Source organism: Apodemus sylvaticus, chromosome 11, assembly GCF_947179515.1.
Source record: "Apodemus sylvaticus chromosome 11, mApoSyl1.1, whole genome shotgun sequence".
Taxonomy (NCBI): Eukaryota; Metazoa; Chordata; class Mammalia; order Rodentia; family Muridae; genus Apodemus; species Apodemus sylvaticus.
Genome location: NC_067482.1, coordinates 56,264,944 through 56,409,122, shown reverse-complemented (window position 1 = coordinate 56,409,122; position 144,179 = coordinate 56,264,944). Strand labels below are relative to the sequence as shown.

The 144,179-nt window shown below is 40.3% G+C and overlaps 1 pseudogene; it reads right to left on the bottom strand.

Annotated features, from left to right (window-relative positions):
- Positions 1-55,608: 55,608 nt before the first annotated feature.
- Positions 55,609-143,441, bottom strand: LOC127696757 (cofilin-1-like; annotated as a pseudogene).
- Between the last annotated feature and the right edge of the window lie 738 nt (positions 143,442-144,179).

The following is a 144,179-nucleotide window of genomic DNA, read 5'->3' as shown; positions in this document are numbered from 1 at the left end:
TGAGCATCCTTATAGCTGGTTGGGTTCATCTCCAGTTCTCAATAGGTTAGATACAGTAAGCACACTGTGTGTGTGTGTGTGTGCATGTGTATACATTTATGTGTGTACGTGTGGGTATAAGTTCACTAGGACACATACATGTGCGTGTTTCTATATGCAGGCAAGACGCCAACCTTGGACACCATTCTGCTTTGTTTATTGAGACAGAACGTCTCATTGGCCTGGAGTTCTCAGAGTAGGTTAGGCTAGGCCGACCAGCCATGGGGGGTGGAGAGTGGGGTGGGGGGCAGGTCCTCTGACTCTGCCTCATGCATGCTGGTGGTACAAGCAAGTGGACAGCACACCTGGCTTTTCAGTGCATGGTGTATTTGGACATATATCTTGATAGGATATATCAGGATAGTCTTGTATCCTGAGGCCTAAACTCAGGTTCTCAAGTGTGCCAGACAAGAACTTTATCCAGTAAAGTATCCCCTTTTCCAAGTCAGTATTTCCAGCTTACGATAGGTTATCTGGGGACATGACCACATTGCAGGTGAAGGAGCATCCGCCCTTGTATCAGCATCCATTGGGTGAATGACTCCTCTGGTCTGTGTGGTTTTGTGGTGCTAATGAACCCATGCAAACCCAAACCCAATCACCCATCGTTCTCTCAGAGCTTTACCCACCCTCCTCCCAGCAGCAGAAATGGGTCAGCCGAGAATCACCTCCAGCTCCGCTCCCCTGACCTGTGTCTGGGTTCAGAGAGGAGCTCGGGGAGCACGTTTCCCTCTGAATCCCCGCTTCTGTTGTATCCAGTCAGTTTGCCTTCCCTAAGCTCCCTCTCCTGAAGGGTCCCTAGGGTTTTGGAGCTCAGGAAACTGTCTCCTGGGTGCTCTTCGTGCCTGGAGAATGAACAGCATAGGTAATAGCGTATAGCGGTTCCACCCCTGGGGAGGTTTATACCCTTGAGAGTCCTCTGTCCCTGTCCAAACACGCCATGCACAGTCCCTTTGTGTTGCTTAGTTCAGCTCTGAGCTATCCCACTGCAGGTACTGATTGTCGTTATCAACCTGATGACACTGGTGTATCTGCTCTCTCTCAGAACTTACCAGAATTTAAAATTGAGGATCAGTCAAGTACATGACCAGGATGACACTCCTGCCCTTCTGATACTTCCATGGATTCTTCATTGTAGGCCTATGCTCTTGGGGACATTTAGGAATGCTGCCTGATCCAGTTGTTACCCTCACGAAACTCACATTCTGTTTGGGATGACCAAAAAGAGACAAGCCAGTCATTGGTGCTGCCATGCCTAACACAGATTCAGGCTAAAAAGAAAGGATACAGCAGAGACTTGCCCGGCATTGTCAGTGGGTGGGGCAAAACACAGTGTTTCCAGGATGAAGACAAAAATAGGGTGATGCTCACAGATTCTGTGGATGAGACATCCAGGGCCAAGTGTGTAAGGCAAGATGGAGCTTGGCGTAGCTGAAATGTGGAGATGCTGTTGAAAGGACCGGAGGGAGGGTCTGAAGAGAGAGGCCATGGCGCTGGAGGGCAGGAAACCAGATGACAACCTTAGGCATCCTCGTCCTGTGTCACCGTCACCTCCTTTGCGAGCGCTTTCCTGACACCACACAGCCCCGATTTCCTTATGCGTCATGTCTCTGCATACTTCCTAGGAACTCGGGCTAATTGCTGCCACAGAACCTGAATATGAAGCACTTTGTCATTTGCTTTAGACGTGGGGTTTGTGTGATCAGACTTCCTCATCTGCCCCACTTTACTGTCTTTTCAGATTCTATTGCCCAGGAAGGGACGTCTCTCAAGCGCTTCACTTGATCCTCCTGACCACAAAGCAGCAATGAGCAAGGCAGAGAGAGAGAGAGAGAGAGAGAGAGAGAGAGAGAGAGAGAGAGAGAGAGAGAGAGCACTCAAGCCTCTGGTTCCCAGATTGCCTCTCCCACACAGGGAGCAGAAAACTGGGAGACACAGCAAGTTTGGGAAAGAAAATTGAAAATATCTGGTCTGTAGTTTCCGTACATTGCTTCGAGACCCATCCTGGGTGTCGCATGCATACCTGTAATCCAAGAACTAGGGAGACAGAGGCTAAGGGATCAGAAATGCAAGGTCACCCTCCGCTCCATCGTGAAACCCCTGTGAAACAAGCAAAGGACAACACGGTGCTAGCAGCAGATTGTTTGCTCCTTTCCTCATTTGTGTTGTGGCCGTGTCTGCCCGGGCCCTGCTTTACCAGACCTCTCTGCCGACTTGAGGTAAAGGCCGACCTGAGGTAAAGGCCAGGAGGGAACCGAAGAGCAAATGGAACTTCTGTTGTTTGTAGACATATTTATGTGTGTCTTATGAGAAACCAACCTCAGCTTCCACCCAGAACCTCAGAGCTAAGGCCGCGGTCAGTAGTGCGTTGAACAAATATTGACGTGACCGCAGGTGCGCTCACACCCTGGCAGCCTCGAGATGGAGTGAAGACTTGTAGACTGACCATATGAGCACAACAGCGTCCACGGGCTCCTTCGTGGTACCAATCCCAGATTCATGCTTTCAGCCTCACACTGAAGATCCCAGCATTTGAGACGAGAAGAGAAATAAAATCACTGAAAAGGGAAATGTTTTTTTTTTTTTTTTCTAGGAGACTTGGAATCCTGGATGCTGTTTTCTCAAATCTGGCCTCGGGCAGCTGTAGCTTCATGTGAGGGAGCTGGACCAGCCGGGGCCTCTTCATACAGCTGCAGATCAGCTTCGGAGTGAAGAGCGAATCCACTCCAGTTTTTATTTTCCCTCTAGATCCAATCTCCTCACTAATTCTTTTTCCCCATCCACATTTAAGAGCAAATAAGAACACTCTTGTGACTTTGAGTGTTTGAGCTGCCGGTTCAGGTTAAGTTTTGAGAAAACGTGAGCATGCATGATTTTCCAGTGAGTCGGGAACAATTTTCAGAAGGCCAGGCCCTTTGTGCACTTTCACTTTCTTTCAAATGAAAATAGCATTATTGTTTTCGCTGGTCTTAAAGGTAAGCAATGGGTCTGGCTTTACAGGCTTAGAATTCAAACTGAGGTCAAATCTCTTTTTATATTTAAATAGCACAGCCCACGCAATGGCAGACTATGAGCTGACTTCCTAGGATTTATTTATGTCTTTTTTCTTTTTTCTTTCTGGGTCTCAAGACCAGTAAAACTCCGAAGACCTTTTTCCATCTGAGCAGTCAGTCCCATTTTCAAATGCCTCACTAGCAAGCAGGGGCAACCTCTAAGTCAGCCTGCACATCACAGGTTGGAGATAAAAATGGGGCCACAACCTCAGTCCATGTGTTGTAATGCTCACAAATGCAATATTGGTGGTTGGGCGGGGCTCCTAAAGTGGGCAGGAGAAGGTGCTGGTTGAGGTATACAGCCAAACTGGCAGACGACGCGCCTTTTTCCCATTTCATGACTAGAAGATTCATTTTGACACCATAGATCATAATAAACTCATTATGTCATTTTCATTTCTTTCCTTATTAAGTCAAGAACTTTCACCTTCTTAGAGAAAAGGCTCACTCACTGTACAGCTCCTCTCTGGTATATGCAAATTGTGGGCATCATTAATTTTGTGCTGCGGAGCCATTGCTATTTAGAATATCCTGACAATACCAAGATAAAAAGTATCCCTGGGAAGAAAAGGTTCATTTAGCTTACTAGTCCAGGTTACAGTCCATCACTGAGGGAAAGTCAAGGCAGGAATTAAAGTAATGAATCACATCCACAGTCAAGAGCGTGCATGCAGGCCTACTTGCTTGCTTATTGGCTTTCAGCTGGCTTTCTCCTCTCTTACATTGTTTTAGGACCTAGGGAATGACACCACCCACAATGGTCTAGATTTTGCTATATAAATCAACAATCAACAACAGGGCAATGTGACCTAGATAATTCTTCATTAATCCTCTCTTACCCAGAGATACTAGGTTGTGTTAGGCTGAACAGTTAAAACTAGTCAAACACAGGCATTTATGAGGAAGCTCACAATAGTCTAGTGTCTACAGATATTCAGCAGCAAGGTTACAGCTGCAGTCTAGGATGTTACTGGGTCATAGTGTTTAAAGCTAAACATTTGGTGTAGGACTGAATGTAGAAGGGTTAAGGATGCAGAAGGCTCAAGAACTGTATTGAGTAGGTATGGGTGGAGTGGACATCCTTGTCTTGTTCTTGATTTTAGAGTGGGAACTAATTCAGAAACCCACAACCGGGCAATGTGTAGAGAGTGATAGACTTTGGAACACTCAGTCCTAAATGGTATGTCTTCATTAAACCCCTTCCCTCAGGGCTTAGGAACTATGCAGAAGAAAAAGCAGAAAGATTGGAAGAGTCAAAGGGCATGGAAGACAACATTAGGCAGTGCCTTCAGATCCAACAGGGCTGACATATATATACACATATACATACACATACACATATACATATACATATGACATACATATAACATACATATAACACACATGACACACACATGACACACATATGACACTCATATGACACACATAACATACATATAACACACATATAACATACATATACATATAACATACCTATAACATACATATACATATACATATACATATACATGCACATGCACATGCACATACACATACACATACATATACACATACATATACATATATATGGGCTCACAGAGACTGTGGCACCATGCACAAGTCCTGTGCGGGTCTAAGCCAGATGGGCTCTCAGCGTGAGAGAGGAAGTGGACACAAACCCCACCCCTAACACAGAAGCTGTCTCAAATGGACACCTGCTTGCAAAAGAGAACTCCAATGGAGTCTCACCGGGTATACAAACCACACCTAAGGGGGGCCCCACACCTGGCAGTAGATGGTGAACACAAGGCCAACTCGATGGTGCTTTTGGAGTTGTTTTGTTTACAATTCTTTGCTTAAAAAACTGTTTTAAACCTACTTATCTTTGTTTATCTATTATGGTGACCGATTTTGTGTTTTTTTTTTTTATGTGTGTGTATCTGTATATGTGTTTCTTTTATTTTTTTCTTCTTTCCTGTTTGTCTGTTTGTTTTATTCTAGTTTGTTTGTTGTATCATTTGGCCATTTGTTTTTAAAAGGACAGGGAAAGAATTCATAGAGTTGGATGAATGTGATGGTGGAAGATGTGAGAGCAAAGGAAGGAAGGAAAACTGTGATGAGAATGAACTGTATGGAGAAAGGATTTTAAATTAAAAATAAAGAACTCACGGACCGCTGTCCTAGTCTGATATACAAATTGGATAAGTCTGGATGAGAGTGCGTTCAGGCAGCATGGACAAGCGTCTGGAGGACAGTCCCACAGTTACTGCCACACCTTGTGCTAACATCTGATTTCTTCTGGATCCCTGCTCTTGCCTGTTCTTACATCTTTCTGCCTCCACTCATGCCCTCTGCAGGGCAGTCATAGTGATCTGTAAAATGCAACTAAATCACACCCAGGCACACATTAGTTCTGAGAGTGCTTTTCCATTTTATTTACAAACTCTCAATCCTCATGGTAGCCAATCTCAGGTCTAGAACATCTAGTGACTCTGAACCTTCTCTGGCCTCACCTCTTAATCTCCTGACTTTCCCCTCTGTTCTATTGCTCTCTCTCTCTCTCTCTCTCTCTCTCTCTCTGTCTCTCTCTCTCCTCCCTCCTCTCTTTCCCCAATGAACTTTATCCCTATTTCAAGACTGCCCAAGACTGGATCAGCTGCTCTCATTAACTCTGGATCTTTCTTCTACACAGATAGCTCTTCCTTATATATATATATCCAAGAAACTCGATCCTGTTGTCAGTTCTTTGTTTACAACCTTAAGTGTTTTGAAAGCAGGAATATGTTTTGTGACCTTCTACAGCCTGTCGTATACAGAAGGGATGTTATGCCTGTTCATGAAATGCAGGAGCCAATGTGAACAGCAGACTCAGTAGTCCTCAGGAGTCTGGTGTGCCTCTGTTGTCCAGAGACTTTCAGGAAAACAGGGGTCTACAAAGAAGTGTATTAGCCTCCTAAGGGTGGGTAAACACAGGGCCCCACCTGCTAGTGTTTTGTCTAAGCTCCACCCCACACCTACCTGGCAATAGCCAGGTATGCCCCGCCCCAGAGATCTGGCCCACTATAAGAGGGGCTACTTGCCCCTCCTCTCCCTCTTTGCTCTCCGATCTCCCACACTCTCTCACCTCTCTGCCCCTTGGGCTCTCCCCCCCCCTCTCCACATGGTCAAGGCTGGCCCTCTCTCTATTCTCTCTCTCTCTCTCTCTCTCTCTCTCTCTCTCTCTCTCTCTCTCTCTCTCTCTCTCCTTCTCTGTTTCTCTCTCTCTCTCTACCACTAACTCCCATCCCCTATTCTGAATAAACTTTATTCTATATCATGCCTGTGTGTGTGTGGTCCCTCAGGGGGCAGAGGTGCCCAGGCAAGGGTCTGCCTGGGCACCCCCTCCCCCATGCCGCCGTGCCACACTCCCTTAACCCCCAATCCTCTCCTTTTTAAGTCCCTTCACCACCCTTGTGGAAACAAGAGAAAAGTGATTGGAGACCAATGCCTCACTCTGGACACAAAGCTCCTTCCGGGAGACTGGATCGGTTTGCTCTGATATCTTGTGAGTAGGAGAGGCCTATTTGCCAGTGAATGACTGCTTTTAAGGCATTCCACCATGCCTTCAGAGCATCCTTATTGAATGAGCAGAGTTTGCATGCGTAGATCTTTGCCTCTTAGCTGTGGATACCATGTGGTCAGCTGTTTCCGGCTCCCCATATTCTGACTTCTCTGCTATTGAACTGTGTGAATCAGAATAAGTTGTTTTTCCCTTAAATTGCCTTTGTTAGAATATTTTATCACAAACAAGGAAAGAAACTAAGACAGGTATTGACAGACTAAAGAAACGGTCCTATGGGAATCCAGCTTGGTGAACCTAGGAGTTTATTGGGGTTACTAACAGGAACGTGAATGAGGGGTTGCTTATGGGAATATGGGAAACTCAAAGGCAGCTTCATCAGTGAAAAGTCCAGCTCTAGCATGGATAACGGCAAACAGGACGCACACCTGCAGCCCACCTTTCACCTCTTACATACTCACATGACACACTCAACATGACCAAGGGTGCTGTAGGACAGGAGGAGAGGTAGGAGGGATTTTCAGTGACCATCTGTCCTGCACCCCTTCTGTGAAGAAGGGTTAGGTAACAGCCTCATTCTCATGAACCACAGACATGATTGCTACGTATAGTTCTGCGAATTTGACTGCCAATGAGTTTTGTAATTCACTATAGCAATCTCTGTCCCATAAGGGACAGGTTGTCCCATAAGGTCATATAAGGGCAGAGGAAGTAGCTTTTCTACGACAGTGGTAGAGATTCAGGGTGAGGGGGGTCCTTGCTTGAAGATCACAGAGTAGAAGTTAAGTAGGGACTTCATATCGGTGGGTTCTGAATCTTTGGATTTAACTGTGTTCAAATAGAAAATATTTGAATGACTTTGAAGCACTGACATTACTAAGTACATTTAACTCATGGATTTTCCTCCTTTGTCTTTATCCTCTAAACACCTTTACATTGTGGCTGATGTGGTAAGACATTTAGAGGTGGTTTAAAGTATAAAGGAGGATGTGCAAATACTTCCCCATGCTTTCCAAGGGACTTGAGAGCTGGTGGGGGTGGGCCCTGAAACCCATCCTGGACACCTAAAGAGTACAGAGGGAAGGCTATTGTAGGCATATAAGGTGAGGTGATTAGCTCATTGTTCGGGGGTCCTTTCTCTTGGCCCCATTCTTGAGGATGGATGTGTGACAAAGGTCTAAGTCTGCTTGTGTCCTACTTTCTTCCTCTGCTTGTCCCACGCAGCCTGGCCTAATTACTTCTTTCCTTTAATGGTGTTTCTGGTAGCACTTCCCCCATGCTGCGCTCCTTCTGCCTGGTGACACTTCACCTGGCCCCTTCTGGCTTTCTCTGTGATAAATCCACAGGCCATATGTTTCTGGATTATAAGTAAGTAAAACAGGGAAGTGTCCCCTATCCCCAACCCCACTCCAGTTGTGAATTCTGGTGTGATGAATTTGCTTCTGTGGCAACAAATAAAGAGCTGATGTAGAAAGGAAAAGAGAAAAGCCTTCTCCTCTAGCCCTAGAAGGTGTAATGTCTTATTTACACAAAGCTGTGTTTGGAAGACTCACCAGGCTTTATGAACTATGCCTAATTAGCTTCACCTGGCTGAGAGAAGTAGGTAGGAGAGAACAAATGATTGATTGCTCCTTTGTTAACAGATGAGGAAACTGAGGCCAGGCTTGTCAGAGAAGCACAGTGTCACCAGGCCTTTGAATGGAAAAATCAAAGGGAGCTCAGAACCCTTGTCTTCCTGACAGTGGTTGACTCTGTCAGTCTTTCCCTTTACTGGATGTAGTTTTTAGTATAAGGTATATTCGGATTTCAAGACCAAATGAATGTCACTGGGTAAATGGCTCAGGTCAAATGTCATTGTTTATTGTGGGAGTCCCTAGAGTGCAGGCTTTCTTTGCCAATATAGTGCACCTCAGACCATTCATTTAAAGAACATCGGATTATAGAAAATATTAAGAGATTGTTTGGCTTTAGTAACCTTGGGAAGTTAATTGATTCCTTTTTTTTTTTAAAATACTCTGAGATTTGCTTTATTTCTTTTATCACAAGTCTCTGAAAAAGAAAATACAGGTTGAACTGAAGTATAAGAGCATGAAAATAATAAGAATAATAAGAATACTATGAATAATATATCTGATTTTCCTTTGAGCTTCCTGGTCAACAAGGCAAAAATGAAAAGAAGAGCAAACATAGACTTCTCAGCATGCCAGGAAGCATTCACACTTTATAAAGAGTGGGTAGGACAGTAAGTAGGGGGAGAAGGAATGGGGGAGGGGGTTTTCACAGGGGAAACGAGCAAAGGGGACAACATTTGAAACGTAAATAAAGAAAATATCTAATTTATTACTATTATTGTTTTTTGATTTGAGAATTTTTTTGTTAGATATATTATTTCTTTATATTTCAAATGATTTCCCCTTTCTTGGATCCCCCCTCCCCCAAAGTCCCATAAGCCCTCTTCCCTCCCCCTGTTCCCCAATCAACCCCTTTTTGCTTCCCTGTCCTGATATTCCCCTACACTGCTACACTGAGCCTTTCCAGGACCAGGGGCCTCTCCTTCCTTCTTCTTAGGCATCATTTGATATGTGAATTGTTTCTTGGGTATTCTGAGCTTCTGGGCTAATATCCACTTATCAGTGAGTGCATACCATGTGTGTTCTTTTATGATTGGGTCACCTCACTCAGGATGCAACCCTGAGATTTTCACCTCACACCAGTCAGAATGGCTAAGATAAAAAACTCAGGAGAAAATAGGTGCTGGAGAGGATGTGGAGAGGAACACTCCTCCACTGCTGGTGGAGTTGCAAGCTGGTACAACCACTCTGGAAATCAGTCTGGTGGTTCCTCAGGAAACTGGGCATGATACTACCGGAGGACCCTGTGTTATACCACTCCTGGGCATATACCCAGAGGATTCCCTAGCATGTAATAAGGACACATGCTCACCTATGTTCATAGCAGTCCTATTTAAAATAGCCAGAAGCTGGAAAGAACCCAGATGTCCCTCAATGGAGGAATAGATGTAGAAAATGTGGTATATTTATACAATGGAATACTACTCAGCTATTAAAAACAATGGATTCATGAAATTCTTAGGCCAGTGGGTAGAACTGGAGAATGCCATTCTGAGTGAGGTGACCCAATCACAAAAGAACACACATGGTATTAATTTTTTTTACAAAAAGAACTTTAGTTAAGGACCTCCAGAACAGAGACTGAGACAAGGATTGATTGAGACTGAGAGGGTGGAGGATGAAGGAGATACTGATAAGGTAAAGGAAACATGGGGTGTGGGGGGAAGGGAAAGGGCGTGGCAAGGAAGATGAGGCTGTGGATGGCTAACGTGATGGGAAGCCAATCACCATCGTTAACAATTGTTCACACCATGGTGGATGGGCTCTGTGCCAGTGTTCAGTAACCACATTTGAGGATGGAGGAATCTGCACTGTCCATGCACTCTTCCATCTCTCCTAGGTGGAAAGGCATTAACTCACCAGCACTTCTGCTGGAATACATCAGCAGGCAACACAGGCTCTTGCAGCCAAACGATCTGAGGTGATGAAATTGAGTTCATAGAACCTCAGGCAGCACTTGCTGGTAGGAAGCATGCGTGTATCAATCTGTTGTCATCACAAAGGATCACAGACTAGGTATGGGAGTGTGTCTTTTACAGTAATGGAAGAGCCAAAGTCAAAGTGTTGGTAGATAGTTCCTTCTGAGGGATGTGGAGAGAGAATCTGTGTCCTACCTCTCCAACTTCTCCCGACTTCTCAAATTCTCTGGTGCTCTGTGCCTTTTACTGTATCAAGAGCTTCCTGCCTGTCTTTACACAGGATCTCGTCCTGTGATTTTGTGTCGAAACATTTGGTGTTTAAACATCTTTGTATCAAGTATGTGACCTGTAATATAGAATCATGGTCACATTAAAGTGAGGTCATTAGATCTAATCCAGCCAGACAAGTGTTCTCAAATGGCAAGGGAATTTGGAAATCCGAAAGTACCAGTATTGTGCCCACATGGAGGGGCAGCTATCCCAGGACACAGAGGAGAGCAGCCTCAGAGGAAGTCAATGCTGTAGACTATGATCTTAGATGTACAGCCTACAAAATGGAGAGAGAGTAAAGATCAATGTTTAAGCTACTAGATCTGTGGTCTGTCTTAGGGCAACTGGAACAGATTAATATATAAGGATGGCAGAAATATGGGTTCAGAGGCAGACTCTTGATCTTAACTAGCTAAAGTCATATACAGAGACACTGGATATTAGGCAAAGTTCATTCTATAACAGGGAGAATGTGAGAGAGGTTCTGATGGTGTGGGCTGTACCAACAGTGTCTGGGCATTTGTGATATTTCCAGGCATGTGGATTGATCAGAGGGCTTTTTTCCCATCCTAGAAAATTGTATCACACACTAAAGTTTAGGAAGTTGCTTAACTGCTTTGTCTAACCCAGACAATATTTTTCTCCCCTTCTGTTAGGAGCGACGAGATAACCTGAGGCTTCTTTTGGGTCTGGAGAGTCAGTTTCAAGGGAGAGAGAGTTCTTGACTATGAAAGACTGTGTTGCAGTCATTACATGATACAGTCATGGCCTCCCACTGGTCTATGTACTGCTTTCAGGGTAAAGGTTGGAATGAATTCTTATTGCATTCCTTGTTCCCAGCACATGTTAAGTGTGAAATCTTGGTTACAGGACTGAATCTGTCCAGTAGTAAATGTCTACTGAGTGTCGTAAGTAGATTTGTGTTTGCTGGCCACTGATTATCTTTGGAAAGAAGGGGTCACTAATAATACTCAATCTCTGCCTCCAAATATTTGAATAAGCCAAGGGTATTGTGGAATATGATATCCAACAAGTTATCATTTTGGAAGCAACTAGGGAAACCTAGAATTTGTCCTGTGGAATTTATGTTACTGTATTTTTCTAAGAAAATAAACTGAGGAATGACTAGACATTTATTTATCTAGCAAGCTATACTTTTTCTTGTTAAGTAGACTTGTGAAAATTGGCACATACATACACACATACACACACAGACACATACACACATACACACACAGACACATACACACATACACACAGACACATACACACATACACACACAGACACACACACATACACATACACACAGACACATACACACATACACAGACACATACATACACACACACATACACACACACACACACACACACATACACACTTACCAATTTACAATAAAGATCAAATGATAAGATTCACTGCACCAAACATTATGGAAGTTCACAAAAATCTCAGTGCTTCTCTCTTTTCAGTTATGTCACAAATTGCACTTCTCTAGTCTAGGTGATTTATTTTTCCCAATAAAATCTGAGAAGTCCTGAAACTCCTGGCCAGGAGCTTTAAGGCCTAATAGAAGACTCACTTTCTTCTATAGCATTGATTAAGAAATCCCCTGCCAAGGTCAAGGCTTCTGTATGCTATGGTGGCTACCTCTTGGTTCTCTATGCTTCACCCCTTCACAAGGTATGTATTAAGAGCGTGCAGCCATTGAACTGAGCTCAGGGTCCCCAATGGGGGAGCTAGAGAAAGGACCCAAGGAACTGAAGGGGTTTGCAGTGCCATAGGAGGAACAATGATATGAACCACCCAGTACTCCCAGAGCTCCCAGGGACAAAAACATCAGACAGATAGTACACGTGGTGTTACACATGGCTCCAGATACATAGGCAGCAGAGGATGGCCTTATTAGACATCAAAGGGAGGAGAGGCCCCTGGTCCTGGAAAGGCTCAATACAGCAGTGTAGGGGATTACCAGGACAGGGAAGCAGGAAGGTGTTGATTGGGGGACAGGGGGAGGGGAGATGGCTTATGGGACATTGGGGGGGGGCAGGAAAGGGGAAATCATTCAAAATGTAAATAAAGAATATATCTATTAATAAAAATTAAAAAAAAGAGTGTACAGAGGGAAAACTGAGAAGGGGATAACATTTGAAATGTAAATAAATAAAATAACAAATAAAAACTAAAAAGAAAACAACAAAAGAGTGTGATGTAGAATTTGGGCATTAAGCCATTAGCTTACACTATTGTAATAAAGCTTCTGCCAGTCATTGATCAACCATATTTGCTCATACTATGAAAACCACGGAAGCATATTGAAGTCTGGAGGTATTTTTACTTGCTCTCCTTTTGTTTTTATTCCTTTCTAGCTTTGCAATAGCTTTGTATAGCTACAACCTTGCAACCAGGTTAGCTGTGAATACTAGTAGTTGAGTAAGTAATGGAGGAGGCTGATAAGTTGTGTTTGGTGTTCCCCTAAAGTGCTTTCTTTTGACAGTTGTCAGTACCTGACCTGTCTGGCAGTTTGCAGAAATGTACTATGCTCAAAACATTATCTGAATGGACCAGAATAAACAGTGTTGAACTAACCCTACTTGCAAGGCACTGGTGAAAAACAGCCAGTGATAGTTATTTGATATTTCAGCTGCTTGAGGTGGTATCACCAAGTAAACAAGGTACAGAAAACAAACTTAAGAAGATAAATGAGAAATAAAATGGAAGATGTCTTTGAAAATCTTGAACATATCGAGGAATCTAGGAGGTATTCTTAGGAAAACTTTGTGGGACTCTAAGTTACCATCATCTCTTGTTAAACTTGAGGCTCTGTAGAGGCAGAAAATCAAAACTTATAAAGAGGCACATATTGCCTGCAGAAAAACTGGATATGTGCCCCAACACACACACACACACACACACACACACACACACACACACACACCCCTATAGCTCAAGACTAGAGTATGTATTGTTTGTTAAACAGTTATCTTGTCAATAAGCTAATAAAAATATCAATCACTACATTCAAGAAATTTGAGGAAATCCCAGAGGAGAAACCCTAAGAGATTCAAAGCAACACATGGGCGTGTAACTACAGATAAGTACAAATCATCTTGTTTAGTGCTGAGTACTCATTCTCCTATAGTCCTGAGTCTAAGCATTCATCATCATTCATTGGAGATTCAAACTTCTATTTAAGGCTAAGAGTAGATACCCCATTAAGGCTCAGGAAACATTGAATAAGAGGAGATGAATATAAAGGGCAGTTTAAACGCAGTCTTTCCAAAACAAACACTATGACTTGAAGTTTGTGTAATTAGGGCTGAGTATGACACCTCTAAGACTCAATATGGCCAGAAAATTTAAAAAAGATTAGTGGGCTTGTAATGGATAAAGATGCAAATGATGTAACAATAGTATGAAGGAAGGTTGAAGTAATAAATCTATACTGAATAATAATTATAATTCACATGAAAACTACTGAGGAAAGAACTAATTAGAAAAAGAAATATATCAAATAAGATGCAATAGAAGAAAATGTATATTTGATGTGAAAGAAGGCAATGATAGTATAAAGGAAAATAAAAGACATAATAATATACACAAACAGCACTCTCATGAAAAGAGCATAAATAAGTTTTATTAGTACTTACACTAAATGCGAATGGATTATATTCTCCAATTAAAAAGCAAATATTGAGCTAGGGATGATAACACATACATGTAATTCTGGCACTTGGCAGGCAGAGGTAGAAGGATTATGTATTGAATTCCAGGCTCATTTACAATGACAGTTTGATTCCAGCCTGGGCTACATGAAATCCTGTTTCAACTCCTTTCCGTATCCCCAAAGAAATTGGTGTATATATATATATATATATATTCTACAATAGATCCCACAGGTTCAAAGACACAAAAATATTGAAAGAAAAAAAATAGAAAACATATACCATGCACACAGTCCTTAAAAGTAGGCAAGGAATCTGTATAATCAGATAAAATAGAATGCAAGTCAAATATTGTTTCTAGGGACAGAGAAGGACATTTTATAATCAAAGGGAAATCTATTGTGGAGGTGTAACGAGTAACAGTGAGTTTGATCTTGTAACCTATAGAGAAAACAGATAACTTACTCCAGGAAGTTGTCTTCTGACCATCATATGCTTACTGCGGTTTGCACATGTCACTGTCTGTCTATCTTTATCTCTCTTTCATAAACAAATACAAATATTACTATTGCTACTAACAAAAATGTTTAATAAGATAATCCATCTAACCATAAACACACTCAACAACAGAGCTCCCCAAAACACACAGAATAAAACTGACAGGCTTGAAGCAAGAAACAGACACTCTAATAGTAATAGTTAAGGCACTCATAACCTATTTTCAATAATGGGCAAAACATCCAGCATTGAGATCAATAAGGAAATACAAGACTTGAGCAACAGTATAAATCAAACTGACCCAATGCACATTTATCGAATGCTGTGCTCAGCAATAATGGAATACACATTTGTGTCAAGGATACATGGAGCTGTCTGTGTAATAGACTATGTGTTAGGCTGTAAAACAAGCCTCATGAATGTAAAAAGATTGAAGTACATTCCCTGATCAGAAATCACAGTGTAGTGGAACTAGAAATCATTTATAGAAGGAAAGTTTTGAGGCTCAGAAATGCGTGGAAATTAAACAACGCACTCCTAAATTATTAATAGGTCAAAGAAAAAAACACAAGGAATATTAGAAAATACGTTGAGATGGAAGAAAACTACAAGAGACATTACAAGGTTTAGAGGAGGCAGCTTGTTCAGTGCTTACCAGGAAGTTCATAGCTTAGCATTTAGATTAACAGCAGAGAAAGACTTCAAAACAATATCTTTTCATTCTTCCTTAAGACATTGGGAAAGGAAGAGCAAATGAAGGAAATAATTTTACTAGTTTTTTTTAATAAACTTCCTGATTCAGCTTCAGTAATTTGTGAATACTCTAGAAACCACTGAATTTTAGGTGAAGATGATGAAGGCCAATTGCATGAGGATTACTTTCCAACAAAAACCATCTGTCCATTGAATCTTTCTTTAGCTTTCCAAGATGCTATAAATAACAAATATTAATGTGAAACTCTATGCCTGTCCTTTGGCCTGTAATCTGGGCCATCTTATCCCATATTTAGTGATGGGAGTGGGGAGAAAACAGGGAACCCTTCATAGAATGGCAATGTCAATTGATTTATCTATATGCATAATATTTGTTTATTACCAGAAAATATCCCTTAGGAGTCTGTCTCTCTCTCTCTCTCTCTCTTTTTTTTTTGCTTGTGTCATTTTCTGTGTCTGTAAAATTACTTATTTGAATTATATATTTTTTCTAACATATAACATCAAAACTCAGAATATTTTTCATAACAGCTGACAGTTTTTTCATATTAGTATATATATTCCAGCTTTTGAAATACATAGATCATACAAGGAAGAAATGGCTCTATGACAATTTTGTGATTTTAACCTAAAGACTCATTTTTACGTGTTTATGGAAATATGTCTAAGGCATTCTGTACTGAGGGGGAAACGTGCTGGATCTTTAAGTTTCCATCTCTAGGTCAGTCATTCCATATTAGAACACAGAACTCAGCTCTCCCAATCTTCCCATTGTCTGCAGTACAAATTGTTTCCCCGACTTTTTAGTTTTAGTTTGAAATGTCATCATTGCAAGGCTCCGAGGAGCACAGCTCCTTTGTGCCTCCTCTCCCCTCATCACTGCTATGTGTAATTTATAGAGCATCTCTGACAGTCTTTGTACTTTGTGTAGCTGAGATTGCCGTGTCAGGTCCTGGCTCTGAAAAGCTCCGACTTCAGAATCCAAAGCTTCAGGCCCTCTCAACAATAAAGCCAGATGCGATGGTGGTGGGTGGAGGTTTCAAGGGCTCAAAATCTGCTATGAGAAGACACATGTCAGTGTAGTAATGGGTCCCTTTTTGTACTTAACAGCTGGAATTAAAAACAGGACCTTGGGTAACCTCACTTCCTTTGCCCATAGAACCATAATAACTTGTCAGGCTCTAATTTCCATGAAAACTTACAGGGTGGCAGGTTATTTAATTCCTGATAACCAATGCCTGTTCCAAATAGCACCATAGGTATTATTTTAACTAGGACATACATTTCTTGTGTAAAGAATCTATTCTTTGTTTTTATTTTTTCAAATTTACCACCAAGATTGTTAGACATATAGGCATATAAATCTTTATAATTTCACCATAAGTTAGCAAAAAGTCAACTAAACAAATGATAAAGAAGAGAGACACTTATAGACCTCAGGATCTGAACAGAGTAGAAGATTTGGCTTTTAAGCATGGCCGGACTTAGGTGCAGATGTTGGCAGGGTCAGCGTGAACTTACCTTTCACAACTGGTTCTCATAGAACCTCTCATAGGCCTCTCTCATCACCTGGCTCGGACTACTCCAGACTGGAAGATGAGAAGGGAAGAGACCCCCTTTTTTTCTGCCTCCTTGCCCCCCCCCCACATTTCTTAATATCCATTTTCAACAGAAGATAGTGTGGGATATATGTTGTTACTTTGATGTAACTTGGGTGTTGTTACTTAGGAGCTGTTTACCTTCCTTTCTTTTTAGATTGTAAGTGGGTTCTGAGGTAGGGCAGGCTAGGATGACTGGCCAGGGAGCCCAGGGCTCTGTCTCCTTGTCCCTAGCTCCCCAGTGTTGGGATGCTGATCATCTGACATTTTAATGTTGGTACCATGTATCAAACTTGGTTCCTCATGTGTGTATGGCAAACATCCTATCAACAATACCCAACTGTTACATAGAATGTTTACTCTGGCCTATCACAGTGCCTGAAGATGTAATGTTTTTAGCTAGGTTAGATGTGACATTAATATCGAAACCTCATCAAATGAGAATGAAGAAAAAGTACTTCCCTGAGCAAATTGGTCTATTGTTTTTATATGAGGGTGGCAGTGTTAATCATTTATTGATAGAATAATATGGCTGAATTAAATGTACTAAACCCTTACAGAATCTGCTGAGGGGCCATCCATAATACATTTACATAACACATTTACCTTCATGAAGTCTAAGACTAAGGATGCTTTCTAGGATAATTCTGAACTATTAGCATCAATAGTCATCCTTTTGAAGTCCAACCAAAAGATTACCTGCTGATAAACTCAACACTCATGCTTGGCTTCCAACAATTAGCTAAGGAAGCGTGCCCCCTTTAAGCAGTCCCTTTTGGGAGAATCTGGTTGCTCCTACATCATGAAACTGTATTTGGGACCTTGTATCCAGCCACGCCATTCCATGAGGATTGTAAGTGGAGGCCACCAGATTCCCCATTTTAAGGAGGTGACAGCACAGTGCAAGGTTGGTGACAGGACATGACATTTCTTCTAATAAGTTCCTCTACTTTTGGATGGCTTACTGTGAGTTAAATGAGCTCTCCTTTGCTCTTCCTTCAGGCTAATTCCCTTGCAAGGTAAGGCATTTCTTTCTCACCTTAAGGCGTCATTTCAGGGCACTGACAGTGCTTCAGGGAGGAACCTGGCTCCTCTCCTTTGTGCAGCAGTCTCTCAGGTCCCAATTCCCTATCCACCGGTTAAATCCCAACTCCAGGTTAACGGTGCCTATTAATTTGTAGACAAAAATAACAGTTAAGGAGCAGGAAGGGAGCGTGCCCTCAAGGGAATAGCAAGTGCTGTGCTGGAGTCACACCAGAACCACCTGGCTCAATTTAAGACAGTTTCTACTAGCGCAGGAAGAATTTTCTGCAAACGTTTGTGTTTGCAAAGTTTGTTTACCTCAGCTGGAAATTGCAGCAGATCACAATTTGAAGAGTGTTTACTTCTTTCTCTCTCTCTATCATACTCAGTGGTAATTATTGGGATCCAGATTTTGTTGTTTCAAAATGATGGGAAGTAAGCTTGGATTGCATTTGGGTTCTTAAATGTTGATGATAAAAGGATGTGCGAACAGATGATCTGGGAGAGGATACAAGATCTGGACCGGACGTGTGAGGCCTTTGCTAGGCAAGTCTTCTCCACTTGCTTGGAAGGGGTCATCTGAAGTCACAGCCTGATGACAGAGGAGCTGTGAGGCTGCATTCTGGAACATCAGATGTGATTCCATAGTGGTCCATAGTTGATTCACAAAACCTCTGTAATAAAGGTTTGGCATAAAAAATTTCCATTAAGGACTGCAGAGGTGCTTCATGGGTAAAACATTTGTGCAAGTATAAGGACCTAAATTCAGGAACCACAGGAACACACACACACACACACACACACACACACATACACACACATACACACACACAGACATACACACAGTTGTACACACATGTACAGATAGACACATGCATATACATATATGCATGTACACACATGCACACACTTGCACATATACACACACATATATATATACACATGTACAGATACACTCAGACACATATGCATATACATGCATATAGACATGGTAATAAAATTTCTTTTCATGGTTTCAGCTCTGCTGCTGATGAGAATTCTGTTGTTCAAGGATTCATCTTTCATTGAATCTCAGACGATCAAATGTTTAGAATAGCTGGAAGCAGGGGTGGTATGGGAAGCAGGGGTAGGGACTTATCTGTCCCAGGATGCCAATAGTGATAGATTTGGGATGTATCTTGAATAAAATTTTCAAATGTTCTGTGGCATATACATTAAAAATATTAAAGAATACTTTCCTGTGTGTTGTATTAAAATGATATATGACTCAGAAAAGGTCTTGTGTTGTACCCTTGAGAAATATAAAAGGAGTTTATCTCACTTTGATGTCTACCTCTTGTATAAGCTTGTATTTTTCTCATTTTTGAGTCTATTAAGAGAAGGGTAGTTTTTTTTTTAACTGTGTGCATTCACAAGTGCAACAGCCACTGTAATCCAAAATATTCCTTTATTTTCACAGGAAGTGAGACTGTGTGACTAGTGTTTGCTGATGGGCTGTGAGCAGAAGTTGCAGATTTCTGGGGGAGCTGGGGTGAATGACTATATATTCTACTTTCTTTGCAGCTGTAGATGAGCACACTGGTGTCATTGGCACGGCCATGGCGTGCCAGGTATCCTGACTTTGGGTGACTTTGTTGAGCACAGTCACTCACCGACCCTTGGCCGACATGTAGCGTGCCAAGACACTTAGTTTCATGTGCTCACTGCCGTAGGACTCCCCCCCCCCCCCCTGCCCCAAGTCCCTCTCCTGTTAGCCACATTAAAGCAAGAGATTTCTGTATAGGAATGGGATGCTAATATAAAGGTGTACGATATAAAGTGTTTGAGGGTGAGACACTTAAGAACTTAGGGCAGCATAATAGTTCCCTTAAATCAGACCATACATTATTCTCCTAGGTCTATTACAAAAACTTCCCACAGAGTTAGTGGCTTAAGACAATAGACACCTATTCTTTTATAGTTCTGGAGGCCACAAGTAAAAAAAAAAAAAAATCAAGGTGTTGGCATACTCTCCCAAAGACTTACTGGAGATCCTTCTTGTCTCTTGAAGTTTCTAGTGACTCCTGACATTTGTTCTGCATGGGGCAGTGAATTGATATTCCTTTGTTCTTTGTCTCTGAGTTACAAGTTTCTCTCTCATTTCTTTTGTTAGGATACCAGATGTTGAAATCAGGATCACTGAGAACTTAGGAGAAGCTCTTTAACAAATCACATTTGGAAAGATGATTGCTAAAGAAGGTCACATGCTCAGTACCGCTGTTAATAACTGGATATACTTTTTGAGGAATATACTTCCGCCTGCTATAGGACACTCAGAAGACAAAGTCACAGTAAAAACATTGTTTGTTCAACCTGGCATTTGAATTAGAGGGATTTATTAATGAGTTCTCCTATTTGACTTCACCCAAGCCTTTTCTTATTCTTTTTGTTGGTCTTAAAGTCCTGACTCTAATCTTACTTGCCTTATTTATTAAGTCTCCAATGATGTCATCCCAGAAACTACTTACTAATTACATGATACCTGTAGACAGGCAGACTTCTATGGCACACCTTGTGTGTAGAGGATCTTCTATCATGTAAATTAGATGGGAAAATGTTCCAGTATCTATTTTTTTTTTTTTAGAAAACAAAATTTGATTTATTCCTTTTTCTATAGTTTATTTCTTTTAAATATTCCATCATCAAGTAATGACATTTAACTATGTATTTCAGACATTACATTCAAAGTATTTTATTTTATTTTTTGAAAGGCAGCAAGCATTTATTGACATTTTCTTTTCCTTTTTGTTGGATTGGATATTTTCTTTATTTACATTTCGAATGTTTTCTGCTTTCCCAGTCTCTCCTTCAGAAACTCCTTATGCCATCCCTCCTCCCCTGCCTCTATGAAGGTGCTCCCCCACCCACCCACCCACTCCTGTCCTCCAGCGCTGGCATTCCCCTACTCTGGGGCATTAAATACCCTCAGGACCAAGGGCCTCACTTTCCAGTGATGGACTTTCCTTGTTGGACGATGGTCCAACAAGGCCATCGTCTATAACATATGTGGCCAGTACCATGGGTTCCTCCATGTGATCTCTGGTTGGTGGTCCAGTTCCCAGGAACTCCTGGGGGTCTGGCCTGTTGATACTGTTGCTCCCACTGCAGCTATGGGGCTGCAAACCCCCTTAGCTCCTTCAATTCCTTCTCCAGCTCCTTTATCTGGACCTACCCCGAGTCCAGTCCAATGGTTGGCTGCAAGCTTCCACCTCTGTTTTTGACAGGCACTGGCAGAGCCTCTCAGAAGACAGCCATATCAGGTTTCCATCAGCAAGCACTTCCTGGTATCCATAATAACATATGGGTTTGGTGACTATATATGGGATGGATCCCCAGGTAGGGCAGTCTCTGGATGACCTTTCCTTCAGTCTCTGCTCCACACTTCGTCTCTGTATTTCCTCCTGTGAGTATTTTGTTCACTCTTTTAAAAAGTACTGAAGCATCCACATTTTGGTCTTCTTTCTTCTTAGGCTTCATATGGTCTGTGAATGCAATCTTGGGTATTCCGAACTTTTGGACTAATATCTACTTATCAGTGAGTACATACCATGTTTGTTCTTGTGTGATTGAGTTTCCTCACTCAGTATATTTTCAAGTTCTATCCATTTGCTTATGAATTTCATTAAGTCATTGTTTTTAATAGCTGAGTAGTATTCTATTGTGTAAAAAACAAACAAACACATTTTTTTGGTATTCATTCATCTGTTGAGGGACATCTGGGTTGTTTCTAGCTTCTGGCTATTATAATATGACTTTGATAAACATAGTGGAGCATATATCCTTATTACATGTTGGAGAATCTTCTGGGTATAAGCCCAGGAGTGCTATAGCTGGGTCCTCAGGTAGTACTATGTCAAATTTTTTGAGGAACCACCAGAATGATTTCCAGAGTACTTGTACCATCTTGCAATCCCACCAGTAATGGAGGAGTGTTCCTCTTTATCTACATCCTCATCAGCATCTGCTGTCACCAGTTTTTGATCTAAGTCATTCTGACTGGTGTGAGGTGGAATCTCAGGGTTGTTTTGATTTACCTGATGACTAAGTATATTGAATGTTTCTTTAGATGCTTCTCAGCTCTTTGAGTTCCCTCAGTTGAAAATTTTCTGTTTAGCTCTGTTCCTCATTTTTTAATAGGGCTATTTGGTTCTCTGGAGTCTAACTTCTTGAGTTCTTTGTATATTTTGGATATTAGCCCTCTATCTGATATAGAGTTAGTAAGGATCTTTTCACAGTCTATTGGGTGCCATTTTGTCCTTTGCCTTACAGAAGCTTTGCACTTTTATGAGGTCACGTTTGTAGATTCTTGATCTTTGACCATAAGCCATTGGTGTTCTGTTCAGGAACTTTCTCCCTGTGCCCACGTGCTCCAGGCTCTTCCCAACTTTCTCTTTTATTAGACTCAGTATATCTAGTTTTATGTGGAGGTCCTTAATCCACTTGGAGTTGATCTTTATACAGAGAGATAAGAATGGATCAATTTTCATTCTTCTACATATTGACTACCAATTGAACCAGCACCATTTGTTGGAAATCTTGTCTTTTGTTCACTGGATGTTTTCAGCTCCTTTGTCAAGTGACTGTAGGTGTATGAGTTTATTTCTGGCTCTTCAATTCTATTCCATTGATCTATCTGCCTGTCACTGTATCAATATCATGCAGCTTTTATCACTATTGCTCTATTGCTCTGTAGTACTGCTTGAGGTCTGAGATACTGATTTCCACAGAAGTTCTTCTATTGTTGAGAATACTTTTTGCTATCCTGGGTTTTTTGTTATTGCAGATGAATTTGGAAATTGCTCTTTCTAATTCTATGAAGAATTGAGTTGGAATTTGATGGGAATTTCATTGAATATGTAGATTGTTAGGCAAGATGGACATTACTACTATATTAATCCTGCCAATCCATGAACATGGGAGATATTTCAATCTTCTGAGGTCTTCTTTGATTTCTTTCTTCAGAAACTTGAAGTTCTTGTCATACAGATCTTTCACTTGCTTGGTTAGAGTCACACCAAAGTATATTATATTATTTGTGACTATTGTGAAGGGTATCATTTCCCTAAGTTCTTTCTCAGCCTCTTTATCATTGAGTAGAGGAAGGCTACTGATTTGTTTGAGTTAATTTTTTATCCAGCCACTTTGCTGAAGTTGTTATTCAGCTGTAGTTGTTCTCTGGTGGAATTTTTGGGGTCACAAGTATACTATCATATCATCTGCAAATAATGATATTTTGACTTCTTCCTTTCCAATTTGTATCCCTTTGACCTGCTTTTGCTGTCTAATTGCTCTGGCTAGAATTCAAGTACTATATTGAATAGATAGTGTGAGAGAGGGCAGCCATGTGTTGTCCCTGATTTTAGTGGGATTGCTTCATGTTTCTCTCCATTTAGTTAGATGTTGGCTACTGGTTTGCTGTATATTGCTTTTACTATGTTTAGGTATGGACCTTGAATTTCTGATCTTTCCAAGACTTTTAACATGAAGGGATGTTGAATTTTGTCAAATTCTTTTTCAGCATCTGGTGAAATGATCATATGGCTTTTTCTTTGAGTATGTTTATGTAGTGGATTACATTGGTGGATTTCTGTATATTGAACCCTCCCTGCATCTCTGGGATGAAACCTACTTGATCGTGGTGAATGATTGTTTTGATGTATTCTTGGATTTGGTTTGAGAGAATTTTATTGAGTACTTTTGCATCGATATTCATAAGGGAGATTGGTCTGAAGTTCTTTTTGTTGGGTCTTTGGGAGGTTTTGGTATCAGTGTAACTGTGGCTTCATAGAACAAATTGGGTCATTTTCCTTCTGTTTCTATTTTATGGTATAGTTAGAGGAGTATTAGTATTAGATCTTCTTTGAAGGTCTGATAGAATTCTGCACTACACCCATTTGATCCTGGGCTTTTTTTTTTTTTTTTTCAGTTGGGAGACTTTTAATGATTGCTATTTCTTTAGGGGTTATGGCACTGTTTAGATGGTTTATCTGATCCTGATTTAACTTTGGTATTAGGTATCTCTCTAAAAATTGTCCATTTCATGCAGATTTTCCATTTTGTCGAGTATAGACTTTTGTAGTAGGATCTGATGATTCCTCAGTTTCTGTTGTTCTATCTCCCTTTTCATTTCTGATTTTGTTAATTTGGATACTGTCTCTGTGCTCTCTGGTTAGTCTGGCTAAGGGCTTATTTATCTTGTTGATTTTCTCAAGGAACCAGCTCCTGGTTTTGTTGACTATTTGTATGGTTCTCATTGTTTCTACTTGGTTGATTTCAGCCCTGATTTTGATTATTTCCTGCAGTCTACTCTTGTGTGCATTTGATCTTAGAAGAATCTTAATGACTGTCAATGAGGTGTTGAGATCTGCCAGAGGAACTGAAAACATTTCCTTGCTTCTTATTTCCATATTCTCTACTGTTACCTTAAATTTTAACAACACAGAAGTTAAATTTTTATATTTCTCTCACTACTGATGTTTTCACCTCATTTGTGATGGTCTTTTTGATTTGGTTGCCTTGGGCATAAAAAATAGTGAGGCCATCACTTCCTCCTACATTCTACTTTGTGGGAGCTAACGTTAGGAGCCAAAAACTTAGAGAATCATTGCATTTTTATTTATTTTATATTCATGGTGAGAGTGCTGACCTTTAAATTCCTGGATATTTATAGACAGGGAAGTATCTCACTTGTTTTTCAATTTATAAAATTATGATCAGGTTTTGCTTTATATAATAATTTGGGAAGAAACTGGCTTATGATGGAGTCCATGTAGCTTTGCAATGCACAGCTCCCAACTCTTGGTACCAGTGGTTTGGGCCTGATTATGCTTAAGACAGTGCTCACAGCTGGGATTTCCAGTGTATTTACACACAAGGGTGAGTTGAATGCCCATGAATGGCTCTAGTTCTCTTAAAGAGAATGTACCTTTGTGGCAGTAGTTAGAATAGAAGTAATGGAAAAGGCTTGCAGGCAATCAGAAGATAGGCTAATTATTGGTCTAGGTCCTTGACAGCCTTCTGTACCATTTTACTTTTCCCTATTAAATAAATTCTTGTTGGCCTAGTCAACCAGCAAAGAATGACATCCTCCCCCACACACACCATATTTTTTGTTTTTGTTGCTAGCTTTAGATGGGCATTGTGGTTATTGTGCAATTAAAGTTAGGGTTGTTCAATACATTCGTGAATAAAGAGAGTGAACTCTTATACCCATAACAGACATTGCTAATTGATTGTGATAGTCTTCACCTGCTTAGGCCTCTTGGAATACAAACTTTACTTACCGATCAAAACGTAATACAGTTCCAGGGTCTAGACTTTTGTAAGAAAATTTCTTTATGTGTATTTTTGTATAGTGGTGTAATAGCTCCATTAAGAAAAAAACAACAAAAACCAAAATGTAACTTTACATAATTTAATGATGTAAAGACAAAAGCAGGATCTTTTAATAGAGCTCCGTCAAGCCTACATCACGGCTGGAGTTAGGTGTGTGTCTATGAGCAGAAACACAAGGGTTGGGAAGTGGTGACTGCTGTTGTGATAACTCCTAGGGTGATAACTAAAGTATGAGCAGCTGTCTGTGGTAGAGTGTTCTAGGGCTCAGCTTTTTAGCTGAGATTTAGCTGTGAGCTAAGGACCCAGACTCTGTATCCTCCTTCTTTCCTTGTCTCCCTCTCTCCTCCCATTTTCTCTACTTCTGTATCCCTTCTCTCTGGTTTCTTAAAGCTCCTTATGAAATGTTAGGCAGTCTAAAAGATGGATTTGCTCATTCTTGGGTCACATTTTTTTCAAGGCAGACCACAAAGGCTTCTTCTCTGGGAATGAAGTCAAAGTGAGAAAGCATGAAAAAAAAATGAGAAAAAAAGAATCTTGTGTTGGCCACTGGGAAGGTTTGTTTTTGTGATTCCAGCTGTATGGACTATTACAGTTTCTGGAATTGACACCTGAAATATACATGGGGAAAGGCTAGATTCTACTCAGTTCAGGTGTGTGTGTGTGTGTGTGTGTGTGTGTGTGTATGTTTGTTTATTTGCTTGTCTTTGTTCTTTTGGGTTTTCGGAGGAGAAGATAGAAATGTAACAAATACATTTGCTTTTCCTCTAGAATGTCACAAATACCTCTAAAGCCTTACCTACTGCATACTTGGGGCTTTCGTGGTTTCTTCTTTGGTCCTTATCTTTGTTCAGTGGAAATACTAGATTGGGGCAGAAAAAAATTGTAGCAACAATTTTGCTACACCATCTTCCTTGTTCTAGGTACATATCGCTAAGTAGTCCTGCTCCTTCCTCAGTGATCTTAGACCCAGCTCCTACCATTCTTGGCAAAGCACTTAGCACAGTCAGTTTCAAGCAATAGGACCTATCATTCTAGGGACAACTTAATTCCATTCCCTGACCTGACCACTTCTCCGAGTTCTCTAAGGGACAGAGACCAATCTTGCCTTTGTTCGTGTTTGATGCAGCATCTAGCTTGGCACTTCTCCAAGGACAGTGCTCAAAGCATCCTGGATACTGCTGCCCTGGGTCAGTGTGCACTGCAGGTGGGTTTCTAACTACCCATGCTTGTAGTCAGTTGATCAACCGCTCCTCGCATCTCTAGGTAGTCAGGTTTCGGCAGTTCCTAAGAGAGGTGCAATTTCACTATTGCCTGCTTTGTGTATTGTTATTAGGCTCTTCATAAAGGGAAACTGTGGACTATATTTCTTGTCAAGAAATATTACTTTAACACCCTGGCTTGCTGTTACCCATACCAATTTTCTGGTTTTTTTTTTTTTTCTGCCAAGAGAAATTTCCATATGTTCTCTATGACCTCAGTGCTGAGTATTCAAAGAGTGTGGTGTTTACCAAGTTAATTTATGCATTGCCTGTCTATGTTTTTGAAATGCTTCTGAACTTAGAATACTGTTGGACAAATGTGATTTGTTTTCCTGTGCTAAAAAATATGAATGCAGGTAGAGCACTAAGCCAAGGCAGAGTTCTTTACTAGGAAGAGTAGATGGAAATTATAAAAGGTTACTGACTGGAGTTTGGATTCTCTTTCTTTGGGATGTCTCTTAAGTACATTCCAGCCTGGAGGACAGAATAGACTAATCGACCTCTCTATGTCCCTCCAGTCCTGAAGATACACTCCTAGGGAAGAGAGAAGCCCCAGAGGGCTGTGACTGTTAGAAGCAATTACTTCCATCACAGAGCATTGTTATCCCATGACCAGTGGCTAAATGGGGCCAGAGTGAGGGCTCTCAGGGGCATCTTTAAAAATATAAGTAAAACCTTAAGGTTGGGGAGTTATGTGCATTAAATGCGGGCTGGAGATAAGTATGCTCAGAGCAGTAATACTGCATCAAAAGTTAAGGAGCCATTAGCAGGTCCATTCGCAAGAAAAGGTTTGACTATGTCCTGAAATACAGTGTTGTCTCCTTGGCTAGTAATGCGGTCCTGTATATGCCTGTGTATTTCTCAGCCTTTCGTTTCCGCTTATTACTTTGCCCCGCCCCACTTTTGATAGAGTGGCAGAGTTTCAAAATATAGCTATTGATGTTTTCTTAGCTGGCTGATTTCTTGAGTGGCAAATCTTACTGAAGACAGAAGATTGACTAGAGGAGGGAAGAGGAATTTATAAATTTCCACCTTGATTTTCTGGCTCTTTGGTTGCCTGGACAAATCAGTGATGAAAAAGAAAGCATGTGGGAGAGCCAGCAGCCGCTCACCAAACCCATTTCCTTCTCATGGAGATTGTATTTTCCAGACACTTTTAACTGAGGGTGACTATGTCACTGAGTGCTAGACAGGGAAGTGTTCAAAGACTGACCCAGACAGTGCTTTCCTGCCTTGTGGCCCAGCAGAACATTATCTGGGAACCTGTTGGAAATTCAGATTCCTGGGTGCTGTTCTAGTCCTGTTGAAACCAAATGTCTAGAACCTGGAGTCTCACACACGCACTCCCCAGACTTTTTCTGAGGCAATGGCCCAGATTGCCAAGCATATCTCCACCTCCAAGAGTTCCCGCGTGCCATGTGGTTCTTCTGGCCCTCTTCCTTCTTCCGTCTCAACCCAGATGAGTGAGCGGCTTATCACTCGACAACACCATTTCCTGTGATACAGGAATGCGAAAGGGATACTTCTGTCTATTTCAAAATTTTGGGATGTTTATTTGTAGAAGCTGGATTCACTAATGTCTATCATCTTACTAACCATTGCAGTGTTAAGTAAGAAATGACTCATACAAGGACAGGCTGCTTTTCTTGTGAGAAGCCCCTCAGCATTTGCTATTTTCAAAGCGCCTTCTTATCATCTACTGACCATATTATCTCATTTTCCTCTCTACAGAATATTACATGTCACCACAATTATGGATTTTCTATCTTCTTCCAATAGTTTTGTGAAATTTTAAACAGCTTTTAGTGTAGACACAGGGGTGGTACAGCAGGTTGGATGCAGAGGAGCTCTGTGGGTTGGCTAGTGTTCAAATCAGTTCTGTTGCTTTCTAGAGGTTTTTAGAAACTAGTTAAGAAACTTTGGAAATGCCTAATCTCTCTTGGTTTTTAATTTCCATTTCTAAAATTTGATGGATGAATGAGACAAATATGATTTCAGATTCTATACATCTTCCTGTCTATGGAAGCAAGTACCAAAAAAATCCCTACCCCCCAAATGAATGATTTATTAATTACTGATTACTATTTTTGTTTCAATATTTTATTGAAATTAGATATTCTAATTATAGTTTTCAGTTTCCCAACTCCTATCTTATTCTCCCCAATTCCCCACCCACCCAAATCTACTTCTCTCTCTTTTCTCTCTCTCATTAGAATACAAACAAGCATCTAAAATATAATAATAATGATGATAATAATAATAACAAGATGATATAAAAAATCAAAACAGAATAAAACAAAACAATCAATCAAGAAAAAGATTCCCCCCACAAAGCACAAGAAACAGATATTGATGCAGAGACACAGAAATCTTATAAAGTAATAAAATGGCTTCTCACAACACCCTGTGATTACTCCAGTCTTTGTGAGTGCATATGCATCTTGCTCAGTTGATTCACAGGGCCTTGTTCTCCTGGTGTGCTCCATCCCATCAATTACCAATTATTATGTTGCAGAAAGTTTAAAAGTTATTACTCATGGTGTGTGTGCACACAGACATGTTGTATGTATGTGTGTGTCTATGTGTATCTGTGCATATGTTCTATGTAAACGCATGTGTGCATATGTATAAGTGTGTATGTATATGTATGTAAATGTGGTGTGAATGTATGTGTATATGTGTGCATGTTTTCTGTTTCTTTGTGTATATGTGCTATAGATAAAGTGGCCATTATCTGGAATGTGCTCTTGGAATGCGTTTCTTTGAAGTTGTGCCCTTCCAGATTAGGAACCAGTTATGGTGTTGGTGGTAGCATGGGCCATATGTGGGTCAGTGGGTCATAACTCACTGAGGAAATTCTTTCTGATGATCAGGATGATGGTGGAGAAATCCACTGGAATTCCATAAGAAAAGCATTTTGCTGCTTTTTTTTTAAATGTTGAAGTAGGTAACTGACTGTTCCATGGGAGTGGTTTCTGTGCAGCGGAGTTGTAAAAGAATAAGAATGTAAGAAAGAAACAGACAGCAAAAGAACTGGTCAGTTTTACATCACTATGATGAAATACCCAAGACAGTTGACATATAAAGAGAAAATACTTCTTTTGGTTGTTGTTTCCCAGTCTTGGAGGCTTCAAAGAAGATGAGAAGACATCATTGTTTTGGGCCTCTAATGGGCATATCAAAATGGCAAGGCGCCATCTACCTGAAGATTTCATAGCTGCCCCTTCAGTGTGTACCTTTGTATTCACAGGCTGTGTCTGTGTCACTCTCAGTCCTCATCAGAAATGCTTTTTGTTTCAATAGATATCAATAAATGGGCAGGGAATAATCTCTCACTATTCAGATTTAAATGGGTCATTTACATCACTTTCTTCCTTTATCCCTCTTTCCTTCTTCCTTCCCTCCCTCTCTCAGTTTGTCCCTGCCTCCAGCCCTCCCTTTCTCCCTCCCTCCCTCCCTCCCTCCCTTTCTCCATCGCTTCCTCCCTCTCTTCCAGCTTTTCCCAGGGCTCAGGGATCTTTGCAGAAGAGGGGGCAGAAAGTTTGGAAGAGCAAGAGGTGGTGAAGGACTTTTGCACTCCTGAGTTTTCTGGGCTATTGCACACAGGGCTTATGGCTATATGCACAATATTTGCATAAGATCAAATTACAGCATAGATGGGGAGAAGCTCATGAAATCCCATCCCTGGCCACCAATTGATGGTTTCTGAGGGCAGCAGATTCAGTTCCTTTCAGGAATGAAGCTCCTGATAGGCTGCCCATGTTCCAACAGATTAGACTGAGGGGCATGAACATACTAAGTCGACTCAGTGGGTTTAAAAATGTGCCCACAAGGTTGGGTGGGAAATGTGGCTGTTGAGCTATGGGAGGATTTGGAAGGGAAGGAGAGAAAGGCAGATTAGATTGAAATACAGTATCTTTATGTATGAAACTTTCAAGTAATACATTTTTAAAATATCCTGGAGCTTAGTATAGAGGTATACACCCGTAATCCTCTGGTTTTGGGAGGTTGAAGCAGGAGGGTTAAGAGTTCAAATCACCCATAGATGCAGTTATATTGCCAACTCAAGACTTGCCTTACAACAACAACAACAACAACAACAACTCAAAAAAAAAAAACCAAACAAAAAACAAAAAGTCAGTTGTAGAAATATTCTCTGGTTTCACATGATTTGACCATGAGTTCAGCAATTCCTTGATGCTGACATGAGAATTTAGAAGCAGACAGATTCTGGTAATCTTTTTATACTTTAGAGCCTAGCTAGCAACTTTTTAAACTATAGTCAGCCCTTTTCCGTCGTACAACTTGGCTGCCAAGTTTTAGATCATGGGAGTCTTTCTCTCTTTTTAGTCCTGTTTACCAGATTTATGCAAAAATATCTTTTTCCCCCTCTGTTTGGTCTGCCTACCTTCATAGTCAGCTACAGTGCACTTGATGTCTGAAATGATACATTGTGGAGCTTGGTCTAGAGTTATATACCCATAATCCTCTGGTTTTGGAAGGTTCAAACTTCCCTTATATAGGGGTTTGTCTTGTGTAACTCTTCCTCTACTTGGAACCTTCATTTGATGATGTTTTGGTACAGACTCATTCTTTTACTTGAGGCTCTTACGATCTTTATCTGTAATGTGTGAGATCTTGGTCCATTTTCTGTACTTGTAAGTAAATATCACAGACTGGAGAATTTATAAAGAATTGAAGATTATATAACTAGTAGTTCTGGAGGCCTTGAATTTCAGGAGCATGGCTCTGGTATGGGTAGTATACCTTCTTGTATCAAGACATGGATTCTGTCATTTCATGGTAAAACAGCAAGTATGCCAGAGAACTCACTTTATAAATGAGCCACCCTCAAGATAACCAGGTACTTCTTTAATTCCCAGGCAGATTAGTCCAGAGAGAGGTAGAGAGAGAGAGAGAGAGAGAGAGAGAGAGAGAGAGAGAGAGAGAGAGAGAGAGGAAATGAGGGAGTGAACATGCAAAGCTGTTGGAATTTCAATGACAGTGCTGTGTTTGTTTCTACACAGAAATCTGCGAGATTCTCAGATTACAACAACAACTGCTACAACTTGATAGCTAGTTCTTCTGGCTTTTCCTTACATCCATTTATTACCAATTCCTCCACCTCTCTGTTGCTGCACCAGGGAGGAAGGCAGCTGTGGCATCTTGTCTCTGAGGAAGTGCTTCTCATTTTTGTGGGACTTCACTAATTTGGATGTTTTTAATTTAAGTTCTAAATGTTTAAAAACCCAAACCAAAAATCAGATGTATGAAGAAATATTCTCTGGTTTCTCATGATTTGACCATGGGTTCAGCAATGTTTTGATGTTGACATGAGAATTTAGAAGCCAACAGACTCTGGTAATTTTTTACCAGATTTTAGCCTACCTGGATTTTTTTTTTTTAAACACTGGGCACAACTACTCCTTTGCAAGTTTGTTTACCCTAACCAGAATACTACCAGAATGTTAGTCTTGCCAACAGGTCTCATGGCATTGCTAATATAAACCGCATAGGTATCTACAAGCTCCCCAGCCTAACATACAGTTAGATGGTTGATATCAATAACCTGCATAGGTAGAAAGCCAGGGGTCTCCCACACACACCTGCATCATCTTGGAAGCTCACCATTCCCCCAGGTACTGCTGATTCTGCCTTCTTTTGTGTCTTTTTGTTCACTTTTTCTCCTTTTTCATTGCTGCACATCAACCCCATGTGAATAAGGCAGAAGATTTAGAAAGGAGAGAAAAATAAACATGTGGAGACATTAGGATAAAGGAAGGAGTGGGGATATATCTGGCTAGGAGTGTGATCAACACTCACTTTGTTTAGGGGAAGGGTCAGTGGGGACATTCTGGAAAATGTGAAAGCCTGTTCATCTTTTTTTTTTTTTGTTACACAATGGGGACAGACTGCTATCCTTTCCTTCTCTGAACATTATTTTATCATTAAAAGCTCATGTCTACTTGTTCATATCAGCCCTATTTGTAATTGCCAGATGCTGGAAAGAACCCAGGTATCCCTCAACAGAAGAGTGGATGCAAAAAATGTGGTATATCTACACAATGGAGTACTATTCAGCCATTAGAAACAATGAATTCATGAAATTCTTAGGCAAATGGATGGAACTAGAGAACATCATACTAAGTGAGGTAACCCAGACTCAAAAGGTGAATCATGGTATGCACTCACTAATAAGTGGATATTAACCTAGAAAACTGGAATACCCAAAACATAATCCACACATCAAATGAGGTACAAGAAGAAAGGAGGAGTGGCCCCTGGTTCTGGAAAGACTCAGTGAAGGAGTATTTGGCAAAACCAGAACGGGGAAGTGGGAAGGGTTGGGTGGGAGGACAGGGGGAGAGAAGGGGGCTTATGGGACTTTCAGGGAGTGGGGGGCTAGAAAAGGGGAAATCATTTGAAATGTAAATAAAAAATATATCGAAAAAAAATAAAAGCTCATGGGATCAGTCACTCCTTGAGGCTAATGACCCACTTATGACTGACAAGAATGGTGAGGCCCCCAGCCAGCACCTCCACTAGCTTGTCTCCTGCCTGCCAGTGTGCATGTGGACATAACGAAGCAGAGTATCTGTCTGGAAATAGATCGTGGCTCACTGTTTTATTCTGTCCTAGCCAAGTCTCTACTCTGAGAACTTCTTAAGTTTTGCCATCCATCTGGTACTGATAACAAATAACTTAACTTTTTTCCCCTGTGAGAATAATTCCAGTAGATTAGAGAAAATAAATCAGAAAAAAAACCCTTCTTTCATCTCAGGGAATAGCTGCACTATCATTTAGATGTAAACTCACTGCAGTTTTGAAAACATTAAACAACTAGAAGACAAGATTCAATCTTGGGTAAATTTCACAAGGGCATCTTCCTGAGAAAGAACAAAAAGTCTAAATGACAGTGATGCTCTGAAACAAGATAAAGGAGAGGAGATGACAAAGACTCTTTCAAGGACGTGAGTACACGGTCCCTTTAGTGGTCTTTCAGAAGAGGGCTAGAGAAAAGACTCTGTATATGGCTGAGGATTCTCCACACTGCAATGCCAACTCCACCCTTGATTTTTCTCACTCTGTACTGAAGAGACTGCTCCAGGGATTCCTTTGCTATCAGAAGGGGCAGCTGTAACACATCAACCGATGACTTGGAGGCCACTCACAGTTGAGTAAGGACATGCAGCGTCTTTTCCTTGCAGAACATGCTTCTATTTGCACGTTTTTCTCCAGCAAGCAGAGAAATAGCTCATCCCCACAGCCCCTTTGTTCAGACATTTATCATAGTACTTGACACTCTGCATTGAAGAATCTGTTTCTCTGCTTTGTCTCTCTTGCTAAATCTGCACTTTTCAGAGAAATGACTCTATATTGTTTGTCTAACATCCCTGGAGTCTGATATAGAACTTGGCAGCCGACAGGTGCAAAATTAATATTTTCTGAAGAGTAGAAGCATGCGTGGATGAAAGACTAGGTACAATTCTTATACCTTAAAACAAACCAGAACCAAACTTAAGATGAAAATTTTATTTTCTATATTATTTTAAGTTTGCTTTAGAAATCTCTGGATTAAGTAGGAGTTTTGCCTGAATGCCAAAGCAACAGAATTTTAGCCATTGATGTTTATAAAGGTTCTACCTCAGGTAAACCTGCTTCATGATGTTACTAAGGACTGAGATTCTTTCTAATGTAATCTATATTTAGTGTAGGGCTTACTACATACCAGAGTTATAACATCAGCTGTAATAGGATAAAGCTTGTGTTATTAATTATGGCATCAGGCTGATTGATTATAACTCTGATATATATAAGACTATTATACCTGCAATGATATCAGGTCAATGGCATCATTTATGATATCTAGAATTATGAGATTAGAGGTATATCCATATGTATGGTTTCTTATAATATCAGAATGGCTGTAGTGTTTGATTTTAGTTGTCAAAGTTATAAGTGTCATTGTTGACATTATCAGGCTGCTAGAGATCTACCTTGTACATTGAAACCAAGTCCATGAAACACCTTGCTAATTTTTAATTCTGCTCAGTTAGGGCCATGAGAATTTTCAGTGCCTAAGGGAAGTGGATCCTGGGACCCCGCTCTCTCCCTTGAGTTTTGTTTGAACTTAAGTATTATGTGATATCAGGATCAGAGGCAGCAAACTGTACCTCCATGGGTTTATCAGAATGCTAACTTCCACGCTTGTGTCACAGAGTTTAGTCTACTGGCATCTTTGCCTTGTGTCAGAACAGAGACACACACTGTGGGCACATTATACTTTGGCTTAAGTGATTCCTCAGCACCTTTAGAAATTGCCTTGAGACCAGCAGTGACTGGATACAGCATCCTTGTTGGCTTCTTCCCTTGCTTCAACCCTCCCCAGTCTCGCCTAGAAGCACTGACCACTCATTGTTAACAGGAATCCTTGTGTGGAGTTTTTCTCTGGGCTTATAATAGCTAATTCCTGCTTAGGAAGCAGGGTTCAAATTTAGGAAGAGGTTGTAGTGTGGTGTTGTGAAGTGCCTGGCCAGTTCATTTTCCTAAACCTATCAGATACATCACTCTTTCCTGTCAACCTAAATTTAATAAATTTGGGGACATGGATGTCCAACAGCTTTGTAAAATCAGGGCCTCCACTTAGTGCTAGGAAACATGGAGAGGGGGAAACACTTACTCCCCTCTCCGTGGTGTAACTTCACTTTCTCAGAACTCTCGCTTCCTCCAGAGACATGTGTTTCAGGAGACACTGGTCCTCCCCCAGCCTTCAAGTCCAGAGGGCGTTCAACTTGGTCTAAGTCTTTGCCTCTGACTTCATTGTCTAATTGGTTTAGAAAGATGAAGGATGATAAAGATAATGCTGAGGTTACCTTTCTTCTGCTTTTGATGAATATTTACATAGACATGTATGAACTTTTTCCATTCCGTGTCCCCATCGTTCTTTCATTAGCTCATGTCAGGCTTATATAAATTCATATCTTTATGCCAATTTTAGATGGTTATGAAAGCAGACCAACATCTTCCCTGTTAGTGACCCTGCTTATGATTTTCCAAACTAGAGTCAGATGTGGCAATCTCTCCAACTTCAAAATAACTGAACTCTAAAATAGAGTGAAAGCTACCTTAGTACACCTGCTTGGTAACTGCTGGAATTTCACTTTTGGAGAAACTGAATTGTGAGGATTGTGAGTCACTTCTGCTGGGGATAATTAGAAGGAAAGGAAATTGGGGCTTGGGAATAGAAAGCAGAGGTAGAGCAGATGGCAGAGGAAGGCTGGAGGTTTTTTGCAGTGAATCCTTGGGGAGACAAAGGATGAGAAAGCGCAGTAAAGGCTGAACAGTATTCAGGTGACATCTGTGAGGAGGAGTTGAGGAGTGCCTGCCTGTGAGAGAGGATTTGACAGGCCTGTGGTTGGGAGGGAGTAGGAAGCGGCTTCTGAGTCATGCAATCAAGGAGGCATTGAGCATCTGAATGGAAACGAGGCTGAGGGAAAAAAATGAAATAGGATTGACAATCACCACACTGAAAGTTTGGAGAAACACTCAAAAGCTTCAAGCAAGAATGCTAAATGGAGATTAATACTTTAGCATCCATTGTTGTGACCCTAAGATAATCATGGTTCCTCTATTATTTTATTTTGATGAATGTAATATGTATTTTAATAACTTATATTGGTTTAATTCTAGTTTGAGTACCTTAATTCTATTTTTTATATGACCTTAATTTCTTTTTTTTTTAATTTTTTTTATTCGATATAATTTATTTACATTTCAAATGATTTCCCCTTTTCTAGCCCCCCCACTCCCCGAAAGTCCCGTAAGCCCCCTTCTCTTCCCCTGTCCTCCCACCCACCCCTTCCCACTTCCCCGTTCTGGTTTTGCCAAATACTGCTTCACTGACTCTTTCCAGAACCAGGGGCCACTCCTCCTTTCTCCTTGTACCTCATTTGATGTGTGGATTATGTTTTGGGTATTCCAGTTTTCTAGGTTAATATCCACTTATTAGTGAGTGCATACCATGATTCACCTTTTGAGTCTGGGTTACCTCACTTAGTATGATGTTCTCTAGCTCTATCCATTTGCCTAAGAATTTCATGAATTCATTGTTTCTAATGGCTGAATAGTACTCCATTGTGTAGATATACCACATTTTTTGCATCCACTCTTCTGTTGAGGGATACCTGGGTTCTTTCCAGCATCTGGCAATTATAAATAGGGCTGCTATGAACATAGTAGAGCATGTATCCTTATTACATGGTGGGGAATCCTCTGGGTATATGCCCAGGAGTGGTATAGCAGGATCTTCTGGAAGTGAGGTGCCCAGTTTTCTGAGGAACCACCAGACTGATTTCCAGAGTGGTTGTACCAATTTGCAACCCCACCAGCAGTGGAGGAGTGTTCCTCTTTCTCCATACCCTCTCCAACACCTGCTGTCTCCTGAATTTTTAATCTTAGCCATTCTGACTGGTGTAAGATGAAATCTCAGGGTTGTTTTGATTTGCATTTCCCTAATGACTAATGAAGTTGAGCATTTTTTAAGATGCTTCTCCGCCATCCGAAGTTCTTCGGGTGAGAATTCTTTGTTTAACTCTGTACCCCATTTTTTAATAGGATGACCTTAATTTCTTAATCTCAAAATCTTCATCAATAAGGATTTTTGTGAACTTTTATTCTTAAGTATGACATATTTATATTTACCTTTACTAAATTTCATCTTGTGAGACACCATAAAGGGTAGATTATAGATTTTATCTCTTAAACTATGAATTTAAAAAATTATAAACTTTTATCAATGTAGAAAATAATATATGAGATATAGAATAGAAAAATCAAACAATAGACTGGAAGAGATGATACTGTTCACTTGCAAAAAGCCTTTTTATGTTGTCAAATAAAATACATGCAATCCACATGCAATGCTTCAAAAGGCACGAATGAACAACTCACAGCAAACACCAGAACAGAAAAAACTGCTCACTGTCTCTACTAACCATGGAAATGCAAATTAGAGAACGATGTGCCTATATTGGCAGCAGATTGAAAAAAATTTAAAACGTTATGTTATGGACTAAATGTTTATGTTTCTCCAAACTCCATATGTTGAAGACTAACTCCTGCATGTGAAAGTATTAGGAAGGCTTTGAAAAATGATTGAGTCATGGAGAGCTGGCATGGATGGTGTTAATGCCTTGTAGAGAGGATGAAGAGATCAGTACTCTCCATCCCTGTGGAAAGGGACCAAGAAAACTCAACGGTCTGCATCAGGAAGTGGACTCTCTCCAGTGCCAAGCCATGCTGGTACCGTGAAATTGAACAACCATGAGATATTAATTTTGTATTCCTTATAAACCACCTATTCCATGTGGCCTTTACCTGGCAGGCGAAACTAATCATGGTAAATTAATAACAAAAAGCGGGGATATGGGAAAATAGGATATTTGAAATCTTTCATGGAATTAAGGTTAGCAGCTTTGGAAATATTGAAGTCAGCCTGGCGAGATTATGAGTTCCCATGTAGATTCCCTTGATAATTCCACGCTTATCAAAGTAAACAGTAATGCATGCAGAGATGCTTTTTGAAGTAGTTTAGCAATGGGAAGAACTTGGAAGCATCCTGAACACTCATTGATTAAAATGTAGGTTAATGTACTCCAGAGAGTTAATTTTTGGATGTATTTTGCAGGTTGCTACTTAAATGCTCTCTATCTAGATATCTGTACGCCTCACCCTTCATTTCTTTCATGTTTTAACTTGTACATTATCTGGTCAGAGTGGTCTTTCTTCATCATCTCATCTGACGTCACCAAGTAGATCAGTGTGTCTTCTGATGATGCTTTATTTGAGGTATCCAACCTTATGTTGCAGGTATCCAACCTTATGTTGCAGATGTGCATTTGTTGGTTGGTTTTTATTTTTTTTTCTCCTTGAACAAAAGCTCCAAGAGGACATGGGTTTAAGAGATTTAAGTTATTGCAGCATTGTACCTTCAGTAGTTAGTGCCTGGTACATACTAGACACTTCATTTCCCCTACAAACAAATCTATGTACAATACTGGGTTGAATATATTTTCTTTGTGTTCTTTCCCTCTGGGTTGTCCTGACAGGACTCTTATGTTTTCTGCATTCTGAATTCTGTCTTGTAATTGGCATTCCTCAGAAAATGCCCAAAATAGATTATATAACACACATGAAGAATCTTTCTTTTTAAAAATAAAAATTTCAACATTTTGAGCATATAATTCACTAATCTGAGACACCATATAGGCACCAGCCCTCTCTGTCTAGTTGGCTGAAACTGTATCTGAGTCAACATCCCTGTCACCTCTCATGCCTCCCCACCCCCATTCTTACTCCTCTTTCCATTTTCTCTTTCCCCAGCTCACACTACTCTTTTCCCTCCCCTCCCTTCCCCTACCTCTTCCCCCCACCCCAATGTGGTAACTTCTGTGACCAGTCTCTCCCTGTATTCTGTATTCATTCTGTTAATTTTCTTTGGAGGAACTCAGGCGGAAGTGTTCTTCTATTATCTGCTCCCTAACCTGCAATTGCAATAACAATCACATGCCAATGCCAACCCTCTCCTCCATTCAACTCAGTCTTTGCAAAACTTCCCTTTTCTTTCACAGACTTAGGGTGAGCAGTTATGAAAGAATAGAGCTAAGCTCCAGATAGGCATATACGGAAGATAATTTTGTATTTTCTGATTTTCCTCTGCTTTCCCCATGGGGGTTTTATATTGAATTAGTTAGTTCTATGCTAGTGCCGCATAGAGAGGGAGTGGGAAGGCCAAAGTGTGCAGTACTCACTAGTGTGCATGCCTAATGGATAGTCACACTGTGGTTTTGCAAATGGATGCAACACTGTATTTACACTTACAAGGAGATGGGTATAGCTTAGGTAGATATGGGTGGACAGTCATGCATTCTTTCAAGTGGCTCTATTTTTTATGTACTTACTAATAAACAAATTGAATAAGGACAGAGTATACATTATCTATCATATCTTGCTTAGATCTGCATGAGCTAACAACTCAAAGACTGGTGAAAAGTTGTGAGAAATTCATCTCGAAACTTTCCCTTTTTCATGACATTTTTCTGATCATGATCTAACTATTATCTATCTATCATCCATCATCTATCTATCCATAATCTATCTATCTATCTATCTATCTATCTATCTATCTATCATCTATGTATCCATCTATTATCTATCTCTATATTACTTGTCTATGAATCTACGTATCTATGTATGTATCTATCATTTATCTATCTACTTATCTATCATCTATCATCACCTGTATAGCCTCATCTATATATCTATTATCTCTCATTATCTATCTATCATCTTATTTACTTGATAAAGATACACTTAGAAAATATGAGTAACCTCCACCAGTACTTGGCAATTGGAGACCATCTATCTTAAAGGAGAGTCAGAAAGGTCAGTGAACAGGAAGTTTTTAACAGACCAGTGCAGTACTCACTAGTGTGCATGCCTAATGGATACTCACACTGTGGTTTTGCAAATGGATGCAACACTGTATTTACACTTACAAGGAGACTGCTGCTTCAGCAGATTGTTAATTAGGATGCTACCCCAGGCTAGTGCAGATTAATCTCCTCAAATATGCTTACTATATGGAGTAATCACGATTAATTAGCACATAAAGATTGGTCCAAAATGGGAGGATTTAAGGAATATCTTGGTTTGTTTTTCTCCTATTGGATAACTTGCTGAATAGCTTCCAGCTGAGGTAACCTTTAGCTCAGTGTCTCCTTGCTCTCCTTAATAGGTACCGAGGTGTTAGGTGATCAAGAGATGATAAATAGACGGCCAGAAGTACCCTTTCAATTACCCTTGTAAAGCTGCTGCTCAGAGCCCTCAAGGGTATTGGATCAAGGCACAGGCTGTCTAATGGGCAAGATGCCTATGGAGAGAGAGCTTAACACTCCTGAGTCTAAGGAACTTAATTGTGCTCTAATTCCTAAGGACCACTTGGTGGCTAACATTTTCCCTTAGTAGTCAGAGTGTGTTCATACAGGTGACCCATTGTGTACATGTTTCTATCTAGAAAAATGTTGTTAGCGTAGGCTAATTTGATTACCAATTTAGATATTTCTGCAGGTCTTTCTGTGGTTTATTTAGGCATTGCCTACTTGCGGCAGGAGGGGCTGAGTTTCCAGACCCTCTTAGGCTCAGTTGTGTGTTCTTAGGGTTTGCTCTGCTGTATTCCCTCTGGCCATACCTGATAGTATTGTGCAGTGTAGCCCGATGTTGATTTCCTGTGTGTCTGTGTCAGGTAAAAGATGAATATGAACAAAGATGACTATGGAACAAAATTCCATAGTCTAGCCACTGGAATTTTGTGGGGTGACTTAGAGGGGTCTTCGTTATGTTATCATTTTGTAATTCTAATTAGTCTTGCAACACTCTGCTTGATAGCTAGATTTCCGTAGGACTGGGAAGAGGTTATCTGGTCAATTAAAAGGGCAGTAAAGGTGCCCTTTTTGAAACTGAGGAGACAGACTCAAAGCCTCCAAATTACCTGTTGGGCCTTCTTCTCTGCAGCAATAGGCCAAGTTGAAGCCAAACAGTCCTACAGTCCTGAGCTAGAAAGGCTGAGAAGGTGGATAGATGCCCTGCCTTCTTCCCCACATTGTTTTACATCTGGTCAGGTGCTTTTCCTGCTGGGCTGGCTGATTAAATGCCAGGCTCATGCCCACACTGCTTGCTTTATCAAAGGGTTCCTTTCTATACACTTAACACAGTCTCAACCAAACACAATTTCTTATGTTTTACACTGTGACCAGGCAGAGAAACTTTGCATCTTCAAGTCCTAGTTTCTTCTGCTTTCTCATTAGGTCCTCGGTTCCTTTTTCAATCCTGCAATTTGCCCAGTGTAGTCAAGGGGAACAGAATCCCTTCAACAGCCAACTTAAATAGCATCAGCCTTTTAATAACAAAGAAAGGGGGATGTGAAGCTGGGGGAGGGAACAGATGGAGTGCTAGTGGGAGAGGCAGGGGGTAATCATGGATGGATATGAGATGCTGTAGAAATTGTGAAATAGAAATGACAACAGCCAAACCCTCATTTCAGATTTGAGGTCACAGTTCCCCAATACAGTATTTACTTAATGTGCACAGAGCCCTGGATTTTAGATCCAGCACTCTGAAAAAAATTAATTTTATTGCTCATAATTTTTTTCTTCTACAATGACTAGAGCATGAATACAATTCAGTCCCAAACTTGCCACATACGGCAACATTACTATCTGTCCATTTTCTTGTATAACACATTTCATATTTGTTCCTGAGAGCTTATCAGAATGATCTTTCCTGCCCATATTTCTTCTAATAATCTATTTGTGTGATTATTTGTGGATTCCAAAATAATCTGGAAGTCAGAAACTGTTCCTTGGGCCTTTCTTTCCCTTTTCAGTTTTTACCTGAATCATCTTTCAGAGTCACACATGCAAGTATGCGAACCCAAGTGGCTTCTGGAACACATCCCCAAACCCTCTAGGCTCCAAGCTTCCCACACCTGCATGTGTTTCCTATTGGAGCCTCCAGATTTTGGAGTCAATTTTATCTTAGTCCGTGTAGTGACTGTCCCAAAGCACTACAGTCTAAGAGGCTTATGCAATAGATGTTTACTTAGTACAGTTCTGGAGACCACAAACTCCAAAGTCAATGGAGACAATTCAGTGAAGGCTTGATTACTGGTTTATAGAAAAAAGCCTGTTTTCCCTTTCAGGTGTGATGGACAAAATATGGAAGTCTTCCTCCCCCACCCCATGTGGTGAAGAAAGGACTCACAAAGATATCAGTCCTACTCATAAGGATTCTGTTCTCATGACTTTACCTAATCCTGTTACCTTCTGGAGAAGAAAGCTTTCTGTGTATGGACTTAATGTACCTGCTCTCAGCACAGATCATAGCATATGGAAGAAGGAGACCAGGAGGGTTGCTATGCAAATAACTCCAAGCAACTCTAAATAAACCTGAAAACTGGAAGTGAAAGTTGCTAAAAAATGCAATGCCAAAATAAGTCCCTAACCTCTTTCCAATTGGATCATCTCCTCTTAACTTCTCCCCTGGGTGAAGTGTGGGAGCTCCCACAGTGCTTGGTGTGTTCCTGTGAGAATAAGAAGCTGGCAGAGAGGGCAGAGAATTCTCCAACCTCTTCCATAAACACCAACGTGAGAGAAGGCCGTTGGTTAAATGCTGTGGGAGAAGAGGGGGCGGGTGGAGATTTGACTCCTGTGATGATATTCAAGAGCATGCATATCTGTTCATCCCCAGCAGTTTCTTTCTGGAACAAGAACAGACATACAGAATGGGAAGCTATCTTTTGCTGACTCAGTAGGAGAGCGGCACAGAAACTCGCAGAAGTCAGCTTTAACTAAGCGTCAAGGAGCTCAGGCTATGTTTCATGTTGGAGTACCAACAGAAGGGCCCAGCGTCTGGGCAAAGTTAAACCAGGGGTGAAGAACTTAAGCCTGTGGTCGGGGCTGCGGGCTCATTAGTTGGCAAGTAAAAGCCGCAAACTAAGCTGTCTGGACTTGGTCTGCAGCACCCCCCTCACACCCTGTGACAGTGAGTTAAAGGACTCTCCCCGGGCCTCTGTCAAGAAGGGCCTTTCCCTCTGTGGAAATGGGAGATTATGTCCCTGGGAGGCTATACAGCTTCTCTCAGGGCAGCAGGGAAATCAATAAGGACACTGGCAACAGAATCACATCATTCTGTGGGCTTGTAGCGGTGACTTGGGTATTATTCGGAGAGCAAGAGACATGAACATGCTCCCAGGGCAGGAGATGGTGGTGTGTGTGTGTGTGTGTGTGTGTGTGTTGTGTGATACAACTCTATTCCAGAGGGCTTTCTGTATGTATTATTTCACCACTCTTCTTTAGCTTTTTTTTTTATTTTACAACTCTTCCCTCCCCTCCTTGGACTCTGATCATGGCAGGCAGATGAAAGGGAGTTCTAACTTTCTTGTATCACTAACAGTGCTGGGTTCATGCCCATAGACCAAACAGGCCTGCAGAGAAATAAATGGTCATTCAATCTCCTCCCTGCTCAAGGATTAAAGTGACAGTGACAAGACACGGCAAGTGTATCTCTAGGATAGACAGCAACAGCCACGGAGAGTCATAAAAGGATGTAGGTATCTCACTCCACATGTACAACACCGAGTCATCCATGCAAATCCTCTTCAGATTCAAATAAGTCCCTGTATTCCTTCCCCGTTCTGTTGCTTATTGAGTCAGGTTCATTTATAGATGACAGAAGCTATTTCAAAGTGGAAGCAGCCTTGAGCAACACTGCTTCGGTCAGTACAAAGTATTTCACACTGAGTCGTGAATGCTTCTGTTTGGATTCATAGGTTGAAGTCCTGATTCCCATTACTTCAGGATTTGACTGTATTTGAAGATGAAGTTAAAATGAGAGCAGGCCTTGATGTATTCTGACTGGTGTCCTTATAAAAGACATTAGGATACATGGGAAGAAAGCAGATGGGTGTGTGTGCATGTGCGTGTGCGTGCATGCGCGTGTGTGCATGTGTGTGTGTGTGTGTGTGTAAGGAGAGAAGACTATGAGAAGACAAAGCAGGAAAGTAGCCATTGCAAGCAAAAGAGAGAAGCCTCAGAGGAAACCAAATTTCTAAATCCTTGATGGTGAGCTTGCAGTCTCTAAGACTCTTGAGAGAATAAATTTCTACTGTGTAAGCCACAACGTGTGCTAATTTGCTATAATGGCTGTAACAAATAAATATGCTATGCTTTCAACATATGATTGATATAGTATTGTCATGGAAGGAAGTATATATGCTACTTCCTGTAAATGATTTGGTTACTGCAGGTCTGTAGCAGGCAAATTCAAAACTTTCTTTCTTAAAATGAAAATGTATGGTTGCATATGCCTCTCTCTCTTTCTCTCTGAGTGTGTGTGTGTGTGTGTGTGTGTGTGTGTGTATTGCAGGTTTCAACTGGAGAACTCTCTTCAGATCAAAGTTACGACAGTCATGATTACACAAAGTTCTATTAAGAGTCACTATTTAGGTGGATTCTTTATGTCAGGCCTGGTTGAGATGGCTGCAAGGCAGGAGGCCAGTGGTGAGTCTCTTTCTGTGTGGCTTCTCTCCTGGGCTTCTTCATGTGGAAGTTCTCAGGTAGTCCCACTTCTGCCATGGTAGCTGACTTCTTCCCAAGAAATTAATATTCTAAAGGACAAGGTAGAGGGTGCTGGGGTCATTCATAGCACCCAAAATTCCTGCTTTCACAGTAAGTGATAAGACCAGCTCACTGATGTGTCTGGCCTCAGGAGGTCTGGCTGGAGTATTGACATGGCTGACTGTCTCCCTGAATATGATTCACAAAGTCTCTCTGGAGGAAGCTGGTCCAGTTTTCTTCTGTGGCCACTGAAATCTAGTGTTGCTCCTACTTCATTCTGCAAAGAAGACCAAGTCTTCAGGGCAAACTAGATTCAAGTAGTAAGGGCATAGGGTCTTTGGACTGGAAAAATATGATACAATTCACATTGATGCAGACTTTACCACAATTCCTCAGTATGTCATCTTTACTGTCAAAACAGCACAGATTGGGAGGTGGAGGCATAACAAGCAGGAACCTAGTTGCTTACTTTTCTAAAGGTTGAGGGTCCAAGATCAGGTGTTGGCATCCTTGACTTATTTTACGGCCTCTTTCTTTGGCTTGTCGACTGATGCCTTCTCTCTGTATTTGTATAGTATTTTCTCTGTGTACATGCATATGTGTTTCCCTGAGTCTAAATCTCCTCTTTTTAGGAGGACACCAACCTAAGATGACTATAGACTCTACCCCAATGACCTCATTTTAGCTAAACCACACCATTAAGTCCTATCACTAGACTGTATTACATTCTGAAGTATCAGGGGCCAGGACTTTAAAATGTGAATTTGGTGAATTGGGACACAATTCAGCCTATGATGTTATTTATCTGCGCTTGAGAAGAGACACACTAGGCTCATATAATGGATAGCGGGCGAGCTGTTAACATTGCCTGATCTGGAAGTGTATACCCTCTCATTGATCCCAGCAACTTTACATCATCTATGAGCAATCAAGTATCTTCTGATGACGATTGTTTTGTCACAGCGCGGTGAGAACCAGATAGGGGAAAAGCCAAAAGAGAAGGACCTGTGTTCGAGTATAGAAAACAGACAAATGTTCTGATAAAGCAGAGCCTGGGCCTATGACCCAATGCTAGCTCTTTCTGAGACTTGCTACTACAGAAGCCGATGAAGTCCCTTAATTTTGGGGGCAGGGGCACAGGAGAGGACAGCATGTTGCAAATAATCTGAGCCCAAGTAAATCTGAATTTCTATTGCTTGAAATTCAGAGTACAAACAATGGCTTCTGATCAATGTGTACAAGTAAGAGACTTCAGCCAAGTATTTTTACCTAAGTGAATTATACCGAAAAATGAACTGTCTTGTCCAGTCTTACACGTCCTTCCTGCTTTGCAGTTGGCATCTTTTAAGTTATGTTCATGGTCAGTACTCAGTTTTATAGTTTTAGACTGTTGAAATTAAAACCTTCTCTAATGATGCTACAGAGCCCAGAAAGATTGGGTCCATGTGGTGGTTGAGACCCTATTGTCTCATACATTTGAAGGCTTTGTCCTTTGTTGGTGGAGCTGTGTTGCAAGGATCAGGAGGTTTGTCACTGGGTGGATGTTGATATTTCAAAAAACCCCACACCATTCCTAGTTATCTCCCCCAGTCTCTACCTAGGGCTTGTAAAATTGCAGTTACTGCTTCAGCACTGAGCCTGCTTGCCTGGAGCTGTGTTTATGGTGATCATGGACTATAACCCTCTGGAACTGTGAGCAAGCCCTCAATTAAAATGCTTTATTTTGTATTGCCTTGGTCATGGTGTCTGTTAATAGCAATAGAGCCATAACTAAGACAATAAACATCTGAACCCATTGTTTACTAAGCATCTTAGTGTTTTATTGCTGTTAAGAGACATGACCACAACAGCTCTTGTGAAAGAAAACATTTAATTGGGGCTAACTTATAGGTTCAGAGGTTTAGTCCATTATTGTCATGGTAGGAAGCATTGTAAAATGTAGGCAGATATGGTGCTGGAGAAATAGCTAAGAATGGGAGAGAGAGGGGAGAGAGAGAGAGAGAGAGAGAGAGAGAGAGAGAGAGAGAGAGAGAGAGAGAGAGAGAGAGAGAGAGAGAGAGAGAGAAAGGAGGACTGGGCTGGTTCTGAAACTTCAAAGCCCTAGGACACACTTTTTCCAACAAGGCTGCATCTACTTCACCACACCTTCTAATAGTGCCCCTTATATAGGTCTATGGGGACCATTTTCATTCAAGCAACTACTCTAAGCAAGGACAGTTGCAACTCACATGGCTGTCAATAGAAAGTAATGATTATCCCATTCCTGTAGACTTAGTGACTGTGGACTCCATTTGAGCTTTGTTTTATTAGTGCTGGAGGGCAAATCTAGTGCTTTGAAGTGCTCTGGAGACTGTAGAGATGACCATGAGTAAGAGTACTTACTGTGCAAGTATGGAGATCAGCGTTTGGACGCCAGCACCACATAAGCCAGCCATTACTCTGTATCTATATTTCCTAGGCTGTCTGGAGGCAGAGGCAGGCGAAGCACCGGAGCTTCTTGTCTGCTACTCTAGCTTCAGGTTCAGAGGTTCTCTGTCTCAAAGGAATAAAGAAGAGATCGATAGAGCAAGACATTTGAGTCCTACTCTGGTCTCTGCTTACACACATACAGACATGTGCAGCTGCATAACACACACACACACACACACACACACACACACACACACACACACAGCAATATCCCCTTAATGATTTAATGAATAACCTGTGGGGATAAATTCCAGGTTTTCTTTACACTGATTTACTGCTATAGTGGAACAGAGTTATTTATTATTTCTAAGAAAGGATATTTTGTGATGTATTTAATAGCATTTATAACATGTCCCAGTAAATATTTTCCTTAACTTTTCCTTTCTCTTTAATCTCCCTCTTGCTTTCCCTTTTCCTCCTTTTTTGTATGTTTCATACATTACGTAAGAACTTCACTGAGAAGCTGCCTTTTCACCCACTATCTCTGTTTTTTTAAATGAAAGTTCTCACTTTATAACCCTGTTAGCCTCCAGCTTGAGACCTGCTGTCTTAGTCTCCCAGTGCTGAGTTTGAAGGCACAACTCAGGACATTTAAGATTAAAATACCCTCTTCCAAAGGTTTTAAAGTCCTAGTGGTTTCACAAGAAATGGTTTTGCAGCTCATATGCTTGGCTGCAACTTTATGTTACGAACAGTGGCCAAAGTCTTCAGCAAACCTGGAAAGGGCAGATTCTTTGAGTCCTAGGGAGTCAGCATTCAGCATTAGGTCCTATCTGCTATCTGTACAATTTCTCATTATTATACCAGTGATCACCTTATTGATGCCATTGGGCCAGTTAATGCATGAATAAACTTTATTAAGTTACCAGGTACATATAAGGCATTCAAATGTAGATCTTGCATCCTTTCTATTACCTTGATTCTCAGCACTGTGCTGTGGAAATGGCTCATAGTCAAGAGATTAAAAAAAATTTTTTTTTTTGAGACAGGGTTTCTTTGGGTAGCTCTGGCTGTCCTGGAACTATCTTTGTAGTCCAGGTTGGCCTTGAACTCACTGCCTTTAGCCATCTGGCTAAGTCAAGAGATAGTTAATGGAAAAGAAAAACCCTGAAGTGACCAGAACATAAATTTCTAAAGCTTTCTCAAGTAGCATAGTCTAGATGCTGCTTTGTCCTTCCAGGAATGACTCACCTAAATAAAAGCAACCTATTGTAGGACACATTTGAAGCTAAACTTTACTTCTGTGACTTAAAGAAAAGAGCTAAAGAATTCTAATGTCGGGTATAGTATCTTATGTATAATGTGTCCTTAATAAAAACGTTAGTAACTAAGTGAGTAAACAGAAGATCTCCTGGTCTGAAATCTAGAACATCTGGATCTGAGACTGTCTAGTGACATCATTAAGAGAAATCTTGGTAGTTTGATGAAAACCCATTCTTGATCTACAATGCTTTGCAATGGATGATTTCATAAGGTTTTTTCAACTTCTGTGTAAAGCTTTCCTTCCACTCCTTGTAGGGTCCCACTCCAAATCTCATTAGTCCAATGGTCCCAGAGTAGTGAATAATGTATGTGTGAAAGAGGATGGGGGAGGGAGGAGGGAAGGAGAAAAAGGGTGGGAGGGAAGAAGAGAGAGAGAGAGAAAAGGAGAGGAAGGAAGTGAAAGAGAGACACACATACAGAGAAAGGAGAGAGGAGAGAGGGAGAATATGAATAATAATACATGTCAAAGAATAAAAGAGTAAAAGTACCATTTTTACTTCTAAAATTCTTGTTTTGGCACCTCAGCTTGGCTGGTGTAGTGGAAGATTCTGGTTGTGTCATGCAGACTCACATGGTGTTTTACTGAGGCAAGACCTGTGGGAGGACATGTAATGTTAGGAGAGAGTACAAACAGGACTCAAGTGACAGTGAGTTTGCATAGCTAACCTTACAATGCTTTGTTGGTCTCAAGTCTTCTTCGCTGATCTTTACTTCATTGAGAGAGGCATGACAGAGAACGTCTCGTGGCATCCTGGCTGGTTCTGCTCGCTGCCTCTGACTCCTGCTGATTTGGAGGAGGCCTGGCTGTTTCTGCTGGATTGTGCCACTACTGCTGATTTGTGTTGGGCATCCTGACACTACTGAACTGCACTGCTGATACCCTGACAACAGAGATTGGAATCGCCCCTTAGAACGACTTCTAAACAGGTCCCCATCTTCTTGTCCTATTTACCATCTTTTATCCCTTACCTTTGGATGGTAGACTAGAAGCATTTGATAATCCTTATTAAAGTAGGTTTTGAAAAAGCTAAGCCTACAGGTTGGCTCACCTTGTATCCCACCCTTCACCATCCTCAGCATCCTCTTTTTATAGATATGTGTCCATTCACCTAGAATGCAGTGTGTGGCCCAGTAGCTCACACACATCTAACATTTCCTTTCTAACACAAGTATTCTCTATTCAAAACCTAAGTATTAGGTTTTGTGTATGTTTTTGAGAAATGATCTCATCTTATAGCCCAGGCCTTTGTCAAATGTGAGCTCCTCCTGAATCAACTTTCTTGGTTCTGGGATTACTGGGTTGTTCTATGGAATCTCCTTTGGGCATGTGTTATTAGTAGCATTTTTTAGATAAAATAACCCAAAGCTACAGAGAGATAGAGGAGGCTGACTGGTGGTATTTAGAAATCAGTTCAGTTAATACCACTGTTTATTTATAAATGAATGTTTTATTAAAGGTTTTGGGTTGATGTTTGTAACCTCAGAACCTTCCTTCCTCTTACTTCTTAAAGTTCTGCCTTCTGTACCTGCCTGGTACTGGTTGTTAGTTGGTTGGTTTTTCCTTATCAGAAAGCCTTCCTATTTTTCTCCTAGGACAGCACATTGTCTAGAGGATCACCCAGTGTTTAGACTATTCTAGTCTAATTCCTTTTTCTCCTTCAACTCTTCACAGTTGATCTGTTCCTCATCTGACTTAACTAGCACACCATTCAAAGGCTCTTACAGGCCCTAGCTCTCAAGGTTATGTTTTAGTTCACAAGAAGGCCTTCCTTTGTTGTATTTGAAGATGATAAACAATGAACAGACATGGGCTTACTGTGTCCCCTTTACAGATGGCTCTGTCCAAGGCATTTAACTGAAACCATAACATTCTAAAGACTAGACTGCAGGTGGGGCTGGGTTGGCTCTTGTCCTGGGGGAAGTGGCATTTGGAATAAACCTAGAAGGATGAGGGTTTTAATAGGTGAAAAGGGAAGCTAGCAAATAGGAAACATGCTAAAGGAGGAGCTAGGAGATATGTAGCAGTCAATGGTTACATTTCCTATGTATTCAAGGAATAAGTGAATTGTTGTTTTTCCTGGGAAACAGAACCCCCAGGGCATAGACAGACAGACAGAAAAGTAGTGCCTGAATTGGCTTACAGGATTACAGAGGCCCATAAGGTCCATGATATGCCACATACAAAATAGAAAATCAGAAACATTAGTCATATAATTTGATCCAAGAATGAGGGAGAATTGTTGATGTAGGTCCCTGAGCCCAAAGGCCTGAGTACCAGGGGAATCCTGTCAGCAGAAGAAAGATGGTCCAAATTCAGGAAGACATAGAGTGGGGTTGGGAAGGTTGCTTAGTTTGTAACTTTTTTTGCACAAACATGAAGACCCAAGTTTGATTCCTAGATCCCATGTAGAAAAGTTGTCTCTGGTGGTCAGCCTTGTCTTTCCAGCACAGGGACCTTGGAGTATCTCTTTGGCTTACAGTTTTCCATCCTACATGAGGTACCGAGAGAGACCCTGTCTCAAAAACTGATGTGGATGTTTCCTGAGGAGTAACACCTGAACTTGACCTCTAGCTTCCACAATCCTGTGGGTATGCACACTTACAGATACACTCACATGTAAACATGTGTCTACACACAGAAACACTCACATATACACATGCATACATACACAGAAACCCTCACACATATATCTATGTGTACATAGACAGATACACTCACAGGAACACCTGTGTACACAAACACACTCACACAGGGCACATTCACACATATACATGACACCTACAAACATACTTGCATGAACCCATGTGTGTACACACATGTACCCTCTATTCACATGCACTCATGTACACACACATATACATACATTCAGACACACTCACATGTATACATACATATACAAACACAGCTTCTGTTAGTGTTCTGATTCAATTGGGTATCTTTTCTAGAAACACCTCGTAGATATACCCAGTTGATAATGTTTCCTCAGTTACTGGGTATTCCATATTACATAGTAATGCACATAAAAATCAAGCATTCAAGCTAACATTTTGATGAGACCATGCAGTAAGTTAAGAAGAAGCTGTTGCTATTGCTCTTCCTCAATAACATGGCTTCCTGTTGCTGTTCCCCAGTATCATGCCTTCCTGTTGTTGTTCCCCAATACTATGGCCTACTAGAGAGTGTCTATGTTGACATAGAAACTCCAAGCTGGCAGTGTAGCCACTCCACTTTGAAAACTATTGGTCTGTAGCAGCCTTGAGAGTTGCCATTTCTGAATGACTGAAGTTAGACTGATACCACCTGGACTATTCAGTCATCAGGAAAGGGTGGGAGCAGGGCAAACACATCCTGTGACTTAATAACCAGGCCAACAGGAATAACAATAAGCTGGGCTATGTAGCCTAGGTAAGCAGCCTGTGGATTCAGACTTTCATGTGAATCAAACTCAATTTGGAAGATTGGCAGAAAGGATTTGGGGGACAACTTGCATTCCCAATGACACCCTCTGAGTTTGTTGTGCAAGATCATAGGACTGTTTAGGGTAGGGCACATTGGGTGGTAGTAAAGAGAGCTAAGTAAAAGGGAAGGTTTTTGGCACATGGAGAACAGTGGTGTAAGCTAATAATATTCCTGCTGACACAATGGTTTATCTTAGTCTACTTGTAGTTACTAAACACAATGCCTGAGACTGAGTAATTTATAAAGAAAAGATTTTTTTCTCATAGTTCTAAAGGTTTAAGAGTGTGGTTTCTATATCTGTTTGGGTTCTAGTGAGGGCCTCATGGTAAAAGGTGAAAATAAACATGTGTTTAAAAAAAGAAATGAGCAGAGATACCTGACTTTATAGCAACACCCTCACTCCTGTGATTAACTAACTCACCCTCCAGGGAACTACACTAATTCTTGTATGTAGTAGCAGCCCAGATATCACTTAGAGATATCACTTTCTCTCAGTACTACAGCACTGGGAATTGAATGTTAGCATGAGTTTTAGGGACAAACCATGGGAGGGTTTTACTTCTGGAATCACACAATGGGACCCTTTCTAATTTGCAGAGAGCAATTGAGTTAACAGTTAGATTGGGATGTTTACAACTTAAATTTGTGCTGTCATAATTTTTAATTAAAATGTTGGCACCTGCTCATGCTTCAATGCAGCAGAACATGAAGAGATGTGAAAGTCAAGCAACATATATCCAGAGGAGATAGAAAGCAGAAACTGCCTCAAAAGCACTCCGTCCTCACTGCTCCACAGTTAATTTTTCCCAGACACCTTTGCGGTTCTGTTGGTGAGTTGAGTGTGCACATGTGTCAACTACTCCTGTTTTCTGCTACAGAAATCTCCACGGCATGGGAGGAAGTTAAACACATCATTATTTTGCACCTGTAGCCAAACCCCCCATGACTTTATTCTATTGCCTCAGCGGAGCCTGTCTGCAAACAGTGGATTTAGACAACAGAGGCAGCCTGCTGTTTCCGTTGTTGTTTTCCATTGTCCCACCATCTGTCTCTGGTGGTAGATGTGAATATGCTAGGTGAGGGGGTGCTGCTTTACAAAGACCCTGTAACCTGTTGACATATGGAAGATAGAACACACATATGCACACACACTGAGGGAGATAGATGATATATGGATGGATAGATAGATAGATAGGAAACAGCTGTTCCTTCAGAAGATGGATGAAATAACTTTCAACATTAACACAGCTTAAATTCTGGATCTAGGTGATCATGGGTACCATATGTCATACCCACCTTGGTTGCTTGCTGTGGGTGGCAATTTGAAAGTTTGTGTGTTAAGAAGAAGCCCCCTTTCCCCTGCCCTTTTCCCCAAAGAGCAAGTTTCTCTTGGGCTGTTATCTTCTGCAGATGCAGCCTGGTGGGAATGAATCCCTGTTAAAATGAGAAAGAGACCATCTCTTATCACGCCTGCTAGGGTCAGGGAAAGGGCACTTCCACACTCTGCCTTATGAGGTTTTCCCTCAGGGTCCCATCTGCCTCATCAAATTCTGCCTCTGCCTTGCTGATACCAGCCCCCTGGGAGCTGTTCTCAAAATCCAAAATCAATAACCAGAGCTGTCAATCACTCCAGGCGTCCTCTACTCTGAGGTGCTGCTTCCTTGACTAGGGGTTTTGTTAGAGGCCGGGAGGGAGCTGTGTTTTCACATCAACAAACTCAGTTCTCAGTGAAGTTTGCTAATTCTCACGATTAATTGCCTCATTAATGAAGGGGATTCACACAGTATCTATGCTTTTAGCCAGGTTGCCAGATAATTTTGAAAGGGTTTAATGTCAATAAACCTTTCAACATTGCCATTAGCTCAGTCAAGCAAGCATTTAACATGCCCCACTTGAGCAATCGCTGTTCTGGGTTACCTCAAATGTGAGTAAAAGAAATATGACATGAGACTACAGAGGTTGTTAAGAAAGGCTGGTGGCAGTAGGGCAGTTCCATGGAAAATGAAATAGCAGAGCGAATTTGATCATCTCCAATGTGTTATGCTATGGAACATGAATGTGCCATCCAACTTACTAAACACTTGGGTCAAGTTCCAAAGCTCTGTACTAGAAGTCACCACATGCTTTATGGCTCTGTCTATCTTTGGTGCCTTAGAACCTTTGACCACCGTTTCTGTCCTCATTGGTCTCTTCTGTAGACTCTCATGTGACTCTGTCTGGATTCTAGATAGGAGCCACCATGCTTGATGCCAAGAGGAGTTCTTGTCATCTTGTAAAAGTTAGCTCTGTATGTGATGTGATATGGTGTGGTATGTGTGTGTGTGTGTGTGTATGTGTGTGTGTGTGTGTGTGTGTGTGTGTGTGTGTGAGTGTGTATGTTTAATACTGTCTTAATACATAGCTCTTACGGTCCTGGAACTCCCTATGTAGATTGTAGACCAAACTGGCCTTACTGGCCTTGAATTCATAGAATTACATCTGCCTCTGCCATCTGAGTGCTGGGATTAAAGACATGCACCTTTATGTCTGACCCTATGTACATGACTATTAAAGAAATGACTTTCTAATTATAGCAAGGGTAATAATAATACTACTAATAATTAACAATTATAATAACTTGCCAAGTGCTACCTTCCAGAAACAAACATTGGCATTAGTGAACATCATTTTAGATATTTCCTTTGGATTCTTTAATAAAGTCATATGGAACTGTTGAGGGAAAAGTAACTAAAGTGTAATTAAAACATAACTAAAGAACAGAGTTAAGTGTAAATGTTGAATATTTGTATGAGATACTACCACTTAAAGTCAGAATTTAAAAATTTAGCTCTAAGTGGACTTGATGACAAAGGAAACTATGAAAATTTGAGTGGTGTCTTACTGTAAGGTCTGTGATCACCAAAGACTCTACCATGGTCTTACTATAAAACACTAAGTTACTGAAGGAACTACCATTTATTTTTTAAAAATTTCTTCTTTTCTTTTTCCTGAGACAAAGTCTCTCTGTGTAGCCTTGGCTGTCCTGGAACTTGATCTGTAGACCAGGCTGGCCTCAAACTCAGAGATTTGCCTGTCTCTTCTTTCCAAAGTGCTGGAATTAAAGGCATAGGCCAATGTGACCCAGAAATTGTTTACATTGAAGGTCTCTTAGTGGTCCTGTTTTCAGCAGTGATCAAAAAGCAGAGGAAAGGAAGGACACCCCGCTGTCTGGGAATATGGCTTCCATAATATCCCATTTATACACAGAACAAAACTGACAAGCTCAGCTATACTGTTGTTAAATGTTGGCAGCACGGGATGGGGAGAGATGAGGAGGAGGGGTATTGTTAAGAAATAAGGCTCCCTAAAAAGTGTGCCTGGGAGGGAAATTGTTCTGTTTCAACCCAAGGGGAATTAGAAAACCAGTGTCAGTTTGTCAAGGGTAGACAATAGATGGTCTGGGGAGTGGGGATAGCAGCCAGAACTATCAAGGATGTAGAAAAGAAGATGGTCTGGGAACTGGGTGTGGCAGGGGGTTTGGCAACTGGGGTGAAGGAGTTGCTCTTCCCCCATGGGGATCCCCCATCACCTCCAGTCTGGTAGGAAAGGGACAGCCTGTATCCCTCAAGAGCAGGTCTGGGACGGCTAGATGCTTCAGGCAGGGGGACAGGACGGAGTTGGCTCACACAGGCTTGTTCCCCAATGAGATAAAAGCACTGTCTCCTAGGTTTTCTGTCGTGTGCATTGGTCCTTGACCTCCTCTTAGCAGTTTGCTTGTAATTCATGCACGATGCTCAGCATGCTCATCCTGATGGCATCCTTGGAGCTGCTCTTAAGGGGTGCGCCATCAGGCGCCCAGAAGATGAACACCAGGGCTCCCCTTCTCGCTCTCTTTGATGTCTAGCTTGTGCCATAGAGAGCATAGCTGTAGCCTTTGCCTGCCTGCATCTTGGTGTAATGGTCCTCTGCAATCTGCCCAGATCTCCCACCAAGATCTCCCTGCTCTCCTCCAGGATGTTGTTCCTGTTCTCAGAGAGAAGAGCATGGTCTCCTTGAGTGTCTTCCCTTCTGGCTTTGAGGGCTGGCACAACTTCATATCCTTGAACGCTTTGATGACATCATCAGAAGTAGCCACACCAGAGGCCTTGTTTCCAGAAGAGAAAAAAAGACAGGGACAGCCACAGAAGAACTAGGCCAACAGTTGTAGCTGCTGACAGGATATGACTGTAGCATCATTAAAAATATATTTATTTTTTATTTTTTAGATTAAAATATAACTACATCATTCCCACTTCTCTTCCCTACTCTCCAAACCCTCCCATCTGCTTCTCAATGTTTTTTCAAATTCATGGCCTTTTTTGTTCATTAATCATTGCTATACAATGTTTATATATATATATATATATATATATATTCATATATATTTCTAAATACATAAATATGATCTGTATAATATTACTTGTATGTATTGTACTACTGTTTTTTTTAAAGCTATATTTGGATTTTGAGCTGTTGCCACGGAAGCTTCTGTTTTTTATTCTCTTACCTCTGTATTCTCTACCCTTTAGGTTGTATTGGTTGTATTGAGCGCTCAATCTCAAGGTTTATTTCGTGCCTAGTGTGTAACTTCCAAATGTTCACATTTAAATGAAGCCAGTATTCATCCTCTCTAATGAGCTCTTTCATTCCACAGGCTTAAATTTTGATTAAGCTTATATAATGTGATTGACACTTATGTCTGTTCTGGTTGTTACAAGTAAGTCCCGTCAATGAAGGGGCTTAAAACACAAAACTTCACTTTTCAGAGTCCCACAGTCTGGGAAGGTCAGGATCAAGGCACCTGTCCATTTAGTAGCCAGAGGTAGTCCATGTCCTTATCTGTGGACTCGGTTTCTCCCTGTAATGCTTCCGTGCAGGAGGACCTATCTGAAGCCGCTACTGTAAGCACATTATTTTCACTCTTGAGGGATGTAACCTTCTGACCTAATGACCTCCCAATGCTCCATTGCCAGATATTCTCCCATTGGGGGTTACTTTTCAACAAATAGATTTTCAGGGACACACACTGGATTTCATTGGCAAAGGATGTTTCTCCATGAGGACCAGAGGGTGGCACTGTAACACTTCTGTTAAGAGAGTGTCTCCAGCCAACTGGGCCCAGTTCAGCTTCCCCATTTCTTAGTTGGATGACCTTGGGCAAGTTGCTTTTGCACTATTGTTATTTCCTTATTTGAAAACTCGGGTTAATAAAAGGGCAACTCCATGGGATCGTATATGAATTAAATGAGATAATTGAGGCTCTTCAAACTGGTTGGCTGACAGTAAGTCTAGTCCATTAACTCTGGTTAAGAGAGATCTCCTGCTTCCAGCATTGTCTGCTCTAAATGTCTCCTACAATGCTTGCCAGTAGAGATCAACAGATTAAAGACTTCCGCCTCTGGAGTCCTCATCCTAGCATTACACAAACACTGTTGTTTTCATGTCTAATCCCTTCCAAAGGGGTCCTAGGAGCTCAAATACCATATTTTTTTGAGATTTCTAGACATGAAAGTGAATGGTGATGGGCCAGAAAGGCTCTGCGAGCCCCGGGAGGCTGGGCAAGGTGCTGGGGACCTACTCTGAACTGATTCTCTGCAACACTTCCCCATCCAGGAGGAGTGCAGAGCAGCTGTCTCCCACAGATTCATTTCCAAAGTCAAGTGTGTTTTGCCTTAATACTAATATCCCTCCCGCAAAGGTTCACGCTGTTCGCTCAGATGTTGGTCGCATTTTGATAATCATTTAACCTTTATTTATTTTGACACCCCATGGTGTAGCTAAACACCACTGGCTGCTGAGAAATCTACCAGAGATGAGAGAGATCTTCTCTGGGGGCACGATTCAATGAAATTCTCCACCAGTCACAGAGGAGTCAAGTCTATTGAGCCCAGACGATATCTCGCAAGTTTGGCTTGTAGGCAAATGCAGAATTTCTCATGTAAATAGTAAAAATGGGCCAATTTTGGCAATTCTGATGAGGTGTCCTGCTCCCCTTGTAATTAATTAATTTCCCTATTACATGCTTTTCGACATAAGTAGCTTCAGATGACCTGCTTCTATAGCAGGACCAAAGAAGCAAGCGTGTAGAGGAAAACAACGGAAAGGATTTTCGACATTTCACCATTGAATTCCCCAGTCTTTTTACCCATGTGATTTGATTTAATTTAATTTGTATTTTTAAAAGTCTTTTTCATTTCTTTAGGTTCTGGTGTGATGGCTATAGGGGATTGATAAAGAATAAGTTAGGATGCTTTTTTATATTCACATTTTTTTTTGTTTTAAATAGTATCTAGTTCCTCAGGATCTGTATGGCATTGGCTCTAGGACCCCTGTGGATACCAATACCCAAGAGTGCTCAGGTCCCTTGTGTTTACATGGAACTTATATAATCCTGCTGCATACTTTAAATCATCTCTGGGTTACTTAATAGCTAATATAATATAAATGTCATGCACATGACATCATACTAATGTATGTTTAGAGTAATAGATAGCAAGAGAAAAATACTCTGTACTTTACAGATGTAATAAAAATATTTTCCATATGTTGTTGGTGAAGATACAGGACAGTGATAAAAAGGTAAAACTATAGTAATAGAATTTTGAGTAACTCCTGCTTGACTCTGGACTTCTTAAAGTGATCTCTTTAATTCTATAGAGTACAGTCTCAGGTTCTGACCTCATGGGTTTTAAAGCACACAGGTTGTTTTTCATCAAGAAAAATGTTCGTGGACTTTGAGTTATTATTGCTTATAGATATTATTTTGTTAGGTCTTCAAATCAAATGCCCAGCCTTGGGAAGTAAACCAGGCAGGAAGTGGCCTGAGGACACTCAGAACCCAACCCGTGTATTACCCTGAGCTAACACTCACACAAGACCTTGTATGTGGTAATCAATTACTGTCCTGCATAGTGGACTCTGGTTAGGTTCATTCTGGGTTCCCAGAAAATGGTGGCATCACATTTTGTAGAGGCAAAAGCTACTTACTAGTCTACATATTTCCCTCCCAGTCCAATCAGAAGAAAGCACACATTTGATGTAGTTTCTGCCTACACACCTCCCATCTGCATATGATCGAGCATATTTGGTGCAGTTGGGTCAAACAAACTGGCTTAAGGAAGCAAAAGAGTGTGGCTTGTTATCTCATATAAACAATAGCCTCCAGCATCTCAGAAAGTACTTGCCCTTGGGCAAGGAGCTTACAGGTTAGAGGCATATTTTTGTGTTTTACGAATCTCTTAGGCACAGTAATTAAAACTTAAAACATAACTTTAGTTCTCACAGAGCAACAATAATTCTTGCTCTGAGAGCTTGGCAAATCTCAAGTGAACCCACGGCAGCTATAAACATGGCAGGACATGAACAATGGCATCAGGAGACCCTTAGCTTGGACACTAGAAGCCACAATACAAAGCCACCACTGTTGTCAAAGCTTAGAGCTCTGTTTAGTTTAGCAGGAGTATAAATGCCACTCGGGTTTGTGGTCATTTTGCAGAGATCTAGCGATCTCTTCTGGAGTGTTTTTAATAGAAGAGCCCAGCCTTTCACTAATTGAATGTCACCAGCTACCTGATAATGTCAATAGAGCTGAATGTTATCATCTGAGAGTGACTTCTGGCTGCTGGGTAAGGCTGAGGGGAAGCCTGTGTGTATGAGTGCAACATGAAAGATGGTGATAATGTGGGCACAGAAGGCGGCCATGATTGATTGGCCATTAACAAGAATTTATAGCACTTCAATCTTTTTGCCTTGTGAAACCCGTCTGAATGGGTCACTATAGTGATTGGATTTCAACTATGCTGAAGGATCAGCTAGACTTATCAATGAGGCTTTGATGTTAAATTGACCCTGGATTTGGAATCATGAAGACTCAAGGAGATTGGGACGCCAGCTCTGCTCCCTGCCTGCTAAGTGACTTTGGACAAATGATGTCAAAACAACCCTGAAATGGATGGGACACTGGCTCCTTGGCATGTGTGCAGTGGGCACATGCTAGGTGCCTTGAGTCACACATCACTGTTCTGTGCCTCTTTGCCATGCTTCCCTACTTCCCAGGCCATGGTTTTTTGAACCTGCACTTGTCTGTGACTGACACTGGAATCCCCCATGTACTGGCACCTTCTGACCACCATCGCCCAGTTGCTAACATCTGTTGAGGTGTAGAGTGTTTATTGGTGCCAGGAGTACCCCCTTATTTTCTCACACCAACTGTTTTTCTCTCTCTGTCTTGCTGTCTCTCTGTCTTTCTCTCCATCTCCCTTATCTTCTTTCTTTCCTTCTCTCCTTCTCCTCTTCATATTCCCCTTCTTCCTTTTTCTTTTCTTTTTAGGATTTGAGGACTGGATCCAGGGCCTTGTGCTTGCTAGGCAAACACTCTATTACTGAGCTAAATCTCCAACCCCCTTCCATGAGTTTTTGAAGAAATGAGAACTTTTTAAGATTTAGAAAGGTTAACTAACATGCTTAGGAAAACGACTCCTGGTTATAGTTAGAAAGGACTGAAATTCAAATGTATGACTCAGAATCATTAGTAACAAATATTAATTGGGTTCAGGTCTCAGAAACTTTGATACTGGAAAGGCTCTCAAGTTGCAGTTTGTCTGTGTCCAGAGAGCACCTGCCACGCCTTCTATGATCAGCATGGTCTAATCTATCAGTGCTTTAGCTCACTTCTTTCTGGTAAGAACTTCATTTTTAGGAGATGATATAAACAAAAAGAAATGGCACCTGAGTTAGCCAGTCTTCATTAATATCAGCATAAGATAATATGAGAGTGAAGGCCAAGACAATAATGCACCCGAGCTCAAGTCAGCCTTGGTGGATATGTCAGTGAGAAGGTGCTCCCTTTATGCATGAGCACAGGGGCAAAGAACCCTAGTGTGTAGTGAGTGTGTGATGTCATGCTATCCATTTCAAGGCGCTGTACTCTATGCATGCCTTGCATCTTTGTGGAGTTGATATAGAATATGGTGAAAGGAAAGCAAAAAGATCACGTGCACAAACACCAGGTGCGAGAATGCACCTTTGTTGTACTCTTGGCTTGACCTCACCCCCTTCCAGTGTTTCCTTCCTAGAGACAAAGACTTTTACTTCTGATGTTATTTGGAGAACTTAGAGGTGAAATTTGTGATTGTTTACTAGAATAAGGTTTATGCAGTAGAGGGTGTTTAACTTGATCTATTAGCAAATATGCATTGGTCATTCTGTTTCAATAAATAAGCTATAAGCGTTTAAACTATAAGTCAAGCTTTGCTTTAGGCTTTGGAGGTAGAAAACCAATGGCTGGTAGTCACTTTTCTGGAATCTTCAGGGTAGGTAGTGATGAGTGGGTGAACGTTTGGCCTTGATAGTGTGAAGTGAGAAGATGATGTTGCAAACTGCAAATTTTAAGGAAAAGATGGAGTCACCAAAAGCCTTCTTTTTAAAAATAACTTACACATAATAGATGTTTAGAAATTATTTGTTGGCAGAGAAGTTTCGGGGCCCTCTGTCCTGAGTGGTGCCATCAGTGAGAGGTGGGGCTACTTCTCCAGAGTGCTGCAGCCAGTGAGGAGCAGGGCCATTTTTACACAGCCCTTGAGCATCAATGTGGTCCCAGGTGGCTTCCAAGACCATGGACATCCCATGGTCTCTAGTGGTATTATGAGCCATAGACATCAATAGTGACCCCTGCTGCTCCACAGCCACAGACCAGGACATGGCCCTCAGCAGCAACACAGCTTGCCCCAGGGATGAGACAGAGGGAAAGCTGGTCCCACCACTCTACTGATGATGAGTGATGCCCTCCACCCACTTTGCCCTTCACCACCTAAACTGGTCAGGATTGTTGGCCCTGGGGTCATGAGGGCAGGTGAGTTGGTCTTGTTCCTCACCAGCTGCAACACTTGGGAGAGCAGGCCTCACACCTAGCCTGGTCAGCACATTAGAAATGGCCCTAATGGAGAGCTGGGGTGAGCCACCAGAGAGTGAGAGCTAGAGGGCTGCTCCCACCACTCGTCTGCCTTGAGGTGAATTGGGTACCAGTGTGATACCCTCCCACCTTGCTACCTCAGACTTTGCCTCTGACTGGTTGTAGCAGTTGAGAGAGCTGGCCATCCACCTGAGCAGAGAAATATCCTGGAGCTGGCCCTGATGGCTACGGCATGGATGAGTCAGTCCCAAGGACATGAGAGCATTGGGTAGCCAACCGTAGCAGGCTGGAGTGCTCTCCCTGGTGGTCCTACTAAAGGAGAGCCTGTAGGCTGGCCAGCTCAGCTACCACCCAGGCTTAGATCCAGGGCTTTGAGTTGGCCCATCCAAAAATCTTCATAATCTATGAATTGTTAGAATATGTGAAAGGCCCAGTTCTGCTGACCCAAGGCTGTAGGATCTCCATGACACGGGCAACAATAAGATAACGAGGCAGAGTTCCAGTGAGAATCCAATATTAATGGTGTGACAGAAGCCAGAGACCTTGAATCAGAACTCACTGCAGTGAACATTTGAAAATGAAGATGTGTGGACAGAGGGGTATATTGTGTATCTTAGTTAAGGTTTCTATTGCTGTGAAGAAACACTATGACCAAAAAGCAAGTTGGGGAAAAAGGTTTATTTGGCTTTCTGGGTAAATACAACCACATTGTTGTTATTCATCAACAAAAGTCAGGACAGGAACATAAGCAGGGACATTGGAGGCAGGAGCTGATGCAGAAGCAGCAGAGGGATGCTTCTTACTGACTTGCTTCCCCTGGCTTGCTCAGCTTATTTTCTTACAGAACCCAGGACCACCAGTCCAGGGATGGCACCACTCAAAATGGGCTGGGCCCTCTCCCCTTGATCACTAATTGAGAAAATGTCTTACTGCTGGATCTCATGAAGGCATTTCCTCAACTGAAGCTCCTTCCTCTCCGATGACTCTAACTTGTGTGAAAACACACAAAACCAGTTGGTACATCGTGGGACACACTGTGTGACACTACAGTTTCCATGATGATGTGTTTCCTGTGCATTGTTTTGTATTGCTTTTTGTTTGTGTGATTTTATTTTCTTTTTCTTTGTGGGAGCAGAGGTGGCAAGGGCAGAGGGAGGATCTGAGAGGTCAGGGAGTGCATGGGCCTTGGCTGTATGATGTGAAACACAAAAGAATCAATAAAAAGTTTAAAAAAAGATGATTTGTTGGTGAATAACTGGATTTCCTTAAGAATTGGTTCTTGTTTGTGGCCTTTAAAATATGGATTTTATTTCTAATGAGAAACAGAAAGGGGTGGATTTGGATGGGCAGGGACGAGAGGGGAGTGGAGGATATAATCAGGATATATTATATGAGAAAGAAAAAGCTACGTTCAACAAAAAGAAAAACATATATGGATTTGAGCTCTCTATATAAATACCCTTGTTACAAGTAAGCATTACTAATAAAACATTTTCTTTGTGCATGTGCTTGCTTGCATGTATATATATGTGTGTGTATGTGGCTTAAAAAGAAGAGGATTGGGGGTCAAGGGAGTGTGGCACAGCGATGGGAAAGGGGGTGCCCAGGCAGGCCCTTGTCCAGGCACCTCTGCCCTCTGAGGGACCACACACACACAGGCATGGTATAGAATAGAGTTTATTCAGAGTAGGGGATGGGAGTTAGTCATAGAGAGAGGCAGAGAGAGAGGAGAGAGAGAGAGAAAGAGAGAGAGAGAGAATAGAGAGAGTGGAGTGGAGGCCGGCCATGACCACATGGGGGGAAGAGCCGAAGGGGCAGAGAGGTGGGAGAGTGTGGGAGAGTGGAGAGCAAAGAGGGAGAGGAGGGGCAAGTAGCCCCACTTATAGTGGGCCAGATCTCTGGGGCAGGGCATACCTGGCTATTGCCAGGTAGGTGTGGGGTGGAGCTTAGACAAAACACCAACAGTGTGTACTGCACATGTGTGGAGGTCAGAGGGCAACCTCCAGTGAGTCTTCTTACCGTCCACCTTGTTTGAGGCAGTCCCTCCTGTTTGCCATTGTGTGCCGTAGATTTACTTCCCTTCACCCTTTAGGCATGCTGTAGGCTCACACACATGCGAGTTATTGCGTCTGACTTTTACATGAGTCCAAGGATGGGTAAGTGTGATGGTTCACATATACTCATCCCAGGGAGTGGCATTAGAAGGTGTGGCCTTATTAGAGAAAGTGTTGTCACTGTGGGCGTGGCCTTGGAGATCTTCCTCCTAGCTGCCTGAGCATGCCCAGTCCATTCCTGGCTTCCTTCAGATGCAGATGTAGTGCTCCCAGCTCCTACACCATGCCTGCCTGGACGCTGCCTGCTTCCCCCTTGATGATAATGGACTGAACCTCTGAACCTGTAAGCCAGCCCCATGGTCATGGTGTCTGTTCACAGCAGTAAAACCCTAACTAAGACAGTAAGCATTTGAGGCACTGAGCTATGTCCCTAGATCCCATAATACGCTTTTTCTAAGAGTGCTGCTTCCCTAGTATGAGCAACAGAATTAAAGTTATTGCTCCTCTGACGTCTACAACATGTGTACCAAGAATCCCATCTGGCTGTGGTCATGATGGTTTTATATTGATGTTCATTATCATGTGACTGTGTAAGCTAAAATGGTAGGTTTAAGGGTCCTGTCATGGATACAAGGACATTTTTAAACCCCTGCTATTGTAGCCGCCCGCAGCTACATGTAAACCGGGTTACCTGTTGAGAGAATTTTGGGGTCATAGGGAAGAGAAGCGAAAAGAAAGTACGGCCAAGTCAATGTTCACTGATCAAAGCCGTAAACTTTAATGGCGCCGGACCTTTTAACAGTTCGGGCAAACCCTTCCCCCCAGACTCCAGGCTGAGTTCCGGTGGAAGTTGTCTAGCTTCTCTTGGAGGTCTTCGTCTTGACTGCTCCGGCAGCTGGGTGGGTCACCTGTTTAATTCAGGAATCCCTATACCAGGAAGAACAATGAACTTAACCTTTACTACGTGCACTCCACCCTAGGTGGAGCAGGATCCTGGCTAACTGGGAGAAGTTAACCTTGACCAAAGTCAAACTCTGACCAAGTGCAAGACTGCCCCAATATGGCTCTGTACATGCTATTTTTTTTTTTTTAAATAAAAGTCAATGTTTTGTCATTTTGAGGAGACATGCAACCGCTTGAATATATGCTCTTACTTATTACGATTGCTACCTCCTTGCTTGGGGGAGGTTTATGTAAGGCACTGAAAGCAAATAGCAGATTGATCCCCAGAAGAATAACATTTTGCTGTAAACCATTTTCATTGCAAACCCTGAAGTGGAATTCTGATGGTGTTCTTTTTTACCCTGTGGGTTCCTGAATGAATCAGACTCTACTGATAACTCGGTTTTTGTTGTTTCATGAAATAGTTTCAATTGAACTTAGTTTTTGTGGCCCTTTTATCAGGGAGAAAATTCAGACAAGTAACGGATCTTGGCTGAGTGCCAGGAACTGTATTCACCCGGGGGGGAGGAGGGAAATGATGAAAGAGGCCATAGAGAGGACCACCGGGACCTATCGGGTCCCCTGCCAAGTGTATCACCATGGCGATCTACTAGCAGTGTTTATGAAAGTTGGCTGAAAGCACAGCTGGAATTGGGAAGGACAATGTTTACTCACTGATTCTGTTTTTTTCCCCTTATAAATAATGTTTACTGTTGTAAACACAAAAGCAGCATAAACTGTGTGGTTTTAACTGCTTTTAAGCATGTCGTTGGATGGCACTAGTTACATTCACAGTTCTGCGTAAATACTACCACTGTTTTTTAAGGCTCTTTTTGCTACCCTTTCATTTTCAGAGTGCTATGAGTACTAAGCCACAATATAATTGTCCACCTGCCCTGGGTCTCCTGCTAATCTCTAATTTATTTCCTATGAACTTTCTGATAACTCACACAAACAGTATTTGTTTTATTGTATCTGGTTATATTTCACATGGCGTAACATTTTTAAAGTTCTTCCTTTTGGTGCTATGCCTTGGGATTTCATTCCTTTACACAGTTGAATAATATTCTAATAATACTCCAATACAAACTTGGGGCATCTGACCTTTGGTTATTGTGAGTAATACTGCTTTGAACACTTGGATACAATGTTATGTTTGCACCCTTGTCATTGTTTTCCATTGCTTAGGATACAGGAAGGGGCCCGATGGGTCCTACAAGAATCCTATGCTATTCTTCCCCCAAATCCATTCAACTGCTCACTGAAGCAGTTCACATTTCATCCTCTAGGTGACGGTGACACAGGGCTCCCACTTCTCCATGTACTTCCCATTTGTAACTTTTTGTTTCATGACCAATTTATCTTATTAAAGCCACTTTAGTGAGTTTTGTCAATGTTTCCCAAAGGCTTGATGTTGTTGTCTGTTTTCTTGTGGGGCTTCTTGGCTATTTGTCTATCTAAGGGCTTTGTGCATGTTAAACATTGTATTGATTCTGTTTTGCTTTTAATTAGGCTTGTCTTGTTTGTATATTTTAGAATACTATCTTTGGAAATGAAGCCAGTGTGGCAGCCTGATGTGCACAGGCTTTTCTTCCAGGGTGTGCTTTCATCTTTCCTCGGCGTGTTTGTAAAGTCAGATCTGCCACCTTTACCGTACGTGGCTCACACTTTGATTTTCCTTTTGGTGGATACGTGACCCGGACTGGATGTCATGTTTCTCTGTGCTGTGTTGGAAGTTAAACTGTCCTAGCCTCTACACTCAGGTCAGTTAATTTTGTATATGTTGTGAGTTTAGGCTTCCTTCTTTTGCATGCAAAAAGGTGTGTTTATTCACTGGTTCTTTATTCTAATCAAGAGGATTTTTTTCTCTTATATCAACATGAAAAAAAAAAGGCAAAATGAAATTACCAGTCTTTAAATCTGATATTTATTACTACTAGCAGCTGCACTTTTTTTTTTTTCTGGATAGGGATTAAAAAAAATAACTTCTCCGCCCCATCACTCCCCCAGTAAACTTACCATAACAACAGTTAGAACTTACCGGCAGTTTTATGCACAACTTGAAATCGAGGTTTCCCATTTGCACGGTCCCTTCAGAATGTCAAGCGTCACCTTGGCTTCACAGCTTGGCAGCTGCTGATATCATGGGATTAGTTTAGCATCCAGAAGATAATCAATACGTGCGTGCTGACTGATGGGTTGGAGTGCCTCTGGCAGAATCTTAGCTCCATTTCCACTTGACAGCTCCAGACCCATGACTGTGTCTGCTCATCTTTTAGTACTCTCCTTTGCTCAAGGAGACACGTGGCCTTTCTCTATGAGTAGACAGCTTCCCTTAATGGAAGGTAATAGTTCCTGTGAGAAGCTGAAATTTCTCAAGTAACTTTAAGAAAATTATCTTGAGCATCTATCTATGAGAGGTTAAATGTCAAGTGAGACATTGGGAAACTAGGAAGAATCAGTAATAGTTACAGTGCAGGCATGCTTAATGGGGCAGTGCAGGCAAGAGGTATGTATATGTTCAGATGCACTAAAGCATTGAAAATGGAAGGCAGTGCCTTTCAGACATATTTCAGTGGTGCTGTTTTACTGGAGTATGTCATGGAGGGTTGAGTCCTATGGTGCTACAGCTCAGGTACTGCTCTGAACCTTACTGATAATGTGGCGAAATCGAGTATATAGTTAATTTCTCTGCACCTTGGTTTGTCCTTTTGTGAAATAATGACACTTGTATCTCATTCAGATGGTCATCAAGAAAACTAGATTGGCCAATGTGCCTCTTTGGCACACTGTGAACCCTCAAGTTCTACTCTTTATAGATTGCCACTGTGGTTTGGTTGAAAACAATGGCATGTTTACATTGCACAAATTTTGCCTTTAACTGTGACAGTTTACACACGTGTAAATACTTGGATTGTAATTTTTCCAAAGATTGTCTCCAAGTAAGGCAGAGCCTGCCTTGTGGGAACTGAGACTTTGGAACTAACTTGTGTCTTCCTAGCTTGTAGCTGGTAAGTAGAGGAATTTGAGGTTAGCCAGTCTATTCACAGACATGCTAAATATGACATTCTACCTTACACCATGTATGCCCACTTTCTTGAAGGAATAAATATTTGGAATGATCACGAAAGGATTCTCTCTCTCTCTCTCTCTCTCTCTCTCTCTCTCTCTCTCTCTCTCTGATACAAACACATGGTGTTGTGTTAGCACTGTGTGGGTGGAAATCAGTATTTTGATTTTTTTAATGCCCTGGGGTTAAAGCTGATCTGCCAGCCTCCCTCTGATAGTTATTAAACTCGACGATGATGCTGCGTTTCTCCAAGCATCACATTTCACTATTCAACACTGTGAATGACAGAGCCTCCCACAAGAGCCACCTTGTGAAGTGGAGAATACGGCTGCAGCCGAGGTCTGTCACTCTGGGTTAGGGCTTTCATTACCTTTGGCAGGATGTGAAAATTGTAGGTTAAAAGGGGGCATGAGTTGAATTTTGCTTCTCTGGGGCTGTCCCTAGGTTTTCAATAAATACTCTTGATATTGGAGAAATGTCGAAGAAAAAAATCAAAAACAAAAAACAACCCCCCCCCCCATGCACAAACCCTTACAATGGTAAAAATGGTAGTTTACTCTGCCCAACTAAGAACACTGCCAAGATATAAGCCCATCTGTTGACTTGGTGACAATGGCACAGCACACAATCATGGGAATTAGTCCAATTTTTACTCACTACGATTGTGTGAGCATATTCTTCTAGAATGATTGACAGAACATGATATTTTGAGGTCTTTTTATTCCCTGTATTAATATTATATGAACTGTGAAAAGATTAAAGCCTCATTTACATAACCTGTGATAAAAGGGGGTGAAATATTATAATTATCCTTTCAAGCTAAATTTTCTCTGCTATTTAAATTAACCTATTCAGAGAGCAAGTTAACCCCAAAGAGAGCTCTTGACTTGAGATTTATTTGTGAAATCAGGAATGTTTATAAACTGGCCAGTTGATTAGCTGCGTGCTTTTGAGATGCCGCTGGGAGTGGAAGATGAGGAGGAGGAGGAAGAGTCGGGGATTTCTTCCCTGCTGTAGAGCATTTTAATTTTTCTCCAGTGACACTCCATTTTTATTTGGCAAAATAGACAAGATTTTTATAACTGGGCATGCCTTTTTGATTTTCCAAAGTACTGAGATAGAAAGAGTAATGGTCTGTCTCGAGAAAATGTGGGTTTCTGACACATGCTAACTCTGTGTCACGTTCTGCAAGGGCTATGGCTCCCTGGGTTCAGGGCACTTAAAATATAACTGGACCAAATGATACCCATAACTTAGAAGTGTGGAAGTGCCCAATGACAACTTGTGGGCATGACCAGAAGGACATGTGATTAACCTGGTTCTTAAAGTCCTACTAAATCAAATTATGTTCTAATTCCAAAATAATTTTAACAAACCTAAAATTTGGAGTTATAAAAAACTAGAATATTGTAATGTTTATTTTCATGTTAGCATTAGAAAATTTCAGAGAATAGGAATGCTATTACTTTGTTCAATGTTTATGGAAAATCAAAAATTTCCATTAAAAATGAAATTAGTAGTAGCCTTGAAATTTACAATTAAATCTTTTGAGATTTCCAAAAGGAAATCAAAAGAATCTTCCTTTAATCTCATGTTGCTGTGTATGACCATCACCCCAAATATCAGAAGCCTAAACACATTATATTTCACACTTTTTGAGGTCTATATTTTGGGCATGTTTTCTTGAATGTCTCTGCTTCAAGGTCATGTGGCAGCAGACACAATGCCATCTCTTTAGAACAGCTTCTCTCTATGAGGGGATTCATTTCTGCCTTTACCAGTGTCATTCCTGGAAGATACCATACCAGTATCATAGGTGGTTCGGATAGCCTTTCTGAACCAGGGCCTTAATTTCTTGCTTAGCAGGTTAGGGAACTCTCTGACTTCCTAGGCATGCAGTCATTACAGGGTAGGCCAAAACAGGGCCATAGAATTTCTCTGAGAACTTGAGAAAGTTCTGAAAGAGAATTAAACACCCAAGATATCAGCCAGGTTTTCTGACAACTGACTTCAGAGGAGCTATCCATGACTTTGGTGTCTTCTGTAATGTAGAGGAAACCAGCAAGTCCCAATGGCTGTCCAATCTTGCTTGCATCGTGGAAATGAGAAGACAGGGTCTGGCCAACATCCTCGAGGTTGTCTATAACACCACTGAACTTTTCTTGACTTGTTTTATTTCAGGAAATGAATATAGAGATTATTGAATGCACTTTTCTGGGATGGAGAAGTTGCCTGTACAGGGAGATACTGTATGTTTAGGGAAGGTAGAGTCTGCTCTTACCTTAAAATATGCAAAATATTGGAAAGTTCAGTGGCTTTACAGAACGGTGGACTTATGGACATTAATTATCAAATTAACAAGGGTGTAAAAGCCACCTTGTCACTGAGTTAGGTCTTCTGGGTTAGCTATAGATTTGGTGCAATCAGAATTTATCTGCCTTTTATCTTTTAAAGGCACATGGACACTGATACTTTTCAGCCTGGCCATTGCTTTAGGCATGGTGAGGAATGATGCTGTTTCTAACACAATAGCTAGCTGGACACAAACATCTCCATATTTGCTTCTCTGACCTTCCTTGAATCCTCATCCTCTCTGCCAACACTTGCTGGTAAGACAAGATCTGAAACCAGTAACTTGCCTTACATCCAATTAGCTTCTCTGGTGACATTTAAATTTGAAGTCTGGCTTCAGGAAAGGAAAAGCTTTGTTTAGAGATGAAGAAATTTCAGCAAACAGGTGGGAATGTGTTTTTCTTCCACTCACACAGTGATCAGGTGCATCCCTCCTAATGGTAGAGTCTTTGTTTTCAGCTAAGCTTTATAGAACAGAGACTCTGAGTCAAGTTCAGTATGTTTCTAGGGCAAGGAAGATATAATAACTAAACTAAGAATTCGCAAATACCTTAGCATTTATTTGGGCATTGTGAGAGAATGAAGAACTGGTATTTATCTGTGGAGGAGAGGGCTAGTCTTATAAATGGAGTGGAGATTTGTGAGCAAGACAGAGATGATGGCAAATAATGCAGATGTCTACTTAGCAAAGGGGGTGAGAAGACAGGAAGTTGACACTGTATACAGTTGAAGACTGTATTCCATAAACCTCTTTATTTCCATGCTCAAAAAGTCGCTTTCCAGCTTTTAATTAAGGAGACTTGGCATAAGCAAAGTTGGGTGGTTTACTTTTCATTTTTATTTATTTCTTTTTTGTTTTGTTTTTTTTCGAGACAGGGTTTCTCTATATAGTCCTGGCTGTCCTGGCACTCACTCTGTAGACCAGGCTGGCCTCAAACTCAGAAATCCTTCTGTCTCTGTATCCCAAATGTGGGGATTAAAGGCATGTGCCACTACTGCCTGGCAAGTTTGCACATTCTTTAAGTGGACCTCATGATGGATCGTCTCTTGTGAATTTGCTCTTGGCATTAAACAGGTTGACACATAAGGTGCCTGACAAATGCCTGCTTTGTCACCACCACAGTCACTGTGGTATTCCAAGGTCATAGAGTCAGGAAGGAGGAGGGGAAGAATATGAATCAGGATGCCTGACTCAACCTCTTCTGCTTCATCTCACATCAGCAGTTTGATAGTGCGGGGAGGTTGGTGAGAGTGCACAGAAGGAAGGTAAAACATTGCTAGTGTGGAGGAAAGAGGGCTGGGCGAAGGTTCTTGTGACAAGAGCAGCTAAAAGCCGTGGGAGTTGATGTAGGCAGATATGAGTTGCTGGAGGGTTTAAAAGTCAACTGTGATTTATTTGAATCTGATATGCTATTGAGTGGCAGGATGTGACATTGGGAGAGTGCATTGTTTGGTCAAAGCAGGGGCGAAGGGAACTTTTAAGAGATGACATTCTCAGATATTTTAATAAAGACAGGAGGATAAGAAGTCCTGTTATAAAGCACACTGAGACCCGAAGAGGAGGGGACATCAGACAGACAACAGAGAACTGGTTAAACAAGACAGATACAGAATATTGCCTCAGTGTTGGTCGTGTTTCCTGCCGACTTCAAGAATGAAGCATGCTCTGTACAATCTGTGTGGTTGGTGTCTGAGGACACTCCATCAGCCAGTGTCATCGTGAGTGATTGTTTCCTGCCCCCTCCTCCATCCTGGAAGACTTGCCAATACATCTTTTGTGTCCACATTTGTTGGTTTCGAGGACCGAATGAAGTGCATGTTCCTACAACAGGCTGCATTAACAGTGTAGGTGAGGCTCGCAGAATTGAAAGCCGTGGTACAGGTAGAGAGGCTGCCTACAGCAGCGCACGATTCTGAGAAATAGGGTATTTATGGCTATTCAGATTTTATTTTGTGAGATACTGTTATGGCTCTGTTGTCTTCTTGATTATGGAGAGAGATGAGTGGAGCTGGCCTGCTATTTACGCACACTAATTATTTCCTCTCTAAGGTGGATGCTACGTTTTAACCCATTTTAAGTTGGCTATTGGTAGAAGAAGTACAGTGCTCACTTGAGCTTTTATGACATTCTCCTACTCAATCCATTACACTAGGTTGACCCAGTGGCCGTCTGCCTACTGTTGTGGCTTAGTGCTTTATCCTTTCTCTTTCTTCATGGATTCATAATTACCTCCTTTCGCCAGCTCCCTGACACCCTTCACCATCCTCAGCCTCCATCCCATTTCTTCCTTGGCAGCTTCCTCAGAAGCATATCCTCTGCCTCAGTTAGGGCTTTGTTGCTGTAAAGAGACACTATGACCCAAGCAACTCTTATAAAGGCAAACATTTCATTGGAGCTTCATCTTGATCTGACTGCAGCTAAGAGTAACTGACTCTTCCACACCAGGCAGAGCTTCAAAGTCTACTCTCTCAGACCCACTTCCTCCAACAAGTCCACATCTATTCCAACAAGGCCATACCTCTTCATAGTGCTGCTTCCCATGGGCCCGGAGTATTCAGACCACCACATCCTCTAAGTCTGGGATGCTCTATAAAAACACATACTTTGCACTGGGCTCTTGGAGATAATGTAGGACACTTTGGCAGTAGGAACAGTTAAAAAATGTTGAGTCGTGTCACCTCAGATCTGTCATTGGTGACAAGCAAACATGGTGACTCTGAGAAAATCTTCTGTGAAATGATTTAATAACATTTAAAAGAGTGAATGTGGTTAAAATGGTAGACACAGTTTAATATATATCACTTATCAACAATACCAACCTTGCTCTCCAGGACTAATTGCCAACCATGCTGGCATTGAACATCTGATGATCATTAAAATCTTGCCTCGCCTTCTGCTCTTGTCAAAATGTTTTGTGTGATTGACTTGATGTTCTCAAATCCATAATTAAAGTATATAGGTACATATCCATTATTGAATATAAGTTGCGGTGTATATTATCCTAAGTTATCCACAATGACCCAGAGCCAGACAAAACAGAATGCAAGCCATAAAGCAGGAGAGGGACAACAGATGGACTGAATGACACCAACAATGTCCTGAAAGGAGAGAGGAACCAGAGAATTTCTAGGATATGGTTATGAGAACAGTTATAGATGAGATGGTGTCTGCAAAGCATGCTGGGATTAGTAGAAGACAGCCAGGATTGACTGGGATTAGATACAGAAAAAACTGGGGATATCTAAGCAGATATGTGGAAATGCCTCCCTGAGTAGTGCTTGCTCAGTCCCTCAGGATGAGAAGGAAGTGAGTCACCAAGTACATTCAGCTGTTGTCTCTGAGCATGTTTCCATTAAGTCTTTGCAGTGGTTGTGTTCCTGTGCCAGTTTTCCAGATGAGAGCACTGAGGCACAGGGAGTTTATGTAAGCTTGCCTGATGTCAAATTCTTTCCAGTGGGAGAGCTCATCATTTTTTATGTTGTTCTATCTTTAAAGTACATGCCATTGTCACGACATCACACAACTTGTCTGTCAGTAGCTGAGCCTCAGAAATAAGTTGAATTGTACAAAGTGTACTCTACTTTAAGAAAGTAGACACATGATGTCTTCGACCCCTCTGGCTCCAACAATACTTTCTCCCTCTCTTTTGTAGGACTCCCTGAGCTCTGCCTAATGTTTGGCTGTGGGTCTCACCTTCTGCTTTCATCAGTTGTTGGACTTAGCCTCTCTGATGATGATTGGGCTAGGTTCAGGTCTACTGAGTATAGCAGTATATCATTAGAAATCATTTCATTGACTTTTTCTGGTATGTACCCAGTCTTATTGTACTTCTTATGCCATGTTCAGTTGATATCCCTGAGGGGTGTGTATGTTCTTTTTGTAAGGGAAACAGAGGAGGAGTGGATCTGGGAGATAGGGGAGGGATGAGGGAAGACTGGGAGGACTGAAGGGAGGGGAAACTTCAGTCAGGATATAACATATGAGAGAAGATTGAATTATAAAAAAAAAGTAAACAGAGAGGTAATCTGTCCTAGGTATATTTTTTTTTAAGAAAGTCAACAATCACATAAGCCTTAGATATTGGATAAATCACCTAGGTAGACAAGACTGGTAGAAGAAAGGAGCAATTGAAATGCTTTATCGTATCTGGTTGCATCCTAAGTGATTGCATCAAATATTGAAGAGTCACTTTTAATTTAGTGGGGCAAGAGGAGGCTTTTGCTTCCCTGTCCATTGAGACCCATTCACACTTTTTGGTATCTCCGAAGAATCTCCTACCTCATAGTTCAGACTTCATACCTACTTTGCTTCCATAGTCTGGGGACTTTGAGGTCATGTAAGTTTTTCTTAAACAATATCAAGGGTATGAAAATGTCACTAACTGAAGTTTTGCAGATCCAGATCTGCAGTTTCTGCAGCCCAGTGTGAACGCTTTCAAATTGATCTGTGAAGTATTGTTCAAGTGTGTCTATAACAAGCTTCTAGATACTTATTGTGATTTTTTTTTTTATAATCTCATACTGTTGGTTGGTCACTTCTGTCATTTCAACTCAATTTTCACCTCAAGTTGTATATTTTTCTCTAACATAACATCATTTTATCCAGCATTGCATTTTTGATTTGTCCATGAAATAAAGTCCTGTGTTCCTCTGAGGAACACTGCAGAATATACACCTTTCCTTTTGTATAAAGTGCTCAGATTGCTTCTGAAACAATATTTGGATTCTACAAAGTATCCATTCTGTTCATCTATGGTCCCTTAGATAATATTCTGAAAATACTGAATCGTAAGAATGACTATATACATACAATTAAGCTTTAAAATATGAACCCAAGCCTAAATTTTAGTGAGGCATATTCTACAGAGAATTTCTGTCCAGTGTAATAGATATAATAGTGTAAAAATAATAGCAAATATTATTTTTAAAATGGTCAGGTTGTTTTGACTATTGTTTGGGCCATTTGTCCTCTCTTGCTCCCCTGTATTCCTACCCTTCACACCTTTCACAGAGAGCTGTATAATTCTTACCCTGTGAAAAACTGTTCTACGTTGTGGTACATGTGGGAAGGGCTGTGGCTGGAGTGAAGTGGAAGAACAGGAGGTGTTATGAAAGTGGCCGAAGTGATGGAGATACAAAGAGTAGCAACACTGCAGAACCCTGTGTGCTATTGTAGATTCTTCAGCTTTGGCTTGAATGTTATGGGAGTCACTTGGAGTACTTGAGCAGAGGCGTCACATCATCTATATTTCAAGATTCCTGTGTTAGAGTGTTAAGAATAGACTATAGAGGAAGGAAAAACAATGAAACATTGATGAGGACACTTTGTAATACAAGCAAAAGGGACTGGAGAGATGGCTTGGGGGCTAAGGGCACTTGCTGCTCTTGCAGAGGACTTGGGTTGAGTTCCCAGTACTCATTTGGAGGCTCACAGTTGTAATAACTCCAATTCCAGGGTAGTTGATGCCCTCCTTTGGCCTTTGTGGGCACTGTACACACATAGGTAACATATGTACAAAACATACTTAAAAATAAATAAAGCCTTTAAATCACTATAGAGACAAAAGATTATTATCAAGAACCATAGTGGAGATATAGAGGTATGATTATTCTGTGGACTTATTCTGAAGGCAGAGATTGCAGGTAGAATGAACAGATATAGGAGATACAATCAGGGAAAGTTCCAAGGAGTTGGATCTGAGTAGTCATAAAAAACTAAGAGTTTTAAATTATGTGATGTATGAATACTAAAAATTGAGCTTGGGACCCATTTATTCCAAATAAGAAATGCTTATTTGATATCTGGATGGAGATCCTGTCTACATAGTACTATTTGTGAATGAGATTGCCCAGAATTATTTAGGGTATTTGGGTTGGAGATAATGACCATGCAGTTGTGTTTATTACTTTTCTCATCACTATTAGGAAATAACTTTATAAAATAATTTAATGGAGGAGAGGTTTACTTTGGCTCACAGTTTCAGGGAATATCAGTCTATTCTAGTGGAGAAGTTATAGGGCTTAGTGTGACTCTGTCTGTGGAAGCAGGAGCTTAGCGTGTGGCCTTTTTACATGTTCATGGATCAGGAAGCAGAGGAAGATTGTTATAGGAAGTGGGAAATTATTAGACCTACCCCTAGTGACTCATCTCATCTAGACTTCACATTCTGTCCATACAGTGCTGGTGATAAATGTTTAAATGTAGGAATCTGGGAGAAACAGTTGAGTCCAGATCAGGAGTGTTTTACTGTCTAGTTGGTATTCGAAACTAAGAAGTTTGAGTTTTCTGAAGAAGCTTCAAAGACAGCTGTGAAAACCCTGGGGTTCAGAGGTTGCAGAGACAAGGGGAGATTGATAAAGGCAGTTGAGAAGTGACTGAAAGAAGAAAGTGTACTAAGTGGGAGAGAACAGTCAGTAACACCACTACTACTCTCATGTCTATTTGGGTGAGGATGGAGAATCACGTTATTGATAAGCACATGGGGAATGGGCAGAGACTGCAAGAATAGATGATTGCATTGAATGATGTTTTGGAAGAGGTGCAGAAATTAGTCTCGTGGCTGTCCGAGAATGAGAATTCAAGGTACATTGGTAGTCACTTGTTGAAGATATTTAATCCCATCTGGGGCTTCTGCCCTGCCTTTAATCATTTAGTTTCCAGATAAAAGACACAAAGGACCTTTATATTTATGTTTTTAATTAGTACTAAGGCTGGGTAGATATTTACCCTCCATGTTACTAAAATCTATTTACTATTGATAACCCCAAGTTATTACTTACTATGTTTCATCTGGGTTGTTTTTAACTTGAATTGACCAGCCCTCAGGGCCATTCTTTCTTGACTCCTAATCTATGAGGTCTTTATCCCCCTTCTCTCTCCCTCCCTCCCTCTCTCCTTCCCTCCCTATCTGTCTTTCCCTCCCTCTCTCCCTCTGTCTCTCCCTTCTTCCCTCCCTCTCTCCCTCCCTCTTTCTCCCTCCCTCCCTCTTTCTCCCTCCCCCTCCCCTCCCCCTCCCTCTCCTTCTCTCTGTCTCTGTCTCTCTCTGTCTCTCTGTCTCTCTGTCTCTCTCTCTCTCTCTCTCTCTCTCTCTCTCTCTCTCTCTTTCTCTCTCCTTGTGGCCTTCTCCAGTCTCAAGACAGGGAGCACCAAGCACCACCTATCTCAATTCTTCCCAGGGCAGAATTGTCCTGGGGCAACCAGACATTTGGGACCAACACTTAGCATCAGAATACAGAGCAACAGACTGAACCTCACACTCACCGGTAACTAAACAGAGTTGCTGCTGAGGGTGGAAATACAACAGACTAGAACATCTCAGTTGTCTTTCATGTTTCTTGAGAGGACAGAATGCCCTTTATGCTCTCTTTATTAACCCTGTAAAATTTACTCCTCACTCATTTAAAATTTCAGGTTTAGGAACATTTAAGATAAAGGATTTTTGCTAAGAGCACACTTGTGTGCTTAATTAGACTACTAGAACACAGTCTAATTAGGGCCTTCATAAGGAAGTATTAAATATGTTTGAGTTCTTTTCTCATTAATTATAGATCCATTCATTCTGGATTGTTTATTGAGCATCTGCTATGAATCTGTGAGTCTATTAATGAGAAAGGATGTATAATACTGAAGGGATGAACGCTTAAGCCAATGAAGACTGCAAATTAGTCTGGGTCATCCTGGAGGTACTCAGCATTCTATAGCAGCAGTTAACTTGCAGTACAGGCAGGAGGAGCAGCAGGAATCTCTCTAGGGCAGCTAACTGGAGCAGAGGGATTTACACCTCTCACAGAAGTTAGATGAATTACATTGAGAGCTCCTCGAAAGCTGAATTTGGAAAAAAAAAGGTCAACTCCATTCTAGGTTCTTGTATCAGGAGTCATGTCTACAGGGGAAAATTATTGGCACAGTAGATGGAAGACAGATGGCACATGTATGAGTATGTAACAGGACTGAAGTCAGGACAATTGCTAACTGAAGCACAGCCTAACAATGTATTCTTCTAGATGTTTCCATTGCCTAAAATAAGAGTGTATTACATGAGTCATTTGATGAAGTAAATGCTTTCAGTTTTGAGTAGCTATTGTAAGCTATGAGATTGAGAGAGATTTAAAGTTTAAGGATTGCTGTAGCCACCCGAGAATGTAGAGGTTTGCAAGACAAGAGAGAATTGATCCAGGCCATTGAGAAGAGTCTGAATAAAGAAAGCATATACATTGACACTCTATAAGGCCAAGAATGTCTGACAATACCTTAAACCAGGAGTTTAAACATTCATTGCTTGTCTAAGAAAACATCTCACTCTTCTTCTCCCCCACCCCCATCCCTTTCTGTTATATGGATTTAAGTAAAACACACAGAGAAGAGAAGCAAAAGACTCCATTAAGGTGGAATATACCCCTGAGAAGTGTAGGGTACACTAGCTAGGGAGACCACTTCCAGCTACCCATTTCTTCCCCTCTGTTCATTGAACATGAAGCACTTTGCTTGATGGTCAATCTAGGACTTGTGCTCAATGCTGGAACATACAGCATGATCAAATCGGGTCACAGCTTACAGGAGGTATGGTGCATGTCTGAGCCTAGAAGAAAGTTAAAAACACTTAACCTCTGAGGTGACTTGAAAATTTGCAGATCTTCGAAAGGATGAGTCATTTCCTGTAGTCTATGGGAGCTCACATCTTGGAGATTATTCTCTGGGAGGATGACCACACAATAGTGATGATGACAACGGCAGTACCAACCTCACTGTGAACACAGCAAGAGGATAGAGAACTCACTGTATGTTCTACAGAGTGCTAAGTTTATCAGGAGTGATCTCATTGAGTCCTCTCTGCATAGTTAGCGTGGAAAGAATATCACTGTATCACTTTGTAGATAAAGACACTTAGAGAGGACAAGTAGAACTGGTATAGTTGTTTGGAAGATCTTTGCTACAGAGTTAGTCTCTTAGGCTTATAATATATCCCTTCTTATATATTGTGAACTCTGTGGAATTGTTGACCCTTGTAACCTTTAAGAAACCTACCATAGTGCCTGGTAGCTAATAAGTTTGTTGAGCGAATGAATGAGTGTCAACATCATGCATTAGTGATGACAAACATGGTTCTAAGAGTCAGTATCTTATAATTCCTACAGTGTTTCATCTACAATGAGACTCTTAGAGAAAAGCAATAATAAAGTAATAAAAGACTGACTATCTAAGATATTACTTTAGCGATCATCTTATTTATTTTCAATATTGTTCTGGGATTTCTCATTTAAAAAGAGATAAGTCTCATTAAACTAGAATCCCAAAATAACCGGCGTGCAATATATATGTATATATACGAATCTTATTTTCAGTGGCAACACTTTTTGTATTTAATTTTTTATCTCTAATAAAGAATTAAATTGTTTAGCGACCTGAAAATTGAAAATTTTCTCTGCACCAAGACAACAGGGCTCGTTTGCAGACTGAGTGTGAACAAATGCCCCGCAGTCAATGCTTTCGTTTGCCACCACTTGAATGTCAAGATTTGTATTTTCCAGATTAATTATTAGTCTGGGCAAAGACTATGTGCTGTCATGCTTCACAATTAATACTCAGACTGTTTTGAAAGAGAGATAATTTGGTGTTTTGAAAGGGAGATAATTTTGTATTTTCTGGCTCATTCTTCAGGGATGAAAATGAAAGCGGAGAATACACACTTCTCATCTGCATTTCAGGGGCGCCTGCAGTTGATTAATTAAGTTGTCAGCCCACTATAAACAAACACGTGTCAGTTATTTTACAACTTTAATAAAGTTTTTAGAAATTTACATCAAAATTTTAATCAACATTACATGTATTATTTATAATACCCGGGTAGCATCGCTGTGGTGTATTTATAAGCATTGTGCACTGGTGCGGAATTTCAAACTTGATTCTTCATTAAATTTTAATTTTTGAACTTAGCTTCTCCAGGTGAGCACAGACAGAAAATAATGCAGTTCCCACCCATCTTGAAAATGAAAATGCTCCCCAGGCTTGTTCAGGGCTTCTTCCAGTCCGGGCCCCGGGGAAAGACCGTGACACCTCGTTCCCTTTATGTCTATGGGATGTCTGAGCGTACATGTGGCCTTGTCCTAGCATGCTTGGGGTCCAAGTACCATATAAAAATGCCAAATACCTAGAAGGAAATAGATGGTGCGAAGTAGAGGAAGGCAGAGCACAGCAGGAAGGGGTGAGGAGGTGGAGGACTGGATCCCACACATAAAAAATTCATGCTGAGCCTCCCCAAGCTGTTCAAACGAAAAGTGATTAAGGCGAGACTAATGTCTTCATGTCACTTAGAGGAAGAAAGACATACTTTTAGAGCTGACTTTAATTTTTATCCTTAGAATTTATATGAAGGGGTGAGGAGCATGGGAAATGCAATTAAAATAAAATTTTTGTTCACCATGTGCTGTTTTAGATTGGCACTCGTGTTAATTCAAAGAGAGGGAGATTACCATCAAATATTTAGCATCCTTTTGTTGGAGGAGAGCAGGCTCAGTAAACGCAGTTGCTAACTTTTTGGTGTTATCTCGCGAAGGCAGAATTAAGATTCGAGAGGCAGGAGTCTGACCATTTAGAGACAGGGACAATGTTCAATGTGGTTTGAGATAAGCAGAATAAACAAATCTCTGCTTATGTAGGAACTAGGCTAGCTATTTTGAAAAGCCCAACTTTTAAAGCCTCCATGTGTCACAAGAGGAAGTTCCATGGGATGATTGTTCTGTTCTTTAAAAATAGCTGCAGGATGATTAAGGCTTCCCCTTTATAGATTATTGACACCTTGTTAATATTGGATAGATAGAAAAGCATTTCTAAAATTAGGCAGTGGGCAAAGGAGTCCACTTTTGGATTAAATGATGTATAGTTTTATTAAAGGATCATCATATGAAAAATGCTTTGCTCTGTGTCTAATTGAACTAATTAGGGGCCACCAAATGCTCCAAGGACATAACAATTCTTTTATATTTCCACTGAGAAGATTGACTGTCTCCTGGCAGCTGGCAGGCTACATGACCTTGGAAATATAATTTGATCTGCTCAGAGCTCTTGCTGATAAGGAAAAAAATAAAACAAGAATAGCATAATAAAATTTGGAAAATTTCCTCATATCTAGGTTTGTGATTGCTTTTGAAATATATGAACATATCATATTTTCATACAGCCACAAATCAGTCGGAATGAAAAAGAAAACATTACCATTTATTTATTTGTCCACCAGTGGTTCTCAATGCTCAGACCTTTCTAATGCTGCGACCCTTCAGTAGAGTTCTTCATGTTGTGGTAACCTACCCCTTCCAACCATAAAAATTATTTTTGTTGCTACTTTATAACTGTAATTTTGCTATTGTTGTGAATAGTAATGTAAATAACTGTGTTTTATGGCAGTCTTAGGCAACCCTGTCAACAGGTCATTTGATAACAAAGAGGTTGCAACCCACGGGTTGAGAAACGTTAATTTAGATTGTCTTGCTATGTCACTCCATCTGGGCTCAAACCTGCAGCCTTCCTGCCTCAGTCTCCCTGGTGCTATAATGAGGAGTGTGTGCCTTCATTCCTATATGTGATTCCTAAATTTTCCAGCTTCCTCATGATTCTCATTGTGTTGGTGAAAATAATTTTCCTAATAAATTTTTGGGCTCAGTTTTCATGTTCTCTTTGACTTCCTTAATCCACCTCCTTTTGTCCCTGCACATTGGTGTTAGAGAACCACAAAGTACCACAGTATCTAAGGATTTTGCATTCCCTGAAAAACAATTTCTGCTTGAGAATGACATCACCTCCATGGGGAACTGAACAATGCACACTGCTGTAGCAGCATGGCTTTCTAGCACCATAACTCATGTGTCGTGTGGGACTAATAAAAAAACATGCCCCAACAGGACTAGCTTAAAAACCCTGCTTTCTCTGCTATACTCCAGTATGAGCTCTACCCCTGTAGGTGTTCAGCTTTTCAGTCTCTGGTCTGTAAGTCTAGAAATAGTTTCTTAGCCCTCTGAAGGATTATGGCCCTGTTGTCTGTGAGTGGGCTCAGTAACCTTGGCCTTCTGAGTTAAACAGTGGTTTACTTAGGTGAACTCAGGTTTAATACCTCTTATTTCAGATTAGAGATGATTGAAGATGTGCTATAGTTTTGATACAATGAATATCTCTATTAAAATGACAGTGGTTTCTGCTCAGTGGACAGTTATTGAAATTTACTCCGATGTATTGCATGTGATCACTGACAGCAGGGGAACTTTGGCTCCAGAGTTGAGGCCACTAGTGTGTTTGATGACAGAGTTCTTCTGATTTCCTATATCAATGTTGGGATGCTTGATAAAAGTTATTAACTAATGAGAGACTTCATTTTATTTATTAAAATGTTAAAGATTTAGCTCTAATCACGTCTGCCTCCCCCGACAGTGTGCGTGCGTGCGTGTGTGTGTGTGTGTGTGTGTGTGTGTGTGTGTGTGAGAGAGAGAGAGAGAGAGAGAGAGAGAGAGGAGAGAGAGAGAGAGAGAGAGAGAGAGAGAGAGAGAGAGAGAGAGAGAGAGACTGTGCATGTAAATATGAAGATATCAGAGACCTTGGTTCCTCTGTAGCTGGAGTGACAAGTGATTGTGATCCACCTGATGTGGGTGCTGGGATTGAAGCAGGTCTCACTCTTGCTTAGCTATGTCTCCAGGCCCAGGGAAACTCTAAATAACTGGCCTTTAAATGCTGAAAGTAGAAATGTCAGAGAAAGCATAAGGACTTTACTGATCTGCTGACCACTGCTGCAGGCCAGAGTTAATGAGATTTCCCTTCAAAGTGTTTTCTTATTTCTTGTGAATGAAACTTGTTTGTTTGTTGAGTCAGAGAAACAGGAAACAGGATCAAAAGGAATTTAGGCATTAGAAAGTCTTGTTTTGATCAGATGGAAGCAAAGATGAGGTCCAATCATTGAGGCTCCTATGATAAGTGGGAAACGGTATGATAAATCAGGGCTTTATTATTAGAGTAGACATCTCATACCCATCAAAAGTCTTTAGTGATCTCCTGTAGACTGAACTTGTTTTCTTTCCCCTAAAAAATGAGACATAGAATCCCTAATACCTAATGTTGTGGTGGTTGGATTTGAAGCTTTTAAGTTGTGGTTAAATCTCGAGGTTGGAGTCTTTATGAACTGAGTTAGTATCCTTTTTGTGTGTTTTGAAGGAAGATCTTTCTATGCATCTGTAGTTTTCTTGGAATACATGATTTCCCTGCTCCAGTGTCCCACCACTGGGATTTTATAGTCTTACACCTCCACACTCAATGAGATTCCTGTCCTTTTAGGAGAGACCCTGAAGAAAATGCTCTCTGCTCTACTCATCCGTGGGCATGGTGAGATGATGGACTTGTATGAACCAGGAGGAGGGCCATCACCAGAATCTGATTATGTTTATCTTGGACTTCCCAGGTTGCACAACTGTGGAAAGAAATCACCATGGTTTATAAGTCTATGCTATTTGAATTGGCTGAAGGCAGTTGATTTAGGCTAAAACATTCATAATAAGGATTGCTGAGATTTACTCTTATAGGTTCAGATTCTGGGGTTAGATGGGGTCACAGTAGAAATCAGTGAGGTAAGGAACTTCTGAGATTGCAAGTGCTAGCGCCTAAAGGATATCTATATATTTAAGACCTGAAGGATTAATTCTGCTGGAAGGTCATCAGGTTTCTGAACTAGCTGAGTGGCTATAGCAGCTGGTGCTTAGTGGGCCAGGATATTTTGAGCATTGTGTCTATAAAAAGCGGTAAGCAGTACTATTTGGGGAGTTCTTTTCTTTCTCTGTCTGTGTGTACTATATCTTGCGGAGGAGTAGGTGCTATGAGCAGACCAATTATCAGTTTTAAATAGAAAAAGTGTAGGTCTCTGTGATTGCAATTAAATCCTATATAAAGGCCCATTTAGTCACTAGTGGCAGAAAATCAGCTCAAATGACTTTAAGAGAAAGGGGACAGTTAGTTCACATTTTTGAAAAGGAGAGATCCAGGTATTTACCAATTTTGGCTTGCCTCAAAATTTCAGTTCTGTCTTCTGTGACAGATTTGTTCTTAGACTGAGTTCACTAGAAGTGTCCTGGAATGGCCTCCAGGAGCTATGGGCTAACTGAATTTGTAGGTAGAGTGCACAAAAGGTTTCTGTCTCCCAAAAGAGTCAAGAAAATGGTTAGGATAAGTTCTAATTGTCAAGATTGAGTCATGTGATTATTTTGGGACTAATCACTGCACTCAGATGACTTTGGCTTTGGTTGGCCTGGGTAGGATTGCATACTCATCCTAGTTTGATAACTGCAGAACTGAAAATAAAACACCTAGGTTGAGAAAGGACCTTATTCTTCAATTGAAATTGGAGTATAGATGCCAAATGTAGGGGGATGGATTGTGGAGATGGTTCATCTGGTAAAGTGCTCACTGTGCAAGCATGAGGACCTGAGTTCGATTCTCAGCACCTACATAAGAGAAAGCACCTATCGCCCCAGTGTTAGGGAGGCAGACACAGGAAGAGCCTGTGGGCTCCACAGTCCAACCAGGGGGCTCCATGTTTAGGGAGAGATGGTGTCTTAAAAACAAGGTAGAGAGTAATAGAAGAAGACATCTGAAATCCACCTCTAGCATGAACATGTGTGTGCTTGTGAATTTCTCCACATGCACACAAGTGTTTATGTTACATGTGTACCAAACACACACACACACACACACACACACACACACATGATTTATGCACACAATGATTTAGAAAGAAAAGCGAAAGTAGAAGTATGGTTGACCAACCAATCAAAACCTACAGTTTTTTTTTTTAAGCACAGAGAGCACAAAATTACAAATAGCAGTATCTGTGAGTTTGAAGTAACAATAAAATCTCCCTTTGATTCAAAGTATGATTAGGAAGAGCTAGTGTTAATGTCTTTCTTGTCATCACAAGAAGTTCACTTCAGAATCATGAACTTATATGTAGAAAAGTTTTCTAAATCCAAAACAGTGATGGGACTTTTCCTAGGGAATTGTCTTGGAAAAACATTGTGTGTATGAGGCACATGCCCCGTAGTGCATCTGTGGAGGTCAGAGGACAGCTTACAGGAACTGATGGCCTCATTCTATCACGTGGATCTCAGGGATCAAACTTTGATTGTCAGCCGTGGCAGCTGACACCTTTGCCTTCTGAGCCATCTTTACTGACCGTGAAAATATTTAAAGCATCTTATTGGTGATTCCTGTATTAGAATGGAAAGGTTGCCATCTTCCTGGAAGATGGTCATTATACACACAGAAAAAATTGAGTCTTAAAACAAATTAGGGCCAGAGGAGATACCACTCTACAGGCCCTGCAGCTACTTGATGAATCCAGGAAACCTCAACTTGGATGCATTGATTCCAACACTCTGGAAAGATGAATGACTGAAATCAGGCTCCTCTGGTGTGTCTGATAGTGAAGACTCCTCTGGTGTGTCTGATGATGAAGGTTCCTCTGGTGTGTCTGATGGTGAAGGCTCCTCTGGTGTGTCTGATGGTGAAGGCTCCTCTGGTGTGTCTGATGGTGAAGGCTCCTCTGGTGTGTCTGTCTGATGGCAGGAACAAAACTGAAAAAATATTCTCGCATAGCTACTGCTATGCTTCATGCTTTTAATCATTTGTATTTAAGACATAAACACAACTTTAAAATCCTTTGGACTTTTACGACAAGAAAATCCCCTAGGCCATCCTATGAGCACCATTCCAGTTCTCTGATTCCTATCACACATCTGCCTGCTTCTTGGGAAAGCAGGAACTCTCACATGGTGAGAGGACGTGCAGAAACTTAGATGGCAACCTGGTGAGATACTCCACAGGCAAATGAAAAATGACATTTCAAAAAATCCTGGTTTCAGAAGCTTTGCTAAGAATGTGAGGGATTGTTGTGTTGACATGTCAGGATACAGACGTTTCTACTTTCTCTTCTTCAACCAATTCTTCTCCAATAAAGTAATATCAAATCATGATAACTAAAGTAATCAGTTAATACACTAAGGACACAAGCCCTACATTTAAGGCTCAGGAAGCATGTAGGGAAGAGGGAACAGAAACCGTGAAACCGTGTAAAAGCCAGAGAATCAGGCAACCTCTTTGAGAGGAGTAGTCTGTTGTACACACACACACACACACATACACACACACACACACACACCACACACACACCACACACACACCACACACACACCACACACACACACACACACACACACACCACACACACACCACACACACACACACACACACACACACCACACACACACCACACACACACACACACACACACCAGTGGGGAGGGAATTCGAATTGAGAGGAGAGAAGGGGATGAGAAGGAAGTAAATATGAACAAGATTCATTGTATGAAATCCTCTAAGAATTAATAAAATATTATAGTGAAGTAACCCAGACCCAGAAAGCTCAAGAAATGTAGTTGAAAGTAAACGGTCATAAAAAACTATTTATCACTTTAGAATTCAGAGGGAAAGTTCTCTCTCTATGTTTATGTGTTTATGTCTGCTTTTCTGTGTCTGTTTGTGTATGTTGTTATTCCTGTGAGGGGGCACATGTGTGTGTACATACATGTGGGGGCCAGACATTAGTGTCCGGAGTCTTTATTGATCCCCTTCCCTCTTATATACTGATCCTGGGTCCGCCACTGACCTTGGAGCTGACAGATTAAGGCTGATTTAGGGAGACAGCTTCTATCAGGATCTCTTTATCTCCATCTCCCAAGGGCCATCCTCATCCTCCATGCTTATGCGCTAAGGATCCGAATTCCAATTTTGACCCTGGCATAGCCAACGCTTAGTCACTGAGGCATCCTCGCAGCCCCAGGAAATGTCTTTACCAAAAGATTTCTTACAAAGTGATCTTGATAGGAAACTCTACAAATAAAAAAAACTTGCTTTCGGTTTCACAGAAACTTGACTAAAAGTCAGAATTCATTGGGAGGGTTCTGGGAAACTGAACTTCCTGGCAGGGAGATACTTAGGATGGGTTCCTAGTCTCCCTCAGGGCACCCTGTTTATGCAATGGCAGCCTTCGGATTTTGTGGAGCTGCTTCCTGCTTGCGTTTCTAAAATCCTTTCCCCAATGTCATATACCAGATATTACTAATGCAAACTGCTTAATAAAATAAGCAATTTAATGGAAAGGCCAAGTCTAAACTCTTCCACAATTAAATCAGTGTTTTCAAAAGCTACTTTGGTGTGGAGGTTCTGTTGGTTCAGGGAGCTGCTTGCAATGCCGCCGAGGAAGGATGGAGTTAAATGTGGATGGCCTCATGGCTGAGAAGACATATTTAATTTTGTTTTCTATTCAGAGCTGATACCTCTTTCTCCTGTCTTTATTTTGCAAGCTCTCTGTTGATCTGGCACAAGTGTGCGGGTTTAAAAAAAATGATGATGTTATCTATTTACTATTCAAATGCAATTTTAAATGGTTTGGCTCAGCACATTTGAATCAAAAATCCTATTAAAGATGCAATATTCCTCTGCTACCTTTTTTGCCAGGCGCATTCACACAGCATTCCTTTCTCAGTCGGAATATAATACTGTATACCTGTTCAGAGTGATGTGATTTCCAGCTTTGAATCTGCAGTCGTTAAACAGGCTGTTCACCGTCCTATCATGGAAATTTGGTATTCATGCATAATTTCCCCCCATACATTTGCAAAATACATTATTAACCACGTGATCACGCCTTCGCTCTGCTCTGTAGCCTTTTCATTTGAAATCTTCCAACTTATTATTTTTGCTTCTACCATCTGATAGAAATCATGAAATTGCTGAGTAGAGATAAACATCCCATTTCTTTCTTTCTTCTTTCTTAAACAGTAATGGAACTCCTTTAGGAATGAGGGATGAAGAAAGGGCAAATTGATCATTTACTCCACAGTAAAAAAGTTTTGATCTTTGGATTGATGAGAAGCAGGCTTAATTTTAAATATTTTGCATGGACTTAACTACCTAATTGCATGGTTAAATGACCTGTAAGAGAAGATGCCGCCGTTAGCTCAGATCAGTTTTAGCCAGTTCTAGAACACTGATGGTTATGCTACGCTGTGCTTCTCTTCTGGTAATTTTTGAACTTCTTCAGATACTCTGTTTATTAAGCAAGCCAGACTTTCTGCTTGGGAAGCATTTTCCAATTACAGAGTAGTCTTCCCTGCAGCACTCAGAGACGGAATCAGAGGCTGCACACGCATTGTGGGCTACCCCAGGCAGTCCAAAGCCAGGGACTCCAACTCGCATTCGGCCTTACTTTCTCAGTGGGCTGCAGGTATATTTTCACATTTTTTTCTGTGGTGATTACATATAAGCATGCTGCTTCCAGAAATTTCAATCACTTACCCAGCAATTGCCTGGTCACAGTGCCTGCAACTCAATCCCATTAATTACACCAACTGAAATGCAGTTAGGTTATTGTCTATGGTGTGCACAAGTGTGTACAGTCATTTATGCATATTTTTGCATTCAGCCCCATTTGTGGCTCGCAGAACAAAACACTAGTAATTGAATGAGATTGAATTTGTCCTCTCAAGTCTGTGAAGTTGAGGTATTTGATTTTTTTTTTTTAGGACGAGAAGCAGGGAAGGGGTGATGTTTCGAAGAAGATGGATGCAAGCAGATATGGGGAACTCCAATGAAGTTTTCTATAGTGAGCATACTGAGAATTTTCTGTCTTGGAATTTAGGTTGGAGAAACCCTACCCAGGGCTCTAATTAAGTGAGCTCAGGAGAATTTTGAGACCCTTTTGCATTGGAGTAGCAGGTGGGGAAAGGTCCTAGTATACTTCTCTGAACTCCATTGTCCAGGCTTTCCAAAATACCTTAGAAAGGTACAATTTTCCCCACTACAATTATTGATTCTAAGAGTTTTCAAAAGTGGCTTCCATTTTCATAACCATATGCTAATGTTCACATACACTGTCTCATCACATGGGAGACAACAAGTCCATAAACAAATTCCTTCCACTAGTTTATAGTCCAAATGTGCTGACATTTATTCCTCAAATCAACAACGAGGGATGTCAGTAATTGAGGAGAAAGGTTAAGAGTTTAGCTACTAGGATCCATACATCAAGGTTTGGAGTTTTCAGTTCATTTGATTATGGGATACACGATACTGGCCAACCTTATATAAATATATACATCAAGCACAGCATTGCCATATAGGGTTGTGAAGAAGATACAGAGTCAGTAGCATAGAAAGCAAAAGCACATACAACAGAGTAACTCATTATTGTTAGTGTAATAGCCTGTGTGTTCAGAAGATTGGATTTCAGTGACTGGCTCTTAATATATATTCCTTGAGTCATGGGGTACATGGGAAAGCTGCTTCTGGAAAGCATGTATGGATCTCCTATAAGTACCATTATGTGTGCATAATTGATGATTTCCACTTTCCTTTAGACTGGTCTTTCCTATAGCTGCTTTAGCTGGGGCACCCCATGACTCCTACAGCTATGGCTTCTAGTCTGCCTGGAACATTCTCATGATTTGCCTTTGCTGGCTTTAAATTGTTGGCTTCTCTAGCCCATTTCAACATCTTTAAGTTATGTGTCAGATACTGAGATGGCCAGAGGACCTAGAGGTACTTGCTGTTTCCCATCAACCTGTTTCTTCCTCAGAACTGGAGAGTTGAATAAGCTGTTGTTTGAGTAAATGATGCAAACTTTCTTAGCTGGATCTTAGACTTCAGACTTCAGTACTCTGGTGACTCTGGTGGAACCAGACATGGGCAGCTCCTTTAACTAGGGTGGGTCTTATAGACTGGTACCAATGTATGTCCAATGAGGACTTTGAAATTTTGGTTTACTTCTGTTTTCTTGGGAAAAGCAAGAACACATTCTATCTAATATATCTCGTTTGTGATGAACCTGGGCAAGTGAAGTAACCAAGACTAATATAAAAATATGGCTTGACTGACGTTTGATTTCCCCGAGGATATAGCAGACCATTATTGAGTTAAAACTTAGGAACAATGTTTTCATAGTAACCTAGTTATGCTGGATGGTTTTACATCAACTTGTCAGAAACTAGAGTTATCTGAAGAAAGGGAACCTCAATTTAGAAATTGCCTCCATAAGACGAGACTGTAGGGCATTTCTTAATTAGTGATTGATGTGGGAGAGCCAAGCTCGTTATAAACAATGCCATTGTCTCTGGGTTGTCAGCCCTAGGTTCTATAAGAAAGCAGGCTAAGGCAGCCAGTAAGCAGCACTCTCCTTGAGCTTTGTATTAGCTGTTGATTCCAGGTTCCTGGCCTGTTTAGATTCCTGTCCTGATTTCCTTTGATTTTGAGCAGTCATATGGAAGCATTGGCAGAATGAACCCTGTCCTCTCTAAGTTGCTGTTGTCATAGTGTTTTATCACAACAATAGAAATATTAACTAAGAAACAAGCTCATTAGTTAGGAGAATGGTGTGGTAGGATATTAAGAAGTGAAATATCTGGAATTGGACATGTATGAAGATTAAAATTGCTGACTGAACAGTCTCCCTGAGTAGACTGAATTCTTGGTAGCTTTCTTATCTATAAACACAGATAATTCTATTTGTCTTTGAAATTAGAGTGGGTTGGAATTTGTACAGTTAAGTAGATATTATTATTATTATTGTTATTATTACATTAATGAATGGAGTTCTTTTAAAGCAATTCACCTCAACCATCAGCAACAGGGAACATGGGCTCCTTTGGGAGTATGAGAATATTTGTGTGTTTCCATGCTTAGAACAGATCCTGGGTCATTAGAAATGCTCTATGGGTACAAGAGAAAATAAAGTAGGTTGACCACTGAAAGAGAAATGAATTGGAGAAGATACTGAGTGTGCATAATTATAACTTTTGATGGCTTAAACATAGACCTTGCATCTTGCCTTATGTGATAGCATTAATAATAAGGAGGACATCTTTTATTTTATCTTTTTCTGAGAGTAGAAAATTGAACAAACTCTCTTCTTAATGGAAACTTTAAACTTAAACCTGAAGGATTCTGGAAATGCTACCCTTCTGCCCAGAGGCTTCTTTTGAACTAGGTGAAAAATAGTTCTAGAAATTCATGGGTCAATGTGAAATTTACATCATGGTCTAAAGATACAAAGTGATCCGTTGGGCACCCATGAGTTCAGGCAAACCCTGAATTTTTGTCATCTGTGATGGTGACATTTTTCAAGTGACATTCCTGTAAATACTGAATAATAATATGTCCCAGACAGAGCCCCTGGGGGATGGGAGAAGAGAATGAGAGCAGAGCAGAATTAAAACTGACAAGAACTGGAGACAGCACGAAAGATAAATCGTGAGCTGGGCTCTGTCAGGCTAGTCTGGCTGCAAGATGTTCAGATGATAGCGTGATTGATGGACTTAGCTCAGAGGAAATGTCCGGTAATGTAAGAACAGATCAGTATTGAGAGATAAATCATCCTGCAATCATGCTGTGATCTCTACACTAATGGGGTTGAAAAACAGCACAGTTTTGAGGGAGGTCCTGAGATAATTGTTTCCTAACAACCTGCTATGTGTATTGGCAAGGAAGTTAAATCAAACTCAGGACAACATTGCAATGCCAGTGTTCTGAGGACTGGGAGAGGACTAGACTTTCACCAGGGACTGGAATTTGTACAGCTCGTGGGCTATTTGCCAGTTTAACAGGGACAAAGCCTCCTTTGTGTTGTGAAAACTAGTCAGATCCAAATTGCCACCCAACTCTTCTGCCTGCCTGTAGAATTTGTACTGTTACTCTCCGGAGGGGCCTCAGGCTGTTGGTCCTATGGGACTTTGGGAAAACCTTTTTAATTTTGTTCCTGCAAACACTCATGGAGACTAGACTGAACAAGCAGTTATGGATGAAGAAGAAAGTTAGGGGAGCACAGGTATGAGATAGAAGATTCAGGAATCTCAATGACTGCAGCCAAGAGGAACATTAAGAAGCTGGGTGTGGTCAGTTCAGTGGTTGGCTGAGAGCATCCCCCTCTGTATTTGTCAGGCACAGGCAGGGACAGTTATATCAGGCTCCTGTCAGCAAGCACTTGTTGGCATCCACAATAGTGTCTGGGTTTGGTAACTGTCTATGGGATGGATCTCCAGGTGGGGCAGTTTCTGGATGGCCTTTCCTTCCCCAACAGAGGAGCTAGAGAAAGGACTAAAGGAGCTGAAGGGGCTTGCAGTCCCAAAGGAGGAACAACAATATGAACCAACCAGTACCCCCAGAGCTCCCAGAGACTTAACCACCAACCAAAGAGTATACATAGAGGGACCTATGGCTCCAGTCAGATGGGTAGCAGAGGATGGCCTGCTCTGATATCAATGAGAGGAGAGGCTCTTGGACTAGTGAAGGCTCTTTGCCCCACGGTAGGGGATGCCAGGTCAGGGAAGCAGGAGTGAATATGTTAGTGAGCAGGGGGATGGGGGATGGGGGATGGGGGATGGGATAGGGGGTTTTTGAAGGGGAAACCTGGAAAGGGAATAGCATTTTAAATGTAAATAAAGAAAATATCTAATGAAAATGTTAAAAAAAAAAAAGAAGAAGAAGAAGAAGAAGCTGGGTGTGAGGTGCTATGATGAGAAAAGCCAAAATGGTGGGAGTGATCTTCTGGGTGCTTGGATTATCTGTTTCTGCTTGAGCTCACAGAGGGATCTGGAAAGCCTTAGTATAAATTGGAGGAAGTTAAAAGGCCTCCAAGGGTCTTTCTAAGTAGGAGAGGTTGGTTGAGGAGATTCTCTCATATTGGCATCTGTTCCCATAACACAATGGTACATGCTCTTCAAAGTCATGGAGGTGAGTTGTTATGTTGTGTTCACATTTGAGTTTGGGAGAGTTGTTAGGAAAATCACTGGGGAGATTTTAAAGTTGGTTTCAGGACTTGGCTCTCACAAGGCAGCCTCCAAGGATTGCGTGCTATTATGATTGTCATTTCCTGTCTTCAACCTCTGTTTTAAATCTAGGGATGCCATCAGCACATAGTAAATATCCCTCTTTGTGACTTATGTTTTAGATATAGTATATATAATATATAAAATTTACAAATGGATTAAATACTATCTTTTTTTTAATATTTTTACTTTATATATTGTTTACATTCCAAATGATTTCCCCTTTCCCAGATTCCCCCTTCCCATATGTCCCATAAACCTCTCTCCATCCATTCTCCAATCACCTCCCTCCTTTTTCTCTGTCCTTATATTCCCCTCCAATGCTACATCAATCCTTTCCAGGATCAGGACCCTCTCCATACTTCTCCATGGGAGTCATTTGTTATGCGATTTGTGCCTTGGGTATTCAGAGCTTCTGGGCTAATTAATATCCACTTATCAGAGATTGCATTCCATGTGTATTCTTTTGTGATTGGGTTACCTCACTTAGGATGATATTTTCCAGATCAAACCATTTGCCTAAAAATTTTGTGAATTCATTGTTTCTAATTGCTGAGCAGTATTCCATTGTGTAAATATACCACATTTTCTGTATCCATTCCTCCTTTGAGGGGCATCTGGGTTCTTTCCAGCTTCTGGCTATTATAAATAAGGCTGTTATGAACATAATGGGGCATGTGTCTTTATTGTATGCCGGGGAATCCTTTGGGTATATGCCCAGGAGAGGTATAGCAGGGTCCTCTGGAAGTCTCATGTCCAGTTTTCTGAGGAACCGCTAGACTGATTTCCAAAGTGGTTGTACCATCTTGCAGCCCCACCAGCAATGGAGGAGTGTTCCTCTTTCTCCACATCCTCACCAACACCTGCTGTCTCCTGAGTTTTTGACCTTAGCCATTCTGACTGGTGTAAGGTGAAATCTCAGGGTTGTTTTGATTTGCATTTCCTTAATGACTAATGATGTTGAGCATTTCTTAAGGTGCCTCTCAGCCATCCGAATTTCTTCAGGTGAAAATTCTTTGTTTAGATCTGTACCCCATTTTTTAATAGGGTTATTTGGTTCCCTGGGGTCTAACTTATAAACACATCTTTAAGGAACACTCCTCCACTGCTGGTGGGGTTGCAAATTGGTACAACCACTCTGGAAATCAGCGGTTTCTGGAATCTGGCGGTTCCTCTGAAAACTGGGCACCTCACTTCCAGAAGATCCTGCTATACCACTCCTGGGCATATACCCAGAGGATTCCCCACCATGTAATAAGGATACATGTTCTACTATGTTCATAGCAGCCCTATTTATAATTGCCAGAAGTTGGAAAGAACCCAGGTATCCCTCAACAGAAGAGTGGATGCAAAAAATGTGGTATATCTACACAATGGAGTACTATTCAGCCATTAGAAACAATGAATTCATGAAATTCTTAGGCAAATGGATGGAGCTGGAGAACATCATACTAAGTGAGGTAACCCAGACTCAAAAGGTGAATCATGGTATGCACTCACTAATAAGTGGATATTAACCTAGAAAACTGGAATACCCAAAACATAATCCACACATCAAATGAGGTACAAGATGAAAGGAGGAGTGGCCCCCTGTTCTGGAAAGAGTCAGTGAAGCAGTATTCGGCAAAACCAGAACGGGGAAGTGGGAAGGGGTGGGAGGGAGGACAGGGGGAGGGAAGGGGACTGATGGGACTTTCGGGGAGTGGGGGTCCAGAAAAGGGGAAATCGTTTGAAATGTAAATAAATATATCAATAAATTAAAAAAACCACATCTTTACATTACATACAGTACACACACATATAGAATCCTATTAGTATTTGCTAAAATGTAAAGATAGATTTGTAAAAAAAGTTTACTATAAGGCAAGTGAAGATAACAACGCAGGCACATAAGTAAACAACACACGTTCTTGTTCCCAGGACCCTCTGAAATGTCCTTTCTGCCCATTTTCCTGAAGGTTAGCAAAGATGGAGAAAAAGCAAGGTACTCTTTGAAGCTAACATTAGCATTGGGGTCAGGCTTCCTTCCTTTCCACCCCATTTCCCCAACCCCTCGGACTCGTTCACGGAGGATTTTTTTTCTAGAGCTGCTCGTTCATGTGGCGAGATTTCTTTATCGCTCTGCAGTTTCTCCCACTGTAAAAAAGCACTGAAAGGCAACAAAGGTCCCTTTCACCTGAGACCCTGTGAGGTCACCACTCTGTTTAATTGCTGAAGTAGTCCAGATGAACACACTTTGAACTGATTACAAAAGAGACCCTAGGACTGTCGGGGTTTCTGAATACAGCCCTCTTCTCATGAAGGACAAGTTTATCTAAAACCTGAAGCGAAGACCCCGGACAACTGAATGGGGTGCATCAGGTTAGATGAGATCATTGTAGTCCTTAGGGCTCTCACAGTTTTTGACTTGGTAACACTTTTATCTGTGGGAAGATTGGAAGGCTGTTCCTCTCCCTTCAGACCCCTTTAAGAACCCATTTAAATCGTAAAAAAGATGTTAAATTTATCTAGTGAATTCTAAAGCTGAAAGGTTGTCTTTAGAGATACTTTAGTCTTGAAACTATCCTGCAGATAGGGAAACTGAGGTCTAAATATTAAAAAAAAAAGTTCATCAAAGCTCACACAAAAAGGTCACATTTCTGTTTTTCTCTAACTTTCCAAGCTTTAAACAGTCCATGGTTTCTAGATCATCCTGCTTTAAACTCTAATAGCCCAGTATTTCATTGGATGGTTTGCAAGATCAACACAATTAGAGGGGAATTATAGACTGAGATCATTGATAATGTTCTGGGAACGGGACAGGTGCACCTTAAGTGTCGTGTTTGACTGCTGTGGCAGGAAGCAGTACCACACATCCTTGCTGAATGACTGAGCAGTAAATGCAGCCTCTGGAAACATGGGCCACATGGAGTCTGTTTTCCGCAGTGTCCCTCTTGTTCCCATTAAGAAGGTGTCAATGAGCTTTTTGCTTTTCCCCTGCTTGAGTTTTATTCTTGGCCTGGGCACTGGGTAAGATCAAACTGCACATAACCTGTCCTGCTATGGTGATTACCTTTCCAAGGTATTTGCAGTATCTTTGAATCACCGCCCCTCTATTTCATCAGAAGTGTGAAGAAGGGATGGAAGACCTCGTAGTGAGTGGCAGTGGGAAGCCAGTTCCCTAGTGGGAATCTCCAGGGAAAGAACTATTAAATAATTCAGACAATAGATTTGCTACTTTCTAAGCCAGTTCCCACCGCAGCTTTGGAAATATGTAGAGAAAAGGTCTGGGCTAAGAAATATTGAAGCCCTTGATTTCTTTGCTGTCAGAGGATCTGCTGAAGGCTAGCTTGGGGAACACATAAAGTGTGAGGTCCCAACAGGACTCTCTTAGTTGACAGGACCTGGGTGTTCCTGGGAAACTTATGTATGGCTAGCACTTCTCAAGTTTCTAGGAAAGAAGTGTCCTGAGCTCTAAAGAGCAGATCAGTCTGAAGTCCAACTGCTGAAGCATTTTTACCCATTCATTATTCTGCTCTTATTCTGTGACTCTATCTGGTCATGGGCATGGATAGGAACTGATAGTGAAACCCACACAGGCCATTAGTTCAGATAGCGTTAATTTTTTTAAGTCCCCCCCTCCCGCAAAGCTTAGAGTTCATACAAGGTGAGAGTTTTGGGCAACCTACAAAATCCACATTATCCTCGCCCTTATCATCACAGTTCACTGAAGGTTGCTATTTTTGCTCCTTATCTGCCCTAAGAGAACATAAAGAAGATTTATTCTCTCTTGCCAGTAAAACTAGAGTCATAAATTTATCAATTTAGCAAGCAGCCTCATATACACTTGGGGACTTCCATGAGAGTGGTTTTTCCATAAGGGTTGTGTGTGTGTGAGTTTTTATACGGTACAAATATCACCTTGCATCGGGTAAGCTTTTACCTTTCTAATGAATAATTTTACAAGAATTGTATTCCTATCCATAAGAATCTTTAGCTGTAATAACTTTTCCATTACACTCCCAGTATAAAAGTAATAGGAATATCATCATTCCTAACAGATAAGAAAATCAAACCTTTGAGAAATGAAGTGAGTCTCTAGACTTCATTGTTCCTGAAACCAAGCTTCTTCACTCGGCCATGATGGAGAATTTTAGGATCCCAAACAATTCATTTTTTCCCCACTAAAACTCAAAAAAATGCAACCACTACTTCTGATCACATGATAATCCTTTGAAAAGATGGAGCATGGGCACTCTTGCTCTGTTGGTTGTTCTTACTTGGAAAATCTATCACACGTGAGCATTTGCCAGCTTCTCTTGTGTCTGTAAAGTGATTCTCTGAATGGACTAAGCAGAAGAGGGCTTTGCACATGCTAACAGATTTCTATGCCTAGCCATTGTAACAAGTGCTTCTGTATGTTATCTCATGATCTGTTCATATAAGCACTCTATGTTTCAAGACTGATTGGAGCACACAGTAGGCACCTAGAATAGAATTGCAGCTACTAAAGTACAGATGTTGTAACTCACGTAGTTGACTATCTACACATCTGTGCAAACCTGTATCCAAGTGGACAATAGTCCACTTCAGTTTCAGTAAGGTTTCAGCAAAGTCTTCTTGCAAGTGACTTATTCTTTTTGACACTGGATGACTACAATCATCTTCTTCAAGGACTTTGTGGTCCAGTAGAGGAAATGGGACACATAAGCCACAGGAATGTAGATTTCCCTAGGTTAAGAGCTAGGATTCATTTTTTTTTTCTTTTTTTTTTACTCGATATATTTTTTATTTATATTTCAAATGATTTCCCATTTTCTAGCCCCCCACTCCCCGAAAGTCCCATAAGCCCCCTTCTCTACCCCTGTCCTCCCACCCACCCCTTCCCACTTCCTCGTTCTGGTTTTGCCCTATACTGTTTCACTGAGTCTTGCCAGAATAAGGGGCCACTCCTCCTTTCTTCTTGTACCTCATTTGATGTGTGGATTATGTTTTGGGTATTCCAATTTTCTAGGTTAATATCCAATTATTAGTGAGTGCATACCATGATTCACCTTTTGAGTCTGGGTTACCTCACTTTGTATGATGTTCTCTAGCTCCATCCATTTGCCTAAGAATTTCATGAATTCATTGTTTCTAATGGCTGAATAGTACTCCATTGTGTAGATATACCACATTTTTTGCATCCACTCTTCTGTTGAGGGATACCTGGGTTCTTTCCAGCATCTGGCAATTATAAATAGGGCTGCTATGAACATAGTAGAGCATGTATCCTTATTACATGGTGGGGAATCCTCTGGGTATATGCCCAGGAATGGTATAGCAGGATCTTCTGGAAGTGAGGTGCCCAGTTTTCGGAGGAACTGCCAGACTGATTTCCAGAGTGGTTGTACCAATTTGCAACCCCACCAGCAGTGGAGGAGTGTTCCTCTTTCTCCACATCCTTGCCAACACCTGCTGTCTCCTGAATTTTTAATCTTAGCCATTCTGACTGGTGTAAGGTGAAATCTCAGGGTTGTTTTGATTTGCATTTCCCTAATGCCTAATGAAGTGGAGCATTTTTTAAGATGTTTCTCCACCATCCGAAGTTCTTCGGGTGAGAATTCTTTGTTTAACTCTGTACCCCATTTTTTTTGTTTTAGGTTTTTATAAGTTTATTTTTTTTATTATTCGATATAATTTATTTACATTTCAAATGATTTCCCCTTTTCTAGCCTCCCCACTCCCCGAAAGTCCCGCAAACCCCCTTCTCTTCCCCTGTCCTCCCACCCACCCCTTCCCACTTCCCCGTTCTGGTTTTGCTGAATACTGTTTCACTGAGTCTTTCCAGAACCAGGGGCCACTCCTCCTTTCTTCTTGTACCTCATTTGATGTGTGGATTATGTTTTGGGTATTCCAGTTTTCTAGGTTAATATCCACTTATTAGTGAGTGCATACCATGATTCACCTTTTGAGTCTGGGTTACCTCACTTAGTATGATATTCTCTAGCTCCATCCATTTGCCTAAGAATTTCATGAATTCATTGTTTCTAATGGCTGAATAGTACTCCATTGTGTAGATATACCATTTTTTAATAGGGTTGTTTGGTTTTCTGGAGTCTAACTTCTTGAGTTCTTTATATATAATGGATATTATCCCACTATCTGATGTAGGATTGGTGAAGATCTTTTCCCAATTTGTTGGTTGCCGATTTGTCCTTTTGATGGTGTCCTTTGCCGTACAGAAACTTTGTAATTTTATGAGGTCCCATTTGTCAATTCTTGATCTTAGAGCATACGCTATTGGTGTTCTGTTCAGAAACTTTCTCCCTGTACCGATGTCCTCAAGGGTCTTCCCCAGTTTCTTTTCTATTAGCTTCAGAGTGTCTGGCTTTATGTGGAGGTCCTTGATCCATCTGGATTTGAGCTTAGTACAAGGAGACAAGGATGGATCAATTCACATTCTTCTGCATGCTGACCTCCGGTTGAACCAGCACCATTTGTTGAAAAGGCTATCGTTTTTCCATTGGATGTTTTCAGCCCCTTTGTCGAGGATCAAGTGGCCATAGGTGTGAGGGTTCATTTCTGGATCTTCAATCCTGTTCCATTGATCCTCCTGCCTATCACTGTACCAATACCAGGCAGTTTTTAACACTATTGTTCTGTAGTATTGCTTGAGGTCAGGGATACTGAATTCCCCAGAATTTCTTTTGTTGCTGAGAATAGTTTTAGCTATCCTGGGTTTTTTGTTATTCCAGATGAATTTGATAGTTGCTCTTTCTAACTCTGTGAAGAATTGAGTTGGGATTTTGATGGGTATTGCATTGAATCTGTATATTTCTTTTGGCAAAATGGCCATTTTAACTATATTGATTCTACCAATCCATGAGGATGGGAGGTTTTCCAATTTTTTGAGATCTTCTTCCATTTCCTTCTTCAGAGTCTTGAAGTTCTTTTCATACAGATCTTTCACATGTTTGGTAAGAGTCACCCCAAGATACTTTATACTGTTTGTGGCTATTGTGAAGGGGGTCATTTTCCTAATTTCTTTCTCAGCCTGCTTATCCTTTGAGTATAGGAAGGCCACTGGTTTGCTTGAGTTGATTTTATAACCTGCCACTTTGCTGAAGTTGTTTATCAGCTGTAGGAGCTCTCTAGTGGAGTTTTTTTGGGTCACTTAGGTAGACTATCATGTCATCTGCAAATAATGATAGTTTGACTTCTTCCTTTCCAATTTGTATCCCTTTGACCTCCTTATGTTGTCAAATTGCCCGAGCTAGTACCTCAAGTACAATATTGAAAAGATAAGGAGAAAGTGGGCAGCCCTGTCTAGTCCCTGATTTTAGTGAGATTGCTTCAAGTTTCTCTCCATTTAGTTTGATGATGGCTACCGGTTTGCTGTATATTGCTTTTACTATGTTTAGGTATGGGCCTTGAATTCCTGTTCTTTCCAAGACTTTAAGTGTGAAAGGATGCTGAATTTTGTCAAATGCTTTTTCAGCAGCTAGGATTCATTATTAACACCAAAATTTCAAGTTGCTTTTCAAAGCTTTGGAAAGTGAATAGAAAAGGTTGTTTGAAAATTTTCACATTCTAAGAAATGATGTAGGAAAGACAATGGGTACTTTCTAATGTAGAAGGCAAAGCTTGAGTATCATAATAAAAATGAACAAATTTCAATAATACATGCATATACACATTCATATACACATACATATGCATATACATGCATATTTATTTCGTGTTCCCAGCAGAAAATGGAGTTAACGGAAATATTTGCAAGGGTATCAAGCATTGGAACCTCAGGTCATACCAGGTAATAGGCTTTTGTGGGCTCTGGTGGTTGGAGCACACAGTAGGCACCTAGAACAGAATGCAGCTACTAAAGTACAGATGTTGTAATCCACATAGTTGGATGTTTGAGAGACAAAATTGAAGAGGTAGAAAGCTCCAAGCTCAAGCTTAGAGTATCATGTTCTACAGGGAACTATTATAAATTTGGAAGAAGAAAATATTCAGTTTGTGTTTGGGTACTTTCCTCTCTTATATTTGTGTGTAGGAGAGTTTGGAGGTAGTGGAACTGGGGTGAGGCAAACCACTTACCCACTTAAGAAGTAATGAGATGTTTAGCTGCCTTTGCAGTGATAATGGGGCCGGAGGTGGGAGTATAGACTCCAGAACCATTAGGGAGGCAGAACGTGTGGATTGTTAACTCTGAATGTGGGCTGAGGAGATGACTAAGGTAGAGTTCTGACTGTTCTCTAGCTGAGGATTTGGCGGAGAAACCAAAATTGTACATTTATGTTGTTTTCATTTCTGAAATACCTAGGAATTAAAAGTGGAGCTAACGGGATGTCAAGTTACTAAAGCAGAAGCACAATTCCATCCTCAGATTTGCAAGAACATTCTCATACAGCCTGGCTATATTTGGTTTCTATTAGTATGTATTTTAAACAGGTCAAGATGCAGGTTCTTTTCATTCTCTGTAGAGAGCAGGGCTGAGAGTAATTTTTGCTTAGGCATTCTCATGGTCTAGGCATACCCCATAACTAGCTTTTAGGGCTTCAATAGGTATTGCAATGACCAGAAGCTCCAAAATGGGATTTAGAAGTTTCTAAATGATACCCAATTAAAAAGTGTTCCAGGCAAAATAGCAGCAAACCTTCCTTTGAAACTAACCCACTGTTCCGTTTCCCTAAGATGAGGTGGGAGCTGCGACTCCAGGCAGATCCCAATGCTGCGAGCATTCAGCTAGAGCTGTAATTACTGCCAAGCAAGCTATATCCCAGAATTAGGATTATTGGTAATCATATCGTATGACTGGCGGCCGAGATGGGTTCATGGATTGCTGTCAACCGTTGTGCCTGAGGCACATAGACATATTGGGTTTCAAACATACAAAATTCAGCACAGAACAGACTGAGGAAAAAAAAAAGAGAATGAGCTGTTTGACAATATAGAATTAAGTTGGTCTTAAAACAATTCGTTGACAATATTGGATTTTATTATACAGGCTGTACTGAGTAAATAAAAAACTCAGAGTCATAAAGAATCAAACTTAATAGGGATGTAAAGGCAGACCAATCATATTTAGGACCAATTGTAGAATTAATTTATTTTAGCCTCTTAAACTGAGGAATTTGACCCCAAGAAACTGTAAGAAATCTAGCTACAGTTACACTCATTAATGAAAAGGGAAACGGAGTTGTCATTTTGTATTGAAGGTATAGCTCTCATCCAAAATGACTTCTTTAATTTAGATACAATGACTGTGCAAAATGTACATAAAGCACGTGTGTGACTCCTGGTGATAATTTTAATTATAAAGAAACCTACAACATGGAATCAATCATATTGCGCTCTACTTCAGTGTAATGTTAACTACATATATTTTGCTGAATAGCAGCTCTCTAAAATAAGCTAATTTAAATGATGGAAATGTTATTAAACCTCAATGCTTTAATCGTATTCCACCAAGTCCATAGCCACCAGCATCCTGTTCCTATAAGTTACATTACCGTAAATACCTCCTATAAGTGCCATAATAGAGAACTATCCTTTTAAAACTGGCTTATTTTTATATAGAACAATGGTCTGAAGGCCTACTTATGCTATAACAAATGACAGAATTTTCTTTCATTATTTCTGCATAATATATTTTTTAAAAATTTGTTTACCTGCAATGGGAGTTTATATTCTTACTTGGCTGTTGTGAAATATATAGCAATACACATGGAATACCAATATCTTTGAGGTCTTTTTAAAAATTGTTTTAGATAAATTCTAAGAAATGGTATTCATGGATCATATATGAGGGACTTTTGAATTAATTTGCACAATGGATGTATTATTTTCCTTTATCGTCAACAATATACAAGTGTTCCATTCCATCCCATGCAAATTCTCACCAGTGCTTAATATTTTGTTGTTTTTCAAACTATTCCTAAGGGCCATCTTTACAAGTGAGGCTTGCTGTGATTTTGTGTTATATTTCTCTGGTCATTAGTAATGGTGAACATCGTTGAGATGGCCATTTATAGGACAGTATAGTCATTAAAGAAATGTGTATTCAAGTTCTTTGCCATGAAGTTGCTGATTGCTCTCCACTTTATTTATCAAGGTGGAGTCACCTACCTCGTTGAACCTGGAGTTCACCAATTCTAATTACTCTAGTTAGGTAGCTTGCTTTGAGGATTCTCTTTCTCTGCCTCCTGTGTTTTTGGATTTCAGGTTCTGAAATGTCTGTGCAGCTTTTATGTGGCTCCTGGAGATTTGAACTCTGGTCCTTGTGCTTGCTGTGCAAGCTTTTTACCAACTGAGCAATCTCTGCTGCCCCTTCCTAGTCTTTATGAGTTTGTTTCATTCTTATTTTCTTTTCTCCTCTGAATATATAATTTCAAATGATGTTTCTTTAGAGGTATTATTTTTTTCTTCTACTTGATCAAACTTGTTCTTTGACCACTTTAGTGATTTTTAAAATTTCTAGGTATTATATTCTCCAGAATCCACATTTTTTAAAAAATATTTACTACCTCTTTGATTGTATTCTCATTTTGTTCATATAGGACATTCTTAAGGTCCCTGATAATCTTTATAATGGTTATTTTGAATTCTTTGTTATATAGTTTGCATATCTCCATTTATTGAGGGTTGATTTCTGCATTTGTTGGGCTGTTCATATTTGAAAAACAATCAAACAATAACCCTTCCTCCAGTGACCTATGTCAGAATTTATACACTGGCTTCATATAGGAAATGGCTGGATTATGGAGCTCCCCTCGACATTTTCTGTATGGATACTTTGGATTGTACAAAGGTATTTGACCAAAGCTATTTTCCAGAGTTTGAAGGAGATATCTTTTTCAGGATGCTCTAAGCTTGGGAAGAGGTCACAGTGATCATGTGGTACAAGCGTTTTGAGTTAGCTGATTTTGTACTCACTTTGGGTTGAAGAGGCCTGTTAATTATTTTCTTGACTTCTTAAAAACAAAATTGGTCTATGTGTTGTTGAAGTCTTTGAAGGTAAATAGCCCAAAGGTTTGTCTCCAGATTTCATCCTTGAAAAGGGATATCCCAGGAAATTATTTGTTTCTCAACATTTTGGCTTCCTTGTCTATCAGGAGATAAATGGTCTAAGTTCAACACTGAAGAGTTATATGTGTTTGTATAAGAATTGTGAATCCAGTTGCTGTGAAGATAGCTCACATGTTAAGTGGCTTGCAACCCAAGCAAGATCACCCAAGTTTGAGCCCCAGAACCTATATACCAGGCTGGGCACAGTGGTATGTATTGTAATTCTGAGATTAGAGAGGTAAAGACAGGTAGATATCTGGTAGATCACTGGTAGATACTCAGGGCTCACAAGTCAGCTAAGCTTACTTGCTTTGAAAGCCTTGGGACTTGATGGGAGACCCTGTCTCAAGAAAGAAATAGTGGATAGGCTCTTGAAGAGCACCATCTGAGGATGACTTCTGGCTTCTACATGCACACACACACACACACACACACACACACACACACGCACACGCACACGCACACACACACACACACACAGACAAACACACATACAGACAGACATACAGGCACATGAATCATGAATGATGAATATGGATGTCTTAGAAAAGGTAACTTGACAGTGTCTGCTTTACCTGTCTGGTTGCTAAAAAATGTTACGTATTTGGATCTCATTGTCTCATGTCAAAAGGTGATGGAAAAATCTTTAGAAAGAATTTGGCATGCTGTACCAATTCCTGGGAGATGAGACAAATGGAAGTTTATGGAAGTCAGAGCCAATATGTTTCTTTTAGACATCACTCAAGTATGGCAGAATTGTCAGCTAGGAAACTTCTTTTAGTAAGTTTCTAACAGGACTTAAGTTGATGTAGATTAGGATTTTATGTGAATATATACCTACCGGCACTGCAAATAGAAAGATTGCTATTAGCTTTTGTGCAGCGATTCCAACATTTACTCTCAACTAAACCATCATCTTTCTTCTGACCCATTACTATTTTCTCCTCAACAGCCTTCTTGCTTTTTCATTTTCCCTTCCCTCTTCACACTTTCATTATTCTCTGCATAGTGACCACAGGAGTCCATTTCATGCTGGATCACATGATGCTGCTTATATGCTTATAACCTATGAGCATTCATCTATCTCACTCAGAGAAACCACACCCAGAAACCCACATCCTTACCACATCCATGGCCACAGATCTGTAAAATCAGCATTTTGCTCTTTGCCCCTGAGGTTACTGAGTTTCAACTGCATTTTCCTCATTGTTGACCTGATCATATGAAGCATTTGACCTACTCAGGGCTTTTCAGTACTTGCCACCTTTCACTGAAGTGTTATTTCCCAAGTCTGTATGTTTTCATTTCCTTCAGTTTTCTGCTCAAATACTGTTCTTTCCCCCTGGATAATTCTCCCTTCTACGTTACTATATTACTTTCTATGGGGCAACATTTATTGCTATTGCTACAATAATAATTATCAATTGTATTACTTTGTAATTTCCAATAGCCAGAATGTAAGGTCATAAAGGCAAGAAGATTTTTATATCTACCTCTATGTCTCTAAGGCCTTCATTAATGCCTAGGTTTCAATAATCGCCCATTCGATAATTTAATAACTAATTTCTAAATAAACTGATACATGTGCAAACACATTTCAGGGAGAAGAGTGCAGGTTCTAAAACTGCAAACTGTAAGAAATTGTTACTCCCAATTGTAGTGACTTTCCACTCTTGAGACTTACAGCTGTTGTCTAAGCATAGTCAGAGGACATGGAGTAGAGAAAGCTGGAGGAGAAGCTTCAGATACTTGAGATGTGGACTCTGTCAATATCAAAGATGAGCAGAGGAAGAATACAGAGAGGCACATATATGAAGGCGGGAAGATACTTATGTAGGTCTGTTTTTGTTTTCATATAAAAGAGTAGGCTGCCATCTATGTGCAGTGAATTTTGGACCATCTTCAAGCAAACACTACATGATTAGAAGTAGAAAGTCGAGGAAAGATCAGGGAGACCTTCAAGAACATTTCTGGACTTGAAATTGTAGATTTCTACGGATATAATAGTATCTCTGGTAAATTATTACACTCAAGTATGAATGCCATTTATTAATCATCTATATTATTTATTATGATATTTCTTTTTCATCTATCTTACCTATCATAATGTTTTTCTTCATATCTGGAAGGTATTCTGTTTTATGAAAGTGAAAACAATTAAGTACATATCTTTTATTGAACATTTTTATTCAATATTACACAGCAAAACCTAAAATATAGGCTCTGACCTAAGTGGGTTCTGTTCTATGTGGCTATTCTACCTCTCCTGCTTGGATGTCAGAAGACAGTGCTTCACATGAAAGCAGGCAAAGATGCAGCAAAAACAGCGATTCTTCAAAAATCTTAATAGCTCATGCCTTTTCTCTGTTTTGAACATTGTACACACAGCCCCAAATACTTCAATAAGGAATAAGGAGTGAGCTATTTGGAATCCTGAGTAGTTCCTTTTATAATAGGTCAGATTTTTTTTCTCAGTTCATGTGCACACACTCACTGAGGGTTTACTTATTTCTAACAAGGTCTTGGGGGGAACTAGTTGTCTGGTTACTTTGTGAATAGCAAGGTCCAAATTCATACTCCTTATGAGGTTGTCTATGACATTGCCCCTGTTTGAAATCCAAGGCAGGAAATCTCATCACCAGCCCACAAATATTCTGAATCATTATGATATTTGATTTGTATAAACAAAAGCAAGGACAGGCACGTCCTAATGAAAACAAGCATTTGAAGGGGATTGTCAATTAGATAAAACAATTCAGTTTACACTTCACATCATGGACAGATTAGCCATGCATGACATCTCCAATAAAAAGTACTTTCATTAAATTATTTAGTATTTACATTTTTGTGGAGGGGCATTCTTAATAAAACCAGCAGTTATAAGGAATAGTTACAGAAGTTTACCAGCACCATTCAGAATCTGGACATACTTATGGGACATAGAGCACATAATCCTCATCTTTTTGTGGGACAGGTACACTTAACACATTTTTGTTTTAGCATCCTCTTAAAGAGTGGCTTGGATCTATCTGTCTACCCAAACCAGATTTCACACTTCTTAAAGACAGCCTTTGTGGGGAGCACTGTATTGTTGAAGTTGATTGTAATAGTTGGCCACTGACCCTATCTCTTCTTCCACTTAACAAAGGAATGACAGAAAAATGGTGCACTCTACCCAGCTCAAGAGAACATTAAAGAACTTAGGACTTCAGAGGTAGCTTAGTGGTAATATACATGTATTGCCCTTTCAGAAGACCCAAGTTCAGTTCCTATCACCTTGGATGTTTTGCTAACAACACTGTAATTCCAGCTATAGGCGATCTATTGTCCACCCCTCCTTCCTCATGGGCACGTGCACTCACAGGCACATATCCACACACTGTCGTATAGTATTAAAATAATAATAAAAATAAATCTTTTACAACTAAAGCAATATCTTTTAATTGAGAGGATAAAACCTTATTTAGATGAAGCTCCCTTCACAAACCTGCATAATTCTTTCATTTGTTCTGAGGATCTGGTGTGACCCTTCTCTACTAAATCCCTGTTCATCTCCATAGGGGAAATGCTATTCTTTTTATATGTCTGTATTAAAGAATAAGTGTATTAACATGAGTACAACTCCCTTGATAGAAACAGCATTGTTGTCATTACTAAAGTTGAGCAGATGCTAATATTAACAATTATATTAATTAAGGTCACACTTACAGTATTGCTGTCAACAATAGTTTTTTTTTATTAAAATGGTTTTAAACATATTTTTTGACAGAAGCACACAGAGAAACACTGCGTGAGTACTTAATAAAAATGTACCTTTATGTTTGTTGGGATGTACCAAACCGCCTTAGGTGTATCACCTCCATATCTTAACTATCTAAAGGTTTATTTTCCTTTCCCATCATTATCTTTTGATTGGAAGGCAGGGTCTTTGCCCTTCTTATTCAGGTAGAGCCCCACAGAATGGCACAATTAATCAGTGTGCAGGAGACCCACACTTCCTTCGATGTCACAGGTGATTCTTAGATGTTCTTGCTTAGGATGAATTAGCTGGAGCAAGTCGTGCGAGCCTGCAAAGGACAGATAGATGGGAAGAAGGAAGCCATGAATAAAAACTGTTTTCTGTAGCTCAGGTAAGTGTTTCCTGAAGGCCTACGCATAGATAGCTTATTGGAAAGCCTATAATGCTGTTGGATACTACTGAGACCTTTGTGAGGTGGAAACTGGTAGAAAGAAGTTAGTACTTGGGGTCATGCCTTTAAAGGGGTATTGGGACCCCAGCTCCTTCTTTCTTCTTGATTACTGTCCAGCATGGCATAAGACTCTTTCTCTACTATGTGTTCCTGACATGGTCTACTACTGCAACACAGAAACGTAAGTTGTGAGAAGAACACAGACAAGTACTTCCGAAGCAGCAGACCCTAGTGAACCTGCCCTCAGGCATTTGCTAGTATAATGGGAAGCTGACTAACATAGTCTTCATGACTTCTATACTTCTTTATCAGAGCAGTCTGTGTAGAACTAAAATCTGAAGCCTAAGGTGTTATGATTTGGAAGTTACCATAAGGAATGTTGAAGGAATAATCAGAGCAAAAGAAGAGAGATGAGAGGAATTGAAAATATTTTCTGTATTTCTTTTTATCTACTTTAGTAACACAGAATTCACAGTGGCATTACTTGTAAATCTAGCAATTGTGGGTAGGGACAGAGAGATCATGAGTTTGAGGCCAACCTGGGCTAAATAGGTAGGATCTGCCAAGACAAACCAACTATCAGTTGAGCAGCCAACCAACCAACCAATCAACCAACCAACCAACCAACCAACCAACCAACCAATCAACCAACCAACCAAATAGAACAAAACAAATCAAATAATTTTGACTTTGCTCTTTGAGATATATGTAATGGAAAAACTGTATATGTAGTTTGAAAGATGCCTGCATTGTTCTGAACTCTGGCAGTTTTAACCTGCACTTAATCTGTGTTCAGTAGATGTCCTGTGATCATCTGCAAATGATCTTCTGAATATATGGCTTGCTGCCTTAGCACTTCATCACAGAGTAGTATTGTGGTTTGGACATGAAGCCCTTTCTCTACCTCCACAAGAGGCCAGTGTATTGGAATCAGGTCTTCAATTGGTGGTGATTAAAAGATGATTTGGATTGCGAGGGTACTAACTTTATCAATGACTCAGTTCATTGCTGAGCTCACAGCTAGACTTGACCACTGTAAGATAGCCTAATTGGGGGAAGTACATCACTAGGCTAGGCCCTTGAAAAATATATCTTGTTCCTGTCCTGTTCCTTGCCCATTCTTTGCTTCTTTGCTGCCATGTTAGCTTTGTTTCACTATGCCATTCCTCTACAAGGTTCTTTCTTACTGTAGCTGGGAAACTGCAGAACCAAGCTAACAGTGGACCTAAACGTCTCAAACTTCGAACCAAATAAATCTCCTCTCTTTCAGTTTGGTTTATCATGCAACAAGAAGCTGACCAACACAAGTACCAGTCTGCAGTGGATTTCCTAGCTATTTGGATTTTAATTTTTGTCCATTCAAGCTTCTCTACAAGGAGCTTTAAGAACCTTGCAGTTAACAAAGACTAGATTACAGTGGTTGCCCTGGTGTCAAGTGGCGTGGTCTTACGAGTATCTGAGACCATGCAAATATAATTCAGCTAGTCTCTTCCAGTTATCTAATTGAAGGGGCTAAAAGACAGAGAGAAGTTGTGATGATGCCACAAAGTTGTTTTTTATTGGACTGAATAGGATTCCAGATGTTCATTGTCCAGTCCCAGGATGAGCACTGTCACCCAGGATCATCCCTCTTTCAAATGTTAGTTCCACAGAGCAGGGACATCTCCCACCAGTTACCTGTGTTGAAGGTGATTGACCATTCTTAGTGTGTCCTATCTTGTCTGTCATGACTAATTCTGAAAAGCACAAACAGACTAAACACAAGGTAAAATCTTATTTTTAGCAAATAAGAGGAAAACTTGTTAGGGATGCTATGCAAATTGCTTTCCCTTTACATTCTGGTCAACATCAAACAAAATCACTAGCTAATTATAAACATTTATGTCTTCAAAGAAAGTCATTGGAACACTAGTCAGAAATGGCTGGCATTTTTAAAGCGATTAAAGCTTTTGAAGAGATGATTATCAGCCAGATATAGCAGAAAGTCTTAGGCATCTGAATCAGACAATATAGCACTTTCTGCATTAGGTCATTATTTCAGACTTTTCTCATTAGCCTCAGCCTCTCATGATCAATAATCATCCTAGGTCCAACTCATACTTCATTTATCTTTTGTCTCCATTTCTTCATCTATCTCTTTCTCCTCTTACTAAGGTAACCATAGAATAAGCATTCTACATAACTGTCTGATTGGGACCCTGGACAAAAGTCTTGATTCCCTTGTCATTAAATCTAATAGCTCTCCATAGTAGACACAGCTTGTCATCTGCTCTATATTCATTTTCCCCTTTTCATAATTAAGAATCCTGACTTTAAGTATTATAATGTGCTCTAATAAAAATACCCTTACATAATTACTCTATTCTACAGGCACTAATGTGATCTATTAATGGCTAGTGGATAAAAAGTCTCTAGGGATGTCTAGGAATGCCATTGCTTTTCTGACATAAATAAACAGACTACATTGATACCTTTTCTTTCCTTTATTTCTGTTGAAATTTGTGTGTGTGTGTTCATTTGTGTGATGAGTGAGTACAGGCAGTAATGTGCCAAAGAGATCACCTGGAATTCAGAGGACAATCTATGGTATTGACCCTTGGTTCTGCCTTGTTTGAAGCAGCTGAGTGCTAGCACACCTAGCTTTACATAGGTTCTGGTGTCTGAACTCCAGTCCTCATGCTTGTACATCAAGCACTTTATCCATTGGTTGTCCTCAGCTCCCACTCTTACCCTTCCTTTTCTTCTTTGTTTAAGCATGGATACATGGATACAATGCCTACAAATAAAATGACTGTGTGGCAATCATGATGAGTAGAATAATGTGACATGAATTAGGATGTAGAGTGGGGATAAAGCAGCATGGAGATGATCTTTGGTGACTCCTGTCAGTAGATAGGATTTTGTTAGTCAATCACCAGACCTTTGTGATGGGAGAAAAATAAAACCGTGCCCCCCCCTTTTTTTTAACTTTCTATATTCTTTGTTTACATTCCGAATGCTTTCTCCTTTTCTGGTTCCCCCACTCCCCATCAGTCTCATAAGCCTTCTTCCTTCAGCCCATTTCCCAATCACCCCCTCCCATTTCCCTGTCCTGGCACTCCACTACAATGCTGGATCAACTCTTTTCAGAGTCAAGGCCCTCTCTTTCCCTCTTCTTGGGTATCATTTGATATGCTACCTGTGTCTTGAGAATTCAGAGCTTCTGGGCTAATGAATATCCACTTATCAGTGATTGCATTCCATGTGTATTCTTTTGTGATTGGGTTACCTCACTTCTTGAGTGAGTCATTAAAGGCTTCTCCCGATGACATGCAAAGCAAATCTAACACACAAAGCCTAGTTTGTATTAGTTTGACTTGACAATGCTTCTTACCACTCCCCACTTCTCTCCACATGCACTATTTATTATTTCTTTAGCTTAGACCCTTTTTTTTTTTTCCAAGAGTGAGTGCGGTAGACTCTTGACTGAGTTTTTTGCTGTCACTATTCTTTCTTTTTTAAAATCCACTTCATTTAATGTGGCTAAACTGTCTGCAATGAATCATTTATATTTACCCCAAATACCAAGCATCTTAACATAATTTTGCATATAAATTCGAACACTTCATGAACTATGAGACTTGACACCCCTTTATCATCTCATCTCTTTCAACTCTGCTTTCAACTCTGAACCAAAATCATATTGAAAAGCGTCTCCTCTTTCTCCCCCATGTTCCTTTTTTTCCTTCTTTTTAATTTGTAGTTTTGATTGGCCCAGAATTCACTGTGTATACCAGGTTGGCTTTCACTTCACAAATTACCTCTCTCCCTCTGGAGTTCTGAGATTAAAGGTGAAAGTCATACCATCATGCCTGGTGATACTGATCTTCTATTTTCATGACTGTGTATGTTCTTTGGAACTTTGAAACTTCTCTAGCTTGAATGGAGCCATGTATTCTAGGAACATGATTAACACAGATATAACTGTGTTCCAATAAAGTTTTATTTCTTGGTATCTGAATGGATTCAGCCTATAGACTATGGAGTGCCAGTTCCTCATCTGAACCTCTGTGAACACACAGATATGTCAAAGAATTCCTATTTCTGTAACAGCTAGAGTTACTTGCTGTATAGATATCAGCAACTAAGCCAAATGATATTCCATGGTCTTTATGATCCCAAGATACTCCACCAATGCATCTAGCCACTGCTGTATTTTGTGTCTTGAACAACTTGTTTTAGTTCTCTTTTTCCCTTTGGAGTTTTAATGCTGTTGAATTCTGCCTAGTTCTTTCTCTACCAAACGACTGACATTTTCCCTTTCTTATTAACTTCTTTGTTCCAGGAAGTCATTAACAACTTTGCTTTAGTGCCAAGGTTTCTCTTGTGGTTTTGTTATATGCTCTTAGGAAGAAGGACTAAGTCTCCCTTGGGAGCTCCACAAGCTTGGCAAACTTTTTCACTCCTGAACAAATTGCCTCTAGACTCTAGAAGATACCTTGGTTAAGAGTTTACCATAGAACTATCCTTTTTTTTTTTTTTTTTTTTTTTTTTTTTTTATTAAATTACTCCCAGTCTCCCCTCCCAGAGTTTTTTTTTTTTTTTTTTTATTATTCGATATAATTTATTTACATTTCAAATGATTTCCCCTTTTCTAGCCCCCCCACTCCCCGAAAGTCCCGCAAGCCCCCTTCTCCTCCCCTGTCCTCCCACCCACCCCTTCCCACTTCCCCGTTCTGGTTTTGCTGAATACTGTTTCACTGAGTCTTTCCAGAACCAGGGGCCACTCCTCCTTTCTTCTTGTACCTCATTTGATGTGTGGATTATGTTTTGGGTATTCCAGTTTTCTAGGTTAATATCCACTTATTAGTGAGTGCATACCACTCACCCCATTCCTTCCTTTTGCCTCTGAGAGGGTGCTTCTCCTCAGTCCTCCAGCATCCTGCTTCCCAGGGACATCAACTATCTACAGGATTAGGCCAGCCCTTTCCTACTGAGGCCAGATAAGGCAGTCCTCTGCTGTGTATGTGCTCGGGGCTGCAGACTATGTGCTCTGGTTGGTCGTGTAGTCTCTGGGAGCTCTGTGGGGTTCAGGTTGATTGACACTATTGATCTTCCTATGGGGTTGCCATCCCCTTCAGCTCCTTCAACCTTTCCACTAACTAACTCTCCCATACTGGTTCCCGACCTTAGTCCAATAATTGGCTATAAGTGTCTGCATTTGACTCAGTCAGTTTCTGGTAGAGCCTCTGAGAGGGCTGACATGCTAGCTTGTGTCTGTTAGAAAAACATGGCATCAGTAATAACACAAGTCCCAGTTCTTTTGAGTTCTACTTCTGGAAGATATCCTCACTTATACAGACAGGTCACAGGCCACAAGTAGCAGAATGATTGATCTTATAAGAGAATTAGATACAAGAACGTGAAGCTTTCATGACCATCAACCCCATGACAACTTGTAGACTCATTAATTGATGGCCCCTCTCAGCTTCAGAATGTAGTCTAAAGAGTTATTTATTTATGTCATGGTCACATAAAACAGTTAAATAGCAATTCTATTTTTAGTGTGCTTTCATTTTCTCTGGAGAACATTATCTGCTAGGAAAATTAAAAAGTATTTGTAGCCTCTGCCTCCGCCTAATGCTGGTAGTGACTTCAATAATAATAATATGACCAACAATTTCCTAGCTCTTTGCATAAAACATTGTTAGTCTTTTATACGTATTTATTTTGTGTCTTGGACCTTCTAACACTAATAATATAATTTAATTCGATTACCCTACAGATGAGACTCTCCAGGACTCAATTTAAAAAAATTAATGCATTTAATTTTGGTAGAAGTATGCAACAAGACACCAGGTGACTCAGCTAAGTAAAAGAAGGTTCCTAATTAGGCTTCTTAATCAAATTGTGTGCTGAGTACCCTTCTGGGGTTACCTTCTGCAGAAATCTGGAGCCATTGAGGAGTGCTGACTCAGTTCTCCCCAATTGTAAAATGGGGAATATCTGTATTTAAGGCACCTGGAAGTTTCTAAATATTTAAAATTCATATTCCCAACTCTTCCCAGAGCATAGTGTTTAGGGATACTTAAGTGTGAATGGCTCCCCACCCCAGGCAGGGTTCTAAATTCCATTCAGCATCACCTGCTGTTTTATTGCACATTTCTTCATAATTGCTTTTGTGTAACTAGAGTTTGTAGGGTAAAGAAAAAAAATGAGTAATCGTATCTCCAGATATGGAGTCCATGGAACACCTGGGTATTATTTTTAAAAATTATTTTAAAATGGATTAACCGATTGTTTTCCTTCTTTCTCATAATAAGATTTTCCTCATTGCGTTGGATTCATTTGTTCCATTTCTCTTCATATTAAAGTTTGTAATATGAGAATAAATAATAAGTCTCCCCAGAGAGGCTTAAGCTTGATGCAGCCATGCTTTCATTCCTTTTGTTTGTAAGTAGCAGAGTGTTGAGGACACTACCTGTTTATTTTAGCTATCTCTTAATATAGCTCAGCTAGGTTAACTCTCAATCCCCCTGTCTGAGCTTTCTGAGTTTCTAGGGTACATAGGCAAGTACTGCCATACCCACTTAAGCAAGTGAATTTATAACAAATGTTTTGGGTAAAAAACCATATTCTAAGAGAGGTTCCAAGTCATGGTTCTAGGGGCCAAGTTCCTTTAGCAGATTCAAGGAGAAAACTGTAGTGGAGATGAAGTTTCCGCTTAATGTTTCTTAGAGTTGTTGTTTACGTTCTGGTATTAGAAATTGGAAGTACCCTTTTCATTTGGGATTTCTAGGAAGTTATGTAAAAGTGAATAAAATCAGGGGTGAATATGAGTTTTTTATAAAATAGCATTAAAAATATTTTTCACCTAAAATATTTAAAGGCAGGAGAGTGATTAAAAACTGTCCCTCCATAAATAATAATCTTTGGTAGGAAATTAACAATGGGGTACAGGGAGTATATGGCATTTTCTACAGCAAAACATTAAGGTGAGTGGAATTAGAAATTTATGAAGAAGGATATCAGTAGATCTTTGATGGTGACTTAAAGGATCTGACAAAAGGCGACATTAGAAACTGCATGGCAACTGTGGTCCATGGACTAATAGGCTAGCATTGCTGTCATCAGTTAGAACTTTCAGCTAGAAAGGCAGACTCTGGTCTTACCTGATACCATCACATTAAAAAATTTGATATATTGGACATGGTGTAGCAGTTAAATATACCAGCTGTGACCACTGGCACATGACAGGCAGAAAGACAGACAGACAGACAGGCAGACAGACACACACACACACACACACACACATACACAGAGAGAGAGAGAGAAAGAGAGAGAGAGAGAGAGAGAGAGAGAGAGAGAGAGAGAGAGAGAGAGAGAGGAAGAGAGACAGAGAGAGAGAGAGGCAGAGAGACAGAGAGACAGACAAGTGAGAAGGATCAGTTAGAAGAAAGATGGTATTATAAGGGGATGGGAGAAAGTATAGTAATACATTGTATACAGTGTATTATGTCAAAAGGTTACCTGTCCAAAATAAAAACAAAATTAAAACAAAATATAATTTTAAAAATCCTTGGGAAGATTTTATGTATACCCCTTTGTGAAAGGTAAGATCCTAAAAATATTTTCACTTTATAAATATTTCAGAGCATGCAGCTGCCTCTCTTTTCTCACATATAATACCACAGTGTTTGACTTCACTTCCAGAAGATCCTGCTATACCACTCCTGGGTATATACCCAGAAGATTCCCCAGCATGTAATAAGGATACATGTTCTACTATGTTCATAGCAGCCCTATTTATAATTGCCAGAAGCTGGAAAGAACCCAGGTATCCCTTAACAGAAGAGTGGATGCAAAAAATGTGGTATATATACACAATGGAGTACTATTCAGCCATTAGAAACAATGAATTCATGAAATTCTTAGGCAAATGAATGGAGCTGGAGAACATCATACTAAGTGAGGTAACCCAGACTCGAAAGATGAATCATGGTATGCACTCACTAATAAGTGGATATTAACCTAGAAAACTGGAATGACCAAAACATAATCCATACATCAAATGAAGTACAAGAAGAATGGAGGAGTGGCCCCTTGTTCTGGAAAGACTCAGTGAAGCAGTATAGGGCAAAACCAGAACAGGGAAGTGGGAAGGGTTGGGTGGGAAAACAGGGGGAGGGAAGGGGGCTGATGGGACTTTCGGGGAGTGGGGGTCTAGAAAAGGGGAAATCATTTGGAATGTAAATAAAAATATATTGAATAAAAAAAGGAAAAGAACATATTTTATATACATTAAACAAATATTGTTATAAAATAGATCAGTACTCTTATTTGTAGGCCAGAATAGGAAGACATGCTAAAATATAGTCTATGCTGTCCTCCAAAAGACTCAACAAGCAGCTGAAAGAGTCAGATGCAGATATTTGCACCCAACCAATGGACAGAAGCTGCCAACCCCTGCGGTTGAATTAGGGAAGGCTGAAAGAAGCTGAGGAGGAGAGTGACCCTGTAGGAAGACCAGCAGTCCCAATTAACCTGGATCCCTGAGATCTCTCAAAGACTGGACCACCAAACAGGCAGCATACAACTGATATGAGGCCCCACCACATACAGCAGAGGACTGCTGGGTTCTGGTTCAGTCAGAGAACATGCACATAACCCTGTAAAAACTGGAGGCCCCAGGGAATTTAAAGGTCTGGTTATGTGGTGGGAGGGTGGTGGGGACATCCTTGTGGAGACAGAGGGGTAGGGAGGAGAAGTATGGGATGTGGAACAGTCTGAGGGTGGATGGGGGGTTGCGGATAAAATCTGGAGTGTAAGTAAGTAAATAAGATTAAAAAATGCAGTCTATGCTTCTAAAGGAATCTTGAGAACTCTGAAATGTAGTTACTAATTTCTTTGGCATCATCTTCTTATGTGAGCAGTAAAAGAAGATAGATGTCCACCCTTGGTCATGGGTCCATGAAAATCTCAAAGTGAATAATTGGAAGTAGAATCACGGCTGCAATTCCTGCTGCTTCTGGAATGAACAAATGCTAAGGAGTGAATTTCCTTAGAAAGTCAAGGGGAGAGATTTGTCAGTTACATTTGAAAAATACATGAGTTTACTTCTGATTTCTGGTCATATATAAGGAACTTAGGAGCCCCTGTCAACCTACCATCTTAACAACAAAAAGATAAAGAAGTCGGAAAAACTCAGTAATTTGTCTTTGATGGATCATAGAAATGAGATTGCAGGCTAGACTTCTGTTCCCCAAGATAGAGAAGAAGTAGATATGGGGACTCTGACTTATTAGAGCAGAAGAACATAACCAGCAACATTAAGGAGGCAGCAGAAGAATGAACTTTAATTGATGACCTGCTAGACGATTGCAGGTGTCCATAGGCAAAAACTGTAAGTAGGTCTCATTCTGAAGCATTGTGATTTGCTGAATTTTATGTTAGAGATCTACCAGGTTCTCACAGTGCGTGCTTGAGAAATCTGCCTGAGGCTGACAACAGAGGGAAGAGAAGGGAACCTTCCTGTGAATGCAGAATCATATTTTCAAAAAAATTAATTAAGTTAATTTATTGATGTATTTATTTATTTTTACTTATTCACTTTACATTCTGCTCACTGATCCCCTCCTGGTCACCCCTTTCCAAGATCCTCCCTCCTCCCTGTTGCCCCTCTACCCTGGCACTTCAAGTCTCTGTGAGGCTTGGTGCTTCCTCTCCCATGAAGGCCAGACAGGGCAGACCAGATATTAACACATATCCCATGTACAGGCAACAGCTTTCGGGATAGCCCTTCAGTTGTTCAGGACCCACATGAAGATTAAGCTGGTGGTAAAGCCAATGTCCAACCTGTGTGTGTTGTTTGGTTGGAGGTTCTGACTCTGAGAGCCGCAAGGGTCTAGGAGAGTTGACTGTTGTTTTTTCTATGGAGTTCCTCTCTGCTTTGGACCCACTATCCTTCCTCCTATTCTTCCATAAAAATCTTTAACTCCGTCCATTGTTAGGATATGGGTGTCCGTATCTGTCTGAATTAGCTACTGGGCGGAGGCTCTCAGAGGACAACATGTTCCTGTCTGCAAACATAACAGAGTAACAATAATAGTGTTAGGGATTGGTGCTTACCCATTGTATGAGTGTCAATGTGGGCTGGCTATTGGTTGGGCATTCTCTAGTCTATCCTCCCCACCCCATGCCTGAATTACTTATAGACAGGATAAATTTTGGATTGAAAATTTTGTGGGTGGGATGGTGTCTATCGCTCCACTGGGGTTCCTGTCTGGATACAAAAAGTGGCCTGTTCAGTTTTCATATCCCCAATGTAGTGAGTCATAGCTAAGGTCATCTCCATTGATTCTTGGGTGCTTCCCTTATCCCTGGGCTCTGTCTTATCCTGGAGATGCAACCCCCTCCACCTCCTTGCAACCATCAGTTGCAGATTTCCATTCATTTAGATGGCCATCTAGCTATTTCTCCTGTCCTTTCCCATCATTGATCCTGAATCATTCGATTGCCCTTCCCATGTCCCCTCTGAGTTCCAGCCCTCCATCTGCTCTTATGACTATTTTGTTCTCACTCATAAGAGATTCATGCTTCTTTTCTTTGACCTTCCTTCTTGTTTAGGTTCTTTGGGTCTGTGAAGTGTAACATAATACTTGTATTTTATGGCCAATACCCACTTTAACTGAGTATATACCATGCATGTCCTTTGGGATTGGGTTACTTCACTCAGAATGATATTCTCAAGTTCAACCCATTTGCCTGTGAAATTCTTAATGTCTTGATTTTTAATAACCGAATAGTATTCCATTGTATAGATGTTTCACATTTTCTTTATCCAGTCTTCGGTTGAGGGCCATCTATGTTGTTTCCAGTTTCTGGCTATTATGAATGAAGCTGCTATGAATATAGTTGAGCAAGTGTCTTTGCGAGATATCAGAGCATCTTTTGAGTTTATGCCCAGGAATGCTATAGCTGTGTCTTCGTGTCTTCAGATTGAACTATTCCCTGTCTTCCACAAAAAAATGCCAAATTGATTTCCAAAGTGGTTGTACAAGTTTGTACTCTCACCAGCAAAGTAGGAGTGTTCTCCCCCTTGCTCCACATCCTACACAGCATGTGTTAACTCCTGAGTTACTGATCTTAGCCATTCTAATGAATATAAGATAGAACCTCATAGCTGTTTTAATTTGCATTTCTCTGATAACTAAGAACTTTCAACATTTCTTTAAGTGCTTCTGGGCCATTCAAGATTCCTCTGTTGAGAATTCTCTGTTTAGTACTCTCATCCATTTTAATTGTATTATTTGGGTTGCTAACTTCTTGAATTCTTTGTAAATTTTGGATATTAGTCCTCTGTCAGATGTAGGGATGTTGAAGATCCTTTCTGAGTCAGTGGACTGCTATTTTGTCCTATTGTCAGTGTCCTTTACCTTACAAATGATTTGCAGTTTCATGATGTCCCATTTGTCAATCGTTGATCTTAAAGCCTGAGTCATTGGTGTTCTGTTGAGGAACATATCTTCTGTATCAATGCTATTCCACATTTTCTGTTCTATTACATTTAGTATATTTGGTTTACATTGAAGTCTTTGATCCACTTGGACTTGAATTTTGTGCAGAATGATAGGTAGGGATTTACTATTTACATTCTTCAACATGCACTCAGTCCAGCAATATTTGTTTAAGATGCTTTCTTTTGTTCATTGTATGGTTTTGGCTTCTTTATCAAAAATAAAGTGTCTGTAGTGTGGGTTTATTTCTGGGTCCTCAATTTGATTCCATTGATCAACTGTCTATTCTTATACTAATACCATGCAGTTTTTATCACCATTGCTTTATGGTACAGCTTGAGGACAGAAATGACGATTCCTTTCAAAGTACCTTTGTTATTTAGGATTGTTTTGGCTATTCTGGGCTTTTGTTTTTCCATATGAAGTTGAAAATTTCTCTGAAGTCCTATAAAAAATTGTGTTGACATTTTGATGGGGATTGCATTGAATCTACAGATTGCTTTTGGTAAGATGGGCATTTTGACTATGGTAATCCTATCTATCCATGAGCATGGGGATCTTTCCATCTTCAGATATCTTCTTCAACTTTTTTCTTCAGGGTCTTGAAGTCTTGTTATACAGATCTTTCACTTTCTTCATTGGAGTTACATCAAGATATTTTATATTATTTGTGGCTACTGTAAAGGATGTTGTTTCCCCAATTTCTTTCTCAACCTGTTTTTCACTTGTATAAAGGATAGCTACTGATTTCTTTGAGTTAATTTTGTATCCAGCCACTTTGCTGAAAGTGTGTATCAGCTGTAGGACTTCTGTGGTAGAATTTTGGTGTCACTTATGTATACTACCATATCATCCACAAATCATACTTAAGCAGAGAACCACCAGGAGTCCTCTCATAAAGGAGCCATCTTGAAATTATTCAGATCATTCTATTTTAATTAACAAGAGTTAAGAACTTTGTGTGTCTATGTGTATTTATATTCCTTCACATATGTACGTGTATATGTGAATATGTTCTTGTCTCTGTGTGTGCATGTGATGTCCACAGGTAAATGGGTGGTGCTTTCCTCAGTGGCTCTTCACCTTGTTTTTGAGGCAGGATCTCTCACTGAACATGCAACATGATAACCTGCTAGTCTGGAGAGCTGGTAATCTTCAGGGATCCTTCTTTTTCTACCTTTACATCTCTGTCCACTGTGCTTTGCCACCACATCTGGCAAAGCTCTTTCCCATGTAGCTGAACCATCCCCAAGCTTCCAGATATGTTTTTAACAAAATCTAACCTTTTGAGGATTTATTAGACCTTGATTTGCTAGGATGAGTCAGAACTCACTTGAGCAAAAAGCATTGTGTCTGACCTAAGATAAGCAGAGACTTAGACGCTCTGATAAAGTTAGTCTAATGGCACAGTATCACTGAAAGAATGAGGCAGAGTCATGTATAGTAGAATACTACCATTCTAAGTTGCTAAGTCACCAAGTCTCTAGTATTTATAATAGCTACCTTTGTTTAAGGTGGCAAATCAGTGTTCAACAAAAAAATAAAACTAAACTAAACAACAAACACATATTGAAAATCAAAGGCACAGTTTGAAGAGGCTTAAACAGAATAACTATGTTTGTTTGAATGACCTCCATAGAAACATATGTTTGAATTTGTAGTCTGTAGAACTGTTTTATAAGGATTAGGAGGTGTGGCCTTGTTGGAATTGATGTGTCACTGTGGATGGGCTTTGAGATTTCAAATGCCCACTCCAGTTCCAGTGTTTCTCTCTACCTGCTGCTTGTGGAAGAGGTAAAGCTTTCTGCTCCTGTTTCAGCACATGGATGTCTGCTTCCTGCCATGATAACATTGGAAAATTTCAAGACTGAAAGGCACAATGAAGGGTGGGTTGCAAACCTATAATAACCCTCTGAGAGTACTGAAGAACCTTCTCCAGGTTATCCAATAATAAGAAGTGGTACACCACGGATAATAGGACAACAAGAAAGAAAAGAAACAGAGATAGAAACCGAAGCAACACTTGGCACAAGAATCTCAGACATCAAATCACAGATTAAGAAGCTTAGAAAATACCAAATGTAACTGGTTCCCCAGAAAAATGAAAGAAAAATCCTCAACAAACTCAGACATGTAATGTTTAAACCTTAGGAAAAAAAATCATAAGTATCTTGAAAGAAATAAGAGCAAAACAATATATTGCTGTAGAGTGGCAATGGTCAAAATGATGTGCTCCTTTTTCTAGAAAACCAGGCAAGCAAAGAGATAGCAGAGTAAAATGCATGAGGTTTGGAAAGAAAAAGAAATAGAGAAAAAAAACCCTCAGCAACCTAGAGGGCTGCATTGTGTGAAATTATTCCTCAAAAGTGAAATGGAAATAAAATCTTTGGCAACAAAAATTGGACGAATTTATTGCAGTGTACCTGTGCCTTACAAGAAATGTTAAAAGAATTGCTACAGAGAGAAGGAAAACAATATATCAGAAACTGAGGTCTACATAAAGGAAAGCTGTCAGAAAAAGCACACGATCCTTACCTATTTTGATTTGAATTTAGCAGAGGAGAGTTAATTCAAATTAACAATTGCAATACTATATTTGATAATGAATACTTAGGTAATGAATCTTAATGAAGATAAATGGAGTCACCCAACATTCAAAATTAAGTAGATATAATCACCACATCAATTTTATTTTTTATTTATTTTTATTAATTATTTTTATACAATCCATATTTTATTTCCTACCCTACCATCACATCAGTTTTATAAAGAAGATAAATTACATTATCATGTCAAGAAATACAGAAAAAGAATTTAACAAAAAATCCACTGTTACTCTTGAAAGTACACACACACATTCACACACACACACCCACCCACACACACACACACACACACACACACACACACGACATACATACACATATGTGGACACACACACATATGCACACAAAATAGTAAATTAGGAATGAAGAATAACTTCCTCAATTTCTTTTTAAAAAATGATCATTTAAAAATCCAGCAACTGACATCCTGCATAGTGGCAAGAAAACTCAGGATTGAGCAAGAGAGTATATTGTTCCAACAATATGCTGAAATCTCTACTGATATAATAAGAAAGAGAAAAAGTAGTAAAGATATACATGAATTGAAAAAAGAAATGAAGTGTCTTTGTAGCTGATATGTTCCTTTATGCAGGTGAGCTTTGTCACTGTCCATAGTTTTTATGTGGTCATTCTAAGAGCTATGTAGAAAGATTCCATCAGGGTTTTATTTTGCCTTTGCTTGATAATATGTAATGTGAAGTATCTATTCACATGCCTAATGTCAATGTGTACATCTCCATGAGGTATGCATCTATGCCTTTACAAATATAATTGTTTTCTTCTCTTTGCATAGTTAATATATAATAATTTATTCTTTATAAAGTTAACACACAAAGCAATCCTTCCTAACTTATAAATACAGTAAAGCTTAACACAAAAATTATAGTTCTATTTACTTTCACATTCTTCAAAGTGACATGCCACGGACACATCTAACAAATCATGTTCATTATCTTCATGCTGGTGCCTACAAAATTTTGCTAAAGTCATAGTTATGTTAAATAAATGAAGAGCAAGCTACAGATTTTATGTTTGTAGATAGGAAGATTTAATATTATTAATATATCAAATTCTCATCTTTATCTTGATTTATTGATTCAGAACAATCCCCCAAATCTTGTAGAACTCTGCCTTTTGAATATTGATTCAAATATTGACAAGGATACATACCTACATGCACATATATAAATATCTTTTCTAATATTTCTTTAGCCAGCAGTTCCACATAGTGCTGTCACTAAGAGCACAGATGCGGAGCCATGCGCTGGAGAGTGGGAAAATGACCAGTGTGAATACTCTCACACAGAAGAATGACTCTCCTTCCCCAGTAGCTGTCAACTGCTAACAGCTACTCATTAAGGAGCAAAGAAGGGGGTGAGCACCTCCCTTCTCTCATCTCAGATTTTGGGTGGCTTAGTCTAGTATGGGTAACCCAGATGCTGTGAGTTCATGAGTGCACAGCCTGCCCTGTGAATTGGACAATTTCACTACATTTCTCCCTGTCCTCTGGTGCTTTTTACTCCCTCCTCCTTTGTTTTCCCAGAACCTCGGTGTGGTGACCCAGTTTTAAAGATGTCCCATTTACAGTCTCTTATTCTTAACATTTGACCAGTTATGCATCTCTGCACTGGTTTCTGAGGGCAGAGAGTTTTTTCTGTAACCTCAGTGCACAGGCCATGCCTAACATAAGGTAAGAGTTCAGAATTGCCTACTGATAACAATCCTTGTCCTGTGGCCAGCTCATCTCCTTCCCTAGTTCTACTCTTTATTTCAATGGCAAGTTTGCTTTTGTTTAATACTCTGGATTCATTCGCTGTCTATTCATAAATGCATGTTTGCAGTACAAGTTTGCTACGCCTGTTCCTTTTTGTATTCTTCTCTCGTTCATTATATCCCAGTTACTCCTCTTTCCATTCCTTCCAGCCCCAGCCTGCACATCCCCTTTCTCCTAAATCTACTACTCCATTTCCATTCAGTAAATAGCAGGCCTCCCAGGCATATTTACTGAGCATGGCATAACCAGTTACAGCAAGGCTAGGCACCAACTCTCAGGTAAATAAGGCAACTTAGTAGGAGAAAAAGGGTCCTAAGAGCAGGCCAAAGAGTCAGAGACCACTCTCCTCACTTCCACTTTTAGGAGTCCCAGAAAAACACCAAGCAAACAGTTATACATGCATATGCAGAGGACCTAGTGCAGACCCAGGCGGGCTTCGTGATTGCTGGTTCAGTCTCAGTGAGCCTCTATGAGCACTGCTTAATTGATCCTGTGGGTCGTGTTCTTCTGGTGTTCTTCGTCTCTCTAGCTCCTACAATTCTTCTTTTCCAAGGAGTTTCTGGAGTTCCAAAGTGCAGGACCTTATGCAGATCTTTAGTTTGGGCTCTCTCTCTCTGCCTATTGTTTGGTTAGGTCTCTGCACCTGCTCCTACCAGTTGCCAGAGAAAGCTTCTCTAACGATTGGGTTAGTCACCAGTCTATGAGTATAGCAGATTATTACTAGGAATCATTTTGTTAATTTTTTTTTTAAAACCTTACGTCTCTGGACAATTTGGCCACAGTGGCTGGCTCAGCATATTCTTTATGGCCTGAACTGTGCTCAGAAACTAAGTAGAGAATTGTTTTGATTCTCAAATTCATTTCCTATGGTGCTTAGGGTTTAACATTTTCTGTTTATGCATTCATTTGTCTGATAGTGGCCTGGCTCACCATCTTCCTAAGACTTTTTGTGAGCAGTTATCAGGACCTGAACATGAGCCATCTCTTTGGCTCAATGTGAGAAAGAGCCGAGAGCCACATGCTTACAGAGCTTACACAGCTTACACATGCTTACACAGCTTACACATGCTTACACAGCTTACACATGCTTACACAGCTTACACATGCTTACACAGCTTACACATGCTTACACAGCTTACACATGCTTACACAGCTAGGCTTCCTCAGGAGGCAGTAATGTGCTGACCAGGCTTCCATTTGTCAAAGACACCTTGCTTTGGATGGGCAAACTATCAGGGACTCTCCTGCTTTTTCCTTAGGCCATGTGGTCACATGCATGCCTCAGCTTTGGGGGAGCTGTCATTACTGTCCTCCGGGCCTCTGATTCTATGGCGTTCACAAAACCCATCTCTGCCGAGGACACTTACGCTCATGCTTTGCATTGTTGTCCGTCCCCCTCAGCTGCTTAGCTCTGATTTATTTCTATAGGGCTGGTGTCATGAGATATGCAAACTGGAAGGGGAGCTTCATATGGAAGTGATGATTTTCACCCCAAACCTTTTTCTGGCTCTCTCCCCACTTAAAGACTATCAGTTTATCTGTAGGAAAGGAAATGTATGCTTTTGAGATACAACAAGCCTATGAGTGTGTCCTGGCTTTGCCATCTTGTAGCTGCGTGGTTTGAGTAAGTCCAAATTTTCAGTTTGTGGCCGAGTGTCTTCACTGTGAAATGGGGGCAGCAGCAGCTGCTTTACAGGATTTCACTTGCTATGTTTATGTAAATGTCAAACATATGACACTGACAAAGCAGTTACGTTAGATTCTGCCATGGATGTGATAGTCACAAAGTATGTCATGGCTATTGTTAGTTAAAAAGTCAATCTTAGGGGGATTTGGGGGATACTTGAGTTGGCAAAACACTCTGTGTGCCAGCTGTACAAGCAGGGGGAAGATGAATTTGATGCCCAATAGCCCCACAAAAATATAGGTATAGTGGTGTATGATTGTAACCCTAGTTCTGAAGAGATGGAGATGGCTGTCCTGGGGCTTCCTCATCAGCCAGTCTAGCTTACTTCATCATCTCTGAATCAGTGAAGGATCCTCTCTCAAAAAACTGATGCAGATGACTCCTGAGGAGACCCTAGGAGATCTGAAGTTGGCTTCTGGACAGCTTGGTTTCTGTGTATAAATGTGCATCGCCACAAACACCTGTACACACACACACACACACACACACACACACACACACACACACAAACACATGCACATGCACGTGCACACACACTTACATGCACACACACACACACATAGACCATAGACACTCATATACACACTAACATGCCTCACATGCACACACACATGCACACACAGTGGTTACCATTATTTCATGTATATAGAAAGTTAATTGCTTCTCTTATACTTACCTGTTATTTTAAAGAATGTGTCAGAAGCACAAGAGTTTGAAGCTATCATAATCAACACAAAAATAAAATAAACCAAAAAGCAACTGGTCTCCATGGCCTCCAGACTAATGCTCATGATCAGTATTGTTGCTAAAGAAAGAAGAGCAGCCTATAGGTATCTCCCCATGGCGGGTGGCCTTTGGAGGCTCTCCCGTGACATAGAACATGCAACCTATGCAGATCAAGAGGCATTTCTATTTTGAAAAGGGGAATGCTGTGCTTTTTGGCCCTCAATCTTCCCCTTCTACCATTTACCTGAGACCTTCAATTGCTTCATACAGATATGGGCACTGTATGGGCCATTTTCCTGTCCACAATGTCAGATCCCCAAAGGGTTCAGATATCTGATTAGAGGCTAATCCCTGAAAAACCCGACCTTTTAATTTATTTTTTCCTATTACTAAGGTGGATCTCTGCAGTTCAGGCAGGAACAGAACTATTTTTTGCAGCATATCAGCAACATTTATATCTCCAACACAGAAGGAAGAGAGACTCTAGTGGATAGTCTCAACCTTCCCTGTCACCAGGTCACGATGCCTCTCCTGTTAAGTCACCAGAACTCTCCATTCATATTTGCAGTGATTTCAGCTTTAAAATGACACAGTCATTTGGAAGAAACTTCATTAATCTTCCCAGAATTTTTCCCTTGTTTTACTCACCCTGAAAAATTATTAAAGGCAGTGTGATATAGTAGAGTGCTTCATATAGTAGCGTGCTTTGGTGTTGGCTCAAATCCCAGCTCTATTAATTTCTAGCTCTGCTTCTGGGGAAAAGATATTCAGTGTGCCAGAGCTCCAGTTTTCCCTTTGGACATGAAATGGTGATGCCAGGTACCTTCGGGATTGTTTAAAGATTCAAAAAGATGGTTTATGAAGGACTTCAGGAGCTGCAGGTAATTGCTTCAGGATTTTCCTCCAAGCTTCTGTAAAACTCTACCTTTTAGCAGAAGAGGCAGCACAGGATAGAATGGTGGCCGTGATATGTTCAGCACCAGGCAGACACCATGTTAGTTAGCTAGCTGTTGTAACAAAGTACCAAAGCCAAGAGGGATAACAAATAACAAATTTTCTCATAGTTCTAGAGCTAGAAGCCCAAAACCAAGATGCCAGCAAATGATGCCTGCTTGTAAGCTGCTTGTAGGTGTGTTTCTCTGATCGCTTGGACATTTCTTTCTGTGTGTCTTCACATAGCCTTGTCAATGTGCATCTCTATCTCTGCGTCCAAATTTCTTCTTATTGTAAGGACACCTGTCACATCAGATCATGACTCACCTGAATGATCACATCAGCATGATCACCTCCAAAGAGTTTATTTTCATATAAGGCAATATTTATAGGCACTCAAGTAGGCTTTGGTATGCCTTTAGAAGAACCATGAAACCCACAATGGGCACCAACACAGGATTGTACTGTATTTCCTCCATTCTCTTTTAAGGGTAATATGGTTTTCCTTTCTTTGTGTCTGCTCTTTTGTTCATGGTTATTGGTCTTATTTTCTTCTTCTGAGAGATGAAGGAACTTACCTTAATTAGATTGCCCTAATATTTCCCTGTCTGTCTGTCTGTCTGTCTGTCTGTCTGTCTGCCTATCTACCTACCACCGTATTTGCTTCTAAATATTGAAGTTTCCATTTTCTTTACAAGCACCAGACACATGTGAGATCTATTTGGAAACTAATATATTTTAGATTCTTAACTTACTGGAGAATGAAAAGACACTGAAAACTGTGTAAATGCATTCTATTGAAAAACACATGCAGGTTCCTTTATTTTGTTTGCAATATTAGCTTTCTAGTAAAAGAAACAGCTTTATCAGGGGAAGCAATGCCATTTGTGAGCAAATCATTTAGGGACATTCCCTGGGCCAGCAAGAACAATGGTATATGCACAGCAAATCATTTCAATTTACCAACTGTTCAGAAATTATCTGACCAAGCAGAAAGCATTAATCCGAATCATGGTACAAATGGACACTGAATTAGGGTCGTGAACCTTGGAGAAGATGAGGAGGAATCATCTTCCCTCTGATTTGGAATGGCCCCTTTTATCATTGTTCGGTGTTTTTTGTTCTTTTATTTGTAACTAATGGCACACACAGTTCAGGTCTGTTGGTCTTAATCTACAAACTAAGCCATTATCAGGCCCAGTCTGCATGATGGCATACCAATTAAAATTAGGAGATTAAAGAGTAATGTTCCTTGCCTGAGACCAGTTTGCATACCAATGACAATTTCCCCAGCTATTGAATGAAGGGATGCTTAAATGGCAGTGAACTTGATATCATTAAATTTCAGGGACATTAAATGGGGAGGATCAGAAAGGGGGCAACAGCTCAATCAGCTAGGGGGCTGGGAATTAAATGAGACACGAGGTTTTTTTTTTTTAAATTAACTTGTTTTATTATTTATTCATTCATTTTAGTTTGTCAAAGACAGTAGAGTTCCATCTAAATTAAAAGTGAGTCTGAGGCTGGGTTATAGCTCTGTCAGTGTTGTACAAAGGGCTTACTGTATAATCATGAGGATCTGAGTCTGACACCTGGATCTCTTGTAATATAAACCCGAGTGTGATTTTGCTTGTAGTCCTAGTATTGAGGATGCATGGACAGATGAATTCCTCAGGATCCCAGGTAGAGAAATTATCCGAATCTTCCATGGCAAAGAATAACTCCCCCCCACCCCCCCACCCCCACCCCAACAGTATTAACTTGAGGAAAATGGTAGCTGGATTCCATATTTTTCCTCTTGTTTTTCTTTCTGGGAATCAAGAAAAGTATAAATAAGCCTGTATTATTGTGAAGTGTGGAGCAGTGGCTAAATAAATGGTATAGGTTCAATGTGCAGTCTAGAAATTTATAAAATACCTGAAGTAAGAAAAAAGTGTTCCTGAATTTAGAATAAAATGAGAGGTTATAAACTGCATCCAGACATACTAGGCCCCCTCATGTGCTATGTCTTTATACTCAGTGATGTCTATGCCAATACAATTCAGCATCCAAAGACTATTAAATAAGAACTTAGTTTGAGGTTTTTTTGAAAATCACTTAAAATAATAAATGTTACTAGCTAGCTATATATATATATATATATATATATATATATATATATATATATATATATATATATATATATATACTGCACAGAGTCCTGTTTTGTTTCACTTGAATTTTTTTTTTTAGACTTTTCCAGTCTCTTTTTCAACTTCAACTTCTAGAAGTCTTCATGACACTGGGTGATTCCAGATGTTTTATTTCATGGTTTGTTTATTTGTTTGTTCCCTTTCTGGTGGAAGAGAAATTTCCTAGTTTCCTACCATTGTGGCAGGACTTTACCATAGACTTTGATTTAAAGAAAAAGAACATAGCTAGTACTGTAAAATGGATTATTGGAGTGGATAAGGGGATGCAAAAGAATGCTAGCCACATTTACACACTGATATTTCTTGCCTATTATCTTTTGATGATTGGAAAATATTGAGGGCCTGGAAGGATGTCAATGATTCCTTCTGCCCCGCTTGTTCTTGAATCACAGTGTTGATGACAGGCTTGTGCCCAGTATCATGACTAGGCCTCTTGCTTATGTTCCAGAATTTGGTTGGACCTACGGAGTCACATCCACTCGCTGCAGTGGAAGTTTACATGTTGTCATACCCTACCTCCCAATCACCTGTTGTTTCAGATGTAGCCAATCATATGGGAGAATAGACTAAGTTACACAGTAGGAGTGTGGACCATGATCAGTGGTTACTTTTTTTTTTTAATTGTGGTTCATGGAACAGGAATAAGAACAGAAATTTAGGGAGAGAAACAGTGAAAACAGAAAATTTAACTGTGATAGAAACAGACCTTTCAAGAACTGAAAGTCATGCCTTATATTTCTAATTTCCAGAGAGTCCCAACTATATTTAATTTTTATGGATCCCTCCAAGTATGCTTGTTGTTTGTTTCCTTGAGCTAGCATCACTGAATATCTGTTCTCACAATAGAGACTTGACAAGATAACCTACAACTTTGTGTATCATTTATTTAAATATTAGCCGTGTATGGAGAACCACTTCTCACATGGGCTACTACTTTTATATGAATGTCTAACTTTTCTTTGTCTATCCCGCTGTTGAAGGCATGCGTATACAATATACATATACATATGTTATTTAACTGTTTCTTGAAGGTAAGACTATTTGAGCATTTGCCTTTTTATTCTTTTACTGTAGAATATTGCTTTGGGACCAGATTGTGGAAGTTATTTGCATAGAAGGTGTTTTGTTGTCTTTTCACAGTGATGTATTGTATTCTGTAAGATATACCTGCTTGAAGTGTCTAAACTGGCTTTATACATAAACATGATTAAGATTCATAATAGCTATGAAAATAAAATTTCAACAGGATTTAATTGTAGCGTGAATAGGTATAAATGTTAGTGGGTGGAACAAATGAACACATCCTTTTAAGATAAATGCTTGTATGAGCATCGAACAAGTGTGAATAAAAGCCACTTGATGGGGGTACTTTCCACTGACTCATTGCTTGGTTTTTTAACTACATGCTAAAAAAGAGTTTTACCCTGTGTCACTGGGAATAGCTTCTGGTATGTCTGCTTGGCAGAGACACAATGTGTTTGGAAGTGCAGATCCCTGAGCCCTGTGTGGAGTGTGCTGCATTTTGAAAAAGTCAAACCTGCTTTGTTTTCATGGCAGATAATATAAACAGGCCAATCTGTGGTGTCAATTGCAAAGATGAGTCTTTAGGGAAAAAGACTTTCCGAAACTCTGGAAAATGAAATGTAGATAGAATATGCAATTTCTGGTTGAATATACAGTCTTTTCCAGCCATGGTTGTAGTTGGATTTGGTTCAACAACCCAGAGAACTCAGTTTTTACAAACAGTTCTTTCTGTGACTATGCTGTGGGTATTTTAGTTCTTTGAACTAGCAATTAAAGTAAGAAAGAAGATATTAGTTGTTGATTTTTGATATTAGTCTATTTTTTGAAACATTTAGACTCTCATTGGCAGCTGAATTTCCAGGGCATGGAAGAGCTCCTGTCAAATAGTCTGCATCTGTAACCAGCATGTGTGACTTCTGGCTTCCTCTCAGATTTATATCTGATCTTGGAGTAGATTACAAATGTGTCTGAGCCACTTTTTAATCATTTTACTACTTGCATTTTTGTTTTTGAATAGAATTGTCTGATTAAAACTTGTCTTCAAATTTATGGCGGCCAACTCTACAAAGATCACAATGTTTCAATAGTTTATTCTTCCATTTGGCCATGCATTTGGCAGACAACACAATCTCGGTGTTTTGAAGATGATTTAATGATCAAACTGTTTACAAAAGTGTGGCTGGGTTAGGGAATTGAGGCTCTTTGGTACTTATAAGGGAAAGCTGTTGACTGCTGGCTGGAGTTCCCATATCATTTTTGAGCACTGGAACTGAACACCGACATATTGTTAAGCCTGGTGCTCAAGAAGAACTGAAGGTCAGAGAGATTTGAAATCTAAATTTAGGAGAGTCCAAACCAATCATCCTGTTTGAAGGGAACTGGAAGAGGGTTGACTGTGAAGGCTTAGAACTCAGGCATATTATTTCAATTACAAGATGGGGTGAGTTCTGCAGATGTTTTATTAGTCTTCGTAGAGCAGACATGATGAGTATGATAAAACATCAGCAGCCTGCTCCACATGTGTGGAAAAACTGGAGACCAAAACCAACCTTCCTAGAAATGATTCAGTAGAGTCATTTGTCTGAAAGCTCACCCTGTGGCATCCTTACTCCATCTATCCCTGTCATTGCTTGTTCCAGATTAACTTTGACAGCCTGCCTCATTCTTCAGATTTACCTTACCGGCCATGTAGCAAGAATATAGATACAATTCCTCCTTTGGTGTTTTCAAAGTCTGGCTTTCTTACTGAAGGATGTGCATATTGGGAAGTAGAGAGAGGTGACAGTATATAATTGTACTTGTTGGGAAAGGCAAGTCTTGATCTCAGAACTCTATTCCTTCTCCTTCCCTCCCTCCATCCCTTGTCTCCCTACCCCCCATGTGTCCGTGTATGTGTATTCCGTACTGCCACCCCAGCCTAATATTGGCAAGTACATTTCCTTTATCTTTTGTTCCTCTTTTTTTATTACATATATTCTTTATTTACATTTCAAATGATTTCCCCTTTCCTGGTTCCTCCCCACCCCCCTAAAGTCCCATAAGCTGTCTCCCTCCTTTATCTTTTAACTACACTTTAAGTGTAGTTTTGGCTTGCAGTATGACCACAAAAGGAGTGGACTATCATGTGAGATGTTTGTCAGGACCAGGCAGCCAGGGTATTTTTAGGAAAGTCTTATTCCCATTCCTCTGGCATGATTTCCAAAGTCTGGCTTTCGTACTGAAGGATGTGCGTATTGGGAAGTAGAGAGATGTGACAGTATATAATCCTACTTGTTGGGACAGGCAACTCTTGATCTCAGAACTCTACTGAAAAGTCAAGGGTCTCAATGCCACTGCAAGTGTTGGAAAATGCTTTTACTTGGTCTTGTAGAAAAGATTGAACAAGGGAACTCAGGAATCTGGGACAAATGGGAAGAAGAGTTCTCCGTGAGAGGGCAATCATGTGCATGGCTTTCATTTGTCTGACAAGTCATATGGATAAGCATAGTTTGGTGGTTATTGGTTGGAACAGAACATAACAACTGGGCTTAATATACTATATAGCTGTGCTGCTGACTTAGAACCAAAAAATTAAGAAGTGCCATATTTCTGAAAGCCTGTAGTATTTGGAGACCATATGTAGACAATGGGATGGAACAAGAGAAAAGATTATTTTTTAATGCTAATTTTAAAAAGTCCATGCCCTTACCTGGAAATAGTTAGAATAGTTAGAATTTATTGGAAAACAGATATGATAATGTTGGCTTTTGATAAGTTGTCACAAATCCCTGGAAGAACCTTCTAGTAAATACCTTTCTAGAGAGATGTATAAGTGAAGATTTAAGGCACAGACACAATGAAAAATATAGATACATGTGGAGACATACCTACAGAGTGAGAGAGAGTGATCTAGAACTGAGTTTGGGGGAAGCCTTTTGGACAATGCCAAACCACACCATGTGTATTAGTTCAGGCTTATAATAGAGTTGGGGGAGGGGAAGATAGGCTCAAATCCCACAAATTAAGATTTTAAAAGAAATTGCCTAGCTCTTGTTTCTGTTTTCATCCTTTTCTGTTAACTATTGGATCCTCACTACCCATCTGGGGTGAAACAGTTACCATTTCACTTATGAAAAATCAACAAAACAATGACCTTCTTAAACATTTCACCCTAATGTAAATAGCCATTGCATAGAAACGTGATAAGTATTCCATTTTTGTTCATAGATCTAGCTATATACAAAGGATGTCGAGGGAGTCACATTTGTCATGGAAAGCTGATGAAAGACTCTCTTTATACGCCCAATATTACTTAGTCTTTTAAAAGGCAAATCCTGAAGTTATTGTTTAATTGAAATCCATGGAAGAGCTATGATAATGACAAGCTGGTGAGATGTATTGCCTGGCCTCTGTTGCTCATTTTCTTGCATGACTTTAACCTGTTTTGAAGGCAGATTAACAACAATTAACAACCCCAAAGGAAAAGTTAAATAATTAATAGTGAATTAACAGATGGCACCACGGCTACAGGGTGCGGCAAGAAGCGGAAGGGACAAGTGCTCTGAGAAGAGAGAATTCTGGCACATTTTCTTTCCCTTGGTACATTGCATAACTAAAAGACTCTGAGGATGTGCTTTGAAGAAATCCTCTTAGTTTAAAAACCTCTGATAGGAGTGTATAAGTGGGCTTCTTTACCCATGGTCTCTGAGCTGTATTTCTGGGTTTCTCTATAGAAAAATATCAGTGAGGATTTAATATAAGAAAGAAGATTAGGATGAAATATTTTTTGACACAAGTTGTTTTAAAGGAACACAGAGAAACTGGGCCGTAGACTTTGGAAGCCCAAACTCTTATCACTCTCACCAACCAGAGAAGTTTCACAAGATACCTAAAGAAAGAATAAAATTACTATTTTTTTCTTGACTGTCATTGTTTTGTAGTGAAAAAAATATTGTGTTTGAATTGCCATGAGAGCTGCTATCTGGAAAACATTTCCAGAAGGTATGCAAATGTGTGTGTGTTGTGTATGTGTATGTCTGCATATGTACAGTTATATTTGCATGTGTGTTTTTGTGTATACATGTATCTATATAAGTGTATGTGGTATGTATGCATATACATGTGCATATATATATGTATATATATATTTATAAAACTATCAAGGAGATATTTGGTTAATTTGTTTACTAGTAAAGTCAATTTGACATCTTTTGAACTATGAATTCCTTACATACACAGGAAGAAGCTCAGGTGAAAACATAGAATTCAGACAGAAACAGAGAATATTGCTGCCTTTCATGTAGCAGACAATTTATTAAATTCTGAGTATGGTTTGAACACTAGCCCTTAGAGTCCCAAACTCACACAATGGTTCTGATTTGTTAATCATAAAAGCAAAAGATTTGAAAAATTTTTTCCAGTAGTTCTTTAGAATGTCCTTAGAAATTTCTTCTAGTAATGTATTAAGGAAGTGAATTTATCTATAATTTGGCCTTTAGATTAAAGCAGTTTAGATTCCTAACTTCTTTTGTCATGGTAGCTCTAGAAGCACCTAGGAACTCAGTAGAGGAACCCTTCTGCTTCCTATGAATGCGACTGGTTTAGAAAGTCAAGGGTATACTACTAAATGGGGAAGTCTTAGCAAATGTGATTTTTACAAGGCCTCTGGATGTTTTTAGCAAGGAGATTTCTAGATCAAGGTAGGAAAGGCCGAGAGAGCAACTGAGACTTTGGAGATCAAGTATTTTATTTATTTATTTATTTACTTATTTATTTATTTACTTATTTATTTATTTATTTATTTATTTATTTATTTATTTATGGTATCTGAAGAATGCAGTTTGGTGTCTAGTATAGAGGAGCAAAGAAAAGCAATGAGGAAGGCCATGTACACCTTTGCCTCTTTATTATACATAGCCTAGAATGTCAGCTCTAAAGTCAATGCTGCAACTCTGTGGATCATAAGAATGAGCCTATGTTTGGAGGTTAGACCAGAATCAGATCCAGTGCCACATTTTGTTTATGGTACAGAGTTGGGATTAAGTGTGAAAATGTCATTCATGTATTATTATGTATGCTGGACACGAATAGGATCAGCTACTATGCTGTAACCCTAGCTGAAGAAAGACACAGAATTCTAGCAATTTCAAACCTTATTGCAAGTGACAACAGTATCATTAGAGATCCAGAAGACAAATAAAAACAAGGAACCAGTGGTAATGAATTTCTGTTACTGTCTAAATTTAGACTCATACATAAATGCTGCATGCACCATGACAGGATCGTGAGAGTCTGGCTAGATGCTGTTTGGAGATGGCACTGCACAATCCTGCAGGTTAGTGAAACAACACAGTTCAAGAATTCAGCATGATGATGCTTACTGAGGGAGTCCACACAGCGATAATTTGCTAATGTGTCTTACTGAAGGTCTTGGTTTGAGCAGTAGAGACAGAGTGCAAAGCAACTGAATAAAGCAAACTCTGTTCAAAAGAACAAGAAAAACTAGGTGAGTAGAGGATTATGGGTCATCACTAGAGAGAGTGTGATGCTATTGCAAGAGTCATGAGTGCATTGAACAAGATTGACCCTTCATGTTTAAACTGTCAAGTGGATGAATGGGATAGAGCTAGGTACTGCAAAGCTTGTCTTACAAGATGCCTGCCTTGAGAAATGTACTCAACTCCATTGTATAGATGTGAATTGAACCTGTTAGAATATGAGAGGTTAAGGAGGATAAGCAATTGACTGTGTCTTTTTCATTCAGAGAAACAAATACTGATCATAATACGCAGGGAACCTGTCTTTATGGTGATTATTATATTTAGATAAAGATAATAAGAATGTTAATCTATACATTCTTACAAGTAATTACACAGAACACAATGAAGAAATGGCCATGTGTCTACAATGGAGATTGTTTAAGGGAGAGGTTTGGAATGTCTACTGATTTAAGGAGCCACTGAAAAGCATTTTGAATATAGGAGAGAGCAGAGAAGGAACCAAGAGGTGGGAGACTCAGTGTTCAAAGCTTACACGGAGCATAGATGGCATGAGGGATAGTGACACTGATACAACTGGAGATTTCAGTAGTAGGACTTGATGATGGCCCCTAACGATATGCTTTGTGGTCACAGTACATCTGTAGTTAGGAAGGGGGGGGAGAGAAAGAGAGAAAGAGAGAGAGAGAGAGAGAGAGAGAGAGAGAGAGAGAGAGAGAGAGAGAGAGAGAGAGAGAGAGAGGAGAGAGAGAGGTGTTGGTGTTTATTTTTATGTTTTCATGTTGATTCAGTACTTGACCATTGCCTACATAATAGTACCATCTATTCATCTATTTTAGGGTGGCTCTTCCTACTTTAATTACCTAATCAAAAACCTCCCACACAGCCATGTCTAGAGAGTTTTCTTCTAGATCCTATCACACTGGCAATATTAGCTATCTTGAGGCTCCAGTGAGACCTCCTGACTTGAAGAATTTGGGGCTTGCTGTATTAAGGTTGCGCAAAGCAGAGTAGCCTGAAGTGTAGTCATGGCCCTGTAAAGACAACATATAAGGGGCTTACCAGGGGCACAGAGGGTTTTTGTTTTTGTTGTTGTTTTGTTTTTTTGTTTTCAACAGGGTTTTGGCTTTTGCTGTGTTTCCCTGGCTGACCTGAAGCCCATGATGCAGATTTGGCTGGCCTTGAATTTATGATGATCCTCCTAACTCTGCCTCTGGAGTGTTGAGATTTTCAGGAATGATTCACCATATCAAGTAAAAATAGTCTCAACACATTAACTGTCCCACTAAAGGCACTATGTGATCTCCAATCACTATATCATGTTGCTATATTTATAGTATTAGGAACACATCTACATTTTTATAATTTTACATTTTCCTAGTTTCACATATTCCTAAAATAATCAAGTATGACTGAAAAACAAAAAAGGGCTTTGTGTAGCTACACACGATCCTTTTTTTGTTTCAGGTTTATGTATATATACATATATTTATGAATGTATACAACATCCCCCAATCTCCATTTTGTACTCTGAAATTGTACTGACCACTATTCTAGCCTCTGCTTCCATAAGTTTATAATATTTTAGATTTTGTGTATAAGTGAGATTATCTAGTATTTGTCTTTCTGCGCCTGACCAGAAAGCCTCTTTCAATGCTATATAAATGTCTCCGTATATTTTCCTTCAAAAAATAAAATTGATAATGGACACTATTCTTGAATTCTTTCTGACTCTAGGATAAGCAAAATCTGTTCCATGGGGCCAGACTTACTCTGGGAATATTTTTTCAAGTGTCTCTTAACATACACACACACACACACACACACACACACACACACACACACACACACATACACACACACACACACATACACACATACACACACACATACACACACACATACACACAGACACATACACACATACACACACACACATACACACATACACACACATACACACACACAGACACACATACACATACACACATACACACACACACACATACACACACACACACACACACACACCTGGAACAGTTACTAATTGTCAGGCAGCATCTAAGAGAGGTGTCCCTGAAAGTTCACACTTTAAAGTACCTTTGAGATTCGGGGTCTCATTTTGGACTTTTGAGCAATCTTCATGGTCAGGTCCATCCTTTCAGAGAAAGAGGTCAGCTGGGTGCACCAGGATGGAACTGATGGGTTTTAGTGCCAATGGCTGCAGAATGGTCCAGTAACTGTTGGAAGCCAGAAGGATGGAAACAGCTGTACCCAAGCTGTTTCTAATTACATCCATCCAATAAAGGCTTGGTTATTTACCATTGGAGTAGGACTCATAATGCTGTAACATTTTTCATTCTCCCAAATAATTTTGCGAGACTTTTTCTTCCTCTCAGTTTAAAGTAGCAGGTGTTGAGAAAGCACATTTGAAGAAGGACCTATATCTTCCCTGATGTGATACACATTCACCTCGTAATTTCAAGCACTCTTGTAAGAGAGTTGTCGGCTTCTTGAAAAGGGGAACATCATTCCCTAGAGCCCTGCTAAATCTGTGTTGTTGCCCTAGGAAGATGAACCAGCCAAACCCTCATTTGTCTGATGGCAGCCATCCCAGGTTAACTACATTTCTGAGTTAGTCCAGGTGACTGCCACTGGATTCAGGTTTCTGCAGTTGCTCTGAGGATACTGTACTAGCCCATTAGCGCTCAGATTGACATTAACAGGTCAATAAAGACCTCATAAAGTCCTTTACATGCTCTGTCAACTAGCACATAGCAAGACACTGGTAGCTGTTAAAGGGGCTGGCTGAGTGGAGTTCATTGTCAGAACCTTGTCAGTTTTATGTCCCTAAACAGAAGTGTTACTGTGACACATGGGGAATGTGCTCTTTATAAAGCCCCACTGAGTTAAAATTGCTGCTTGTAATTTCAGCAACGAGAGTCGGGAGCTTTTATATGACATAGTGCTTAGTATGACTTTTTTTGGAACCAGACAGACAAGTTGAATTCCATCATTTGTTTCTTACATGAAATGAGCGCATGTTCCTTAAGCTTACTGATGCTTGCTTTCTGTCATATATCTAGTGGGGCTAATAAAAAAAGAGTATGAACAAATACAAGTGAAAAATAAAAGTAAAATAATATGAATAAAATGAAATAAATGCAAGGGAATGCATTTAAGCTTGCTTATTATATATGTATTTACTTATTTACCATAGACCACATATATGAATACGAAGTTCCTAGAATGTTTTCTTTTTTTATTGTTTTTTTATTTGATATATTTTTTATTTACATTTCAAATGATTTCCCCTTTTCTGGCCCCCCACTCCCTGAAAGTCACATAAGCCCCCTTCCTTCCCCCTGTTCTCCCACCCACCTCATCCCACTTCCCTGTTCTGGTTTTGCCTTATACTGCTACACTGAGTCTTTCCAGAACCAGGGGCCACTCCTCTGTTCTTCTTGTACCTCACTTGATGTGTGGATTATGTTTTGGGTATTTTAGTTTTCCAGGCTAATATCCACTTATTAGTGAGTGCATACCATGATTGATCTTTTGAGACTGGGTTACCTCACTTAGCATGATCTCCAGCTCCATCCATTTGCCTAAGAATTTCATGAATTCATTGATTCTAATGGCTGAATAGTACTCCATTGTGTATACATACCACATTTTTTGCATCCATTCTTCTGTTGAGGGATACCTGGGTTCTTTCCAGCTTCTGGCTATTATAAATAGGGCTGCTATGAACATAGTGGAGCATATATCCTTATTACATGCTGGGGAATCCTCTGGGTATATGCCCAGGAGTGGTATAGCAGGATCTTTCAGAAGTTATGTGACCAGTTTTCTGAGGAACCGTCAGACTGATTTCCAGAGTGGTTGTACCAGTTTGCAACCCCACCAGCAGTGGAGGAGTGTTTCTCTTTCTCCACATCTTCGCCAACACCTGCTGTCTCCTGAGTTTTTAATCTTAGCCATTCTGACTGGTGTAAGGTGAAATCTCAGGGTTGTTTTGATTTGCCTTTCCCTGATGACTAATGAAGTTGAGCATTTTTTAAAAGATGTTTCTCCGCCATCTGAAGTTCTTCAGGTGAAAATTCTTTGTTTAACTCTGTACCCCATATTTTAATAGGTTGCTTTCCTGGGGTCTAACTTCTTGAGTTCTTTGTATATATTGGATATTAGCCCTCTATCTGGTGTAGGGTTGGTGAAGATCTTTTCCCAATTTGTTGGTTGCCGATTAGTCCTTTTGATGGTGTCCTTTGCTTTACAGAAACTTTGTAATTTTATGAGGTCCCATTTGTCAATTCTTGATCTTAGAGCATATGCTATTGGTGTTCTGTTCAGGAACTTTCCCCCTGTCCTCAACAGAAGAATGGATGCAAAAAATGTGGTATATATACACAATGGAGTACTATTTAGCCATTAGAAAAAACAATGAATTCTTGAAATTCTTAGGCAAATGGATGCAGCTGGAGAACATCATACTAAGTGAGGTACCCAGTCTCTGAAGATCAGTCATGGTATGCACTCACTAATAAGTGGATATTAACCTGGAAAACTGGAATACCCAAAACATAATCCACACATCAAATGAGGTACAAGAAGAATGGAGGAGTGGCCCCTGGTTCTGGAAAGACTCAGTGTAGCAGTATAAGGCAAAACCAGAACAGGGAAGTGGGAAGGGGTGGGTGGGAGAACAGGGGGAGGGAAGGGGGCTTATGTGACTTTCGGGGAGTGAGGTGTTGGCTAGGATGTGGAGAAAGAGAAACACTCCTCCACTGCTGGTGGGGTTGCAAATTGATACAACCACTCTATAAATCAGTCTGGCGGTTCCTCAGAAAACTGGGCATGTCACTTCCAAAAGATCCTGCTATACCACTCCTGGACATATACCCAGAGGATTCCCCAGCATGTAATAAGTATATATGCTCCACTATGTTCATAGCAGCCCTTTTTATAATACCCCTTTTCATTTCTAATTTTGTTAATTTGGATACTTTCTCTGTTCCCTTTGGTAAGTCTGGCTAAGGGTTTATCTATCTTGTTGATTTTCTCAAAGAACCAGCTCCACATGTTTGGTAAGAGTCACCCCAAGATACTTTATACTGTTTGTGGCTATTGTGAAGGGGGTCATTTCCCTAATTTCTTTCTCAGCCTGCTTATCCTTTGAGTATAGGAAGGCCACTGATTTGCTTGTGTTGATTTTATAACCTGCCACTTTGCTGAAGTTGTTTATCAGCTGTAGGAGTTCTCTAGTGGAGTTTTTTGGGTCACTTAGGTAGACTATCATGTCATCTGCAAATAATGATAGTTTGACTTCTTCCTTTCCAATTTGTATCCCTTTGACATCCTTATGCTGTCGAATTGCCCGAGCTAGTACCTCAAGTACAATATTGAAAAGATAGGGAGAAAGGGGGCAGCCCTGTCTAGTCCCTGATTTTAGTGGGATTGCTTCAAGTTTCTCTCCATTTAGTTTGATGCTGGCTACCGGTTTGCTGTATATTGCTTTTACTATGTTTAGGTATGGGCCTTGAATTCCTGTTCTTTCCAAGACTTTAAGCATGAAAGGATGCTGAGTTTTGTCAAATGCTTTTTCAGCATCCAACCTGCATTCGTTGATTCTTTGTATGGTTCTCTTTGTATTTCTAATAAGAATGCTGTATAATTGTTGGCTTCTTCTAGCCTGCTTACTGGTAGGGAAACGGCTTATGCTTCTCTGAACATTCTATAAATTAATTGTGAGAGTGTGATTGTATGTTGTATAATGCGCTGTATAGTCAACAGTACATTTCATAGCTTCTTGGAAAATTCCTGTAGGAGGCGTCCTTGAGGATTGTATTTTGGAAAATCCTAGTGGACAAGTTCATGACTTTTCTTTTGGAGGCCAACTCTCTCGCTCTGGGCTTGTGCTTTCTCAACTCCCTCAGTATTTTTCTCTTGAGAACCTGACATGTCAATCAACATATACTGGCCTCATATGTTCTACCTTTCCTCAGGAAGAGTACCATGAAGTTTAATTTAAAAAGAAAGTTAGAAGGTGTGGATTTTTCTGTCCCGTCTCCACTGTGTGATTACTTTCAAACACATACGATAGAACTATAGAACTATTTCTAAACAGGTCCACATCCTCTATTTTCCTATTAACCTTTCCACTCTTTATGGTGTGTAGTGGGCTAGAAGGATAGTTAAAGCATTTAAGTACACTTACCAAAGTAGGTTTTGAAAAAAACATAAGCCCATAACCATCCCTCCACTGGGAGTCCTACAGTCCACTGGCTACAGGAGTGGCCACTTCACTCTCCAAATCCACTGCTAGTAGGAGTCTCAGCTAGGGTCACCTCCATAAATTCCCAGGAGCCTCCCCTGTCCCAGGTCTCCAGCTAGTCCCAGATATGCCTGCCAGCAATTTCTCTTCTGTCTTCCAGCCCTCTCCAACCCCCCTTCTCTCCATCCCTGTTCCCCACCCAAGTTCACTTCCTCGTCCGTTCTCTCACCAAGTTTCCTCCATCTATCCACCTCCAAGGTCTATCTTATTTCCCCTCCTGAATGAGATTCATGTATCCTCCCTTGGGACCTCCTTATTTCTTTGTTTCTTTGGGTCTGTGGATTGTAACATGGTTATCCTATATTTTATGGCTAATGTCCACTTATCAGTGAGTACATACCATACATGTTGTCTAGGTCTGGCTTACCTCACTCAGGATATTTTTTATTTCCTTCCATTTGCCTGCAGATTTTGTGATGCCTTTGTTTTTAGTAGCTGAACAGTATTCAATTGTGCAAATGTACCACATTTCCCTTATCCATTCTTCAGTTGAGGGACATCTATATTGCTTCCCATTTCTGGATATTATGAATAAAGCAGATATGAACATAGTTGAGCAGGTGTCCCTGTGGCAGAGTGGGTCATCTTTTGACTACATGCCCAGGAGTGGTATTGCTGTGTCTTGGGGTAGAACTATTCCTAATTATCTGAGGAACTGCCAACTTGATTTCCAAAGTAGTTGCACAAGTTTGACTCACATCAGCAATGGAGGAGTGTTCCCCTTGCTCCACTTCCTCACCAGTACGGCTGTCACTTGACTTTTTGGTCTTAGCCATTCTGACTGGTGTAAGATAGAATTTCAGGGTCATTTTCATTTGCATTTCCCTAATGAGTAAGGACGTTGAACATTCTTTCAGTACTTCTTGGCTTCTCAAGATGCTTCTGTTGAGAATTCTCTGTTTAGCTCTGTATTCCATTTTTTAATTGGGTTATTGGTTTGTTGGTGCCTAATTTCTTGAGTTCTTGATTTATTTTTGGGTATTAGTTCTCAGTTGGATAGAGCTGGTGACAATTTTTTCCCATCCTATAGCCTGCTGTTTTGCCCTATTGATGGTGTCCTTAGCTTTGCAGAAACTTTTTAGTTTTATGAGGTCCTATTTATTATTTGTTGATCTTAGTGCCCGAGCTATCTTTCTCTTCTTTTAGATTAGTATGTCTGATTTTATACTTGAGTTCTTTGATTTACTTGGACTTGAGTTTTGTGCAAGGTGCAAGGTGAAAAATATAGATTTATTTGTATTCTTCTACATACAGATAGATATCCAGTTAAACAAGGACCAGTTACTGAAGATGATTTCATTTTTTTTCTCTGTATGATTTTGACTTCTTTGTCAAAAGTCCAGTGTCTATATAGAGTATGTGGGTTTCTTTCCATGTCTTCGATTCCATTTCATTGATCAACCTATCTGTTTTTATATCAATGCCATTCAGTTTTAATTAATACTGTTCTATAATACAGCTTGAAATCAGAATCTAGAAGTAATTTTATTGTACAGGATTGTTTCCTGCTTTTT